Source organism: Euprymna scolopes, chromosome 10 (genome assembly GCF_053919585.1).
Source record: "Euprymna scolopes isolate OS-2025 chromosome 10, ASM5391958v1, whole genome shotgun sequence".
Lineage (NCBI taxonomy): Eukaryota > Metazoa > Mollusca > Cephalopoda > Sepiida > Sepiolidae > Euprymna > Euprymna scolopes.
This window is the reverse complement of record NC_136491.1, coordinates 22,606,694-22,750,872: the sequence shown is the minus strand read 5'-3', so window position 1 is coordinate 22,750,872 and position 144,179 is coordinate 22,606,694. Positions and strand designations below refer to the sequence as shown.

Sequence of the window (144,179 nt, the reverse complement as noted above, 5' to 3'; positions counted from 1 at the left end):
TTAATTGTATTTTTTGAAAATAAATATTTACTCACCATCATTGTGTCTTGCGAGTTTGGATTGTTATTATATGCGCCATTTATTACCGTTATTCATTACTGTTATTTACTTGTTTAAATTGTTATTGCTGTTTCTTCTTCCCCCGGCACTACTTTTTAATTACCGGACTCTTTTTTCTTTGGACTGTTTTCGTTCTCTCCTCTTGTTATCCGCCGGCCATGGCATCTGCCAGCTGTGTGCCGACGGTTGAGGTGAAGGAAGACGAAGCACCAGTTGGATGGACGAAACCACCAAAAGTCAAGATTGACGTTGCAAAATTTGTTGAAGCGAAGAAATGCGTAGAATTTATGGCAGAAACCGGAATACGTCTGGAATAACCACGGATACCAGAGTTTGCCAAAAGAACTATTTATTTGTAATAGATTGCAAAACTAAGGAATTGATATGGTCAACTAAAGACAGTCACAAAACTGATTGAATCAGCAGGATTAAGAGCTGAACGAATAACGAAGTGTAAAGGTTACAACACATGGGCAGCCCTGTTCAAGACAGAAGATGAATGCATTGCTATGACCAAAAAAGAAATAATCACTTAGGAAGGCGTAGAACTACAGTCCATTTTTCCAGGCGCTGTCCTCGGAATAGCTAGCCGCTTTCTTACTCAAGTTTGGGGACATAACCGGAATAGAGGAGGACCATTACAATGGAGTAGGGTCCTTTGACATTCTGCTCAACGCAGAAGCCTTTCTACAAATACTGTACTACCTAGAGGCTGGTGTAGAGAAGCTGCCAATCGTGGTCGCAGGCAGAAGACCAGCACGTTGGATATGTGGGGAAGTCGGCCATCTCACCTACACATGCCCCAAAAGAAAGCCAGCTGCAAAGACTATCCCTACAAACAACAATGACCGGAAAATAGGTTATGCAGAACCAAAAGACAAATCACAGACACCAGCAGAGACAAAAAGTGAGATCACACCTGAAGACATTTATCTCTGAGAAACAACCCCCCCCCCAAAAAAAAAGAAGACAACTGGACACTCGTCCCCTCAAAAAAATCCCCACCCAAGACTTGTGCTAAGTCTCTCTCTAAAGAGGAGAAAAAAAGAAATAAAAACAAGCAAGGACCCAGGGGGCAATAAATTTAAAGCCCTTCTAAAACTCAAACAGACACTAGATGAGAAAAGAAAAAATCTGAGGAAAAAAAAGAATTCCCTGAAAAACCTACCTCGTCCTCAAAAGAAAAGCAAACCCCTCGCAAAGCTCCTCTTATTAAAACTTCTCTGCCCCACAGACACAAAAATGACATCCCTCGGTTCTCCCTCCAAAAAGACACCTTCCTCTTCCCCAATGAAAACAGACATGCCCCCTCCTCAGTAGAGACCGAATCCAGGAAAAAAAAAAAAAAGAAAAAAGCCCTTTAATGGGAAGGATGTATGCAATTTTTTTTTTTTTCTTCTCAACAACAACCACAACACAACCACAACCACCACACAACAACAACCACCAAACAACAACCAAACAAAAACATTACTAACCCTGAAAATTTTAAAGCAAACCGAGTACTAACAGTTGTCAAGAAACGCAAGAAGGCCAAACGACTATGGACTATGCTGAGGAAGCAAACTGCCTTCAATCTTTATCCTCCAGCAGCCTATTTTAACGACAATGACTTAGCCGAGATTAGAAAACGATGTGTTGGACGGGTCCCCATCAGTGCCGTGCTTAGGAACATTGCGCCCCCCCCCCGCAAAATGCGCTCTGTGGCCTCTACCGTCCCTACCGACACAATTCATCTTGCGCACCCCCCCCCTTCAACATACTGAACCCACAATGAATGGTACTTTAAACAGAATAACATGCGCTTGAAAGAACGCAGATATTCAGTAATCATAAAAAAAAAAAAAAAAAAAAAAAAAAAAAAAAAAGAAATCAAAGAATTGGTGTTTTGCAGCTAACCTTTTTAAAACCATTAGTTACTTTTTAGTAGTTCGCAGCTATTTTTATAGTCATTTAGGGGCGTTTGGGCTCTCAATCTCCTACCAGTTTTTTTAAGGGATTTTCAAAAAATGTCAACCCAAATTTTAAAACTATTTTGCTGCAGAAAGTTAGATATACTGTCCAAAATTAGAGTTTAGGAGTTTATTTCGAAAAGTGTTGGTATGGTGGAGGGGGGGGGGACGAATTAAATCAAAACAACATTAAAAGTAACCAAGTCATTTTGAAATGTCTCGATCTAGGAGAAAGTCATTAAACACTAAAAAGCCTCTACATCCCCAGTCCCCAGATAGATACAAACTTAATAACTTATTAAAACATGCATTAATTTTTTTGTTGTTAATTTATCTCATACTTTTAGCGTGTTATCTGGTTAAAGTATTTCACTTAAAAGATAATTAATAAATGCACTATTGCTGCATTAGGCGTGTCCCAAAAATAGCATTTTTATCCTCCCCTCAAGTTTAAACGTTTAGAAAAAAAATATTAAAATTGAAAAATACTACTTTATAACCAATTCAATTTAAAGAAAAGAGATTAAACTTTAAAACAAAGAAAAGCCCCTCCCCCAAATCACCATTAAGTATTTTAAAATTTAAATTACAAACGTAAATATTACAAATTCAAATTTGTCGCCATTTTGCATTTTTTTTCGTAAACAAGCAGAGAAAAGTTAATAATTTTGAATAACCGTCGATAAATGATATTTTTTTTAAATAGTTACATCAATCACTAATAAGAGAGACTGTAGTAATTATTTACTTACCAAGCCGTAATTATACGTAGTAAATATCAAGTTAAACATGAGGTGTCATGATGTTTACTTTCTTTCTCCGGGGGGACTAATGTGCATACTCACACATGCATATTTTTTTAACGAACAAGAGCTCCCGGCTACGTATGTGCCAAAGATGTTCATTGGTTCATTTACTCAAGTAAATTTCTTTCATTTTCTCATTGAGCATTTCTTTTTGTGCATACTAAAGCAACAGATTCAAATCGAAAGAAAACTTTGGCCAGTGTCGAAAAAATTAACAGTAAACTGTTTTAACCAAAATTGAAAATGGAATCGAAGAAAATTTATTTACCTACCATCTTTATGTTTAAAATTTCAACATGTTCAGACAAGACAGGGTCAAATTTTGCTATTAGCTCCACTTCTCCAAGAAAATTTCCATTTCTGGTGTCAAACTTTTCATTTGTGCCACGCAAAGCTAAATTTCTCAGCCAAAAATTGAATTATATTGAGTAAACGAAATAAAACTGCTCTCCAATATGTCTGCTCTTCCTGAATCAGTTTACTAGATTGTAAGTCAATAGAGTTGCCTGACCGTTTATCATGCCACACCATCATGCATTCCTTATGATGAGTTGATTGTTCATGTGTCTTCAGAGTTTTTGACAGACGGCTCCACAGGTTACCAAATCCTTGGGCCGAAGACAGGCCCCCACGACTTTTGCTTTCACTACTGAACAAACGGCAGGCAAAACAGAAAACTCGATCTGTAGACTTCGAGTAAACAAGCCAAGAACGTCTAACAGTTTCATTATTTTTTAGTGTCAAATAATAGTTCTTTTCAGAAAACTTCCGTGATGGGTTTTCCTGGTTTAATGGGAAATCATAATCTGTCAGCTGGACGGGACCCTTCGAAACCAAATTAATACGCTGTGTTTCATTTAATTCTTTCCAATCAGCAGGATCAGAGACACAAGGCACATAACTTGGATCAGTATGCTCGAACGTTGAATGGGTGGGCCATGGCACTCCACTTTTAGACTCAAAATCAGAAACGGATTGTGCGTCAACGCCAGTGTTATGTATATGTAACTGTGAGATGTTTGAAGAGAAAAATTCAGATATCTTGTGAGTCTTTTCAATAGCATTTGCAACTCTGTATTTTCAACTTTCTTTTCTGGGATCCGCTGAATTCGTGAGCACGTTTCATTTTAGATTAGACTCAATATTCAATAATAATTAGAATACTATCAAGCAAAACAAATAATCCACTACCGGAAATGGAAACAAGTATGTGATCTTTGATTAACGCTGTTTTGTTAAATAAATGTTACTGATATAACAGGTAACGAAGTGTCTGTACTGTCACTAATGTTACAGGCCAAGTGAATTGAATCCAAGCTCGAGGTAAAAAAAAAAAAAAAAAAAAAAAAAAAAAAAAAAAAAAAAAAAAAAAAAAAAAAAAAAAAAAAAAACATTAGTAATAATGTGTATAAAAAACTGTATGTAGGAATTGGCGTTAATTTGCAAATAGTGTTTCAAACAGCAATGTATATGTATCTAAAGATTTTCATTGAAAATTCAAATAAACAGTTCAATAAAAAATATATTCGTATTGGCAAAAAGGACATCTATTGCCAGTATTTAGTCTTTCATTTTAAATTTCTTTAAAATAAAATAAGAAAATTGAAATCCACTTACGGTTATTTTAAAGCCAAAATTTCTTTCAGTTTTTTTTTTTGTGTGTCTTTTTAGTTTGAAAAGTAAACTTGATCAGAAAAATGTAAAATATAGTAGCGTATTATGATCACGGGTTACGGACAAAACGAAGACTGCTAATGAAAAATTAAAGTAAATAAAATCACGCATGCGTAGAAGAATCCAATGAGCCAAAATATTTAAAACCATAAAAGAAATAAGCATTAAGAAAAAAAAAAAATCTAAATTAAAAAAAAAAACACTTAACAAAAAATTCGATTTCTGCAAGGACGTCAAAATGATTCCAGTGAAAAAAAAAAAAAAAAAAAATAACCAACCCTTCACCCATTTCACTTTGAAAGATTCCATAAACTAATACAACGGCGCCGCTAAATCTGAAACCTTTACATTTCTTTTTATGTTGAAACAGATATATATAATCTATTTCTTTTAGAAATTCATTTCTAAAAAAAAAAAATGGACGGGGCCTCGAAAGGCCTCTTCAAATATATATATATATATATATATATATATATATATTTGATATATAGAGAAAGACGAGTTGATAAATTTCAACGTACAAATATGATAATTATTTTCAAGTTTGTCCTTTTTTTTTTCATTGCAATAGTTCTGCGATGTTAAAAAGAGCCTTACAGCATCCAGGAGCCTTGCGGCCCACAAGGACCTTGCGGCCCCCCTGCAATTGCGGGGTCTGCGGGGGCACTAAGCACGGCCCTGGTCCCCATCAAACTCCATCCTTCACTTTATAGAGCAGTTAAACTAACCTTCCCCCTAGACATCGGTGGTCTGTCCCCTGACGGGTCTATCACTACTGAGATGGCCACCGGATCATTGGGGACGGCTGTCGGTGTCTTGACACCGTCTATGTTTGATAAGGATTCCCAACCCTAAGTAACTCAAGATGGTTTCTTTAAGATTAGCTAGTTTAAATGTCCGAGGGTTGAGGGACGCCTCTCGTAAACTTCGAGTTGCACGCGACCTTCAACGCCTCGGTGTGGATATTTGTTGTATACAGGAAACTCACTTTTTCAGTTTGATCTTGTCGATAAATTTTGAAACGAAAAACCCGGTGATTTAGCATGGACTTGGACAGGTAGATACGGCTCCGATCCGGTGCAACTTTGAGTTACATCGATCGGTTCTTAGTTAGGAGAGTAGACCTAGGGCTTTTAGACTGTCCAAGTTTTCATAGTATAGTTTATTCGGACCATAGGCTTGTCTGGGTTCGAGTAAACTTAGTGTTAAACCTAGGATGGCTAGTTACTGGAAGTTCAACACATTGTTCGATGTGAAGGACTTCCAGGAACAGCTAACAATACAGAGGGAATTTACGGGGGCTATCATCAGAAATAAGTGGTGGGGTAACCTTAAAAAAGTCATTAAGTCCTTCGCTGCTGATTTTAGTCGCTGGCTCAACCGTAGTTCTAGAGCAGAAAGGGCAGTGGAGGAGGGGGATAGTGCTAGCTATACTATAGTTAAGGCTGAACTGGAATCCTTGGATAACAAGGAGGACCAGGGATTACTAGTTAGGGCTAGGTTAAAAAGAGCGCCAAACGAGGCAACAAATATGTCCACATCATTGCTTGCGGAGGAGTTTAGACGTTCTGCAGATCGACACATCACCAGTGTCACATTGCCGGACGGGCGAACCGTAACTTCAAACAATGGAATCTTGGGTTTTCGAACTCATATTCAGGAACATTTTACCAAGGAGCCCAGTCTGACTATTGAACAGTTTGACACCTATTTAGCCGACTTGTCTTGCCTTGAGGCGACCGAAACAGCTAGGTGTGAAGGTAGTATAAAAGAGGAAGAAGTCATGGATGCCTTGAAATAGGTCGGGCTAGAACAGAACCCCTGGGATTGATGGTCTGCCCTACGAGGTGTATTTGAGGCTGTCGCCCATTTTTATTCCTTTGCTGACCGTACTTTTTAACTCCTGGTTTAGGAACAGGTGCATACCTCAGTACTTTACCAGGGGGATCATTAAATTGTTATGCAAAGATAAAAATGGAGGGGATGGGATAGGTAATTTCCGGCCCTTAATGTTAAACACAGAGTTAAAGATTTTGGCCAAGATCTTAGCAAATCGTCTGCAGATTGTCTTACACCGTCTAATAAGTCCTGAACAGACTTGTTCTGTTAAGGGCCGGACGATTTAAGAATTTGCACACGATACGCTTGATCGTAGAAAAAGTCAACAGAAGCCGTGCTGATCAATTTAGATCAGTCCAAGGCATTCGACAGAGTAGACCATCGTTACCTAGAGGCTGTTTTTCGTTCTGCTGGGTTTGGTCCAGTTTTGCTCTTGGATTCGTCTCTTGTATGCCAACCCTGGTGCTATGGTAGAAGTGAATGGGCTGAGGTCGAAGCCCTTCATGTTAAGGATCCGTCAAGATTGTTCGTTATCCTAATGCTATATGTGCTGGCGCTTGAGCCATATTTGTGCCAGCTTCGGGTGAATCCGGTCCTTCACGGGATTACTTTACCAGGTGACTACCCCGGTAAAGTATACCGCCTATTCTGACGACGTGACCGTGCTTGTAACAAGCAGTGCCGAGATTAGAGTCGTCGACATAGAAACAAGTCAGTATGCTAAGGTTACAGGGGCCATAATTAACGACGTTAAGTCTATTGGCTTACATATCGGTGCCTGGAGGGGTATGCCCCTTCAGGGATCCTTTCGTTGTACCGATGGGCCATGCAAGCTACTCGGCATCTGGTTTGGCCCCAGCCTCCAGCTGAAGAAAAATTGGTCGAAGGTATTGGAAGTAGTCAAGGTCGCATCTCGTTTGTGGGCCTTGAGAAACCTGTCTTTGAAGGGTCGGGCGGAGGTATACAATTCTCATATCTACCCCCGATCCTTTACCGTCTATCAGTACTTCCATTCCCGGAGGCTACACTAGTTGATCTGGTGTATGCTCTTTTTGCGTTTTTATGGCGTGGAAAGCAAGCCATTGTTACCCGGGAGGTCTGTTACCTGCATCCGTCTGAAGGCGATCTGGGTATGCCTAGTGTGGAAATATGTAGACACACTCTTAGGCTGATATACCTGGATCGAATGTGTACACCTAGTGAGAGAACCGGTGTGTTCTGGATAGAAGACACTAAGAAAGCATTTCAGGCTTTGGAGAGTGTGCATTCGGCTGAGGGGGAGGCACACAAGTTGCCCTGAAACGAGTGCCCTTTCTATCGTGAGTGTCGGCAAGCCTTGAGATTCCTTCTACAGGTCAAAGAAAGACCCTAACACCCAGTTCTAAGAAAGCTTTGTTCATGGAATCTACGTTTTGATTTAGGCATAGATAAAGAGTGGGGAAAGTTTTTGACAGTGGATTCAGCTAGACGCGTATTTTTTGTAAAAGATTGGCGTGGAGGGACCAGAGATTGGAGTTCAGACGAGCACCTACCATGGAAATAACGATAAAACAATGATAGGCTCACAACGTCTCTTCTGTGGGAGAGAAGTTGCAGGGAAGAGAAAAGGGCATCCTCCATTAAGCCACAAAGTCTATTTTGTACTCTGTCAAGGCAGGATAGGCTGTTTTTAGCAGCTCCTGCCCAGATATGGCAGCAGTATTCCATCCTTGGACGTACTTGGCTTTTATATAGATAGAGAATTGCATCAGTAGTGAAATATCTTCTAGAAGGATCCCACCATCTTTCCAGTGACCTTGGCAACAGACTTGATGTACGTGTTCCATTTCAGATCAGGAGTGAAGGTCAAGCCCAGAAGCTTGTCAAAACATTGGGCTTCTCCCAGACGAGAGCCATCCATTTCAATTGATGGCAGATGGGGATCAGATCGTTGATGATGTAAAGATAGGAGTTTGGTTTGAGATGCATTAAAAGTAACCAGCCACGTCTTCCCTCACTGAACCACTAATTAGAGATCAGAGGAGAGAGAATCAGAGAGAGCTTTGACATTTACAGCCTTTGATGTGTTGCTGTAGATGGTCGTGTCATCAGCATAGATTTCAACGAACGATTTAAGTATGTGTTTAGGGAGATCAATGATGTAGATCAGGAAGAGAGTTGGCTCCAAGATGGACCCTTGAGGGACTCCAGCAGGCCTCTGATTTTTGTCCATCAACTTATGAGCTTATCAGAGAGAAGTGATTTAATGATAGAGAATATTTCCAGTTATACTGTAGCTGGAGATCTTGTGAAATAGGCCTTTATGCCATACCTTGTCGAAGGCTTCTGATACGTCAAGAGCAATTGCCCTCGAAAGGAAGCCTTTGTCAAGAGATTCACTAATCCTATGAGATAACCGTTAGCACATCTGCGGTAGATCTTGCAAAACAGAAACCATATTGTGTGTCACTAAGAAAGTTATTTCTGCTGAGGTGGTTGACTATTTCTCTATTTAATATGGATTCCAGCAACTTACTCATGACACACAGGAGACTTATTGGTCTGTACCGAGAGGGAGATGACTTATCACCTGAGTTCTTAAATACATGAGGTTTTCCAGAGTGTTGGAAAGCACTTAAGGCAATGTTTAAACAGTTTCGTAAGTATGGGAGCAAGTTCTGGTTGAAGCTTTAACACTATAATTGGGATGCCGTCAGGGCCAGTAGCTTTACTGGAACCAAGGTTCTTGATTAGTTTGGCGATCTCATGCACAGATATTTGTATGTTACCTAGCGTGTTCTGTGTTATAGAAGGAAATATGGGAAGTTGATGGCCTTCGTCGCATAGGGTAGAATTAGCTGCAAAGTTCTTGGCAAATAGTTTGGCCTTGTCTGAAGCTGACGAGATGACCTCTGGTCTGTTGATAATGGTTGGGATAGAACGCACACTTCATCATCCGTCTTATTTGAGTGGGTCAGCCATTCCACGTTATGGACGTTGAAGTCACCACAGATGTGAATGTTAGCCAAGGCGTGTGCAGACAGGATGTGGTCTATTTTCTCATATATGCTCTTAAAGATAGTAACTCCACTGTTGTGGGGCCCGATAGAGGGCAAATATAAATGCGGTGGTGTAAGCAAGTGCAACCTGGAAGCACATAGGGTAAATTAGGATCTTCTCTAGAGATATCCCTGCCACATAGGAAGCCATCTTTAATGTAGGCACATATTCCATGCTGATCTTGGGGGGTCAGATTTAGATGTTAAGTTAGAGTATCCGTTAATTATGAACCCATCTAGGGAAGTGGTCGGCCCTATTCTAGTTTCGCTAAGAAAAGAATATGTCCGGTATCGTCTCCTGTAATTGGGTTTCAACCTCTGGAAGTTTGGAATGTAGACCCCTGATGTTGGAGAAGGAGACGTGGTAGTATGGGGTCTACGTTGGAAGATGGGGTTCTAGGTTTGAGTTTCTGGAGATATTTCATGTTGAGGTTTTGGGATTTGTGGAACAGGTCGGCATACTTGGTGAGAGCAGTACAGAGATAAGAAAACAGTTAGCGGTAATTAATACAAATTAGGTTCAAAAGTTGGAAAAAGTTTTTAACCTTAGCTGAAGAGTCTGGAAACAGCGACCTACCCTTTATTAGGGTCATATCGGAAGTGGGAACCTAGCAGACTCATTCTAGCTACATAAGGATATGGTGGGTGGTGTGTGTGTATTGGAGGCGCGGGGGCGGGGGTAATGCTTTTATTTTATTTCTTTGTCTATTTTTATTTATTTTTTGCTTTATCTATCGGCTTGAAATCTTCAAGCTTCACCTTATTAAAATCCAATAATTAACTTTTATCAATTTGTGAAGTCGGCTTAATATTAATTTACATTTGAGTTTAGATAATTCAACGAAAAGTGAAATTTAATGCATTAAACCTATTCATATAGTCAAAGTTCAGATAAAATGTTTATTTTTGGAATTAGTATTAAAAATGAGAGCTCTAGTATTGTATTCTAACGGAGTTATAAACTTGTGGAAAATTAAAAATTGTGCTGCACTTCTATAAACTCAGTTACTTGAAATAAAGTTCGCTTTTTAGTTGGGGAAAAAGTGTTTAAGTCGTCATGCCATTGAAAACTAAAGCTAGTTCTATGGTTGGTTGGTTTTGTTTTACGGCATATCAACCTTTTTCAGGTTATTTAATGCCGAATCTAGTTATTTTGAGGAACAATTTTTAATGGAGTATATTTGTTTTTTTTTTTTTTAAAGTCTGATTCTATTCAACCCATAGTTGGGACCCTAACAGGTACTACCACTCTGGGTCAGAGTGGACCTGGGAGCAATGGCAATTAAAGGGTGGCTCCACACTCTTCAAGGTGGGGGGGGGGCCTCACCATCGGATATAGCTTTAGGTCATATCCAGGACCTCTAGTTATGAGATCAGGCTGTCTAAAAAATACTAAATTTCAGACTTAATATGCACCAAATATTCCTTTACAAAAAAAAAAAAAAAAAAAAACAAATATTTGAATATAAAGAACTTGAGGCCTAAAATGTTTTTCTACGTTAAAATGTTTTTGCAAATAAAATTGCTGTTATATAATAAATCACTCACAAGTGGCATTACGTCCATTTCAACATGTCAGAAGAAAAAAAAAAGAAATGGAACACTTATTTTGGATCATCCTATATACCAGCAAAAATTCTTCTATGGCCTTTTCGATGAGTGTACCCCTTCATTTTATTTACTTTTGAATGAATCTGCAAGCTTGTCCGACTTACCATTGCTTCTCATTACGATTGTGATATTGAAGCGAGGTGCTCGCTGGGCAAAAACAACGAACAACTCACTCACGTTTAATTTTTCAAAACATTAATACGAAAGTAAACATCTGGAAAAATCAATTAAAAACAAATCAGACTTAGTTCTTTATAATAGAATTATTTGTCTGGTGTATCTCACTCGTGTTATTTTTAGTCCGAAGATAAAGAAAAGAAATCCTTCTTGACTGGTCTAATGTTTTTGACGTTACGTTGGGAATTAATTTTTTTTAGAAAATTCGTTGAGTAAGGAGCGGAAGGAATAGATAAGAATGTTTTTCTTTCTTTTTGTGTGTTGTTTCACCAATGGGATCGGCACAGGATGTGTCGCGCACAAGCGACGGAGCGTGGCAATAACGCGTCTTACCTTTTTGGGTGCGCGAGCAAAAAAGAGAGCGAGAGAGTCCTTGAATTTGGCGCCACGACTTTTTTTTCGGAGCTCTCCGGAAACGGTGAATGTTCAATGTCCTGCCAAAATAAATTCCCGGGTAGACGCTACAATATGCTCCACTACAAAAAGTTTGATAGAACCCTTTAAATTCACCAGACGTGAATTTAATTCCATTGTCTGACGCCTGTGAAACTCTTCCATTTACCTGCTTTCCAGATGACTACAATCTGGTTGTCTTGAAACAAGTTCTTGACCCGTCCCCCTAAGAAACCCAGTTTACAAAATTCCTATTAATGTTTACTACGCTATAATCACATTCACTAATGTATACCCATTAACCCTTATCCTCGAGTGGCCTCCGGGCATTGACAAGTGGCGATTCCTGTGTAAAAAAAAATAAATAAAAAAGTCACTTAAATTATCTCCCCCTCCCATCATTCAAGGACGAAAACGTTAGTCGAATTAAGTGAGCATTACAAAGATAACTATACGAATGAGACATATTCATGCACAGAACAATGCTAATTGTTTTATTGCTTTGTTTTAATACATGTATTGATAAAACGATGCAAACGTCAGCAAGAGTGACGTCACTGCTTTTGCTTTCTTTCGGTAAAAGTAAACTTGTATTTAAAATTATCATCCTCATGTACACAAGGGAGACTAATGAATTAGAGTTACTTCCCTTTAATTTTTGATTATACTATTTCTATCCAAACGATGCCTCAAAGTCATTCGGTCGCAACCAAAAGAACCATAATTAGAAAATGCCTTTTAAAACCGTATTCATGTAAAGACTATTCAAATACTGAATGCAAGTCTAAGATGAAGGGAGGGCGTTTCAGAATTGATATTTTCCAATTTCTAGAAAGTAAAAGGCAATTTTAATAACAAAATTGAAATTTACCTGGAGAAGTTTTGCATATTAACGTTTTAAAAGCGTTTTTTTGTTCAGAAGTAACAGCGGGTCCAACGTTCTGGACGAAAACAATCACAAGCCATGAACGAAAATTCCTTTAAGAACTATAAAAAATAATTCTCGCATCATTGGTGACGTTTATTAGGTGTTTTAAATCTTATTTTATTAGATTTGAACATGTACAGGAGTACAGGACTTAATGTTACTAACTGAAGATACAGTCACTTGGAATATAAGAAATAAAAACTTTCCAAATGTTAAAACTTAGGTGAGTAACTTATCTTGCCTTTGGTAACATTTTTATATTTTTCACATCCTTCTGTTGGCTCTTACTAAAATATCCAAAAGATTTATCAAAATTTTTCTGACTTAACAGAACAGCAGTTTATTGGCAGAATTACAAGTTTTTCACTTTAACAGTAAATTACAATAAAGTTTGGATGTACCAACAACTCCAATATTGGCAAGAACGCCTTAAATCTATCTTCCCATGATCTATCTCCCTCTGAATTATTAATACTTGATCATGGTTTAGCATTTTGTATTCCATTACCTGGTATTAAACGGGAAGAGGTATTTTCTGAATTTGAAATCCTCAATGCCCAAGCAGAGAAACTTTCAATCTGAAATTAAAGAGGGATTTAAAAGCAAGACTTAACGATCTTGCCCATAGCTATGCAAGTACACCAATTTCTCATGCAGAGTTTAAATGGCGCAAAGAACATTATGCAGTCATTAAAACTCTAAGAAAAATCTTTAGTCATTACTAAACCGGATAAAGGTTGGGGGGGGGGAGGGTTGTAACACTAAATTATCATGATTATGTCGACAAAATGTCCACCATACTGAACGACATGGAGAAATTTATAAAAATGTTGCAACTCCTGATCGTACAACCTCTTTAGAAATCAAATTCTAAAAGAAATTTGGTCAAGTGGGTTAAGAGTGGTATACTTCCATCGGGCATAGCTAATGAGATGGACCCTCAGGATTGATCCGTCCTACATTATATGGTTTACCAAAAAATCACAAGGTAAGTATCCCTTTAAAGGCCCATTTTATCTATGGTAGGGTTATCACAGCATGAAGTTGCAAAATGCATCTCAAATATTTTACCTGTATTAAAATATTGCAGTAAATATTGTTTGAAAGTCCTTTCATCATGCAGATTTTATCTAAAGATTTAAGGTTAATAAATTCGTGTTCTTATGACTTTTGCATCCCGATTTCAGAGACTATAGATATCGGTACAGATTTGTTATATCGTAGTCAGATATCCCCTCCTCCCCTTTCTGAAAGTATATTTGTTAAATATGAAATTTGCCACATCTGTTGAAGTCAGTTTCAACGATGTAATGTATTAGCAAATAGGTGTCGATGGGCAGTTTTGGGGCCGATAATGGCGAATATTTCCATAAAGAAAAATTGCTATCTGGACCCATGAAACCCTTGGTCTATTTTCGCTGTGTGGACGACACATTTTCCCTCTTCAATAATCAAATTGAGGCAAATAAGTTTTCCTCCTTAATAGGATGCATTACTTATGAAGGAGAGTTAACCAATCCATAGCTTTCCTCGATGTATTTGTAACAAAAACACCATCGGGTTACCTTACACCAATATACCGTAAGCTTACATTCACGGGACTGTATACATGCTGGCATTTATTTTGCCCCGAAAACATAAAATTTAATTTGGACCCTTACACATCATGCCTTAATGATCTGCTCAAAATCAAAATCGGATTAGGAATTTAAAATAATTACTGATACCCTCTCAAAAAATAGGTACCTTCTGGATGTGATTAGGTTAATTATGCAGAGGAAAATAGAGTCCTCTAACTAAAATTCAAACAGTTTATAAATGCCCAGTATATCCGTTTACCTTGGCTGGGGATAGTGAGAAATTCGCAAAGCAAATCAGCTCAACAGTGCAAAATGTGCGTGTTGTGTTCTCTACAAGAACATTAATGCCATCCTCTTGATGTTCTACCCCCCTCCCATCATAATGTAATTTATGATTTTGAATGTAGTTGCAGTGCCAACTATGTGTCGAACAATATTAAGATTGAAGAGTCCAACAACACGTACCTACCAAAATCAGAAATGAGACATACCAAACAGACATACTTGCCAACACATGGGTCTTCAATTTCTGACCATCTTATAAAAATAAAAAATTAAAAAAAATTTAAAAACCGTTATGTGCAGCGAACTTTAGCACAAACTCATTTTCAATCCAGAGTCGTGGTCACTCACTATTTCATTTAAAGATCTTGGACTGTTCACGTTCAGTTGAGAAGGCCTTCACTGTAAGCAGGAGGAATGCCTCTTGAGTTTGAGTGTGATTAGTCTATGATCTTAGAGTAATATAACTCGTCTGTATTTTAATTGCTTTCCCATTTTCTTTCTTCCCATACATAACGTAATGCGATTTTATTTGTACATATTTTGGATTCCCACTCTTTTCTACAATAAATCCTTTCATACAGCTGTGAGAAAGCAAGGGCGAAACCAGTCAGCTGACTCACATTTTTTTTTTCTCCCCGTTAACTATTTTAAACGTTTTTAATCATGAATTTAAGTCATTCCTTCATGATTACAATAGATATATATCAGACAGGGTAGGGTAGGATTTGGTAGTCTCCCTCCTTCTGCAGCCTTGGATTGCTATTAGCCAGCATTTGGTTAACAATCCATATTGTGCCGATAAATATAAGAGTAGTTGGAAGTGTTACAGAGCAGATTCCAGAAACCATTTAAAGATTTTGGTTGGTTGGTTGTTTTTGTTTTACGGCATATCAACCCTTTTTGGGTTATTTAATGCCGAATCCAAAGATTCGGAAGAAAAATTTTTTTAATAGAATATATTTGTTGTTTTCACGTCGGTTTCTATTTAACCCATAGTTGGGACTAACAGGTACTACCACTCCGGGTCAGAGTGGACCTGGGAGCAATAGTAATTAAAGGGTGGCTCCACACCCCAAAGCCCACAAGCTGGGGCTAAAGATTGGAGTGTATTGCGGTTCGAAAATCTTTATGCCGGCAAAAGGAGACAAAAAGCATTCTCTTTGGGGAACTTTGACCACTTTTCTCCCTCGTGTTCTGTTTTAGTCGCTTTTAAGTGCCGTATTTACAGATTAAATTTATTTTAAGTTTTTTTTTTTCTTAGTTTTGGCACATCCAAATTCCCCCATAGCGTTTTTTAATTTCGTCAATATTGTTTTGTACGCTTTTGATTTTTTTCCTGAAGAGATGATAGCCGAAAGAACGAGAAATTTCTGCACATTTAATTCTATAAATTTTGTACCTCCACACGCACACACATGTGTGCGCGTTATGTTTTTGAGGAACGGTCTACAGACTTGAAACAAACTCCTTTAAATTTGTGAGTTTTCCGTATTGATATTCACTTTAAAACCTTTTATTTCTCTATATTTAGGTATACATATTTGTTTAAAAAATTTTGCTCAAACTTGTGAGTTTTTGGTTGACAGACATGAAACTTAATATATAGGGTATTCAAACCCATGAGAAGCTTTATATTTGAGGTTTAGCCGGGGAAAATTGGTGCAAAAATGAAAATTAAAAAATGAAATTTGCCAAGTGAAGGTCGAACAACAGCATTACGAATTTGCATGTGTAGCGTAATAGCTATTGGTTTGGGTTTTAATTTTAAGACATGCACCAAACAAGTCTTCATAGCTCAGGCATTAACGCCAAAAGGAAAAGTAAATCATAAGCTAAACGTTTTGGTTTCGATTCTTGGTAGTGGCGCTCTAGAGATTTAACAACTTTAAATTTTTTAATTAAAATTTTTTTTTTTTCTTTTTTTACATGGAGTTCACCACTTATCAAGGCCCAATGGCCACTCGGGGATAAGGGTTATTGTGTGTACAGTACTCAATGAGATAGTGTAGCAATAGTATTGGAGAATTGATAAGGTGTCATTACTTAGGGGGGGCGGTTCATCAGAATGGAAACTGTCAGTTAAAAAAAAAAAAAAAAAAAAAAAATGGAGCAGCAGTTATTTTTAAAGAAAATGTACTCAAACATAAGGGTACATAATTTTAAATGAAAAAAGCAACTTCCGTTTGTACTCTCCAGAAGTGAGTAACCTCCAGAGCTTTTCCTTTTAAATAAACTGCAGACTTGCAGTAACTCGTCCCTCACTTGGTCCTCAGTAAAATAAAAGCTTTAAAAAGATCCCTATTTCTTAGATTTTTTTTTATTACAATTTATTTTACTGAGAATGGAGAAATACTTAAAACTTGAACGACTGGATTTGTATCCTGCAAAAATGGACACTGCCGGCATGTGGCAACATGGGAAGCAGTCATTCACTATATTCCTTGAAGCAGTTAGCACCTACAAGACGAGTTAAAACTAAATTTAATTCACCTGTGTCTCCGGCAATATTTAAACACATTTCCGATATCAATGACTACTAGACAGCGATGAACGCCCTAGAGGTTTTTGTTCAACCAAAAAACATCTGCCGCCATTTATTAGGTACTCATTGCAAACTAAAAAATGAAAGCCTGGACCAATATCTACAGTCCTTGTAAGAACTCACCAAGAACCGATTTCCAGGCTGTAACGGCTATACAAGCGAGATGCATTCATAAACAAGATTTCATCATCCCGCATCAGACCAACTTCTCAAAAACAAGGGACTTTACCTACACACTATAGGACCAAACTCACGGAGTCTGCCCCAAAACAATTAACATACGCTCAGTCGGACTTGACCGAGTATATCTGCAGCTAAAACTGAAGAGACAGAACGACCAGTCTGGGTACAAGAAGCAACCCACAGCAATGGCACTCCCAGGACAAATGCTTCTGTGGAAACCCAAGACATGACCGGGCAAGGTGCCCCACCAGAAACTTAATATGTAAAAACTGCAAGAAGGGGCATTTCACACATGTCTGCACATCTCTAGCAGCAGCTGCTATGAATTATGGGAGAAGGTTTTGCTTCATCGGTTCTTTTGATTTCTTGAAAAGTATCTCGTTCGTCCTTACGAGTCGGGGGGGGGGATCAGATGAACCTATGAGGATACTCGTAGATACCAGGAGCTCCGAAAATTTCATTCACCCTGATAAAGTTAAGCTTGAGTTAGTCTCACCAAGTTCTGAGAAAATTTTAATGGTCAGCAGTTCTTATACGTCCACTACTCTTGAAAATTGTGTTGTATCAGTCTGAAAGAAAAGGAGTACGATAATATCAAGCTGTTGAGACCTATGCAGTGACATTCTCTGGCATAAATTTCTAAACCGACATTAGTCCATAGAAATTTATTTCAGAGAACCCCTTCTCCCGCCCACCTCACTGTTTGCACTAAAAATGTCTCTTACTCCTCTTTACAAACCTAACTGCAGACTGTCGCCCAATAGCAGTTAAATCCCAGAAACATACCCTACCTGATGCTGAATTTATTAAATCAGAAATAACCCGCATGCTAAAGGTATTATAGAGCCTTCAATCTCCATGGCAAGCCCAAATGCTTGTAGTGTCCGAGAATCACAAGAGACTTGTGGATTATTCTCAAACAATAAATCGTTTCATTCTCCTAGATGCTTATCTTTTTCCTCAAATGGAGGACATGGCAAATGAGATTGCGATTTACCAAGTGTTTAGCACTTTATTTAACCAGTGCCTATCATCAAGTTGCCAGCAAACTGAAAGAACAAAAATACAGCTTTCGAAGCTTCTGGATCCCTCTACCAGTTTCCTTAAATTCCGTTTGGAGTAACCAATGGAGTTGCAAACGTCCAACAAGTTATTGAGGGTCTCAAACGAGAAGGCCTCCAAGGAACCTTCGTCTACATCGACGATGTTACAGTTTGAAGAAAATCAGGCTGAGTATGATTCTAATTTAAGTTTTATGAAGGCAGTGGCAAAGTATGGACTAACACTGAATGAAAGCAAGTGTCACTACTCTTGATTCTGTAGACTTGCTTGGGTACACTAAGCAATGGTTCGGTAAAATCAGGTTCAAAGGATTGATGAACTTGCCTCTCCCTCAAGACCTCCCTTCTCTTCGTTGAGCTATGGGAAGGCCTTCTCGCTATTCAAAATGGATATTTAACTGAGATGACACCTAACCAAAATTATCAAGTTTCCCCTCATTAAGGAACAAACCGACACCTTTCGAGAAAGGATTGGTTGGTTGTTTTATGTCATATCAACCCTTTTCAGGGTATTTAATGCTGAATCAAGTGATTCGGAAGAATTTTTTTAATATTTGTCTTTTTTTCAAGTCTGTTTCTATTTAACCCATAGTTGGGACCTTAACAAGTACTACCACTCTGGGTCAGAGTGGACCTGGGAGCAATGGCAATTAAGGGGGTGGCTCCACACTCCCCAAAGGATATAGTTTAAGGTCATATCTAGGACCTTCGAGGAAGAAATTGCTAAATCGTTCCTAGTAGTCATAGACTCTTCTCTCCCCCTTAAGGTCGAAACTGATGCTTTGGAGCATGCTATCGCTGTCTCTCTTACCTAGAACTCTCGGCCAGTGGGCTTTTCAAGAACTAACCTCCACCGATCAGAAGCATTCTGCCGTTGAAAAGGAGACCTATGCAATTGTACAGGAGATCCGAAAATGGCAACATTTACTGCTCAGGAAGCATTAAGTTTATCGCTGACCAAAAATCTGTCATGTTCAACCCTAAAAAGAAAACTCGAGGGAAGTTACTTTCGTAGAGTGCAAACGGAAGTGAAGGAGTTTTTCTTTCAGCACAATATGTACACAAAAGACTATACTAATTAATGACTAGAAGATAAAATTACTGAAGACAGCCGTCAAGGTCACAATATTCACACATGGCATAAAATACTCAGCCACTGTAACTACGATGACCTGGCAGTTTTGCTAGATGTAGTCAGTGAAATAAAAATAAGACGAGCAAATAAATTGTGACATGTGCCTTCAAGGAAAATTTTCTCAATGTAGGTATAAACACTTAACTGGTGACTGCTGTATTACATTTGAGCCACTGACCTTGCTGGCCACAGACCCAGCAGATTTAAATGGAAACAAATACAAGGTCTCATTCACGGATGATTTCTCTGGTGGTATGTATGTATAATTCAAAAATAAAAACTACACCCGTTACCTAAAAATTCAAATTTTTCTCCCGATGGCAAAATAATACAGAGATCTGATGATGGTTCGGAGTCCAAATCAAATGACCTCCAAAAATTACTGCTAAAACAAGACACGAGACCAGGGTACCATACTTGCCTCACCAAAATGGAACTACCGAGAGGAATTGGTGACCATGTGAAATGGCATGATCATGAACTGATGCCGTTATGCCATCTGCAGTTGTACAAAACAGGTGCTTCCAACAACCATTTAAAGCAGACTCCATTAAATGACCAAGAGAAAACCCGATCTTTCAAAAGAAAGAAAAAAATGCACATCTTTGGCTCGATATGTTATGCCTACTCTAACAAAAAGGGGAAATTAGACCAAAAGGGGATTTTTGGTTTGGAAAAAAAAAAAAAAAAAAAAAACCCACAGCCCAGCATATTTAGTCTATCACCTCACCCAGAAAATGGAAAATATAAAAATAGATAACTTAAATTCATCGACAACATCGATCAACACCTGCAAACCTATCCATCAAGTGACAAGGATCTTTCTCAACAAGACTTAATGAATTTAAAAACGCAAGCCGCTAAACGACCTAATGTTGATTAACCAACTAATGCTATGAAAGAGGATAGCTATACTAGGATATAGCTAAGGCGGGAACACAAACCACCCAGCTAGCTAGAGGACTAGGTGACAGTTCAGAATAAAAATGATCATGCATTAATCTGCAATCGACTACAAAGCCGCATATGATATATCATACCTACAAGGCCACTTCTCCAGCCGGACACGACTGGATCAGAGCAGGAGGAAATAGATTCTCTAAAAGATAATCAATGGTAGATAGGTGTACAAAGTGAAAACTCTGAAGGTTTCCCCAAATACAAGGCAAGATTCATTGCAACAGGCTAAAGTAGTAGATTATTCAGAAACTTTCTCTCCAACAGCCGACATCAGTTCATACACTAATGCAAATGACTACCCAGTATGATCTCATGGTGCATCAAATGGATGTGAAAACTCTTGTCCCCCCCACCCCCAATCAATTATGAAATTTACGTGGAGCAACTGGAGGGATTTGAAGTAAAATGGAAAACGGGTTAAAACCAGATCCCTATACAGCCTAAAACAATTGGGCAGAAACTGAACCGGACCCTGCATAACCGCCTCAAAAATCGCTTTGGCCAGAACCAAGTAGATCATTGCATCTATATACGTCACAATGATAAAGAAAGAATCATCTCATGGGTTGATTTAATTATCGCTGCTGATAACAGACTCCCTAAGCATCAAACACATGGTAATGTCAGTTCAAAATGAAAGACCCAGGAAAACATTTCCAAGGGATAGATTTCAATGTAGCCGAAGGTTATACACAAATGAGCCAAAATAAGCAACAAAAATACTAGAAAGGCTCAACATGTCTGACTGAACCCAGGAAAATACTAAAAAGTTGGATTCAATCGGCACTGATGACAATCGACTCTGGAAAATATTGTAGAGTTGTCAGTAGTTTACTTAAGTGACCTATACTTGGTCAGATCAGAGTTATGTCAGAAAACTATCATAACACCTATCCAAACCACACTGGACAGCAATCAAGCATGTACTGAGGTACATAAAGGACTATGCAGTACCAGCTATGCCATGCAAAAACGCATAACCAACTAGTTAATTGCATACAGTGATGCTGATTGGTATTGGACCAACATGAAAGAACATCTAGGTTCCATTTCAGTTTAATGAACAATGACCCAACTATTTCCTGGAAATCAGAAAGACAACCTATGGTGGTGTTATCTATATACGAAACTGAATACATGGCACTAGCCAGAACTACTCAAGGCATGTACCTCACAGAAACGGACCCATATCTAAAGTGGTCCAATTAAGATATTTGAGAACAAGCAAAGTGCTATAGTGCTTTCCAAAAACTGAAAACACACACACACACACACACACACACACACACACACACACACACACACACACACACACACACACACACACACACACACACACACACACACACACACACACACACACACACACACACACACACACACACACACACACACACACACACACACACACACACACACACACACACACACACACACACACACACACACACACACACACACACACACACACACACACACACACACACACACACACACACACACACACACACACACACACACACACACACTTTATTCGGTCATTAATTAGTTTACCAATATGATGCTTTTCCAAGAGCAAGTGGGGATGCAGATAGCCCGATAATGTTTATTTTTTTTTTTTTTACCCTTTGTAAATATCCTATAATCCTTTGCTTGGATTCAAGCAAGTTTCTATCTGTCCAAGCAGGTCGTAAATTTCCTCCTTTAAAATTCTTATTCCCTTCCACACTCACCTCAACACCTTGGATGCGTGTATGCACGTTTTAAGAGATGACAAAGGAACAGTATCCTTTGAAATGATAACGAATAGAACACGATAGTAACAGAGGCAGAGCGAACCAATCAGCCTGCATAAGACTTCAAATTTTATTGTTAACTCAGTAGAATCAACAAACGAGGCAAATTTTGGTACCAAGAGGAGTTTGCTATCGCACTTCATTTGGATTGTGTACTAGAATGGAAGCAGTTCAATATCTGCTGAGGCATTCCTCAAGAAATTGTAAGCTATTAAAATCTCACTGCAAAGATTTTCTTCTGTAAGTTACATGGGATTCCAATGGCAAATGATTTTATTTGAGAACTGACAGCTCAACTATTTCTGGATGTGAACATATCCAGAATTCACAATCGATATTTCCAATTTGAACATCCTTACGATATTTTTATTTGGATTCTTCAAACTACCATTCTCCGCTAGAGTTATTTTCACGGTTTGGTCGATGTAGCCTGCGACTTTCAGCTGCATCTCCAACTCTGGAATTAATTCAAATAATTGATTATCAAGTTCAGAAATGCAATATCTTTATAAGCTCCAATCGACGTTGTTGAGCCTGTCTTTTCCTACACATGGAAAAGACAAACCTGGATGGTCTCTCATTGGGAGAGTAAACCAAGTTATAAAATATAACAGCTGTGACCGCTAAGCACTTGCCGTTTTTGATCAAATTGATCACGTGGTAATAACCATTATTACTCTAATTCAGAACTCATCTGTGACATGCACTTCATCGAAGATCAGATCTTAATTCCTTACCATTTGAATGGTATGTTCGCTTTAATATCTATGGAAGTTACACGCATTTGTTTAAAAAAAACAAAAAAAAAAACTGTTTTTTACATAAAGTTCTTTTAAAATCGTTTTGAATAAATATAAATCTTGTGTAAGGATCAATAGGAAAAAGTGCTCATCAAAATATCGATTTTAACATGTTTTACATGCCAACATGTGTTTATATAAAAGATACTCGGTAATACTCGGTTTATATAAAAGATATTCAGATAAATATGAAAACGCCAGTTTATTTAGAATGATTAGAAAGGAAACGATTAACGTTTACTAGAATCCCAAAATTTTTTATGCGAGTAGAGATTGGCCAAATATCTGTAAAATAAGCTATTCTGAATAAGGATTCAGAAACCCATTTGAATTTTCTTTTGAATTGTCTAACATACCAGAATGTAGTCAAAAGTAAAGTGCTTGACCATAGAGAGCGACCCAAAGGCTCCTTTCACCAAGGTAGTACGAGAGGGCAGTATTCTGTTAGAAAAATGCACTTTGATTCTCACATTATGCAAAGTCTAACAGGGGAGGGGGCGACATCAGGCAACATTCTTGTTTTTGGTACGAATTTGAGGATTGAATCCTGGTCTCTTTCGGCCAATTCCGAAACACCATGCCAAATGGGTTGGTACAGAACTTAGTTCTGTCAATATAGACAAGCAAAAGCGTGAAGTAAAAATAAAACCTCACAAAGAATTGCGTGAACCTAAGAAACTAAAATTAACCCAAATATTTGTTATTTTACTTGGGCAACACGAGCGTTTCTTTTAACTAGATTACTTTTCTTTATTAGATTTTCTTCAAGATTTAAAAAAAAAGAGGCTCTGAGGTTTTGGATAGTATTTCTATACAATTGGAAGTAAAAACGAATTCCCATAATTCCTAGCAATGGCCACCAACAAGTAATCAAAAAGTTAAAAACTACACGAATAAAAACTGGTTAATATGCTACCGAGTGTAAAAATCGGTCCAGTATCGTTTCAAAATTTTACAATTTAAGTTTATTATTAAAATATCTACATGTGCGTCACTGGTTAAAGTTCGATAGTTCAACCGGTAGAAAAAAAAAAGTTAAAATTTTTCTAAAGACGAATGAAAATTGAAGCAATTAATATGTACATGAAAGTTAACGAGTTCTTGCGATGATTTTATGTGTAGAAAAGCTTTTAACATTTTAAATTCGAACTGCTTTTCTGAAAATTTTTTCAAAAATATAAAACTCGTTAGGAAAAGTTAAAAACTAAAATTTTTTTTCGAAAAATAGTTCCACGTTTTGCTTAATCTGAAATACTGAATTTAGCTGTGAGCTTTGCATGTTTAGGGGAGTGCTGGGACTGCATTTTCTTTGGACTATTTGCAAGGGAACTGGTTCCTATGGGACGACCTTCATGGAAAAGGCTCTCATAGGAAAAGTTTCCATTCATAAATTCATGTTCAGCAGAGAGGACCGGTTGATAGTTTAACGAATCGTCAGGTGGATACTGAGCATTAAAACTCATTGGGACGTTTGTAAAAGCATAATGAAGGTTTTGAATTCCTGGACACAAGTTTGACGGAGCATTATAAGTTTGTGTAATGGAGGAGACGTGCGGACCAGGATAATTAGATTGCCAGTAACCTGTTGAGTAGGCAGGCATTTGTTCGCGAGTAATTACTGGATCTGTTTGGCCAATGGGACCATCTTGCCAATTGTTAGTTTCTGACAAATGCGGATTTAGGAGTGACCAGCCTTCTCTAATGCCATCTACATACGTGTTGAGGGACATCTGGTTCAAGTGCGGTCGAGCAGCTGTCGTACGGTAAGTCAGTTGAACATTGCTTTTTGTTTGGGGATTATTCAATGAGGTTTCAGTTACTTTAGATGTTCTAGTAAGCGGAGGCTTCTTGGATTTTGGTTTTATAGACAAGCGTTGGAATTCCTCATGCTTTTTTTCAGTATTCTCTAAGGCTTGAGCATCTGGAGAGAAAAAAAAAAATTAAAATATTCATTAAATTTTCAGATTTAATGGTCAATTGATTTTAAATGGAAAAAAAAAAAAAAAAAAAAAAAAAAAAATGAATCCAGTAGTCCAAGATCCCATCAGGTGAAATTTTTGCTTTTGTAGAATTTAATTTTAAAAATTAAAATTTGATGACTATCCAGATGTTGCTCTGGTTAATCTCTTTGAACAGAGCCATTAGGTTATTTGAATTCTAGAACTGTTTTGTTTGACAATTCATTGCTATGTGAATAACAAGAGTCAAGTGAGAGTTTCTTGATCACCCATACATATTTACGAGTAATGTTTGTAAATCCTGTACTTTATTTCAAGATATTTCTTGAGCCAAGATGTCAATAGTTGATCAAAACTTGTAACTCGTTTCTTTCAAATTTCCAAGATTGTACACACTAAGACCTCCATTCTAGCGTAAAAAGACTAGATACCCCTATAAGAGTGGGGTATACATAATTGTGAGGCAAGGTTGCACAATCCCAACCACATCTGAATCAGCACCGAGTCCAATGGCAAGAAGTCTAAGATGACTGGAAACGATGCAGAGATAAGCAGAGTGCGCATACAGCATCTGGAATTATCAAATGGTCACCCATTTTAGTACCGACAAGGCTCAATATTGCTTAACTTCATGATCTAACGGAAACCGGCGTTAGAATGTGATGCCCCCCCCCCCGCCCTAAAAAAAAAAAAAAAAAAAAAAAAAAAAAAAAAAAAAAAACTGTAAAAGTGTTATTTTCCTGAAGGTTCAATCCTCAGTGTGGGCAATCGAAAACTACAATTACAAATTACTTAAGACCTCTATCCAGTCATGGCTGACAGAACAAGAGCACACTACCCCTGTGAAGTAAATAAAGGGGTTGGCTTGAGATTCCATACAAATTCCAAAGTTCAAGTTTGACAAGATACACCTGAAGATGGTTACATCGACCGAAACATTAAAAAAATCCACTCAATATGAACGGTCCGATGAAACCAAATGATTGTAGGTAGTGCAACTTTGTTCAGAGTCTTAAGTGCTGTTAAGATTGCATTGTAACAGGTCAGATATAAAATCGGTGTAAACCAGCATCTATACGATATTGTACCGATGGGAATATTTGCAATCTTTAGTTTAGTAGGCCATCCAGATATCAATGGCAAGACATACAGGGTGGAACAATAAAATTATCGCACTAGAACGACATGATTCCATTTCCGTTTGATGAAAACCGGTTTTCTTTTTGTTGCAGATTTTCTAGTTGACCAGTTGTATACAAATTCCATGAGCGATAGGAGCCTTCTATCATGTCTAAAAGTGATGATAAATAAGATCAGAGATGCACCGCTGTATAACTCATGCACTGATCTAAGTTATGAAAACAGGGCCATTGCCAACACCCTCTAAATGCATCGCTAGATTTCTACATAACAGTGACATGCCCAGGTTGAAGTCTCGTCACGGTTATGGTTTTTGGTGTGGTTTCAAGTGAGGGCCACATCATGCCACCTCACATCTAAGTCAGCTTGAAAGTCAACACCAAAGTGCACCTGGATGTGCTGAAGAGTGGAGATCGCCTGGTGCAATCAGATGACCGCTAGCAGACCCTGTGTGTGGCAGCAGGACAGCGCCGGCCCACTAGTTCAAAGAAATCCAGGCTTGGCTTCAGGAGTGCTGCGACTGTACCCTTCGCTGGCCTCCCTCCTTCCGACCTGACCCATTAAACTAATTCGGTTGGTCATGTTTAGAACATCAACATGGCCTCTTAACACCAAAAGCAGCCTGATCGCCACCGTCTGAATATTCATTACCACTGCTGCTTGTGGAAAAAGTATGCTCCCAGTTCCGGACCTATATCAAGGCAGTGATAGAGGCTGAAGGCGGCTACATTGAATAGATGTAACCTCTACTACATAATCAAGTTTCCTGAATTGATTTTTTCAGTAAGTTTTAAAATAAAGCTGTAGTGTTTTTAGGGCGACATTTAGCGTTCCATGTATTTCAAGCATAAAGTCATTCAAAGTTACCTTTAAGCATCAGAGTGTTTGAATAATTTTCTGAAGGCGGGTAAAGTGTTTCCTGAAAATGGTTGGACGTCTGGCTATCATCGTTATATACATCACCTACAAACAAACAAGTAGATTTGAATAGTTTGCAAAGCAACAAAATATTTTGTATTTTATTTAGGTCAAACGATTCAAATGATAAGAGGGAAATTTCATTAGAAAATCAAGTAGATGCTAACATGGACTGACGACCTGGGCGTGCCAAGTTCAAATCCTGTGCCTTAGCACCAATTTATGGATGTTGGCAACCTCCACGTAGTCCTTCCTGGAAACTCAATTCTAGAAAAAACCGGGAAACACATTCCAAAGCTAGTAATAAAAATCTTAAGGATTCATACAAATATATTTTGAACATTTAATATTGACCCTTCCCCCCCCCCCCCCCCCAAAAAAAAAAACCCCCTGAGAGACTGAATTACAAGTGGTTTGCCATACTTATAGGTAAATGTGCACTAAACAGATACCTTAATACTTAAATTCAAATTGATATATCTTTTTAAATGAAATTTAGTTGAAAGTACAGAATAGTTAAAACTCCCCACGTTAAGAATGGCTTTTTAAATAGAAAATGAAAGGTAACTTTTCATTAATTTTAAAACATTCATGACCCATTGGGTCAAATAATTTGTTAAGGTCAATAAAACTAAGACAATGCGGAAATGAACGATGTAAAAAAAAAAATTGGGACGCTGAAAACGTACACAGTAAAACAATATTTTATTGTCAAGTTGATTATTTACGCTGTTATGGTCTATGTTTGTGTACGCATCCACAACCGGAAGTCGTAAACTGGATGTTGGGTTACAACACCCGTTACAAGGTCATTTGAGTTTTATAATTATATAGATAAATTGATTAGATCATTGCAACCTATCTAAATAGGTAAATTGGATAGTGAATATTTTAGATTTTGAAACTATTTGGATCTGTCGAAGATATTGACAGATGCAAAGGTTTCAAGCCAACCCTGCATTGAAAACCATCTAAAAGACAAAGTGTTTTTTTCATTAAACAAAAGTCCATAAAAAAAATTCATTTAAAATTACCATTGCTGTCATTTGCAAGCAACAGGTGCTTATTCACTTTGCCCTTAACAACAACTACATTGGAAATAGAGAGCAACATTGAAAGCACGTCGGGAAGATTGTATAGAGCCGGTTTCACTTCAATACCATAATATTCATGGAATACACTGTCAAAGTTCGAGAATGGAATGCTGCCGCAAGACTTGAGCAAAGCGCTCACACATTGCGCAAATTCTTGGAGTGGCGATAAACTTACAGCGGCAGATTCACCATCGAACACCTGTAGAGTAAAAAATTCAACGTTTTCAAAATTTAAGAAAAAATATCTAAATATTAAATTTTGTTCGTACGTCCAGTGTTAAACAAAAAACTGCTAACATTAATGAGAAACGAATTACCTCATTTTACAGACGCTGTTATCAATTAAACATCATTAAAAAAAAAAAAAAAAAAAAAAAAAAAAAAAAAAAATCAAAAAACACTAAGGCAGAAATTAAAACCTTTTAATTGCCTTAAAGTGCCTATTTCGATCATAAATATATCTTAATCCATGTCCGTTTCAACTTTTCTCGGAAATTACTGGTCCGATGTGACCGAAATTGTATGGATCTTTATGATAAAATGCAGCACACTAAGTATTATAGTCGGGTCGATACACTAATGCAAAAATGAACAAATTTAACTATTCAACCTTCAGTCTGGCATAAAGCACCCATTCTAAATCAACGGGCTATAACTTTTGCGGGCAAAATGTTTGATATTACATGGTCTCCCTTATCTTCAGTTGTGTTTCTGTATTTTCGCGCTTTTTTTACATAAAGAAAAGGCGCACTTACAGTTTCAAATTGGCTATTTTATAATTAAAGAGTTAGGTTGTTGACTAGTTTTTTAAAAATTAAATGTGCAAATGAAATGGCATCTTTATAGTTAAAGAAAAAAAAAAAAAAATCAAGTGTTGAATTTTCATTAAAAAAAAAAGCTAGATTTTTTAAAGTCATTTTTCAGCTTTAAAAAGGAATAAAAGAATTTGCTAAAAAAATTGTTTTTAATTCATCCCTCTCGAATAAAGGAAGACCAAATCAAACAAAGCAGTGGTCTAACCAGGACATAGCAAAAGGGGTATTTAGGCGCTTTAGTCTCAAATACTAGAATTGTTCCATAGAACAAGACACCTGGTGATGTTTACTGTATCCAGGTTTAAAGTTGCTTTATACAAAGCAGATGTTTCTTTACAGCTTTTGTTGAGGTATAAAATATTGAATCAAATCAAGAGCAATGGTCTATAATGTCAGTTCTAGTGAATTACATTCATCTTTACCTGCACGTAGTCAAAAAGTAGTGGCAATTCTGAACAATCCAATTCACCGTGGTATTTTTCGGTGTATTTTGCAGAAAGTTCATCTTTTAACATCCATACAGATCCTGTTGAACAGTGGGTCATCAAAATGGACACGATCTGTTGAGCAAGAGTTGGGCAGTGACCACTCACAGACTTCATGACCACAAACTTGTGTCCACCATGTTCTTCAACCTAAAAAAAAAAAAAAATTCATTTTCAGGAAACAATCATAGATAAAAAGTTGAACCATGTGAAAATTTAACGGTTGCTATCTTCAATTTCCTTAGGATAAAGTTTCCCAAACATTAAACTTGGGTTCGACCTCAACATCTGTATTAGACTACAGAATTCTATTCATTTTAAAATGCATAAGAAAAAAAAAAAAAAAAAAAAAAAATCTAAGCCTAAAATTTAAGAATCCACTATTCAAATTTTCACATTTTATAATTAAGAGATAGCACAATTACAAAGATATCGACAACATACAAAATAGGGTAAAAAGCGTATTATACAGAAAACTATCACACTTGGCTAAAAAAAAAAAAAAGAAAAAAAGTACAATCTTTAATTTTAAGATATGGCCCCAATATTTGATAGTGTATTATTACATTTGAATGCTAACCTACGGTTAGCAGGTTAAAAATATTTAGATCCTTGCCAATTGCTATATCTCACATTTCAGTTTCGATTTAATGAGCGAGATTTTTACAATTTTAATGAATTGTTTCTATTCACCTCTCAATTCAGTGTAGGCTATACACACCATTATTTTATGAAAAATAAGTTTCAGCTTGAGATAATCTTTATTTTTTATTTGTCGATTTCAGGTTTCTGAAACGGAGAAATGAAAATGTTAATTTGTATTAATTAAATTACTGTTATTACCTTGTGGGAACGGAAATTCCCAGGCTTACTCGATTGTCGCTCTTTAACTGATAACCAAAGAGCGACACAGCCACGTGACTTGCTGTTTCTGATATTTCTGTTTCTTTTCCACTGAACCCTCAGGCAGTCGAGATGTAACAGATATCGCTCCGGTGGCTGATGCCACCAACAGCGCTCCTGACTAGCCCATCAGCCTCTAGCAGCTATCAATCGTAAGTAACGAACTCTTATTCTCAAACTTATTCTATGTTTAATATTTCTTATGTAAATAAATCTGCATTCTTTCGCTGATATATACCGGTGTGTTGTCATTATGCGACCTTTTGCTTTTTGATCCTGCCATTCAATTCAAATGTACACAGGGACGGGATCGTCTATCACACAAGCAGACCATCCTGCTCTCCCCTCTACAATCTTGTGTTATTCAAGATTTGACTTGATCTGACCTCAGTGGTTAGAACAAACTAGTAAGTAAAATTTAATTCTAAAAAGGTTAAAAGTTCGATCCTCAGTCCCATGTCCATAGTTTTGAGCCCTGGAGGGGCATAGGCCATGTACAACTTTGTAGATGCCTTTTTTGTAGCAGTTCTTTTCAGGGATGAGGATGCTGGCCCCACATCCAACCTTCCAGAAGGTACATACAGCACCTAGCCTTCTCATCTGGTACTGGCCAGGCTCAACATTGCTTAACTTTAGTGATCTGACAAGAACCGTTGCAATGTGATTGTGCCATACAGATCCTCAGTACCAATACAATTAAGAATTTAATAGAGTTCCATTTGAAATTGCAGATTCCCAATTTTTGTAAGATACACCTGGAAGTTGGAGGTTATATCGGCCAAAACGCAAGAGCACTCAGAACAGTCCAAATAAAAATTTGGATATTTCAAATTATCGTTTTTGCAGTTTGCACTCAATGGCATATGTATTGAAACCATTTTTTACGTCTAATCCCTTTAAACAATATAATTTCAACCAAGACAAGTGGTTACTGTGAATTAGGATACCCCTATAGAATGCTCAAAGAGGTATGGGAGTTGTACAGTGGTAGAATTGTTCATTTAAACGTCAGCATATTGGTACAGCCAGAGAAACTGGCAACCGAGAGAGCTCACAAGCTAAAAGTTTAGGAAACAGCAAGTCAGACATAAATATGCCTATACTTTCATGTGGGTAGGAATTAGTGTTGGATGATTAATCAGAAGAATCAGAAGATTTTTTTTTTTTGGGGGGGGGAGGGATATTGGAAAAATTGATGCCTATTTCCCAATGCCAAAACAATTCTTGTCTTTGATTGTTTAAACAAAACTTTTCCATTGCTGGCAATAAGTATTGATTTTAAATTACCAGTAAAGCTAAAATCGATAGATCATCCTCCACAAGTGTATTTTGACGTTTAGGAAAATATCTGCATATTTAACATGTGTTTTTACAAAAATTGGGGGAAATAATAATCTTATAGTTAAATAATTAGAGATTTATAAAGAATCGGAATCGATAATTGTATCGGAATTGGGAAAAATATTGGAATCGTCCCATCACTAATAGGAATTTAAAATCATGTATATTTTCCGGTATTGTGTTTTGTATAGGCAATCTTGTGGAAGGATATTGAAGTGGTTGTGCATTCCACATATTCACCCTCTGAAAACTGCATCACCACTAACAAGGCCAGGGAGGGGGGGGGGTCTTCCGTTCCTCATGTGTCACTCCTTTGGTCATTTCATTCAATCTTCCTTCTCTCTACACCTCTAGTGCACCCGACTCGAATACAGTATTCAGGCCACATCCTATTATGTTAAGGACGTCCAGTGTCTAACAGGTTCAACACCTGGCAATGAGAATGGTGGCTGGCCTCAAATTTATCATGAGCAACGTTTAAAGACTAAATCTTTTCCCTTGAGCGCAGGAGGCTTTGAGGTGACCTAATGTGTGTAGTCAACAACCCTATTCAAGGTTTAACCGGCTTCCTCCTAAGGAGGAAGTTTCATGGGAGTATGAAATTCACAAGCGGTCCCTTGTACCATGTATATCCCCGTTAGGGGAGAGATGACGTTAGGTTTTTGCAACTTTTTTGCAGGGAGGTGTCGACGTCCTACATACAACACCTGGTATTCCCAAATTGGTCACCCATTTTAGTAATGACCAGGCTCAACGTTGCTTAACTTCGGTGATCTGACAGGAACTGATGTGTCAATGTGATTATGCCGTATACGAGGTGACCTCATCCTCGCCTGTGACATCTTATGGATAGTGCAGCCTGGCCCAGGACCTAGTCTTCACCCCTGATGTCAGCAATTACAAGTAGGTTTTATTAAGTGTATTTTAAACTGATGCAAAGTTAGCTATATGGCTAAGCTAAGATTTCTATTAGAACTAGAACTAAAAAGTGAATTGTAGTGTTGCTAATGAAATTCTTTTGCTTTCATAATGAATTATATTTCTGCACTGTCACATTTACGCATAAAATTGTGATATTTTTATTGCTATGAAGTGTAGAGCAAGAATGGAAATTGACGAAATACATCTCTTGAATTTCCTAGTCAAACGCATCTATTGAAGCCAGTTAACATTTTGGATACCAACGAATCCATAATTTCAGCATTCATTCCAGGATTTTGCAATGTACTGGAAAGTGGACTCCGTTTTTTAGTGACAGGTCTATTTCAATCTGGAGAAAACCTTTCCCTGAAATTAATTTTCAGACACGTCCCAACGATTTTATTCCTGTCTGGTGCTAGGTCCTGTACTCCATGATCGATAGTCTAGAGATGTTGAATGATAGGAAGATTTTAGAAAACCATATTTATGGAGAATAGGTTTTTGTTTCACAGTATATTAATCATTTTTAGATCTAATGCTGAAGCTAGCAACTTTAGAAAAAGGTTACCATGTTTCAAGTTCTTGGAAGTCTCAAATATTTATTCAGGTCGGGCAGTTTGCTTTCTTGAAAGTTTTTACTTTGCAGAAAGTGAGTTTTTCAGAAGTGGGGGGGGGGGGGGGGGAAATGCATTTTCGCTCAAAAAAAAAAAAAAAAAAAAAAAAAAAAAAAAAATTTTCAGACTGGCCTGATCTGATCACACCAAATACCTGTACAGACATCACTCCGGACCAAATTGAGATGGGAGCAATGGTGTTTAAGGGGCAACTCAACAGCACCTAAATTCATCACTTGAGGACTCAAGGTCAACCCCACAACCTGAGGGACAAGAGCTATTACTTTCAGGATGGCATGTAAGGACATGGTATTTATGTATTTTTTGCTACCTTGTAATTCTTGGTTTGGAGTTATCAGGACAAGTACATTAAGAGTCTAAAAAATTTTGCATTAATATACAGATACTAAAATATATTTTAAAAGTTAGTTTTGGGTTAAATATTTAAAATGAATGAGACATGTGGAATTTTGAGGTTTTCGTCCTCAGTTATCTGAAAGGCACAAATGATGGAGGTACATTTGACAATGCCAACTGCATAAATAGAAAAATATAAAACCTGGAATTGGTACTGCAACATTGACAAAACTTCGTGGATGGAAAGATCAGATTCGAGAGAAGAATCATATAAGTCGTTGAAGGTTTCTTCCAATTTAGACAAGCGGATCATTTGGTCAGGAGACGCTTTCAAGAAATCGTAGATCTTCACCGAGAAGAGTCGCAGCCTTTCAGGTTTGGTCAGACGCAGCATCCGTTCCTCTCCTTCCTCAGAAATCTAAAAATAAAATTTTTAGTGTTAAAACAGGAAGTAGTTCCCCTTTTTTTTAAAAACTGAAACTCCTATGAGTCTACATTATCCAGAGTACTTGCATATATTTCTATTTGACAAACTGGCATTTACATTCACTAGACACTCAAACGAAATATTGTTTTTACTTTTAAATGCCAAAGAAACTACCAAAGGATATGTACATCGAGGGGGGGCACAAGTGAGACGAGTTCAGAACATATTCTATTAAAATTCTTGTAAAACCGACACAAAATACATTGTGGCGATGGAACATAGTTGGAGCTTAGTTGACAAAGTGTGACCAATTAGATTGAACGCTCGTGGACTATCCAAAAGGGAGAGACTGGTGGTAGATGCATCAACCCAGACACGGCAACAATACTGGCGATTTAAGCAGAAAATCTCATTCCAAAATCTGGAAAGCTAAATTTACTGAAACTTCAATAAGGGTCATTAAATTTGCTCTAATGCAATATAAATCGTTAGTTTTTCCACTTCATAGCGAGTATAGAACAATGTTAAAAACAAGGGGCTTTCTGATAATTTGTCAACGTTTGAAGAGTAGAAAGTTGACCTTTGGTTTACTTTCGGCAAATTCATTAGTCACTTTAGTCCTCACAATCAAAGGGGAAAAAAATTGTCAGTTTGAATCCGTTTTACTTTATGCTGGCAACAACCATACTGCCATTTTAGTATTATAGAGTGCTTCCTCCCTCAATCAGTCAAAGTAGTTGATAAAGGTGTCACCGTTTCTGCAATCCAACCATATTTGATTAGAGGAAAACTATGGTCTAGCTGAAAGCAATAATTCCTCACTCTTTATCTGTGCCTAAACCTAAATGTAGATTCCATGAACAAGCTTCTTTCTTAAAACTGCACGCCTGTGGAACCGTCTTCAGTTTTCCAGCTGACTACAATATGGTGATTTCAAGTCCAATGTAAACAAGCTCTTGATAAGCCGTTCTCCTTAAGTTAACAAATTTACTGAATTTCCATTCCTGACAATAACTATATTGTCCAATTGACTACTGTACACTAACCCTTATCCTCGAGTGGCCCCTGATAAGTGGTGATGCCTATGTAAAAAAAAAAAACAAAAACAAAAAAAATGCTATTTCTAAAGATAATGCCGTTTACAATTACGCATTATAGACCAACGAGCTTACTATTAAAACTAAGCATGACAAACCAACGATAATGCTATTTCTAAATAATGCTGCCAGCCAAAGAGATGTATTTAATTTTGATTCTTCTTTACAGGCTGAGGTTAGGAATTTGTTAAATATTGGAAAAGTGAAATATTGAATTGTGAAAATGCTTCAAAGTTTAAAAAAAAAAAAAAAGTTTACATTTATGAAAATCAAAAATCTAATTTTATGAAGAATTTTTGGTTGAGATTTTCTCCAGCATCAATAGAATTTTTAGTTGAAAGGCAAAATTTCAATTAGTTTCGATATAGGTTTGCACCTCTCCCATCCAGTGATCATACATAGATCGTCAACCTATGTAGAGAATTATTCATATAAAAATCATTTCGTGTCTGAAAGTCAGGAATATAGTAAGCAAACAAATCCAAGGGAAGGGGGAGAACCAAGTTTTGGTAAATATTTATATACTTTCAGAAGCTTTCTGCTTTATCGTTATTTTCATGGCAAGTGCTCGACTGAGCTCCAATCTATAGCTCCCCCTTGCCAAACTTTCACAAGGAACACCCGTCTAGCAGAAAACACTACCAATTCCCCCCCCCACTCTTTATCTGTGCCTAAACCTAAATGTAGATTCCATGAACAAAGCTTTTAGAACTGCACGCCTATGGAATTGTCTTCCGTTTTCCTGCTTTCCAGCTAACTACAATATGGTTGTCTTCAAATCTAACGTAAAGTTTTTGATAAGCCGTTTCATATAAGTTAACAAATTCACCGAATTTCCATTACTAACGATTACTTTGTCCAATTGTCTACTGTACACTCTTTAACCCTTATCAGGGCCAAAAGTCCACTCGAGGATAAATGCCTTGTAAAAAAAAAAAAAAAAAAAAAAAAAAAAGTCTAGTTTTCAGTTTAGATATATTTTTAGATCTCCACAAAAGGATCTGAAAAGTATTTGTATTATATGGCATAAAAAATTTTCTATAAACATCGAACAGGTTTAATCAGATTTTGATCTTCATTATCAAGTGTTTAACTCTCCAAACTTTCCACAAGACTGACCTACTTGAAATGACAAGTATTAACTACCGTTATGCAAATTAGTTGGTCTCCATTAGAATTGATACAAAAGTTTATGTTCCAGTTATTGAAGAGAACTTTTTGAAATAAAAAGATTTTCATTTCAAATTTCGAAATTTGCTGCCGATTTACCCAACTTCCAGATTCATTTTTTTTTTCACACCACCTTAGATCAGAAAACTCCAAGACAGATTTAATAATTAGCATTAGAAAAAAAAAAAAAAAAAGATACAGGGCAAAATGCTATTTCAAAGATAAGAGTGTATTTTATTCTGTATCAAACAATAGTATTTAAGGTGCTGGAAGTGTTCTGCTCTTCAAGGTGGGGAATCACCAGGCATTCGCTTCCACTTCAGAAGGTTGGTACCAGTCGGGTTGAAAACCGTCAAGTGGTAACATTAAGTCAACCTAGATCTTCCAGGCACCTTCTCGCCTAAAGAAGCCATGTTAAGTTCATAGGTGGCATGCTGTACAGTGTCTAACCACTCAAGACAAGCGCATGTCATCCAAAATCCCAATATAAAGAGTTAAACTCCAACTTTTGTCAATCCTTTAAGAGAGAACTAAAAAAAAAAAAAAAAAAAAAAAAAAAAAAAAAAAAAATTGGATTTTAAAACTGCAAGCTAAACATTTTCTATTGGAACTAAAAGATACAAAAGCATCTGAACATAAAGATAGGACTGCAAAAGGGATTCTAGTTTGCCGATCATGGCAAGGTCATAGTAAAGCTATTGTAATCTTAACATGTCTAACTCTGGAAGAACACTGGTATTAAAAAAAACAAAACAAAAAAAAACTTACCGTGACAACATGAGGGATGGCTTCAAAAAGTTCAATTAGTTTAACGAAACCATAATCAGCCACTCTGCATTGTCGACCAAAATGGTGGTGGTATGAAGGGATGAATTTGTTGAAGGCCATTTCGCAGAGTGGATTATGCTTTAGTAAATCGACCACTTCTCTTGAAAATTGTTTCGTTCTTGCAATTTCTGCTTGTGTTTGTTCTGAAAGAAACGAAACCGTTGGAAACTAAAGCTATATTGCGACAATACTACGGCGAATATCTTTCATTATTTAAACCTTGCAAATTACAAAGCGTTAAATAAAATTTTTTGCTGCATTGTCAAGGCAGAGAATATTGACAAAATTAAACCCTTACATCATAAATACAATCAGAATTTCTAAACGCTAAAGAAACAAGTATAAGAATTCGTGATGAACATTTTATTTGTAAATAATAGAAAGACGTTTTCTAGGTTATTTTCCAAATACAATTTAGGGCATCCTGATTGTCTGAAATGAAATCACCGTTAAACATACGTTAATGAGAAATGACACGTCTATTTTGTTCTGCCCATTTTCAATCCATTTTTCTGCTACTGAAGTTTTGTATCAGTTACCATGGCAACTGTTACATGCAAATAAACTGGACACATACTAGCAGACCGCCCGGCAATAAAATACCCTTAAATGATATTGATCATTGCAGATTTCTTATATTGGATCCAATGTATAGTAATGATTTAAATTAAGTGACTCGTGGCCTACCACCGAGAATCGAAACCAAAACGTTTAGCTTACGATTTATTTTTCCTTTGATGTTAAAGCCTGAGCTATAAAGACATGTTTGCGGCAAGGCTAAAAATTAAAACCTGAACCAATAGCGATTACGTTACGCATGCATATTCATAATGCCATCATTCAACCGCCACCTGGCAAATTCCATTTTTGTAAAGACTTGTGTACCGAGCACTGTTGAAGTACTAAAAATAACTTCATGTAGAAAGATTGAAGAATCTTTTATTTGCATGTAGTTCAGGTCTTAATTTTAGTTTGATGCATACCCCTCATGTTTACCAGCGAGGAGGGGGAGCAAGACTAATTTCTATAAATTAAAACGCCCCTATGTACAGCGAAGCTATTAAATTGATTAGGGAAAGCTTAGATATAAAGTAAAACTATCCGGATATAGAGTTGTTTCAAATTAGCTGAATGCAAGCAAAAGTTAGCTCGTTCTCTGCTGCTTGTGATGCGCTAGCCATGCTTGTAACATTTGTTAGAGATTCTCAGAAATATTCTAGTTCCAAGGTAGATAACTATGCAGATTTGAAATGCATTTACAAATGGAAGATTGTTCATAAAATACTCAAACGTGAAATTGTTTGAATAAATATTTAGGTTTCATACAAGAATTGAAGGTATCCGATTCTCTAAAAGCGCTCCTCACTCTTCATAAAACTAAACACGTGACTCAGCAATTGTATTCAAATTCATAGCGTTCAGTTACTTATCTTGGGAGTGAATTCTATACAAATATACACGTACCCAACCTTATATTAAGTAAATAGAATGCAGAAGATTCTAAACATTTATGAATATATACACATTCCAGGTTAATTTTACAGCGGTGAAACAATGAATTTTAAGCTTCATACAAGAGTGCTCAATACCGGAGTAGGGCAAGATACTTGTTTTACATAAGCATTTTTATGTCGCTACACATTTATGCTCATGAAAAAATAGGTCAAGAGGGGAATATTGCAATGTGACAGTTTGTCTTACGTTTTTTTTTATAGCAATAGATACACAGCGATCTCCTGGATAACAGTCGGAGCGCTTACAATACGAGTCAGAACCGTCATTGAGATCCGAGCAAGACTTAACCATTTACATTTGATGGATGGCCTTAAGCGGTATGCCAGTTCTGATACCAGGCTGCATCAGCGTCTACAGATGCAGTACCTTCTCCAATGACATCCGAATGAAGTTTGGCCCAGATAAATGTGCCAACTGTGCGCACAGAGCTGAGAAATTATCTATACAGAGAATAGGTGCAAGATTTTCTCTTACAAGGATTTTGCCCTTGGCAGAATGGAAGAAAACCAAACATTACAAAAAGCTCACCTTAAGACTTCAATGTAAATTTTATTAGAGTAAAAAAAAAAAAAATAAGTCTATGGTTGCAAAAGAGGTGTCATCTTCAGCTATCTGCCATTTTAGGTAACATTCTCGAAGGGAATAATAGTTCGTCTTCGATAAAAGTTGGGTAGAATTCCCACTGACGAAGTAGTGTGCAGGTTGGGTATGTTAATAGGACTTCCAAAATGGATGCTGCTAGCTGGGCATACATGAGTCCTTGTAGAATCAATCCGATGGCAGACAAGGCAGGTCAAACCATAGACCTTAAATTCGTCTCGACAAACATTAAATTGTAGCACAAGCAGATATAAATTCTGCCCCACTTCAGGACATTGGTAATTGCAATGATAATGTTCCGCTCCATGTTTGGGCATTAAAACATCTCAAAGCAGCAAAGTATTTTTGCTGCCTCGATTTGAGAGAGAAATCCGCGCTTTTCCAACGCTGCGCCCTTTTGGATTTTGATCTGAAAAGGAATTTTCCACAGAGAACATTCTCGCCAGTTATAACATGCAATTTGATTAAATTAAAATAAATCTATGGGTGGAGAAGCCGTCCAATAAAAAGCTTACTTATTTCTGCAGAATCTTACATATGCAACTAGATAAAGACACTGACATCAGAGATCTAGAAGACCACGAACCTTACAAAAAAAAAAAAAAAAAATGCCAACAAATATTACACATTAATGGTTCTGGCAATACTTTTCTACAATTGTAATATTCCCGTGTTTTCTAATTTCATTGTCATGTTTCAATTGTTTGGTAAATTTTGTATTTTTCATTTACATTTTATAACCGAGATCGCGATACCTTAGTTGCTTGATCACTAGGCCATTCTTGTATAACGTTTATACATTTATGACCAATTTAACTGGAATATGGTTGTAGTTGATGGTGGCCTGTGGTTGTTTCTTGCTAATGGAGAAATGGCTTTGTTGCAAATGTTAGATTCCCACAACCAGAGGCAATCAATTTCCTGCACTGATGATTCCGGAAGGACAAAACACTAGTCTATCCCTATATAGATATCCCTAATCAAGATTTCTGTACGACTTGCAACATGAATTAGGATTTTCAGATAACTAAAATTTTAGGATAGCTAAATGACGATTAAGAGTTGCATTCAAAACAAACGAACAAGACAATAGGGGTAAAGTGCTGGCTGCTCCATTTTTACGGAATGCATAAAAATCTAGATGATAAAGCAGTATAGCAGAAACAAATAGAACTCTTGTGTCAGTGCCTCCCCTGACTGCAATATGGCACATACTGACCAATCGGAGCCATAGCACAGGGACCTTTCTTACCCCCCTAAGTAACTAACTGCTTCCGTTCCAGACGAGAAAAACTCTTTCCAGCCAGACGCCAAAGAGAGCGGACCCGTTTCCTCACTCTGCCTACACCGGTATCGACGATTCCTACTTGGGAATAACTACTGGGCAAAGACAGACGAGTTTTATCATATCTTTTTGGCATCTGACTTGCTTCAATAAACCTTTTCCTTGTTAAGTTTTACGAAGTTGTTTGTTTATTCAGTAGCTTGTGTTGAATTTTATTAGAGTGCCCGAAAAGCACTAACTCAACTCCCTAAAGCAGTATAAGAATTAAGATATGGTACAAGATTTAAAACCAGTCTGCAGAAATGTTAAAGGTTGCAGAGGAAACTAGCATCAATATTACTACAAACTGGAAAAATAAAATCATACGTTTTCCTGAAAGGCTGGGAACTTCGTACAATTGTTACAGTTAAGGATAATATCTCGAGCAGTGAATTGCAGAGACTTAAAATTGATGGATCAGATCCTGAGAGCAAAGGAGAGAATAATTAAAGTCAAATTATTCTTGATGAAATGCAGTTGCGTTATATTAGGATGGTGCAAAACATTTTTTAAAATCAAGTTCAACTATATAAGTTGAACTTGAAAACGACATTTTTTGCACCAACTTAATATAACAAAGCAAAGTATAACTGATGCTATACTTATCCAAATGCGACAAATACAAAAGTACACCAAGAACATCTATTTTGCTTTTGAACCAGATAGAGTGCCAAAGAGTTGATGCAAGTTGTTCAAGCAATGTACAGAAATGCTTAAAATGGTTCAATTAACAGTAAATTTAGTGACAGATTTAATATTAAAGTAGAAGTACATTAGGGTTCTGTACAGAGTCCATAGCTCTTGTCTTAAAAGCATTATCCAGGAGTTTCGTATTTGTTACCTAGAAGATACGTGTTTAAGTCATACCTGTGAAAATATTACACTTATGTAAATTATAAATTTAAATCCATGAAATAGAAACTCGATTTAACACAAGACAAATCATGAGTATTTTAAGGTTTGAATAATTTTTATTCAAAAGACTAAGGTGAGTGTTCAAAAAGTTCATTTTACTTTCAAATACAAATGCATTGGAATGAACGGAGAAAAAGGAAAATGTTCATAAAGAGTACTTATTCCTCGTTTCGTTTTATTGGTCGAGTAGCGGGTACAAAGAAATGTTTGCTGGCTTTAACAGCGAAAGCAGGTGACTGTTTAGCTGCAACCGTCTCGTTTCCCCTTCTCATTTACAAAAAAATCCCGGGTTTTATCTCTTACCGGCTCACAGACACGTTGGTTAAATTTTATTTTTATTGCACCCCGCTCTCATTGGCTAATTAATTTAAATTTTTCTTTGACTGGTTTGGTGCATTGAGCCTATGCATTAGTGATGCGTTTACATACTGTGGCAGCCGACGTGTAAACATCCGGTTGGGAGTTACTTTCATGAATCCCCATAAAATATCGATTCTTTTAATGTCCTATTCTCAACACTAGTAAACCAAACATACGGTCTCCAACATTTTTTTGGTTCTATGTGTAACCAAACCGTTGAAAAGATCGAAAGGCGAACTATTTAAAATTTCAGATTTCTATCAAGTGCATATTTAATTTTTAATTTCCAAATTTAATGGTAATTTAGACAAGAAAAAAACAAAACAAAAAACAAAAACTAATTTCACTTAAACCTAATATTCACATGGAGTTTTAAAGGAAAGGCATTAGTGCTGACCAATTTTGACATTTGTTAAAACGTTCTCATTCAATACAAAGGAAAATTCGATTCTGCCCTAAATGATACGAGGTGACATCTTTAGAAGGATCTTCCATTAATAGGTTGCAATCTATTGCTTGTCAAATGAAGCACTTAGACAAGCGCACTCAACTTAACTTAAGCTACCTGAAATTGAAGAGAAATCTTGATTACACAAAAACTTGTACCACTGGATTGGTTGGTTGCTTTACAGCATATCAACTCTTAATGCCGAATCCAGTTATTTTGAAAAGTTTTAATATTTTTTTTTCAAGTCTATTTTTATTTAACCCATAGTGTGACCCTAACAGATACAACTCTGGGTCAGAGTGGACTTGGGAGCAATGGCAATTAAAGGGTGGCTCCACTCAAAGCCCGCAGACTGGGGCCCTCATTGGTGATAGTTTAGGTCATATCAAGGACCTGTACCACTGGAAGACAGACGTACGACAACTAATAGTGTCTGCCAAATTTGTAATCTACAACTTGAACAAACTGATGACCGTTTTATTTTATAAATGTGCCACTAGAAAGACTATGGCCCCACAATAAGTCCATAAAAGCAGCATCTACATTTATGTCTAAACCACACCTTTTCATAAACTTACGTTAGTTGAATTATTTTTTTTGGGTGGTGGTGCATAAAGTATTATTTTCAGGGCAGGGATCGAGACTTAGTTAATTTTCATGCCATTTGAGGGTGGAGTCTTACAACTATTTTTTTAAGGACAGGTGAAATGCTCTTTAGCTCCAGTAGGCAACCACGAGACGATTTCTATAAAAGGACTGGCCACCATCACCCACTGGGTTGGTGCCAGGAAGGGCATCCAGTCTAAAAAATTCGCCTCCATTGTGGGAATGACAAAAAAAACTGAGCGAAGATAAATTAGAAAATTTAAGCTGTCTAAAATGTAAAACAAAGTTTAACCAATCAATTGTCTAAGATTGGAATAGAGAAAAACATTCTTAGACAGGTAATTAAATCCATTTAGTGAAATTTTAACTATTTTTCCACACGGGAACAGACCTAGTTACCAACTAAACTTTATTACAGACAAGGAAAATCCCAACGCATTTTGGCATCGTATAACAAATCAAAGAATTTAAACCAGGGAGAAATTTGTAGGAAAGAAAAATCATATCTTAAGAGGCCTGAACTTCTACACAAGAAAAATTTCGGAATATGCTAAAAGCCAGTTTAACATCTGAGATGCATACGTTCTTAAGTATGGCAAGAATTTATCCGAAGAAATTTGCAGTTCTTTAGGTTTTGCTTATCAAGACTGACAATTCGGTTAAAAAAAAAAAAAAAAAAAAAACTTACCTCTCCTAGGTATGGCAAGTAATGGATCAGGATCCTCACTGACCTACAAAAGACAGACAAAATGTTACTAGGATGTCACCAGAGGTAAAAAAAAAAAAAAAAAATCTGACTATAAAAGTACTAAGAAAATACATACTTGGATTGTAGCAGACGAAACTTCTGACAGTATATCTTCGATTTCACAAACACCATATTCGGTAATATCACAGGGCTTCTCCATTACTTTTACTGAAAATTTATAAGAGAAAACTATGGAGCAGTAGGTAGAAGGCAGTTTAATGTAAAAGATTTCCTATGCTGTCAGTTTGAAGGCTCAAAGTGAACAGCTAATTTTTTTTTTTTTTGGGGAAGAAAAAAAAAAAAAAAAAAAAACCTAGGTAGAATCAGAAAAAGGATATCTTTGGGGGGGGGGTAACGAATACTACAAATTATAAATGGATGAATTTCAAACTCTTAAGTGCTAAGAAACATCCGTCAATTACTAAGTGTTAAAACAAAGCCAAAAAATTCAAAGGCTAAGTGTTTCAAGTTAGTATATAAAAATGGAAATGGTTTCGCACATTAAAGCCCGATTCATTGTTGAAGCAATTTTAATACTTAAAAATGACACTCATCACTGCAGTCATGGGTAAATTATGCTCAAACCTTGACTTTGAAGTTTGTCTAGACAAATGGTTTTAGGATCAGGAGTTTCACATGACAGATTATGCACCCATGCAATTATCTTATGTTTGCTAGTGAATTCATAATCTCGCCTTAAAAAAAAAAAAATGTAGCTCATCTACTCGTTGAAGGAGTTAAACGATTTCAGATCGCCAAATTCACCACATTGGAGAACACGTAAAAATCTGTACTGTTCCCTTTTCGACGTTATCGCAAACAAGCTTTTCAACTGACACCAGATTGCAAAGTACACCATACCGAGGTCGAGCCGACAAAAAGAATCGTTCCCAACTGAAGAAATGCTGACTGTATTGTCAAATCCGACCGCGTCTCAATTTGCATAAGACGTTTTTGCCTCTTGTCAGAAGGAGAGTTTAAGACTCTTAAACGAAAGACACCCACGCTAATCATGCACACTACAATTTTTCCTACGCCGACGATTGCTAGCATTGTAATATTTGTAAAAGTACAAGGTTATAGCAAAGTAATAGAAAAAAAAATTAGAAAATAGGTTAACCTTAAGGGTCTGACGTAGGTCATTTTAAAGTGACAAGCTTTAGAGCTTCGAAAAAGACGTGCATGTGACCAATAAGATCGGGAGAGAACAGACCATAGACGATGATGGCTCCCAGTAGAAAGGATCAGAAGACGTTAGTCTAGGACTAGTGGCAGACTTCCAATGGGGAAACATCGGTAATAAAAGTTGCTGAAAAGACACCAAGATTTGATTGATTGGGATGAATCTTTCCCGCTTCTCCCCTCCGAGGATCTGTCAAACAAGATCAGGGATGGACCAGTTTTTTTTTTTACACGGTGGTCACCACTTATCAAGGCCCGGAAGCCACTCAGGGATAAAGGTTATTGCAAGTACAGTACGTTAGTGTGGAGATTTGATGAAGTGTTTATTTAAGGGGGCAGTTCATTAGGAATTTGTTGATGTTGGACTTGAACACATCCAAGTTGTAGTCAGGTGGGAAGCAGGCAGACGGAACAGTTCCACAGGCGTGCAGTTCTAAGAAAGCTGTTCATGGAATCTACGTTTTGATTTAGGCACAGATAAAGAGTGGGGAAATTTTTGACAGTGGATTCAGCTAGACGGGTGTTTTTCGTGAACGATTGGCGAGGGGGGACCAGAGATTGGAGTTCAGACGAGCACCTGCCATGGAAATAACGATAAAATAAGGATAGGCTCGCAACGTCTCTTCTGTGGGAGAGAGGTTGCAGGGTAGAGAAAAGGGCATCCCCCACTAAGCCACAAAGTCTATTTTGTACTCTGTTAAGGCAGGATAGGCTGTTTTTACCAGCTCCTACCCACTGATTTCTGATTGGTCTGATGTTACAGTCCCAAAGAACTGTTATTTGTCCATTTCCATTGTAATTGTCACATGCCCGTTGGTATACTATGTGTTTTATATGCAACAATTAACACTTATGCCATATAGAAAACGGACACATACACTGCATGTACAACACTAGACGATGCACGAGTTTAGACATGTACAGTACATAATGTAGAAACAGCCATGATAGAACTCCCTACACTAGTTCGCAGTGTAATTTAAATTGTCCGCAGCTGAATACTTGATGCTTTGCTAGAACTATTAAGGGTATTTTTATCGTGGCTTCATTACTAGATGGGTTGCCTAGTATGGCTTAAGAGGCCCATCTACCCTCGAGAGAAGGATACTGCAGCAGTTTCCCAATCTGGTATTTTACCTCGTGGTACATACAATACCACTTTCCCAAATGATCACTACTGGCCAGGCTCAACGTTGCTTAACCGGCATTTCAACGTGATTGTACCGTAGATAATATCCAGATTATACAGAAGTATTACACATTCGTTCTGGTGCCGTAATATCCCGATATAACACATTCAATAGAAATAAGCTTCAAAACATGAACATTAGGTTTTTTAAAAAAAATGGGGAAGCCGCAGAGTACATGGTAAGATGGCCGCTGTAGTGTTATCATAGAACTGCTTTCATACGCGTAACAAGGAAATCATGGCGTATGAATATTGATGTAAACCGCCTAATACATATCGTATTCGACAACATGGCGTAGACCTCTACACACGTACCTTCAATCTCTCTTCCTATGTAAATATGTAATAAAGTTCTATATCAAATAAAACCACAACTTGGTTATCAATTACTTATAATAACAAACTTAAACAAACGACAGCCGCTACAATATGAATCCGAAAATATTGAATAAGGAGTCTATACAAATTACGAGATGATCACCATTAAAATCGATACATGATCTCTACTTTAAAATCATTCACTTGACGGGGCAGATAACGCAAGTGTTCATAGAAAATACAAGATATATTTTGGATTTAACCATATCCCAAATTGAAAAATCGACAAAGCTTAAAAAGGTTTCAAAGTCCTTACAGTATGCCGAAGGAAATTCAGACAAATAAATCTGTTTGTTGGTTCGCACTTTCAATACTTTAAGCAGGTCTGAAGTGAAACGACGAATTTGAGCTTTGCGACTCAAGGTCAGACTTTTCTTTTCTCCTGTTCCAAGAATCTAGAAAACAAATTCGGCAAATATTTTATTCAAAGTTTATAAAATACAATTTCCAACATAAGATTCTTAGAAATAGGAAGGTACTTTAACATGAATTTTAAAATGGTTTTTAGGGCTTTTTTAAATTTCGAAGATTTTAGTATATATTGTAGACTAAGTAAAATGTGATTAAAACTTAAATATATCATAGAACACAAAGATTCGTCAATAAGCTCGAATATTCCCAAGTAATATTCCAGTTATCATGCAAGGTGAGAGTGAGAATTTGAAGAGTAACTGGAGCAATTAAAACACCATGAACAAGAATTGGTTTTCATACGATTCTATGCATCTCATTCTATTATGTAAAGTGGAATTTCCAAAGATTTGATTTACCAGTTTGAAAAAAAACAAAACAAAAAAACCCAAAAACATTTAATATTAAATCTTCGAATAACGAGAATTATTTCTATTCTATTTTAAAATAAAAGGTTTAAATTTAAGTTTGGCTTGGTAATATTTTTTTTTACAAACGATTTAATCCATTTAAGCTATCCAATGCCCAATCATTTGACTTTTTAAACTATTCGTGAAGGATGAAGTTTCTAATCAGTTTCCTGTTATTCTCACAAAAACGGTTCTATCTAATAGACGGTATCTTGACAGGGATCCATACTCCAGGCTAGAATGGACCTGGAAACAGTGGTAATCATGAGTGCTTCCAAATTGGGTTCTATCATCAAATGCTGTTTTAGGTCATTCCCAGAACTGAGTTTATATTTTGATGCCAAAAAAAAAATGATCTTTCAAAGTCTTTCAAATTCACCATTCATGTTATAAGCATAAAGAAATGTATACCGTGAATAAGATATTCCATTAAACACGCTTTACACTCTGGATGTCGTTTTAGGAGAAATGCGTTAATTGCGTGGATTATAAACGGTATGTTACGCGTTTCTAGATTTTCTAAAGCTTGGCTTCTATTCCAAGTTGTGCTAAATGGAGAATAATTCGATTATCTTGGTTCTGAAGTTCTTGACATCTCGTGGATTAAAGCATTCAGAGACCGACAAAAAAGGTGATTGATGCAAACACAGAAAACAGCGATTCTCCAACTTTGTCAAAAATATCGCTCAAGGAATGTAAGCATTAAGAGTTAGAAAGTTAGCATGTCAAGCAAGTACCTTGTAGTGGCCGTTCAATAAGGTTAACATGCAAATTTGAGCAAAGCGGACCCAAATTATCAATTCTCTTGCAAAATCCTACATTTTTGTAGACAGTTGGCTACATGGTATATTAATAGATATACTTCATGACCTATAATAGGTAGCTTTTCTATTATGGGGGCGGGGGCGCGGATCATAACACGTTATTACATCTTTAAGAGTCAATGTATTTAAGATGGTTTTAAATAAAACCATTGTAGTTAACCCGTATACCCTTTTTAAATATTCCAGATGTTACAAAGAATGTTAATTAACAAGTGATAACCACTTATTGCTAAAAAACAAAGCGATAATATGCACTTGAGAGGAATACTAAACTGATATTAGAACTAGATAAGGAACCTATACATCATTTAGCAAATCAGATTACACAAACCTGTAGGACATGTGGTATAGCTTCAAATAGCTCTATTAGTTTGGTGTAGCCGTAGTCAGCCACTCTGCATTGTCGTCCGAAATGGTGGTGGTATGCCGGTATGAATTTACCAAAGATCATGCTGCATTGTGGAGTATGTTTCAGCAAATCGACAACTTCTCGGCTGATCTGACACAGCTGTTGAGTCAACGTGGGACCACTAGAGGTGGACGTCAAATTTAAATGGCTTGTATCAGCTCCATTCTTGTCAGGACATTCTAAAAGATGGAAACAAAGCTTGGTTTTATTGGGGCATGGAGGTTGCAAGTATGCGAAACTGGCTTTGAAAACCCGAATTTCGTCACGTGACGGATCGGGCAATCTCAGCAACATGGCTAACTTTTTGCAGTTTAGAGTCGATGGACGGTACATGGTGAATAAGAATCAAGAAATTTAACAAGCAAAATAATTAACTTTATAAAATTAAACTCATCCTTTGGCCTTGTGCTATGTTTAAAACGCAAGTCTAAAACATGTTTAGATCCGATAGCAAGTAGGTTAAATCTGGACAATATAAACAGATTTGCAGAACAGGAAATCTGGTATTGTCACATTGAAGGGAAGCGATAAAGGAATTTCATGCCAGCACATAAATGTTAAACCGGAAGTTTTAAGTATTCCAGTCATGTAGACCAACGAGGTGGTTTAAATACTCCTAAATAACCAGGATCCAACTTTTCACCAAGTAGACTTTTGCTTGTGAACATTGCTCCAGCTGAGATTAACCCATATGAGAATGACCAACACTCCTGAAGCTGGATTAGACATAAGTTGGATTTTATGTGACGACAGTCAGCATTGTATAAAGACTAGTCTTAGAACTAAATGTCAGAAAACCCTAATTCTTTTAAAGTAAAAATATATACATTACCAGAAAAAGGCGTCGGAGGTTTTTCTTCCCATTGGATTTTCTTCACTCCGTTGCGTCCTGTAGTAATTTTAACGTCTAAAACGCAGCTGATGAGGTGTTCTAGATTTACGCCCTTTTCCGTTACCTTTAGTGGTTCGAATTTTGCAGCATAACAAGCTGGAAAACTGAAAATTTTTAAAGACATTAAAATTTTTATTCTTTCAAATATGTTTACAGAAGGTTTATTGCAGCAGTAACTGTTTAAGAGAAACTAAGCACACATAATACATATAATACAATACATATATAATACATATATATAATATAATACATATATATAATATAATACATATATATAATATAATATAATACATATATATAATATAATATAATATAATACATATATATAATATAATATAATATAATACATATATATAATATAATATAATACATATAATATAATATAATATAATATAATACATATAATATAATATAATATAATATAATACATATATATAATATAATATAATATAATACATATATATAATATAATATAATATAATACATATATAATATAATATAATATAATACATATATATAATATAATATAATATAATACATATATATAAATATAATACATATATATAATATAATATAATACATATATATAATATAATATAATACATATATATAATATAATATAATATAATACATATATATAATATAATATAATACATATATATAATATAATATAATATAATACATATATATAATATAATATAATATAATACATATATATAATATAATACATATATATAATATAATATAATACATATATATAATATAATACATATATATAATATAATAAGTAATTTTTTTTTAACTTTGACCCCTTAACATTTGTTTTTGGGCTCAAATCAAGTTAATAAGTTAGATCAATGTCCAAGGAACCTATATTTAAAATTTCAAGTGCTTAGACCCAAAATTGTCGGAGGAGTTTGGTAGAGTTCTCAAAGGTCAAATCGTTTAACTTTGAACCCTTAACAGCCAAATTTCTAGCCGAAAACCTGATCAAAGATTTTCCCAAATCTCAGTACCCTGTATATCAAATTTCGAGTCTGTAGACTTAAAATTGACAGTTATTGCGTAGGGAAATGTACAGACACGTTCACTTAGGTATCTTATAATTTGGGTTTTTGTGTATCAATATGAATATTACAAGCTTTTTTTTTTTTTTTTTACAGTGATCACCACTTATCAAGGCCCGGAAGCCACTCAGGGATAAGGGTGATTTCAAGTACATTACGTTAGTGTGGAGATTTGATAAAGTATTTACTTAAGGGGGCGGTTCATTAGGAATTTATTAACGTTGGACTTGAACACATCCAAGTTGTAGTCCGGTGGGAAGCAGGCAGACGGAACAGTTCCACAGGCGTGCAGTTCTAAGCAAGCTTTGTTCATGGAACCCGCGTTTTGATTTAGGCACATATATAGAGTGGGGGAAATTTTTCAGTGGATTCAGCTAGACGGGTGTTTTTCATGAAAGATTGGCGAGGGGGGGGACCAGAGATTGGAGTTCAGACGAGCACCTGCCATGGAAATAACGATAAACCACTATTTTAGAAAACCATGTGCCATGGAATTGCATTCATCTGCAAAAAAAAAAAAAAAAAAAATACTTAATTTGCATATTCTTTTAAACATTCATTTTAATTCCCCATTAGCTTTTTCGGGTTTCTTGTGGAATGATCATCTTTAGTTAACTATTACGTGTAATTATATTCATGCAGATAGTCTACACGATTTATATTTGCGTAAAAAGATCAAACACGAACCCCTTCTATATTTATGTATGCGTGTATATATATAAGGTTTTAAAAAATTTGCGTATCAAATCGTCAGTTTTTGGTCTACATGAAACTTTATAGGGTATTCAAACCCATGCGAAACTTGGGTTTTAGCAGGGACAAATCGGTGCAAAACTGAAAATTTAAATAGTATTTACCAGGTGACGATCGAACCACGGCATACGAATATGCATGCGTAACAAATCTTCAGGTTTTAATTTTAGCCTTGAAAACATGTCTTCATTAACGTCAAAGTAATGAATTGTAAGCTAAACATTTTTGGTTTCGATTCTGGTAGCGCACGAGTCTTTTCAACGTTTTAAATCAATATATATTGGCTCCAATATATACAAAATCTGCATTAAAATATATTAAAGCGTATTTTACGCCCGGTCAATGCCGGGCGGCCTGCTGATTATTACCATAAAAATTCCATGTAATAAAACTATTAGATGGATAAAGTTCTTGCGTTTTTAAAAAAAAATTTTTTTTACTTCGTCGCCATAAAATTTCTTAAACCACCATTATGCTATGCGTTCAGTAGCGCCCTCTTAAGACACCATCAAAACCCCCAATACTAATGATTACTACAATACTATCTCATTGATTACTGTACACGCAATAACCCTTATCCCCGAGTGGTCTTCAGGACTTGATAAGTGGTGACCCCCCCCCCATGTAAAAAAAAATAAAAAAATAGCAATTCCTTGGCCAAACTGATATCGCGAACAGTTTCAGTTTTCAGCCTAGCTTGAATTGCAATAAGAAAATTGTGCAGGTTTGTTTTTCCATCTTATATTTAACGTTCTGAAAAGGTGTTTTAAAGCAATTGTAATTTTACGATTAGATTGCGCAAAAAGATAAACACCTTTAGAATATATTGAAGTCTAAAAAATTCTGCAAGAACTCTAGTAGCATGTTACCCAGTGTTACCGATTATCACTACATGTAATGGTTAGAGTATATTTAAGTTTCAATTGGAAAATAAACCGATCATACATTATGAGGGGAATAAAGAGTGAATCTAAAATTTTTAATCAACAATTTAATGAACAGCTACATTCGTGTTCAAGGATGTTTGTAGAGATACATTTTGCGTGTCCAAAAAAACAAACAAAGACCAAGTTCACCGAGTACATCTAAAGAGAAACACAAAAAGCGTTAAAGCAGAGTTACATATTTATTCGAGACGTTTATTTACTCAAGTTATAAATACAGAGTGGGTTGTGTGCGTGCATGAGTATTTATATTATACACACGAGTATTTATATTATACACGCGCAAACGAAGCTGAAAGTTCGTTGCGCGTATTGTTTGTGGATACGTATGTCTGGTGTTTGTATGTGATCGGAAGGGTTAATCAAGCATACGTTGAATGTCCATTGCGTATGAGAAAGTTCGTTAAGATACGTCTATTCATTCTTACCTTGAAAAGCTACGTACGTTTTATCTTAAGTATTTGTCTGCCGAGGCAAACGGAAAATATGCATCCTCTTACATAGACGGTTCGAATGAAAGAACGTAACAGGAAATAAAGAATGCCACCTTTTGGACAAACCAGGAATCACAAGGACAGATAACCAGTGCGTAATTGAGATGTTTGTGTGCGTATGATAGGATATCAGTTAGAGAAGAATCCGCCCATATGTTCTTACCATCGGCATAAAATGGAATTAACTGAATATAGTTTACATTTACTGTTACACCTATATTTTAAGATTTATAACCACTTAGTGTTTATCCGATACAAACGAGTTGGAAGTTTCAATATCATAGAACACAACTGCTGCAAAAGTGGGTTCTCTCTACCGTGCTAGAAAGCTACTTACGCCTGAAAGTATCCTATACCTCTATAAGGCCACCATTCACCCATGTATGGAGTATTGTTGTCATATTTGGGATGGTGCATCTGCTGCTTCTCTCACTTCTTGACAGGGTTCAAAAGTCGCCAACCTGGTAGGTCCTGAACTGTCATCTAGGCTTCAACCCCTGTCCCATCGACGAAATGTCGATCCCTCTGCCTGTTCTATGAGTATTTTAATAGTGACGAACTACCCCCCTCCCGATGTAAATACCCGTCAACCAGCTAATTCCCACGCTACACAGATCCTAGGTGTAAGAAAGCCTTCTACTCCAATAGTTTCTTTCCCAGAACTGAAAGACTTTGGAACTCCCTTCCGGGATTCTGCTTTCCCAACTGTACTGACATGCAGAAGTTCAAGTGTAATGTGAACAGACATCTTGCTACTCATCTCCCTTCATAATGTCCCTGCAACTTATGTCCCCGATAGTAGCCCCCTACTTCAAAGTGGCACTGTGCCTTGTTTGGGGTGAAAATTGGATATAAAAATGAAATAAACAAATATCAACGTTCAATTAAGAGCTTTCATACTTTCTATATCCCTTTAAATTTTCAGTTATTAAAATTGTGAATGTTATTTGGGCTAATATTTATGGTTTAAATTTCATGCAAAGATTCAAATTTGCAGCACCTGGGGACATTAATACTGACCAATTAAAATATACCAATTAAAACTGAATATTTGAAATGATAGATTTGTATTCAAGTTATTGTTCTCACGTTGATATAACTTTCCACCTTCAGATTTATCTTGAAACGGAGTTTGCAGGAAATTTTGAACTAAACCCTTTACTCCACTAAAGTAGCTCTCGTTCAAATCAGACATAATTAAGTAGACCGGCTAAGTAATTCGTAGTTAAGTTGCCCACACTCAGGGTTGAACTTTCAGAAGAGTTCATTTAAAACTGAATTGAAAAAAAAAATTCGGGTTTATTAAACTAGCGAGGGTACCAGGCGTTGCCCGAGTGTTATGAGGTGGGGGTAAATCAAAACAAGGGAAAATAAAAGAACCCTGTTTAAATAACTTTAAATCGGAAAAAACAAAACGAATGTGATGCAACAAAGCGAACGAAAAAGAAATGTAAAATAACCCTGTTTAAGTGTTGAAACTTAAATCGGAAAAAAAGCGAAAAGGAAGAAAAAAAAAACAAAACAAAAAAAACAAACAAAAACATCTAGGCTCGAACGTGAAATCTTAAGATAACGACGCTGCTACTATAACGACCGATCTATGATCGCATGAGCGAAGTAAGTTTAAATATAAAAACCTACCTAATTCAAGAAAGAACGTTTTTGTGCATGCGTGTTTGTCATAAAGGAACGATTTTTTGCTACCCCTCCCTGTAGAAAAGGGCCCAGTTGAGGGTAAAAGGAATTAATGTTCCTAACCAAATTTTCGATATTTGTTGTTCGAAGGGTCGAACTTCAGGACGATACTAATTTCGTGAAAATCAGTCGCTTCTGGAAAATTTTAGGCAGACATACAGTTAAACAGACTTGCCCTTTATATTAGATATTTTTATAAAAATAATTCCCATGTTAAATTCTATACGACAAGTGGCTGAAACCTCAGCTACTAATTATCACGAGTTTTACAAAGGCATCAACATTTGAAAACTGCATCAATCCTTTGAAGTAAGCATCGAAATCATAGTATCAAAATTATGTGAAAGCTTGTAAAATACGTTAGTTTAAGCAGATTTCTGCAAATTCCATAAGCTATTTTCTCAAGTCCAGGAACGCCATATGTAATCCATATTGAAGCAAGGTATATGTATACCAGCGACATCTACCCTAGGCAGATGTAAACGGCTTCTTCCAAAGGAGGAACTGTCAAGGGAATAAATTCAGAAGCAGTATCCAGTTGCATGTATATCCCAGTCAGGTGAGATAATGAGGTTAGTTTTTTTTTGTTTTGCAGGTGTTGATATCCTAGATACAGCAAATGGAAGGTCATTCATCTGCTACAGACCAGGATCAACTTCCGGTGATCCATCGAGAACGATATCAACGTGAATCAACTGTATATAAGCAGGGTTAGGGTTAGTTATCACCATCCATCTATATCTCAATCGGTTTGTGCGAATGCATGCATTTTTATGTCAAAAACTTTCGACAGACACGACGAATCCTAACGAAATTGATATTGTTTTCAAGCACGACGTCTCGGATGACAAATCCGAAAAATTGGCCCAAAACAATTTAACCCTCAACTGGGCAGTTTTCTAAAAGGAGGGGTCGGTTTGTACGTAGAGATCTTTACAAAAGTTATCGTCTCGGTTGGATTGACTACGCTTAATTTCAATGTTTAGGACTTCCGGTTGAGCAATGGAGCCCTCGTTTCGCCTTAGGGGTTCGAGCCTGCCTACCACCACTTTTTAACACCTCTCCAGCCAAACCGCCTACTGCTTGGATCCCCCTACTACCACCACTTTTTTTTTTTTTTTTTTTTTTTTTTTACACACCGAGGTTCCTTACTACACCACCCACACACCCGGGCAACGCCGGGCACCCCCGCTAGTCCTTTAGATATGGATAGTGATTAAATGAAGAGATCATGCAAAAACATCTGATGCTGCAATTGTGTCGAATGCAAAGACTAAAGTATAAATTTGTCCGAGCCAGGATCAACATGCAGTTCAATGAGATCTACATTTGTGTCAGACACCCATAAAAATATTTTCAGCATGGTAGCGATATACAACACATTAAAGGATACAATCTTGGAATTTCCAATGTTCTGCGAGACTATTTTGTTTATAAAATCGCAACTAATAACTCGAGGGAAATGGTGCAAGTATTGACTTATCTATTTAATAAGAGTTTTCCCTTCAGACTATAAACTTAATTTGTTCAAGAACAAACAAGTTAACAGAATTCAGTGAAGATAAACTGAAAACAATTGAATCCGCTAGACTCTGCAAATCCATATCATTTCTGTACTTATAGAGGCTTGACTAGGAGTTTGGCTTTATTCACGTCTGCCCCTCAAATTTTAATCCTTTAAGATGCAGATAGAGTACCATAGATGATCTATAAGATGCCAGCCAAGCACAATAGCATGACAATCTCCGAAGTTGGAAATTGGAGGTGGGGGGGGGGGAGGGAGAAAGTTATTTCCATGCTAAACGAATGCATAAAGAAATATTACTTACCTCATTAATGGTAGATTGCCATCATGCTCCTGCAACAGAGTGTGGACTTGAGGGGTGAAGGTTTTTAGACTCAAATATACATTTGGCAGAATCTGGCAGTCCAAAGCCTCATTCTCAATACCATTTTCTGGGCAGTGAAGCAGACAGAGTGAAGGATTGCTTGAATCTTTGACCTTCAATAAAACAATGAAAAACAGCGTCTGAAAACAATTCGGAAGCATAATTTACTAGAACTAAAGTCTGTATAAGAATAGAGTAAAGCTCGTTATTCAAGTCAATTTCATTGAGAATACTGTATATGGCGAATAGAAATGTGATGACATCATTAGAATGGTGATTCGAGGAGTCAGATTTGAATTTCTTCAAAATTGAAACCAAGAATCACTTAAAATATATTTGAAATATGAATTTGCTTACAATTGGAATTTTAAAGCCAAGAACGGCACTTGCTTTAAAATAATGATTTAAAACTGAAGCTATGAAGCTTGCGACTAGGTGATTGTAAAGAGAATTAAGAAAATTCACTTCAGAAATAAAAATGGCATGAATATTGAACATTCAAAGTTACTGTTCATAAGATTTATATCCAAGAAAAAAAAAAAACTAACATGTTCTTTGCTTTAATTGCGAATTTTAATGTTCAAAATCTTTCTTGCATTTTCACGTGGGTCGAGTGTTTGCTCTTCAAGAGGCTTACTGTCAATTTAAAATCAAAGTGATTTTATATTTCCAAGGAATAAAAATGATTTATAATTTGTGCGATAAAAACCCAATCGAAAGATTGCTTTATATTTTTCAAGAGAAATGTTTTAATATCGTTTTTGATTTTAAAAAAAAATTACTTTTCTTTAGATTTTACTAATTTAATCAGGACAAGTCCTGAATCTAGAGGATCTACACCATCAAATTGCTACAGGGACAGTGATATAAGGTTCAGTGCGTGCAGTTGACATTACCATTTGTCCTGGTAAATCAAATCATTCCAGTCTTAAGACAACAGAATTCAAATTACATGCAATAGACGTGGGTGGGTGCAGAGAAATCTGTTATACAAAACCTTAATACTCAAATTGATTTTGTAGGACGCAAGCTATCAATAACAGAATCTTAATTTCTGTTAAAGTTTCTTGTAATTTAAAAAAATTAAATTCATAATCAGGATTTATCTTTGAGTTATTTTATTGCTAATCGTCCTAGACGCTCTACCGGTGAATGCCGACGAGTCTGTTCATGCATTTTTGTAAGCCAGACGCTTATCCTAATGTGCTTGCGTTTTTAAGCCACAGTTGACCTCATGTCTACTTTCCTGGACAGGAGAGGAATAAAAATAAAGATTGTGCAAAGTATTAAAAATCATTTGTTCAGATACGAACACTTGTTGCATGCAATAATTTGCATAGTTATTTTAACAGACTTCTAGTATACATTAGCGTGAACGGTGAATTATGTACAGGGTGGTCCTAATGTATTAACCCTTTAGGACCTGATCTAATTCAACCGTAAATAAAGTGGAAATTGATTCAGACACGCCTTGTACGTATTAAGTATCCGAGTAGATGTCATATCTCCAAATTGCAACTGTCCATTGCTTAAATTCAGTATGCCGCCATCTCAGTGAATGATTTAGTTTCTCAAACACTTTCAAGCACTAAAAGTTTATGAAATGCAAACATTCCCAGTGATAGTTAAACTTTTGAACTTCATAATTTTTCTAGTTTGAAGAAGTCACTTTTTAAACTAAAATATTTTAATTCATATAATTCAGGTCATAAAGTGGTAAAAATGCAAAGGTACAAAACGAATTCTGTTTGTCATTAGTTACACCTGTCCATATGAACGCTAGTTTCATTGTAGCGAGTGAAAATCTATACTTTCGTGATTGATCCTGTAGACTTTTACATATTTAAGTGTGCGCCAAGAAACTATTTACAATTCTAATCCAGTGTTCTATACAATTTGGCTAAAAAGCAATAAATTGCAAACATTTTGCTTATATTCAAACGTTTGAAATAGCAATATCTTCCAAGTGGAGGATTTACATTCAGCAAGAATTCGACGGTATCAACCCCCCTTTCATTCAAGACAATTATTTAATAACCTCCGGTTCCGGTTTTGGAGCAGTTATCGAATATAAAGCTGTGAGATGGACCATGCGCCCTGCACCTCCTTGTTCTCGAATTTCTAGGACGTCCTTCATTTTGTAGAGTTCCGACACAGTGATTGACCGATGATACCTAGGAAAAGAGAAAACTTTAATTCGTATATTTTATTGCACCTGAAATAAGATTAGACATATCAAAGTTTGAATAATTAGTGCATTGATATTGGTAGACTTCAAATAACTTGATTTATCAACAGTCCAACCATAATAGACAAGCTGTTCAACATTCGATCAAATTTAAATACGGATATCGAGGGGAAGATCTCCAGTTTCAATCCACGAACGATTGAAGAATTTGCGATTTAGTGACCATATAGTCATTTATATAAATCAAGCAGTAGCTGTACGCATGTTTGTAAATACTGAACAGGTTAACTCTTAAACTAATGATCATAACACTAAAATTAATAGGAAATAAGTCGTACACCAAGGATGGTTTATAACGAGTAAAATACTTGTTTGAACGTAATGCGTACAGAAATGTCGGAAAGTTGAAATGCAAAATGTTTATTGCCAACATTTCTATTACTTTCGCGCATGCGCAAATTCAATCATAGCTAGAAGTTGGTTAATTTTAAATCTTATCCAACTGTCGATGGAATTTGAACGGTAGGGAACGCAACTGGAGCACTAAAGGTTTTAGTTCTCATTTTAGCTGATGGCACCAAAGTCTTTAATTTTCGAAATTGGTGCTTTATATAATTAGTTCTAATATAAAATCTGCATAATTTAAAATGCAATTTAAACGTATTTTACAATTTGGCAAAATTATAAAGGGTAATTGTCCCTGTAGAATTAGGAGTATGACTACATATGACGAGATCCCTGGCGACACCAGATGATCTTGCTTTTCAAATAGAGCAAGAGATGGGAGAGGAAAAATAGATGTTTATGAGATTCCTGTCCACAGAAAAGAGTAAATATTTCAATGAGAAAAGAAAATGTATGATTTGATAATGATTCGTGGAACAAGAGATTGTTTTTCTAGTTGGATTGGGTAAAAAAATAAATTTTAACTACTAATTGAGCGAGACAGGTACAATGACTTGGGTTCAAAAGGTCTGTTTTGGTGTCTGAGAGGTGTTGTCGTTTGGACCCACCTGTTGTGTTTAACTGCCAGATCACCAGCCAGTGATTGGTTGGTTGGACAGATAAATAAATTGAACCTAGGGAGAGATATGGTCATGAAAGACGAAGAGAGTAAATGAAAAAATAATGAGTTCACGAGAGAAAGAAAATAAGATAATGGAAAAAAGAAAGAATAACTCCAAAAAAGTGGAAGGAGGAATTAATGGTTTGATAAAAACCATTGACTTTTTGGAGTTAGGGTCCAGAGTCGTTTTTTACTGACTGGCATCGAGACGTACACATCGCTCTCATCCCGCCAGGGGCGGGGGGAACATCCAGAAAAGCTAAGTTGAAAAGCTCTTGTTCTTAGCTGGGAAATTGATTAATGGAACTTAAGTATGCAACCTACATCATGAGGCTTGAATCAAGAACTCGACTAAAGTGTAAAACGATTTATGAATTTTGTTTCGTTATATAAAAATGTCCCAGAGTTTTTCCTTGTTCTCGATTTGCCAACCTGAAATAAAGATGCAGTTTATTTCATGTATGCCCTGACACCAGATGATGAAAGAGACTGGATCCAGCACGAAGCCAGAGTGACGACCAAAATCGACGATGTTGCCACACGGACTTAGGGTCATGCACATTTCGCGTGCCCTGAGCCGCAGAGATATTTTCCAGTGACCAGTGAGAGTCTGGTCACCCTTGAGGGGTCCACCACTAGACAAGAATGTAGCCCTGCTGGGTTGCATCTATGGTCTTGTGAGCTGGGAGCGACGAACACGGTCAGAAGTACATCACAAGTATGCTCCAGTGAACTAGGATAGCGACGGATGCGGCCCGGCCCTCGGACGAGAGAGGGTTATATATTATATACATATTAGTCTCAAAGCCGATATTTTTCAGCGTTGTCTTTGACAAAATATGAGCATGTTTTTAGTAAAATGTGAAAATAGTGGAGGAGAGGTCACCAGGAAAAATAGTCTAGGAGAAGGGAGGCTCTACAGTTAATTTTTTTTTCCATCGACTTCTAGTATGAAAAAAGTTTCTAGGCATTTGAACTAGGATCAAAGTATATCTGAAGAGTAGAGTTAGAGAAGTGCTATATAAGAAACAAACGTTTTAACTGGTTCCCATGACTACCGATAGCCATGTTAGTCTCCCAGCATGAAAAGTCAATCTTTCACTTCATCCTTGCACAGTTTGCATGTAGGAAACTGATAACCGGATAATAAATGTTAAAGTTTTACAGCATCCTTCATATGCTGGGAGATTACCACTGAACATTTACGTTAGATTCATTTATCAAATTTATAACTAAAGCTTTCTACGAGAAAGCTTTAGTTTGAGAAAATCCACCGGAAATTTATTCTTATAAACTAAAACATTAAGATTTTCAACCAAACTCGATCAATGAAGGGAAGTAATGAACTACGAAAACGGTAAATTGGAAATTGTTCAGACTCAAGACAATTTAATAACTAGACTATAAATTCAATTAGTCAGATGAAAATCGTCAATAGCTTTTATTCTTTGATTTCATGAACCTAAACAATTTCAGTTCAATATTAGATCGTTAATTACGAATAAACGACTTGTTAAAATCAAAGAACCTGAAATGATTTATTCATGATAACCAGAACGGTTAAATATCTTCCTGGTACTAATGAAGACAGACGCCCTCCCTCTGCACACAGAACAGCCAAGTATCTTCCACTGCAAAATATCATGGCAATCCTTCATAGCTGAAGATTGCAGGTCAAAATTTTTGTGACGCACTACGGTGTTCTAGCATTCCACGCTCAGTACTGAAAGTCTCACAAGTAGTGCATAGGTAGTTACCAGGGTTTTGCCTTTGGTAATAGTTTTTCAGACTTCGCCTTTAAGTTTTGCGTTTTCTTTGAAAACTACTGCGCCAACAACTACGGTCTACTGCTAACTTTTCCTAATTTTGATGTTCATATTCATTGCCTTTAGGTAGCGCGTTATCACATTCTTGTAGCGGAATTTCTGCTCAATCTTTCAGTACCTATTTACCAATTCGCCATACAATAGGAATTTTGTGATGCGATGGTTTACCATTCAGGCCACATATCCAGTCCAGTTGTGGTGGCGAGTACGGCTTCTATGCCGTCCATGTTGATGGCAAGTACTTCAACGTTTGATATAAGACAAATATACGGCTGTAGAAAATACTTCCTTTAATACGACAGTTTTAACATTCGGCAACCTACACCGAACGGTGGTGGTTATTCAAGTATGTTAATCATAGGCCTCTCATTTGACGAGCTTTCTAGTACAGATAATCTTATACAAAGACAAAACCCCTATAGATTTTCTAGTTAATATATGGATTAATGAAATTAGAATGCTATGGTTCAAATAATGACTTCACTATTCATAAACGCAAGTATAACGATCGGATAAGCTGAAGTGCTGCTTATGAAAGTTAAATCGAAAGAAATTAAATTTTAAAAATTCTTACCTTCTGTCAAATTGTTCAATAAATTTGAACAGAGGAAGGACATAATCTTTTGCTTCTTTCAAGATAGATATCACTTCATGCCTGAAATCAAAACAAACTTCATGATTTGAGTGTTAGATGCAGTTTTGTGAAAAAGTTATATTTTGGAATGATTATCCAGAGCTTTAAAATAATGTAACTGAATATAATCGTGGAAAACGCTCTTCACTTGAACTGGTACCTATTTATAGACTTTTAGAATCAAACCATTATGCCAGTAATTGGAAGGTTATGTTCCTAGATATTAGCCAAACGGTAAAAGTATAGTCGAGTGTGTGTGTATGTGGGGGGGGGGGGTAAATAATTGGAGTACCTGATAATTTAAAAATTTTTCAAACTGTCGGGTTTAAGACAAATAACTTCCGTTTGCCTGCTTTCCAGCTGACTACAACCTGATTATCTTCAAGTCCAACGTAAACAAGTTCTTGACGAACCGCACTCCCCCCTAAGTAATCCAATTTACAAAATTTCCACTACTTATGTTTAGTACGCTATAATCACATTAATGTATACCCATTAATCCTTATACTTGACAAGTGATTCCTGTGTAACCCCCCCAAACCTGAATTTATGTTCGATATGGCTTTGATTTCGTTGTGGATAGTGTGAAGTTACAGTGTCTTATGTGAATCGGGGTTCAAGTTTACGAGCAATAAAGACAAAGATCAGAAACCGCTTGCAAGCCAATGATAAGAGTAGCCTCGTTAAAAACAGCTCCTCGCATAAACTGACTCAATGAATCAGCGTTTCCACTGAATGCTTCGGGCGTTTCATTTTTTGAACTACAAATAGACTTCACAATTTTCTATTTAGAAGAGAAAATCTTTTCTATATGAAAAGACTCCTATTAAAAAACCCTGAAACGTTCTTTTTAATCTTGTTTTTTTTTATGGGAGCAAGGGTAAAGGGAGAAATACAGGGTGTTCTCAAATGGCTGACCCCCATTCTAAATGCCCATATCTCGGAAACTACTTGCTGGATCTTAATGAAACTAAATACACTTTATGAAGGTCATAGGTTTTATTGGTTAAATTTACGAAGAAAAGTACAAATATTTGTTGGTTCTATGACAGATGTTCATAAATGTTCAATATAAGCGCCGCCTGTGACTTTGTACACGTCGAGTGTATTCGAACTCGTGCCAAACTCGCTGTAGCATTTAGGTATGCATAAGCATACCTTTTGAAATTTTTGGTGTCAAGTCCTAATTTGTTTCGTAGTTGGTGCCTTAGCAAGATTTGACAAGGCACGCTGCACTATCTTCGGTGACCCAGTTCGATCATACTCTAACACGCAAAATGCTCTTTTGAAGTGAACGGTATTTCTTAACCTGAAAAGATAGAAATGTCAAACGTTACACAACTTGAGACGTTTCTACATAAGCTGTGAAACTTTGAGGTAATTCTAACGAAAATTGGAAAGATTAGCCAACGAAATGGGGTCAAGCATTTTGGAACACCCTGTATAAGGGGGAGGGGGCAATGATGCAGGAAAGCTTAAGGGAAGACGTAAAGCAGTGAATATTTTAATGATCTACGTTCGACAAGCAAATAAAAATCGACTTCAAAGATATTTTAAAGTCTAAAACGTAAACTTCTAGAGCGTATAGACTGGATACACAATTTTCTGATGACGTATATGCCACTTGATTGGTTTTACGGCATATCAACCTATGTGGCCATTTAATGACCGAATAATTTGATATACATTAGTTATAAGTTTTATGCATATCTGGTATTCAGTGTATGTTTATATAGTTAGATAAGGTATTTTTTAAATATTGAGTAACCCTGTTATCTTCTAATATTTGAGAACGGTAGTTGGGTCACATGAGTGAATATGTCCTTTACAGTTTTCATTATATAGATTCAGTCGATTCGTTTTCAAGTTTTCGCATCTTGTTAATATGATGCACAGTGTATGGTTGCTGGCAGGGTATGCAGAGTGGGGCTTTTTGGAGTATGTACTGATGACGTATAAAAGAATTTATAACTGGGTTTTCATCTGCTTTGTAATTAAAGTCAAATACCGATAGAAATCGGCACAAGTGTTTGCAAATTGAAAAATTAGGGAATAACCATTGGCTTAGAGTGAGAATGGTTAAGCTTTTTAGGAAACTAAAGTTTGAGCTTAAAATATGAACGATCGTTTTTCCAAAGTATATTTAAGTGTTTAAGATTAAATTTTATTTAACATCGAAAAATAGAATAAACAACCGCCAGTTCATTCTGTCAAAGCTATTGGAAAATCAGTTAAATATAATTAATCCTCGACAAAAACCAAGAATCATCGACTTTTACGAAATTAACTGATACTTACTTCGCATTTGATAAAGTGTTTTGACATCCTTCAGTTTTTAAGGAAACCTGAATTCTTTTGTAACCAATTTTCTTGCGGTGGAATTGAGAAATTGCAAAACGGGCGTCTTCTATTGTGGGCACACGAACAAAACCCAAGTTGGAATTGTCCGCTTGCGTCTTTACGACTACGTTTATCACCTGCAGAAAAAAAAACGTCAATGATTTTGAAATCAGGAATTTTGTGTATAAAAAAGTCACTTAAGCAACGCATGTTTAAACGATATCAACAAATGCAGGTCTTTCATTTCAAATCTATAACTATATAGTGTTGCTAGGTACTATAGTTCATTTCTATTAAAAAAAAAGTTTTCTTCAAAACCTCGCCCCCGTTTTCTTCGCACATCCCATTTATATGGCCATGCACACATCTTTAGATTCTTCAGGCATCTAGTCGGCACGAGATTAAATCCTTACAAATAAGATAAAATCTGTTATTTCCGTTTAGTTAGTGGTTGGAAAACTGACCCCCTGACGAAATCTTAATCATTTTCTAAGAATGAAACTTTGCAGCTTTAGATATTTGTCCGGGTAACGCCAAAGCAAAAACAAATGTCTAAGTTGTTCGACAACTGCTTTTTATATTACAGAAACAGTTGCTATCCGTCTGAAGCCGAAATTATACGATCAGTTTTATTAATTGCATTATCTTAATGCTTTAAATGGGTATGTATAATACCTCAGGAAAATACCCACTGCCTTGCAGTTTCAGCTAACCATTGAGGGGTAGCACAAGTTAGCCTCCGATATTCTGGAGGGTTATACAAAAAGCATATAGATTTTCTCGATAGTGAATACATCACAGAAAGGGTATCTGAAAAATCAAACCGGCTAGAAGCCAACTGGCTTTGTAGGACAATCTAATGGCCTGTAACCTTCGACATCTGGAAGTTCTTTTGATAATCGATCCAGCGCCTTCATCCTGTGCAGCTACACTCGCTGTGGATTTATTAAAATTTGTGTTTCTGTAATAGACAGAGGACCTACCTCAGAAACGGGTGAGAATCTGTCTCGGTATCAGGCTGAAAGACCTGAAAAAGAAAAGCGGCCCAAGATGGCGACTGTTGTCTTTTAAAGTCTCCGGTCACGCGTAGATATCTAGCAGCCTCGTGTGGTATGTTCAAATTGGGTGTGCCCGAAACATAAAAGGAGAGTCGCTGGGAGGAGTGGGAGAATCGTTTAAGACATGCGAATAGAGAACGTCGACGTGTATCTCGTGTTGTGAACAACACACTACTCAACTTGTGACTAGCGAACCTTTGCTTGACATTTTAACAAAAAAGGTACTCACCATGACTGCAGAACGAAATGTGGAGTAGAGAATTTCCTTCCATTCCCTTGAGCTAATGTTATAATCAAGATTACTGACGACCAATTCAATGCAATCTTTAGGCACTTCATCAGTCCATACACCGGGAGAATCGGACACGTAGGGAGAAGTCGCTCTAGATTTTATCGGACGAAAAAGATTTTTCTTGTTTATGCAAGAATTATAAGACAACGAAGTGTATCCCAACTTTGGCCATCCCATTTCCTGCAAATCGATTTCTTGGTTATTTGAAAAAGTATTTGTCGTCAAGTCATTAAATGAGTGGGTCAGACCATTAAAAGACTGACAGCCCCTTAATTGTTTATGGAACAATTTCGGTTGAAAGTTGAGCTCATTTGGTGCAGAGAAATAAGGTTGGAGATGTTCGGGGTTGCTTTGATAGAAGCCGTTCGAAGCGGAGTCATCATGGTAGACGCTCGAAAGCGATGTCTTCATAAAGTTGGCAAACGAGTCCACATTCTCGGTTGGAACACTGGAATTCGATATGACTGGTTGCGTGTCTAAAAATAAAGAATTCGATATTAAGAATCAAAGGAACTAATATTCTATAGATAAAAGACGATTTTAGCGATGCAAACCATTTCAAACAGCTGTACAAGTTGGACACTTAGCAAAGATGATGAATCTAAGATCAAAAACGAATTTAGTTACATTTAGCTCATGACATTTTAAAACTGATCTTCAACAAGTATGAAGTCTAAATATTGAATATATTTGGCGGCCAAACATTGACAGTATTGAAGAATGAAGCGATTTTTAGAGTAATTACGGCTTAAGGAAGGTATGTTTATGGAAATCGCTCCAGACACGGTATCAATCCACTTTATAAAGTTATTAGCAAACGATAATTATACGGATCGATTCAGACAAAACTATTTCACCTTTGTCAAACATAGGTTATGAATAGGGTCGTGACAACATTCTTTCCATTGTTTTGACTCTTTAGTATATATCCGTTAATATCTTATAGACTGATGTGGTTCTCGAAGGATTAACCGTGTCTAATCGTTTCGGATATATACTAGAGTAGAAAAAAAAAGGCCGATAGCCATTAGTCGCGTGCTCTCGTAATGAATGAATGCGTGAATGTATGATTGACATGAAATTCTTAAAGATAAACTAAAATGACCGAAAAATGGGCTGAAATGACTTAAATAAATAAAAAGTAAATGACTTAGAATGCATTGAATGACCTTAAAGACTTTAATGCTTAAAAATAACTGGAATCCTTCAAAAAACAACTTGGATCTGGAGAATGACTTGAATGGCTTTGAGACTGACTGGTTATAAAGTGGGTGATCATTTTATATTAACAGTTACAAAACAAGTACAGCATGCAAGAACAGATACTACACTTTGAAAAGGGTATTTATTTGCTCCTCCACCGAGCAAGTTAGGCACAAGGCCGATTTTTTATGTGAGGAATGAAGGGGAAATGGGGACCAGCTCCTCGGGGAGTAGGGGAATTGGATAGTAACAATTGGTATGAAGGGTTGCCCCTACATTGACCAAGGTCTTATGTGGGATTGCCCCCACATATGGTCTTTGCTTGCAGTATCTGCCGGAACAGATACACTTTGATCTTGGCCGAAAGGCCAAGAAAAGCTTAAACTAAGACCAGCATCCATTAACAGACCTTTGATCTTAACCAAAAAGGCAAAGCACAAGTATTACAGACAGACCGACTGACGGAGTGGCTTATAGAGTCGCTTCACGCGACTAAATGTTGTCACAGACCTAGTTATTAAATGTGACTACAAAAACTAAAGGAATGATTAATACGGTTAAGATAATGATCATAACTGTTCGCCTGTTTTTGGATATAGATGGCGTAGGAAATTTGATGTTCCCGTCATGACCTATAAACTTAAATATTAAAAATTCTAACTTATTAAACCATCGAACTGTAAAGATGTGAGAGCGAAGAAAATTAAATGCGCCGAAAGATCTTTAAAGAAGAAAAAAAAAAAGATCATTTATGTAACCGAACAGAACAGTTTAAATTTCTATACTAAGCTCAACATATCGCAGCCTTAGCACTTCAATCACAAAAGGATATAATTATACAACAGTGAACAATACATCTTAAGTTGTTAAATAGAAAAAGAGGATCATCAGCTGATTACCACTGCTTAATAACTAAGGTGGACAGTTCAGTTACTATTTAAGATGCACATAAAGAGTACGGTTGTTACAAAACAGGCAAATTTATAAGAAAAGTTATAAAACTAAACCCAGTCTAAAAGTGATTTGTAGCAGAAACAAATAGAACTTTTCTTGTGCGTCAGTGCCTCCCCTGACTGTGCGATATGGCACATGCTGACCAATCATAGGCATAGCACAGGGATCTTCCTTAGCCCCTTAAGGAACTATAACTGCTTCCGTCCCGGACGAGAAAACTACCCTTTTCCAGCGAGAGGTCAAAGAGAGCGGACCTGTTTCCTCACACTATGCCTACAATTCCCACTTGGGATTAACTACCGGGCAAAGGCAGACGAGTTCTATCCTAGCTAGATCTAAATGGCATCATGCCCTTGCTTCAATAAAGCTTTTCCTTGCAAGTTTTACGAAGTCGTTTGTTCGTTTATTCAGTAGCTTGTGTTGAAATATTTATTTTATTAGGGAGTGCCCGAAAAGCATTAACTCAACTCTCTAAAGATTTTATAAACTCAAAATCACTAACACTACGATAGAACTAAAATTGCCTACTTTTTAAATTAGGAGTCACCACTTATCAAGGCCCGAAGGCAACTCGAGGATAAGGGTTAATGAATCCAAGGTGGTAGTGTAGTAATCGTTTGTGTAAATTGGGTAGAATTTATGGGAAGGCTCAGCAAAAACCTGTTTACATCGAATAGAATCTGCGTTTACATTTAGGCATAGAGTGGTGTGGGGGAAACGGTTTTAGTGGTTGTAGCTAAAGTGTTTGAATTTTTAACACAGAACGGATAGAAAGTGTTATGAATCTGGAACTTTCAGATTTATTTTATTCCAGAATATTTTGGTACACAAGACGCACATTTAGTGCCACGAGTTTTAAATCTTCGTTTGAAGATTTCTTGCAAAGATTTACATCGACAAAGAAAAAAATTCCTGCACTACTTAAAAGGAAAAATTCAATATTTTCCCAATGTCTGCGAAGATTTGTATATATCCGATTATATCTATAGATTTCTCAGGATATAAAGATTTAGGTTTTACAATATAGTAAGTTTTTGAAATCCGTTCAGCGTGCGTTTATTTCAGTGGTGTACATTCATATAATTACGTTTCATACGATTTCATAAACTAGTCTCCAATTCAACCACAGAACACGAATCTGGTATTTATCTTTCACGGAAAATCCGAAAATTAAAGTACTAACAAAAGAACTGGTTTGCCAAATTTTTCATAGTTTCCACATTCCGACATTATCTGCTTCGAGAATTTTATAGCACAAAAAATAATGTCGGTGATTTTTAAAAGCATTAAAGAGTAATTTAGTAATTTTTTTTAAGAGTTTACAAAATAGAAATTTTAGGAAAATATTTCGAGAGTTATACCAGAGATTAAAAAACGAAATTAAAATTTCCGTTCCATTTTCAGAGCAACCAAAAGTTTTACCAAAATATTTGAAGATTAAAGAGGTTAATTTATTCACGTTTAAGATGTTTTTCAAATCTTGCTAATTGATACACGATGTTTCTATCGTTGCATTTCCTCATGCTCTTGTTGATCTAGCTTCCTAGAAGCTTAAAACCCGACTCTTTATATCATCCACAGCAAAGTGAGGTCCGCGCAATATTCTGAAGGTTAGATACTACGCAATCGGGGAGCGCAACGGCCAAAATGCGAATTTTACAATAGCCTAGAACAGAACGATTTATTGGAAAGTTTCAGAAATAAAACTAAAAGCATATTCTTTCCTCTCCCGTGAAATATTTCCATAGTTATACGCTCCAATCTATTTTAAGATAAATAAAATAGAAATGGTATTACAACAGTCCGATTCATTTTATAACGATTGCCTGTAAACACGATCAAGATATAAACTTTTGTACATTTGGATAACGACCGACGATTTGTATCATTCTTACTATCTTATTCGCACGTTTCGGCAGATGTAACCTCCGATCTTAAAGTTAGGATCGGAAATTATACGGAATTTAGCAGTCATTGGTTTAATCCACGAGCGTTGTTTCGTTCTGTTAGCCATGGCAATTTAAAACCGTAATTTTATTAACATAAAAGGTAATTGAAACCCCAACCCCCGGAAGACGGGGGCTTATAACGGACTGCAACTTAACGCCTTTGTGTTGCGTTACACGTATTCATGGAAAAAAAAAAAATTGAAAGCCGAAATACAAAACTAATTTTGCTCACGCTCGCTTATTTTGCAAATGCAAAGTTTAGTTCAAAACACTTGTTTTAAGAGGGTTTTCACTTGTTTTAAGAGGGTTTTCACTTGTTTTAAGAGGGTTTTCACTTGTTTTAAGAGGTTTTCTTTAAAATGTTTTAAAACGAGATGAAAAACTTATCGCTACATTGGAAGTACACTGAAACCTAAGGTTCTTAGAAGGTAAGGATTTTAGTTCACGTTAAATGAAAAAGCCCCCCCAAAACCTCATGAGAACTAAATACTTGTCTGACGAAAGGATGCACGAATTAGTTTACCGATAAATTTAAAGCGATTTGTAGGTCCACTTTTTTCGAAGTACACTTGATATAGCAAGAACAATGTAAGTGACGCCATAACACCATGCATTTTAAAACCTCGCCCACCCAAACCATTTATCTAGTCATAAAAGGGTATCAGTACGAAACTAACGAGTGGTTCTATACAATTTTAACGTATACAATACGTTAAGATCCAGATTATCAATAATCTTTTTAGTGAAAACTGTTGAACAGGACGTTTCAAAAAGCTTTGTTGCATTGATTACAATTTCAGTTTTGTAATAATAATTGACCATAATTTTAGATAAAACTAGTAACTAGATATCCACGACTTCCAATGCACAGAATTGTCCGAGGCAGGCACAGGTCATTGCTGCACCCATATATGTAGAATAGCAATTGATAATTTTACTTTACACTACGTAGCGAGAAATTACCAAGTTATCTTTGTAATTGCCGAAAACGTTAATTTTGTAATTCTATAAAATTTGAATTGGACTATAACCCAATCTTAAGTGGAGATTTGTTCAAATTCTTTAGAAGCAATAAAATTGCAAATAAAAGTAACCGAGTAACTTTTGTAACTGAATATTGACGACCATTTATAACGCGTTAACCCTTATCCCTGAGTGGCTTCCGGGCCTTGATAAGTGGTGATCACTAAAAAAAAAAAAAAAAAAAAAAAAAAAATGGCCATAACGTTGAAACTCCTTATCAGGTGTTTCCCATAGCATATCACCCAATCCATTTCAAAGGTTTCACATTGAAGATACTCGAGTTAGACTTTCCCCACTTATCGGGTATCAGAAGTGCAAGGATTTCGTAAATTCAATATTCATGTCGAAGACTTAGGTTCCCCGAAAGGAACCTAGTTGTCGTTGAACATTCGATTTCTGCTCAAATAAAATAAATGAACCAGACTAGATTTGTCTAAATCTAAAGTTATTAAATGGTTAACATTTAATCAAGTAATTCTGACAGTTCTCATAACGTTTCGGCGTATGCAACTTCAGACTTTCTAGTAAGTATTGTCAAACTCAGAAATTAATACGCATTGTTCGATTAGACGTACTTGATGACCGGAGTCTAGATTGACAGAAACGTTATGAAAACAGACAATACTAGTCCGAAAAGCAAGATTAAAATTCGGAAATATAAAATTCGATATAGGTAAAGTAGTGGCTTTTCATGGTTATGTTCAAATTTCAAACAAGTTTACGAATAGAAATCTAGTACTGGTTTAGGTTAAATATTAGTTCCTTAAAACAATGGACCAAAGATCACTTGATATAAAGTGCGGAGTTTCACTTCGAAACTTACGTTTTGTAGTTTATATATTAATACGGTCCCTCTTGCGATTTCGATAAACCAAGATGAAATTATTGGGACACATTTAGAGTTACACCGCCTGTAAGAATGCAATCTGATTGGCTATTGAAATTGACGTAATTATTCCTATTTACTTGCCTCCTCACGAGGGCCAAGTTAGACAAAAGGTCGGTTTTTAATGTGGGGCAAATCCAGCTTCCAAAAGTGGCACTCTGAAGAGGAACAGAAATAAAAATTGCTATGTCATGAAGAATCTCTTCCCCACTACTGACCAAGGACAAATGGTCATGTGTAGCAAGCACAACATTACTCCGAGCAAAAAATCAAAATGCAGATATCTTATTTTTACAACCGGGCTACGCCGGGCGTCCCTGCTAATTTAAATAGCTAAGCAGTTTTAAGAGCTACAATAATCAGGAGTCCATTTACGCTGAACATCTAGGATGCCAACGTCAATATTTTACATTGAAAAGTCCACGGGTCCTAGTTATAATTAAAAAAAAAAAAAAAATTAAATCCCGAATTTCAAACAATGTTGTGCCAACAAATATTTTGAAGACTATCCTTTCACGAATTCAAGTTCGCATATTTCAGATTTGTACCAGTTTTTCGGGGGTGGGGGTGGTGGAAATCACCCAGCTTGTATTTCGGCGAAGTCGCTTTCTACTAGAAAGCCTTATATTTTATAAATATGCAAAGGGCGGACCTGCACGAGAATCACTTCCCCTCTATAATTTTAGCCGGTATTCTGCAGTTGGTGCCTTTTTTTATACGACCTAACCCAGCGTAGTATAAACATTAAGTATCCCCTGTAAAGAACGGCTTTCGGAATAAACACCCAACATCGAAATATTAAAACATGCTATAAAAAATTCTTGTTTAGGTCCGACATGCTATTTCATCGGATCTCTAAAGAATTTTGTTCACCAATAAATCTTATTTTTTAATGAGGAATTTAAATCTGTTGGAACACTAATTACGCGGGGGGAAACAGCTTAAATTTCGAGAACAATCAAATTTATAAGTCGCAAAGTTTAGTGTACTTACCAGCAACAGATTCGAACTCTGTACGAATTGGGTACATCATTTGAGGCGCTCTTGTCTGGTAATCCAAACTGATTTTCTTGCCAAACACATTTGTGACATTCATGGCCGATTTAAAATTTGAAACTTTACGAAAGCTTCCGCGTTTTTTGATAGTCCGGTTAAAAGCGAATGGTAGGCGTACGTCGAAACTTGTATTATTTTTATAGTTTAACTATTACGACAGTGTGAAAGGTATTATTCACGTGACATGCCTTTACCTCCTGCATAATTTGCATAAGTGACATTAACTAAACAAGTAAGAAAGATACAGTTTTGGAAATTAAGTTGTACCCGTGACCCGTTGGGTCATAGACACTACCAGCATTTTTCCATTTCGATTTCATTTCAAAATTCATAGACTCTGATATATCGAACGTCGGCCAATGAAAATGAATGTTATTTGGCTTATTTTTTCGTTTCATTTTTTAAACAAAAAATGAATTTTACTCCCTTCCCTCAATTAAAAGTTGTTTAAATTAACTAGAAGTTAAGATACTTCATTTTTTTTCACATCCGGATTTCTGATTTTTCGGGTAACATTTCCTATCAAAAACTGCTTTATATCTTATTTCTACATTCAGTCTTATCCATTTATAATGGTTGTCATTTAGTTTCGACCATGGACATATCAAGATATATCTCGTTCTTGAAATAAAGGAATAATAAAATAATTAAAACAATTTAAAATCAATAAGTTTTCATTTTAAATAAAATAATTTGCATTAACATTCATTTATTAATTAATCTTAGACAGGATTCAAAAAAGAGTTGCCACCATAATAAGCCCCGCACTGTCAGCTAGGCTTCAACCTCTGTCCCATCGACGAAATGTTGCATCCATCGGCATGTTTTACAAGTATTTTAATGGTAGATGCTCCAACGAACTACAAGTCCTTGTACCCTCTTGATGTAAATACCCCCGACAAACTCGACAAGCGGCAAAGTCCCACCCCTACACTGTAGAGGTTCTTTGGTGTAAGAAAGCTTTATACTTGAATAGTTTCTTCCCTAGAACTGCTAGATTTTGGAATTCCCTTCTGGGTTCCCGCTTCCCTGACTACACTGACAAATTATGCTCCAGATAGTAGCCCCCTACATAAAGTGTCACTGCGCCATGTTTGGGATGAAAATGCAATTAAAAAATCAAACTTGAAAATATCATTAAGATCGAATAAGACGGTTTCGAATTTTTGAGATGAGGATGAATTATTCTGGATTCTTTGGATTCTTTGGACTATTGATCTCATCTAGAGTGTCATTTTTACAACATTCGGTCGATGTAACCTCCGGCCTTCTTCAGGTGTATCTTGTTGAACTCGGGAATCTTTGTCTTTGTGTTGTACTCGGAAATCTGCATGGAATTTCGAACGAAACCCTTTATTTACCCAACGGAGGTAGCATGCTCTCGTTCCGTCAGCCATGACTTGGTGGAAATTCTAAGTAATTCGCAATTGTATTTTGAGTGTCGCAGTGAGGATTGAACATTTAACATCCAGAAAAGTGTAGCTTACAACTGGATGTTAACAGATACTCTATCCATTGCGCCATGGGCCGACAAGATTTCCTAGTTTCGCAAGATATACCTGAAGGTTGGTGATTACATCGACCAAAACGGTGTGCAAATATCACTCAATATAAGAACAATGGCGAGAAGAATCCAAATAATACAACGATGAATGTACTTATTTATTTGCAGACTATTATTCCCATCTTTTAAAGTTGTTGTTCAGCGACGTTTCGGCCAACTATTCCTCTGGCCTTCGTCAGGTAGTCAAGCGAATAGTTAGCCAAAACGTGGTAAGATATCAACAACTATGGAAGGCAGTAATTACTGAGGATACAGTTAAGACATTCAGCATTCCTATCCCGCCACGGTTAACCACCCGACGAAGGCCCGAGGAATAGTTGGCCGAAACGTCATTAAACAACAACTTTATATCTCCCCTTTTTTGGAAATAGAGTTCGATTATGAATATCTCCAACATCAAATAATCCTTATACACTGTGAAATTTACTTTATGTATAAACGCCAAAGAGAAATACTTGGATTCAAATCCTCCTTCCTGTTGCTTTTTTTTAAGTTTGATCCCTATTATGATCACTTAACATTTATTGTTTTGGACTCAAATAAAGTTATTAAGTTAGATCCATGTCCAAAGAACCTATATCTAAAATTTCAAGTGTTTAGACCCAAAATTGTCGGAGGAGTTTGATAAAGTTCTCAAAGGTCAAATCGTTGAACTTTGGCCCCTTAACAGCGAAATTTCTGGCCAAAAACCAATCACATAGATTTTCCCAAATATCAGTACCCTGTATATCGAATTTCAAGTCTTTATACTAAAAAATTGACAGAGTTATTGCGTGGGGAAATGTACACAGACACAGACAGATAGACAGACAGACAAACACACACACACACAGACATACAGACACGTTCACTTTTATAGATATACTAGCATGGGTGCCCAGCGTTTCCCGGGTATTTGGAGATGTATGTTGAGCAAAAGAAAAAAAAAAGGAAAAGAAAAGAACCCTGCATATTAAATTTCGAGTCTGTGGACTTAAAATTGACTGTTATTGCGTAGGGAAATGTACACACACACACACATAGATACACAAATACACACACAGGCAGATATACACTTTCACTTTTACAGATATATATATACTAGCAGTTCCGCCCGGCTTTGCTCGGGCCCTATGTACTGTTCATAAGGTTATGTGCAGATGTATATATTAAGAAGTGTGAATATGTAAAGTAATGCCTTTCTGTATAATAGTCTTCCTTAATTACCATAGAGAAAAGACAGACAGACATTTTCACTTTTATAGATATAGATAGATAGATTGGATGCAATATATAGTAATGATTTAAAAAGTATAAAAATGACGCATGCGCCACCACCGAGAACCGAAACCAAAACGTTCAGCTCACGATTTATTTTGCCTCTGCCGTAAATGACTGGGCTATGAAAACATGGTTACTGCAAAGCTAAAAATTAAAACATGAACCAATAGCTATTACGTTATGCATTCGTAATGCCGGCCTTCGACCTTCGCCGGGCAAATTTCATTTTTTTTTAATTTTCACACTTTTGCACCGATTTTTCCGGGCTAAAACCCAAATATAAAGTTTTACATAGATTCAAATACCTTATATATGAAGTTTCATATCTGTAGACCAAAAACTCTAGGAGGAGTTTGGTAGGCAAAATTTGTGCAAGAAAAATATATACGTATACATAAATATATATGGAAACAATTTTGTGTTTACTATAAACTTTTTACGCAAATATTATACAAGTATAAATCATGTAGAATATCTGCATGAATATAATTACACGTAATAGTTAACTAAAGGTGATCATCCCATAAGAAAACCGAAAAAACTAATAGGGAATTAATTAAAATGAATGTTTAAAAAATATGCAAATTAGCTAGATCTTTTGCAGATGGATGCAATTGGACAACCCATATATAAGAAAATTGTATTTTCTTTTAAATAAGTAGAAAAGTTTTTTTTTAATATGAATATCAATACACCCAAAATGAAAAACGAATTTATAGGAGTATAGAATAGATAGAAGAAGATAGATAGATAGACTAGCATTTCAGACAGGCGTTGCTCGGGTGTTTGGATGCGTATGTTGAGCCAAAAGAAAAGTGGTAGTAGGAAGGCAGGCTGGAACCCGTATCGCAAAGGAGGAAAAGAACGGGGAAACAAACCTGACGTCTTTACGATTACGACCACCGCCAAACCTGAAATGACTTATATTTACATTAAGGCTACACAATTGAAAGGAGAGGATATCTTTCAAAATATCGAAAAAAAAAAAAAACAACCCCACCCCTGTTGAAAAGTGCCTAGTTGAAGGTGAAGATGTTAATGTTTTTAGCCAAATTTTCGATAATTGTCGTATTAAAAGTCGAACTTCAAAACAATACTGATCCTGGTAAAATCCGTTGGCTCTGTCGAACGTTTTTGGCAGACATGCAAACATACATACATACATACATACATTTATATGTTGGTAACTAAAAATTTTCGACCCAAACCGATGAAAAAGCTTGCCTTTTCTCTGAATACTCTTTATGTGAAATTTCAAATGTTTAGACCAGAAATTGTCTGAGTAATTAGGTAGAGACAGCAGAGGTCAAAATTTTAAAAACTTTTATCCCTATTATGATCTCTGAACATTTATTGTTTTGGACTCAAATCAAGTTATTAACTTAGATCCATGTCCAAGGAACCTATATCTAAAATTTCAAGTGTGTAGACCCAAAATTGTCGGAGGAGTTTGGTAGAATTCTCAAAGATCGAATCGTTGAACTTTGACCCTTTAACAGCGAAATTTCTGGCCAAAAACAGATCACATCGGTTTTCCCAAAATTCAGTACCATGTATATCAAATGTCGAGTCTGTTGACTGAAAATTAACAGAGTTATTGCGAAGGAAAATGTACACAGACAGACACACACACAGACACTTTCACTTATATATATATATATATATATATATATATATATATATATATATATATATATTAATAGATAGATTTAAAAAGAAAATACAATTTTCTTATATATGGGTTGTGGAAATGCATTCACTAGCAAAAGATCTGTGTGTGCGTGTGTGCCTATGTGTGTACATTTTCCAACGCAATAACTCTGTCAATTTTCATTCTACAGACACGAAATTTGATATACAGGGTACTGAGATTTGGGAAAATCTTTGTAATCAGTTTTCGGCCAGAAATTTGGCTGTTAACGATTCGATTTTTGAGAATTCTATCAAACTCCTCCAACAATTTTTGGTCTAAACACTTGAAATTTTAGATATAGATTCCTTGGACATGGATCTAACTTAATAACTTAATTTGAGCCAAAAACAATAAATGTTCAAGGGTCATAATAGGGGTCAAAGTTTAAAAAAATTAACCGTTTTTTCTTTGTTTTGTTTTTTTGCCCAGCATACACCTCACAACATCCATGCTAGTCTTTCTATATATATATATCTATAAAAGTGAATGTGTCTGTGTGTCTGTCTTTCTGTGTACATTTCCCTACGCAATAACTCTGTCAATTTTAAGTCTTCAGACTCGAAATTTGATATACAGGGTACTGAGATTTGGGAAAATCTATGTGATCGGTTTTCGGCCAGAAATTACGCTGTTAAGGGGTCATAGTTTAACGATTTGACCTTTGAGAACTCTACCAAACTCCTCCGACAATTTTGGGTCTAAACACTTGAAATTTTAAATATAGGTTCTTATGATATGGATCTAACTTAATAACTTGATTTGAGTCCAAAACAATAAATGTTCAGGTGTCATAATAGGGATCAAAGTTAAAAAAAAAAATTGATATCTGCTGTCTCTACCAAATTACTCAGACAATTTTTGGTCTAAACATTTGAAATTTTACATAAATTGTATTCAGAGAAAAGGCAAGCTTTTTAATCGGTTTGGGTCGAAAATTTGAACTACCAATATATAAATGTATGTATGTATGTTTGCATCTCCGCCTAAAACTTTCCACAGAGGCGACGAATTTTTACAAGATCAGTATCGTTTTGAAGCTCGACTCTTCAGACGACATATACCGAAAAATTGGCTAAAAACATTTCTTCACCCTCAACTGGGCACTTTTCTACAGGGAGGGGTCGCTTTTTTCGCTGATATTTTCGATAGTCACCCCCTCTTTTTGATTGTGTAGACTCTATTTAAACCTGTGTCACTTCCTGTTTGGCGGTGGCCGTAACAGTAAAGATGTCAGTTTTTTCTCCGCTTTTTTCCTCCTTCGCAGTAGCTTCATACTACCACTTTTTCCTTTGCTCAATATACACTTCCAACAACCCGGGCAACGCCGGGCTGAAATGCTAGTATACACACACAAAAAACAAACAAACAAAAAAAAACAAACAAAAAGTTCATGCGAGTATAGATATCTAGATAGATAGACAAAGAAACTGATAGATAGATACTACGAGTGCATTTGTGTGTGTTTGTATACGTGCAATAATTCCTTTACATCGAGAAGTTCATTTAATAATGGTATATTGAGACGTTTTTGTAAATGTGTTTGAGGAGATGTTATTCATCGCTTCGGCTTTCAAACTGACGCCACTAAATTCCTTTAAGGGAGATCACTACGGCTATTTGTTCATGCTGAATGCAATGTCACGACCGGGACAGACACCGGCGGAAATCGATCCATCAAGTATTGACTATCGACTTTAAGTTGATCTGTTTGTCCCAAACCCAAACATTCATAATTCTTTTTTCGCTTTTTATTCTCCTCAGCATTTTATTATCCTCAGCAGTGGCACCAAATAATGCGACACTAAATGCTTTGCTAAAGCTTTGACGTTGTAAACAATTCTACAATTGTTACAGTGCATAAATTGTGGATGTGGAAAACTCTGTTCAAGTTCGGACGGAGGATTGTTATGCCTAAATTTTCATATGCGCGGAGAGATAGATCACGCGACACTAGGACCAGTCCTAATTGATATATTCAATCCTTCGTTTGTTGGATAAAGATACGTGACGATGTACATTTGAAAGTAGAGGTGTTCACATATACATATTCCAGATGGAGTTGATCTACATTTTTGATGTCCCATAAAAATGACAGGAATTGTATTTATTATGAAAACATCAGTTTACATTCAAAGGTCAGAAGTTATGAATTGCGCAATGCGAAATAGAGAAGAAGAACGTAATATCTTGATGTTTACAATTACAGGAATGTCGATTGATGACTATATAAAAGAAAAATAAACAACAGAGAAAGGAAGAGAGCAAACACAGCGGCCAGCGTAATTGACCTTTTGTGCACCTTTTCGTCGACCAACCAACCAACCAACCAACCAACCAACCAACCCCTTACAACTAACGTCTCTTCCCCCTCTCTCTCTTTGTCAACAAACAAGAAGCTTAATCATAAATAAACCTTATACTTTGAAATTCGTCTCTATGTGGGTTTTTAAAATTGTCAATGTGTATATATTATATTAATTATATACACATTCGTCAACACAATACATTGATCTAGCTACGTGGTTACCAAATATACAAAATCCGCCATAAGAGGTCATTTTTATCACTCATCTGATAACATCGCAGTCATCGAGTGATCGTGGCCAAGTGGTTAACGACAAAAACTTTAAAAGTGGTTGTCCCAAGTTCAAATCTTGTTTTTTCCACAGAAATATTTTCATAAAATTCATTGAAATTCGTGTCTAACCTCCTAGACAGGAACTAAATAAAAGAACATGTCATGTCATAACGCATGTGATCCTAAACATAAGATAACTGGGTCTTATACTTTATATGCCAATTGCTTTTCTGTGCGTTTGATCATTATACACTTACACAACTACTCGGTAAAATTGCACAACATTTTGCACGAAGACACCTTGTTATTCCAGATGTAACATTGTGAAACGTATGTCGCACAGTCGATTTTTCTTTTTCTCTGGGCTATCTATGTGACCTGCTTTTTTGCATCTGCGTTCATCTTTGACTATACACGTCAAATAGTTGACCTTTCACCACTGACGATATCAATCTTGAAAACCTGACCCCATGGTCCAGTGCGTTTGCTACCAGCTGTTATGCGTGCGTTTGTGTGTGTGGATTTTCCACACTCGACAACTGTAGCGGAGACGCTGACGCTGATAGCAGCAGCTGCAGCTGCCTAAATATATGCAAATGACCAAGCCGGCTGCATGGAGAGACGTGACAACAGAGTCAAAAAGACGTGCGACCGGAGAAGCAGTGGCGTTCGGAAAGAGTGGTGTTAAAAACGTGACGTGAGAAGCACGTGTTCAAGGCGACGACGGTGTTTGAAAAAGCACGTGCTCGAGATACGCGGGTGACGTCACAGCAAGGAAGGAAAAGCCATATGTTGCTGGAGAAGGAGAAATGAACTTTTTAAATATTTAGAAAAAAATGCGTTGTTGGAAATACCAGACATAAAGGCCTTTGTTAACAAAAGAAAAGGTGCGTCAAGTTTTTTTTCCTTTCGTCTGTTTCCTTGCGACGGAGTCTATAACGTGTTGGGTCCGTTAAAATATAACGACACCGTTAAAAAGGCGTACAAAGCTACAACATAAGGACATTAAAATGGTACTACTACTACTACTACTACTACTACTACTACTACTACTACTACTACTACTAATAATGATCTACCCATCCATCTATCCATCAATAGCTTTGAGCCCCTGGAGGGGCATAGGCCATCCACAATTTTGTAGATGCTCCTATAGCGAGGAGTACTTTTTTCTACTACTACTACTACTACTACTACTACTACTACTACTACTACTACTACTACTACTGTGGTAGAGGAGGAGAAAACGGAGAAGGAAGATGAAAGTACCGAGGAGGGAAAACACTAAACATACCTCCACTAGCCGAATGAAAAGAGTGCTGGGATCTTGCGCAGGCTTCTTGCTACACAAATTCCAGTGAATATCAATGGTCTTTGCCAGCGGGAATTCAATGGTAAGCGGCCGTTGCAATAACCTTTATCATAAGCAGTGGAGAGTACTGAAAATCTGGGGAGAACAAGCAGACAAATTAACATCACTGTTAATCTTCGCTTGTCTGTTAAGGCTTGATTTACAGAAAGTCTTTTAAATAAGACCTGATTACATTTCTCTGCTATCTGTCAAGTCAGTCTTTTTTATTTTACGTGTATAAGTAGTGACCTATGCATTATTTTGGCGAATTATTGTTGTAACAAATTCTTCATAATGTAACGTTACATGGCCGTTACACTTTACTTCAGTAATTCAAGTACTTTAACGGCGAATGCTCCGAAGAACTGCAAGCACTTGTACCTCCTCAACGTAAATACCCCCGACAAACTCGAGAAGCAGCAAAATCCCACCCCTTTACCGTAGAGATCCCTAGATGTAAGAGAGCCTTCTACTCCAGTAGTTTCTTCCCCAGAACCGCTAGACTTTGGAATTCCCTTCCGGGTTCCTGTTTCCCCAACTGTACTGACATGCAGAAGTTCAAATGTAACGTGAACCGACATCTTGCTGCTCAACTCCCCAAATAGTACCCCTGTAGATTATGTCCTTGATAGTAGCCCCCTATATCAAAGTGGCAATTTGCCTTGTTTGGGGTGAAATTGTAATAAAAAAAATTCATAAAAATAAGACTGGAAATAAAGAAATAAAAATCCGTGCGGGCATTTTTTTCTCTTTTTTTAACAAACGGATTTATTACTGTTGCTCTCCCGTCTCGACATCACCTTAAAGTCTCTCGGTGCCACGTGTCTATATAACTTGGAGGCGTCTCTCTTTCTTCCGACCTCAAGCTAGCCACAGCCGGCCCATTCTCGCCTTCAGCGTTGACTAATTCTTCCCGACCACGTGGTTTCCTTTTTTTCTTTTTCTTCAGATGCAAGTCTAAGCACACTTGCTAATTTGCATACGTGCTCAAACGCTGCTCCTGCTGCTAATGCAATTGCTTGCCATCCATCTTTCGGCTGCTACTGATATTTTCATATGCGCTCGTATTGCGCTTTGTTACATTATTTGATATAGATAAATCCTGTTATGTTCGTAAGTGAGTTTTTTTTCTTTTTTGTTAATCACTATGCGTTAAACAAAAAAATAACCTCTACTCTTATCAATACCCTTGAGACAGGTAAGATTACATTTATCACATCTCAGTTGTGCATGGAATAGCTTTTGTAGATTTCGAAAAGTCATCCAGTAGAAGAAGTAAAACTCCGAAATAACATATGCGGTTATTTAAAATCGCAAAACATCGTGCATTAATACATATGTTACTTACCTGGTGGACAGAGTTGATCTTGTTCTCAACTATAGATAATAACTAGTAGACTACCCGGTATTACCCGGTCGTAAAATACGCTTAAATATAATATTTTGATTAATGCAGATTTCATATTTATCATTATATTATATTGGACCCAATATATAGTAATAATATATAGTAATAATATATAGTAATTATTTAAAAAGTTAAAAAATAAAAAACAGAAATAACTCGTGCGCCATCATCGAGAATCGAAACCAAAACGTTTAGCTTGCGATTTACTTTTATCCTTTGACGTTAATGACTGAACTATGAAGACATGTTTGCTGCAAGGCTATAGATTAAAACATGAACCAATAGCTGTTACGTTATGCATGTATATTTGTAATGATGTCGTTCGACCATCACTTGGCAAATTCCATTTTTTTTAAATTTTCACACGATTTTCCCCGGCTAAAACCCAAATATAAAGTTTCGCAAGGGTTCAAATACCCTATATATTAAGTTTCATGACTGCAGACCAAAAACTGAAAGAGGAGTTTGGTAGGTAAAAACTTTTAAACAAATATATGCACGCACACATAAATATATATATAGAAAGAGGTTTGTGTTTAACCTTTACGTAAATATTACGCAAATATAAATCATGTAGAATATCTGCATAAATATAATTACACGTAACTAAAGATGATCATCCCCTAAGAAAACCGAAAAAAAACCCAAAACTATTAGGGAATTAATTAAAATGAATGTTTAAAAGAATATGAAAATTAGCTAAATCTTTTGCAGATGAATGCAATTTCACGACCCGTACATAACAAAGTTGTAATTTGTTTTAAATAAATCAATACACAAAAAAACCCAAATTTATAAAAGTACAGAAGAAGATATAAATGTAATTCATGTGTGAAGCTCGTCTAATAATTTTAGACTCTAAACTTCATGATCGATGAATTAGAATTACTGTCTAATAATCAGGTAAATTTGAAAAAAAAAAGAAAAGAAAAAAAGAAACAGATATAGACAAAATCAAAACACTGTTATTAGCAGTAAAGAACGGCTGGGGAGGAGGATAAGAAGAAGAAGAAGAAGAAGAAGAAGAAGAAGAAGAAGAAGCGAGGTAACAGTGGCTCAGTGGTTAACGACATGGACTGACAACCTAGGTGTGCCATGTTCAAATCCAGTTCGTCCCACGGAAACACTTTCATATAGGGACGTTGACAATGTTCGCATGTTTCCTCTTGTAAGAATTCTTAACAGAAAGATATCAAGAAAACGGATGCCAACAAACTCATCATGAATGATGCTTAACATCAATAAAAAGTACAAGAATAAGGAGAAGAATAAAACGAAACATGTTTCAAGTTAACCTACAAAAGACATTCTGTAACACTCTCCAACATTTTGGGTCAGGAACAAAGCGAAGCATCTGTTCTCAAAGACTTTCATCCGCCAGAGACACTTCTGGTAGTTTTCCCTACATAGATGCTCTTGGGCACTCTTTTCTGTCCCTTTCGTGTATTCTATTTTATTTTAAGCCTTTTTCATTTTTATTTTCTCATTTCAAACTCGTCCAAATCTTAGTTTCAGATTAAACAACTGATAGTCTTCGGCAAGATTTACGAACCAACTTAAACGACTATGCCGATCTCCTCAGTTCCAAAATAAATAAGAAATATGAAAAATGGTATGATAAAGTAAAAAAAAAAACAAAACAAAAAAAAAACCGGTGGAATTAAACGGAGAAAATACTTAGGTGCTTGTGCAGATGAGTGATGTTTTAAAATGACAAGCAAAGACATTATTACGTACTTACCTGCCATGTCGAAATTAGTATAAATTTCAAGAATTACGAAAAATGATCACAAAATCTATCAAGTTTATCGATTTACAGAGTTTTATCGTATCTTTTAATGTTGGAAAGTTCTCAAGATTTAGGGGAGGTAACTGCAATCGATAATTTTGACAAAATAATTCTAATTTTGCCATTTTTAAAGACAAAATATCACAACATAATTGAGGATGATTTTTTTGTTAAAAATGCATCTAACACATATACTCCGCCATATTTTCGTGATTTGTAGAATTTTTACTAATTTCGACAACTTTGCATAATAATGTTTTCAACTGAATTAGCATGGTTTAAAGCATCACTGATCTGCACAAGCATCGGCACTTATTCTAAATATAGATATGATATTTCCTTCAACAAAGGATAGTCTATTTATTTATTTATTTATTTGCGGACTGTTATTCTCATCTTCATAATTGTTGTTATTTCACCACGTTTCGGCCAACTCATCCTCTGGCCTTCTTCACGTGGTTAACGACAACAGGATAGGAATGCTGAGTCTTTTAACTGTATCCCACGTAATTACTGCCTTCCATAGTTGTCGTTGCCTCACCTCGTTTTGATCAACTAATCCTCTGGCCTGTTTTAGGTAGCATTGAAATCGCCATCTTAAGACAATGTTAATCCGTAACTGTAGAGATTCAATGCCTCTATTCACTGGATAGTCTCTTATACGCGCGAGTCCACCTCCCCCGCAGGGGAGGACCTTTATGGCCTTCGGACCAAGATCAAAGTGTAGTATCTGTTTCGGCAGATACTGCAGGCAAAGACCATATGTGGGGGCAACCTCACATATAAGACCTTGTTCAATGTAGGGGCAACCCTTCATACCAATTGTCACTATCCAGCTCCCCCACTCCCCGGGGAGTTGGTCCCCATTTCCTCTTCACTCATCACATTAAAAATTGGCCTTGTGCCTAATTTGCTCGGTGGGGAAGCAAATAAACACCCTGTTCCAGCAGATGTTGCAATCAAAGACCATTGTCCTTGTGGCAATCTTTTGGTCCATGTAGGGGCAAATGGACTTCACTATCAAGATCAAAGTGTAGTATCTGTTCTGGCAGATGCTGAAATCAAAGACCATTGTCCTTATGTCTATCTTTTGGTCCATGTAGGGGCAACTCTATATACCAAATGGACTTCACTATCCAGCTCCCATTTCCCACCTCTCGAGAGCTGGTCCCCTTTTCCCTTCTCCTCCCCCCTCTCTCCACATTAAAAAAACGGCCTTGTGCCTAATTTGTGGGGAAGCAAATAAATCCAGTCTCTTATACGCGCGGGACTTTTAACAAAAGAGCAATCTTTATCTGGCTTTTTGGAAGATTAAAAACTATGAATAAATCTGGACTCACTTAAAATGTTTAATATTTTCTATTTTGAAATCATTATATACGCACACATGTTACAAATTGCAACGACATTTCGCTACTAAAATTTGCAACCATATCTCAGATACTAAAACGTTTATAGAAAGAATTCGTATATCCAGCTTTCATTTCGTCTCCTATCTACCAATAAAGTAATAACTTTGATAAGAAACTTTGTACACATTCCGAAGTGTTTTATCCGGTGTAAATTTTTTACCGGCCTTTTTTTTTTTTCTCGCTAAAATTTTATGACGATTTTTATATCTTATATAAATAGAGTGAAACTCTTGTTGCTGAACATCTCCTTTATGGGCAAATCTGTTTACAAACATTATTTTCACATAAAAATGCCCCGGTTTACGAACAAAATTTCGGTTAACGAAGGAAACGATAATTGAGCGTTAATAACCTTGTAAGATTTGCTACTGCATTCCACGCACCGTCGAGCTCAGATCGCACGATATCAGTTAAAAAAAAAACCCTATTTCAAATTTATCAGAATTATGATCTATGCTATAATAAAGGGCAATATGCATTTTGTACGCATACAGCATATATATATATATATATATATATATATATATATATATATATATATATATATATATATGTATATATATATATGTATATATATATATGTGATTACTTAATTTAATTACATAAATTAATATACGAAAGTATAAATTTATGCGTAAACTTTAAGTATTTACTTCAACAGTGCTCAATTCGTAGGTTGAGCTAGGTAGTAAGTTATAAAATATATATGGCAATTAAGCTACACAGAATATTCCGCTTTTCATCCACGCTAGGATTCATCAGCCTGATGAATCCTAGCGTGGATAAAACGCAGAATATTCTGTGTAGCTTAATTGCCATATATATTTTATAACTTACTATATATATATATATATATATATATATTTATATATATATATATACATGTAGTAAGTTATTAAATATATATGGCAATTAAGCTACACTGAATATTCCGCGGTTCATCCAGTCTAGGACTCCTCATAAGCCTGAGGAGTCATAGAGTGGATGAAACGCGGAATATTCAGTGTAGCTTAATCGCCATATATATTTTATAAATTACTAACTAGCTCTACCTACGTATTGAGCACTTTTGAAGTAAATACTCAAAGTTTACGCATAAATCTATACTTTCGTATATTAATTTTATGTGAGTAAATTAAGTAGTTATATATATATATATATATATATATATATATATATATATATATATATATATATATTTATTTTTTTGAATTTTTTTTATTCATCCAGCCTTGACAGACGTGTTTTAAATTTTATCTCCAGTGCTTTTCCTTTAATGATTTGGAATTCATTCCATTTGCGCTTAGTTCCAAGGAACTCTGCCTTTTGGATTATTTTGGACCATTTGGAATTTACCCATTGGATTGAAATTTTAAATACGACCGTTTTGGATTTACCGTTTTTGGATTTTTACCCTTTACCGGACTATCCATTCATGTGAAATCTTTTTATCATTTTTCTTTTGCCTCCTGTTCCCCTTACCTCACCCTTTTTTTAACCAAGTAAGATCTGTGACTTACTTGTAGTTTCATTAAATACTTTTATATGCAAAATCCGATCCTGCATTTTCCTAATTCCTGCCCTCTGATGAGAAGGAGAGTATTTCTTCGAAACTCCGCGGATTAAGGACTATCCACTTATCGTGTGCTTCCTTTTTTAAAATTAAATATGTTTTTAACTCTTTTTCAAGATGTCTTTTAACATGTTTTATTAATCATTTATATATATATATATATATATATATATATATATATATATATATATATATAAAATATTTTTAGTCATCGACATACAGACCTGTTTCGTTGTTTCACAACTTATCAGTGCCGCTAGACTAACACCTATCCCAAGCCGAGGATCGAATCTAGAACTGTCATGATGACAGTCTGTAGCTCTACCCCTTGACTACGGAATCTGTGGCCGAAATTAATCTGTCCGAATGTCTATTTAAATAAACATCCGTCCGCCACTCGTAGAGGGCTCTAAACATCCGTCCGCCACTCGTAGAGGGCTCAAACGTTTGTTTGTAAACAAACCGCGAGCTTCGCATTTTTTCAGCTAAATTAAGTAGCGAGTAAGATAATTTACGATAGTGCTCTACCCAAGAGGGGGGCTTTATAAAATATTTATTCCATCTTTTTTAATCACGTTCACCCTAACAAAGCATATCGCCACTTGGACGTAAGGTGCTACTATTTGGGACCATGCCTAAGAAAGATTAACAAGATGTTGATTTACATTACATTTAAACTTCTGCATATCAGTAGAGTTAGGGAAGTAGATAGCGGGAAGGGAATTCCGAAGTCTAGCTGTTCGAAGGAAGAAACTGTTAGATTAGAAAACTTTCTAATATTTAGGGACCTCAACAGTGAAAGAGTGAGATTTTGATGCTAAGCGGGGTTTTCAGGAATATGTACATCAAGGAAGCGCAAGTGCAACGAGTTCATCAGAGCACATTCCATTAAAATACTTGTAAAAAAAACACAGCGATGCAACATTGCTGCGATGGGACAGGGATTGGAGCTTAGTGGACAAAGTGGGACCTATTAGATTAAAAACTCTTTTTTGGCATCTATCCAAAAGGTATAAAATAATCCTTATACACTGTGAAATGTGCTTTATGTATGAAAGCCAAAGAGGGGCGATATAATATATGAGAAATATTTGGAATCATGTCTCCCTTTGCTGCTATTCAGATTATTTGAAACCATAGCAGCAAGTTTTTGTCTCTCTTTTATTAAGGCTAGAGGTTTTTGGTAAATATCAGATATTTTGTAATTCATATGCAAAACTAGGAAAACAAATGACTATGATTGAAACATTTTATGGCTGTAAAAAAAAAGTGCCAAAAAGTGTCTCTGGATGATGGATTTCTTTCGTTTTTCTTTCCTTTTTTTCAAAATTACTCGCTTCCGTTTTTTTTTGTTCTTTTTTATTAACTTCATCGATACAAACATTATTTGGCATAAATATGAAGATCCCAACGAATACTGGGTAAGTATACTTATCCTGCCTTAACAGAGTTTAAAACAGACTTCGTAGCTTAGTGAGGGATGCCCTTCTCTTCCCTGCAAGCTCTTTCTCACAGAAGAGATGTTGCAAGCCTGTCTCTGATCCATCGTTATTTTCATGGCAAGTGCTCGTCTGAGCTTCAATGTATGGTCCGCTCTCACCATACTTTCACGAAAAACACTCGTCTAGCCAAAACCACTATCAATAATTTCCCCTACTCTTTATCTGTGCCTAAACTTAAACGTAGATTCCATGAACAAATCTTCTTTCTTAGAACTGCTCGTCTGTGGAACTCTGTTCTGTTTGCCTGCTTTCCAGCTGACTGTGAGTGTTCACGACAGAGAAATAATAAACAGAAGAAATGAAGTTCCGTATAATTCATGTATATAAATGGGGGTTGTTAAGTGCACTTTAATTTGATAAACAAAAGATATGGTTAAAATCACGAAAATGTAATCGCCGTTTCCAGTTGTGATTGTTCAGCAGTTTAAATGCTGTGTCATGGTAAAAAAAAAAAACGAATAAAAACACAAAAATAAATTAATGTTACTGTTGGACAGTTAAAAAAAAAAATTGTTAATTGCAGCTTCAATTTGTTTAAAAGATTTGAGAGAGAAAATTTACTTATAATGTTAATAAAAGAAGAAAAAAATGACGCGTGACGAGCGCGAACTCGCAACAAATAAAACAATAAGCAAGCATGTCATACAATAGACCAAGATGCTATTGATGTTATCACGTTGAAAATTTATCTATTTAAATTGAAAGTGTTGTAGTGGCACCCACTCATTTACATATGTGGATAATATTACATATAAATAACAAGACTCGGTTAGTCTGAGGGTGTGTTTACCAGAAGCCACCGAAGGTCGAGCCGAGAGCAGATATGTTCTCCAACCAAGACTCTCTTACTTGACAACCATTATGTAAATATACTGTAAATATACTTTTTCTAATACACTTCTTATTGATCTACCTTTGTTTGTTGAGTCTTCATTTGTATTGCCTTATACGTTATTTGGTTCACCCTGCAAACATAACAGTTGGCGACGAAGATGAACGTCAAACATAACAGAAAGCTAGAAACCCCTGTTTGCTCATGCGTGTTTAAGAAAAAGGGTCCTAGTGAAGATTCTTACCTAACCTCCTTCAAATATAAAGACATTTCTACAGAAAATAATTGACAATTTTTCTAATTTTTCGATATAGTTTTTTCCGAGAGATCGCTGTTTCTAATGTCCATATCGCAACGATGCGGATGACGAATGTTTTAGCGGACACACACACACACACACAGATGACATTCCTTTATATAATCGACTGGTTGCTCGGTCGTAAAAAAATGTGACAGCGGATGGGGATGTTGCCCGATCGTAGAATCCACTTTCATATTATGAATTGTGACAACGGGGGCGTGATTGGGGCGACGTTGCCCGCTCGTTGAAAAAAAAAAAACAAAAACAAAAAAAACGGGATTTGGGTGCCATCAGCCGGAAGCAAAACCGACAGAATTTTGTAAGCAGAAAAAAAAATGCCGCGTTCTAGGCGCGAACTCGCTTAATCTATTATAATTTTCGTTATCGATTGAACCACGAGGACACAGATGTTATAATGTCGCAAATTTAACCTTTTAAAACTAAAAGAACATTGAAAGCAAGGTTTTTATCTGATCCTCATCAAACAAAACCACATTTCTACACGAAATAATTGACGATTTTTTTCAATTTTTCGATGTGTTTTATCCAAGAAATCGCTCTTTCTTGCGATACCGCATTCATGTCTGTACCATGTGGATAATAAAAGTTTTTAGCGTGCAGGTAATTAGATAATGATTTATTAAAATATACTTTTATTTCTAATAAATGTACTTTGCTAATTATGAAAAATAAAATATATTATGAGCAATGAAAACATATACAGGATGGAACGATAAAAATATCACTCTAGAAAAGACGACACGATTCCGTTTCCGTTTGATGAAAGCCGGGTTTCTTTTTTGTTTCAGACCATCTACTAGTTGGCCTGTTGTGTACAAATCCCAAGAGCAATAGGAGCCTTCTATCATGTCTGAAAGTGACACAATGTTCAACGAGCGAGATCGGAGATGCGCCGCTGTAGAGCTTATGCTCTCTACCGATCCAAGTTATAACAACAGGGCCATTGCCAACACTCTCAAAATGCATCGCTGGATTGCTATGAATAACAGAGACGTGCCCAGGATGATGAAAACGAAGTTTGTGGCCACGGTTATGGCCTTTAGTATGGTTTCAAGTGAGGGTCACATCATGGTACCTCACATCTTCGAAGTCGGCTTCAGAAGGAGTACTACGACTTTGTACCCTTCTCTCACTTGCCTCTCTCCTCCTTCCGACCTGAACCTGTTGGACTACTTGGTTTAGTTATACGTCGAGAACATCACCAAAATGACCTCCACAACATCAAAGTCAGCCTGATCGCCGCCATCTGCCGAGTATTCGCCGAGCTCCCACCGGCGCTTGTGGAAAAGGCATGCTCCCAGTTACAGACCCGTATATAGGCGGTGAATGAGGCTGAACGCGGCTACATTTGATAGATATCAGCTCTACTACATAATCAAGTGAGCTGAATTGATTTCTACAATAAATTTAAAAATAAAGCTGTGATGCTGTTTTCTTTATCGTTTCAACCTTTTTATTATTTTTTATTTTTATTTTATTAATTTTTATTTTTTGGGGACTTTTGAGATGAGGCTTCATAATTTTTGTGTTCATTTTTTGCGGACTGTTATCCTCATCTTCATAATTGTAGATGTTTCACCAGGTTTTAGCCAACTGCTGAAACAACAACTATGAAAATGAGGATAACAGTCTGCAAAAAACAAAAAAACAACAACAAAAACAAATAAATACAAAAATAATGAAGCCTAACTTCTATATATATAAAAGCAAAAATGTGTGTATGTATGCGTGTTTGTTTGTTTTTATGTATGTATGTATGTATGTATGTATGCATGTATGTATGTCTCGCAAAAACTTTCCACACGGGTCACAGATTTTCGCCAGATCGGTATTATTTTAAACTTCCAACCTTCATCCGACAAATATCGAAAAATTGGCCAAAAATGTTAATTCCTTCACCCTGAAATCAGTAGTTTTCTACAGGGGGAGGGGTCAGCAAACACCGTCCTCTCATGACGAGTTCGCTTCTACGCATGCGTAATACAACGTCGTAACCTGATTTACTTTAAATATTTGAAAAAAGCTACACAATTTTGGCGACGTCGTCTTAGCTCAGTTGCTTAGAGCGCGGCCTCATTATTTACACGTTTTGGGTTCGAATCGTGGTGTGAGATGTCTTTTTTTTTTTGATTTTTTTAATTTTCATATTGAAGCAGGCTTATTTAAGCCATTTTTCACGTGTTTTTCAGATTTTTTTAACGTTCGTTTTTCTGTTTTTTTACTTCGCTCATTCTTAGGTTTTCATTAACACCCCCACCTCCGGCCAACCACACACACTCAAAAACACCCGGCCAACGCCGGGTACCCCCCCCCCAGGATTATTTAAGCCATTTTTTACGTGTTTTTTGTTTCTTGGTTTTTATTTTTCAGATTTTTAAAAGGAGTTTTAACGTTCGTTTTTATGTTTTCTTTTTCGCGTTTTCTTTTTTTTTGTTTTTCCCATTTTTACATTTAACATCATTCGTTTGCCTTAGTTTTTTTTACTTCGCTTATTCTTATGTTTTGATTAACACCCCTCCCGAGCACAAACACCTCAAAACACCCGGGCAACGCCGGGTACCCCCGCTAATGAAGCCTAACTTATAATATAAATCTCATCTGTCTGTTTAAATGTATGCATGTATGTATGTATGTTTGTATGTCTCTCAAAAAATTTCGACAGAGTCGACAGATTTTCACTAGATTGATATCGTTTTGAAGTTCGACCCTTCAGAAGACAAATATCGAACAACTGGTCAAAAACATTCATTCCTTCACCGTAAACTGGGCACTTTTCTACATGGAGGGGTCGCTTTTTTCGCCGATATTTTCAAAATTCATCGCCTCTTTTCGATTGTCTAGCACTAATTTAAACATACGTCACCTCCGGTGTGGCGATGTGCGTCACGTTTTTTTCACGTTCTTTTCCTCCTTTTCGTTACGGGTCGAACCTGCCTGTATACTACCACTTATTTATTTATTTATTTATCCTCTTTTTTTCTTTGCTCAACCAACATCCTTACACACACCTCCACTTTTTTTTCCGCCTTTGCGTCACGGGTTCGAGCCTGCCTGCCTACTACAACTTATTTTATTTTTTATTTTTTGCCCTACACACACCTCCAAACATCCAGGAAACACCGGGCATCCAGGCTAGTCTATAATACAAATATCACCTGTCTGTTTATATATATATATATATATATATATATATATATATATATATATATATATATATATATATATATATATATATATGTATGTATGTATGTATGTATGTCTCGCAAAACCTTTCAACAGAGGCGACAGATCCTGAGAAGATCGATATCAATTTGAAGCACGACTTCTCGGACGACAAATATCGAAAAATTGGCCCAAAAAATTAATTCCTTCGTCCTAAACTTGGCCATTTTGTACAAGGAGGGGTCGACTTTTTTCGTTCACATTTTAGCAAGTCATCGTCACCATTGGATTGACTTCGGTTAATTTCAACACTTACGACTTCTGGTCGCATCATGGAGACATCGGCTAAGACGTTAGATTTTCTCTCACTTTCTTTTCCACATTCGCGGAACGGGTTCGAGCCTGCTTGCCTACTACCAATATTTTTCGCTAAACATACACCTTTAAATACTGCTTAGAATTTCTTATATACCGTGTCGATCATAATATGTACGAATTGCAAACGCGCGTCGAGGTTAGATTTATTTACGTCAACTTTTACACAATTCTTGCTATTTCGGCCACTCTCGTGTTGATTCAGGGTTTTCGTATAAAAGCGAAACTGATGTGAAAGCAATGGACGTTTAGTCAATGTCGGTTTTCACCGTCATATCAGACAATTGCTTTCATTTGAACACTCCCCTAATAAAGGGGAACTGGTTTTCCCCAACACGTTGGGGAAACAAAACCAGACAAAGTTGGATAAAAAACAAAACCAAAAGAACAACCCGCAGTTAAAATTAAGTGCGGAATTTAATTTCCTTTGACCTAATTAAATTCACCGCGCACCTACCATTTATAAACGTTAAGTTGAAATTGGTTTCACTTACCTTCCTTTCGTGGGCGAGTGGTAACTTCTCAAGTTTTTCGCCTCAACGTTCCGGGTTCGATCCTACCAAAACGTTTTTTTAATTTTACTTTTTCTTCTTTTTACATCATGTTCGCTGTTTTTTCCCTGATTTTTCAAAACCAAGTTTAACATAGGGTTTGGATCTCCCCCCACCCCGAACACACATCCACAAAAACTTTTTTCTCGCTGTTTTTTTCTTGTTTGTTTTTGAATATTTATTTTCGAGCCTACCTTCCTACAAAAACTTTTGTTTTCTTCTTTGATCTACCCATCCCAACACACACACACACACACACACACACACACACACACACACACACACACACACACACACACACACACACACACACACACAAGCACCCGGGCAACGCCGGGTACTCCCGCTAGTGTACTTGTAAAAGAAACAATTGCTGTAATCATTCATCAATGATATGTACAAGTATTTTCCTTCATTTATATCAATTAAAATAATCTATAATATAAATCTCACCTGTCTGTTTAAATGTATGTATGTATGTATGTATGTATGTATGTATGTATGTATGCCTAAAACTTTCGACAGAGGCGACGGACTTTCACGAGATCGGTATCGTTTTGAAGCGCGACCCTTCGGATGACGAATATCGAAAAATTAGCTAAAAAAAGTTAATTCCTTTACCCTCAACTGGACACTTTTCTACAAGGAAGGGTAACATTTTTCGCCGATATTTTCGAAAGTCATCCCCTCTTTTCGATCCACTAGACGTAATTTAAACCTTCGTCTCTTCCGGTTTGGTGATGGGCGCAACAGCAAAAACGTCACGATTTTTTTCACATTCTTTTCCTCCTTCGTGCTACGGGTTCGAGCCTGCCTGTCTACTACCACTTTTTTTTTTTTTTTGGGGGGGGGGGGGTTCAACACACACCCCATAACACTTGGGCAACGCTTGGTACCCAGGCTAGTCTATAATATAAATCTCACCTATTTGTTTAAATCTATGTATGTATGTATGTTTGTATGTCTGCACTAAACTTCTGGCAGGGGCGACGGATTTTTTACGAGATCGGTATTGTTTTGAAGCGCGACCCTCCGGACGACAAATATCGAAAAACATGGCTAAAAACATTAATTTCTTCATCGTCAACTGGGTACTTTTCTACAGGGATGTTCTTTTCCTCCTTCGCGGTACGGGTTCGAGCCTGCCACTTTTTTGTTTGATTAACACACACCTCCAAACACCCGGGCAACGCCGGGCACCCAGGCTAGTATTTAATAGAGGATTGATTCTATAATAATACATACGCAATCTGCATGAATTAAAATATCATGTTTAAGAGTATTGTATGACCGCGCAATGCCAGACGACAAGCTAGTTTATTATAAACTACTGTTAAAATAATTGCATTTGGATCTTTATTGGATCTTTATTGGATCTATATAGAGCGAGTATTTCAAAATATATTGTATAATGCATTTAAATACAATTCACCGTTTTGATGAAAATATACATCTGATAAAATAGAAAGAATTTTCACATTTATTCACTTACCATTTGAAATAGGCCCTGTCGGTGGGGCATTAGAATACGCCGACTGCCCCCCCCCTGCAGAGGGTAAAAGTCCCTCAATGGGGGTCCTGGATATGACCTTAAACTATATCCAGTGGTGAGGCCCCAGCTTGTGGGCTTTGGGGAGTGTGGAGGCACCCTTTGATTACCATTGCTCCCAGGTCCACTCTGATCCGGAGTGGTAGTACCTGTTAGGGTCCTAACTATGGGTTAAATAGAAACCGACATCAAAACAACAAATATATTCTATTAAAAAAACATTTTCTTCAAAATCTTTGGATTCGGCATTAAATAACCCGAAAAGGGTTGATGTGCCGTAAAACAAAAACAACCAACCAACCATTTGAAATAAACAAAATTATCCTGTCAACATATTGCAACATTTTCGACCCCACCCCAGCAAGCTATTCTGTGGTTCATCTAAACATTAATAGGATAACGTGTGTGTTATTTATTTTGTCTGTCACGTTTACATCCGAGTGACTGTCGTTTAATAATTATGGACTTCCATTTCTTGTAATAAAGAATTTTACCAAGAATTCTTCATAAGTTTTGGTTTCGGTTTCGATTATAACTGAAGGAACTCAAATCGCAACTTTATAATACATAAACATCGATAGAACATTAACTCTATTTTAATATATACGAAATCTGCAAACTGAAAATATTATATTTAAGTGTACTTTACGGCCGGGCTACGCCGGGCGTCCTTGCTAGCTTAGATCAACACTTTTGCAGTTTTAACAAAAGAGCTACAATAATATCAGAGCGTCTCCATTTACACTGAACATCTACAAAATGCTAATATCAATATATTACATATGAACGAGTCCCCTGTGGAATTTCCACAGGTCGCGTTAGTAAATTTTCATGTAATACATACATTGAAAAATAGTTGAAGATTACGATTACCATTAGGAACTAAATAAATTCAACAGAAGTTTCACTGTAGAGATCTATATAATAAAATGGAATAACCACGTTGACACATCGGTTCTCATCAGATCACCGAAGTTAAGCAACATCGAGTCTGGTTAGTATCAGATGGGTGACCATTTGGGAATTCTAAGCGCAGTATTTGCTCTCCGCTTATCTCGGAATTGTTTCCCGTCGTCCTGAACCTCTACTTGTCACTGGTATTAAGAATAGCAACCCAGGAGAGGTGTGGTTAGAGATTGCGCAACTCTTGCCACAAAAAATTCCACGCGCAGGCACCCTTACAATGGGTATCCATAGTTTGTCAAGACTGAAGTAAGCCACCATATAATAACACGCTAAGACAATTCAATGTCCATACCTACGTTATCACCACGCTCCCATTTTTAAAAGATAGCTCTCCTGATCGTTGAAGATACAATAAAAAAAGTAATTAACATTTTTTTTCCCGATGTCGCTATTGTGTTGAACGTAAAAATCAAATTAAAATACACTTTGCTGGTTTAAGGCTTTTGATTAAAGTGTAGTATCTGTTCTATTCAAAGATGATGTGCTCTTCGTTCGCGCCGGATGTCCATAAAATGGAAATATTATTTTAGCACGTCGGTCATATACAGCAGATCAAGGATACAACTGTATAATTTCCACGGGTCCTGGTAGTGTATTTTCCCCTGCGTAGACTAGAGCATCAACTCGTGTCGATAATTACTGACACGGATACTGATACAGATTTCGCGGACGACAAGAAGCATATGATATTTGTCAAGGTCGTCAAGAGTCCATGCAACTAATGGGCTAAATTGTTATGACGGATATGTTTTTCTAGGAAGCTGCTAAGGAATTTGATCCGCAGAGAAAGTGAATATTGAGAATTAGTGAAATTATCGATTATCGAATCTTCAATGACAAGTTGTCGATACTTAGTCGTCGGCTTCAACGAGTTGGGGATCAACAACAACAACTAATAGAGTTCGAACAGTGGGGTGAACATTTGGAATCGTGACAAGCATTAACCTGCGATGATGTAGTCAGTCTACAGGTTATAATATTTTATGGTGACGGTGGTTAAGTGGTTAACGATACGGACTGACAATCTGGGCTACTGCTGCTAATGCCTTCACTCGCCAGCTATTCTTCGGCTGCTGTTGATATTTTCACACGCGCTTATACCCGTTCTGTTAGACGCATGTCGTCCCAATAATCATCACGTCGCTAGTTTTATCCAATTTATAACTACAACTATATATACACACACGTACATACATATGCAGATACACGGGAACATATACACGTACACACATAATGCATACACACACACGTATACACGAATAACAAAAGCAAAAAAAAAAAAAAAAAAAAAAATAGGCGAGTTTTGTTGACGATTTTTATTATCACGATTAATATTTATTTCCATTACTGCAAAGGTGGATGCGTGTGTAACTGTAAAGCAAAAGTTTCGCAATCTTACACCGCACATCTCATGCGTTGGTACCGCTTGATTCCAGTAAAAAGAAGAAATCCAGAACAACTGAAAACAATGCCGAGACAAATGGCGAACATATGCAGCACCTGATATTCTTAAATGCTCAGCGATATATCGTTAACCCCCATATATATACATATATATATATATATATATATATATATATATATATATATATATATATATATATATACACACACACAAATGCATACATAATACATACACATGTTTACATCCATAACTAACACCAGAAATCGTCGAGTTTTGTGGACAATTGTTATTATCACGATTAATATTTGCTTCCATTATTGCAAGGGTGGCTGCATGTATAACTGTGAAGCAAGTGTTGCGCGATCACCAACCATATTTTTCCTGCGTCGGCACCGTTTGATTTCAGTGGAAAGTCATACAAAGCGACTGCAAACAAGGCCAAGATAAGTGGCGAACACATACAGCACCTGGTATTCCCAAATTATATATTGTTAAAACACACAGACACACCTATATATATATTTGTTTTTCTATTACTTTTATTCACCATTCAAATAACATTTTCAATATATGTGCTGAAAAGCAAAATACTTGTTTATTCATAGCTGAACATTTTGCTAATTGCATTTCATTTCCTCTGATGATAAAGCCATTATTGAAAATCCATGGATTAAGAAAATAAACAATTTTTCTCTGTATATTCCTTGTTTCAAACAATAAATTCTTAACTTAAATATATATGTATATATTTTGATTTACAGAATTTAACTTTAATCGTTAAGCTTGAATATTGCTCTATTTTTAAAATATTGAGCTTTACCTTTTTGGCTAGGATCATCCTGAAAGTATTATCTCAATGTAATATCCGACAGGATAATTCACTTGATCTCTAATCTGTGAATTTATTTATATATATATATATATATATATATATATATATATATATATATATATATATAGGCAAGTGCATACATCATACATACGTCCATAACTAACACAAGAAATAATCGAGTTTTGTGGACGATTTTTATTATCACGATGAATATTTACTTCCATTTAATGAACAGTTTGTATTTGAGCAACTACATGCTTGAATCATCAATATTTAGTGGTTTTGTAGTTTTGTTTCTAATTTCACAAGGTTTGTAAGCGTGTCAGTTAGCTTCTTCCATACACATATCGATGGTGTGAAATTTCTGGGCTTGGAAATGAGGTCGAATGCTTCCGTTGGGCGCCGCTCGCGTGAGCACCACACGATTACGCCCCATGTAATGAAGGGCGCTCTGTCGTCTGAAGAGCACCGTGTCATAAGTCGACATGCTGATCTTTCGTCTCGTCAACTTTTTCAGGCAGACGCAGCAGGGACATGCTCGAGCACAAAGGTTTAGCAAGTCAACCTAGAGAGGGGAAAAAAGAAGAATACAACCGATTACCGTATTGAAACGTTATTGGTACTTGAATAAAGAAAAAAAGCAATCAAATAATAATGGACTTGGTTAGGGAATAAAAACACTGAAAAGGTAAGAATTTTGTCTGGAAAAGAGAGGCAAGCAAATTATTTAAATCTGTCGCGATTTATTTAAGTATTATAGACAAATTAATAAAACAGAAATATACATCATAATAAAACAAAATATTAAGTCAGTCATTTTGGGTTAGAATTTGTGTAAATGTGTGTTTATTTTCCGGTATCATTTCAAGAAGGGGACATTTATCTCATGTACGACTCTTTTCCGGTACTAATTAACGAGATGAACATTCAACTTAAACACCGTCCTTTTTGAAACGCCCAAAAATGTCGGCAGTAACGGAAAACTAAGGCAACAAAAGATAGGCACGCAGAAATTATTTTAGTAATTCGAATTCAACTGGAATTTGTTAAAAATGATTACAGAAATTTATATCTATTTTCAGTTTACTTAGTGACAATCTTGCGTTAAATTTTGCGACGATCATGTGCGTTCAATTTTTACAATTCAATTTGGCAACAAAGAAAACATTCATGCTTCAAATGCCATGCAGGAAATTGGTGGTAGTAATTTACACAGAAGAGGATACGCGCATTTATTATCTCTCTTGCTATATAATGAAATGGCAAAAACTATGGGACAAACAATTAAACAACAAACTTAGAGAAATACAACTGAATGTTGGACAATATAGGGCCATAATACGAAAATGAAACACTATATTTACCAGAATTTGAATTGGTCATTCAAGACTAACACATAAATACCTTCTGAAAGCAGAAGGTATCCCTCAATGTAGAACCTGTCAACATCCACTGACAATTAAACACGTATTAATGGAATGCAAAAAAAATATGAAAATATTCGTGTGAAATATTTCAAAGAACAAAACCTTAAAGCAATATTTGAAAAACCTTATAAAATATTATATTTTCTAAGAAAATAAATACTTATAAAATATTAGATTTTCTAAGAAAAATTAAACTTTTGGAACGCATTTGAAAAAAAAAAAAAGGAAAAAAAAAACTCTAGGAAAAAGACTGACTTAGAAATACCAGATTTTAATTAAAAACAATCTATTACCTAAAGCCTTTATGAAGAATATTCTCTTCACATTTCATGGCATGAAATGACTTATAGGGTTGATGTGCCGTTAAACAAAACTTACCTTACTTTGCTAGTCGATACCAATGTCAAGGAATTTCTGATTGCGGAAACAACTTTCCTCTTAATTTATTTATTGCGGACTATTACCCTCATCTTTCTTAGTTGTTGTTTCACGAAATTTCGGTCAACTATTCCTATGGCCTTCGTCAGGTGGTAACCGCGACGTGATAGGAACTTCGAATCTTCTAACTACATTCTCAACAATCACTGCCATCCATAGTTGTCGTCTCACCACGTTTTGGCCAAATAAGCCTCTGGCCGGCTTTAGGTAGGATTGAAACCGCTATCTTCAGACAATTCTCACCTTGAACCATAAAGATTCAACGTCTCTATCCACTGCGCCACGAGCCCCGAAGGTTGGATATTTTGGTCTTATAAATCCACGTTTATTTATTATCTGATCTTCTATGGTCGGGTCCGTATCGAATGGTATATATATTATTTTAATTGGAATTCATTATTGAGATGAGTATTATTAAATAATTTTATTTATTGCGGACTATTATCCTCATCTTTCTTAGTTGTTTCACAACGTTTCGGCCAACTATTCCTCTGGCCTTCGTCAGGTGGCTTACTTGGCCAAAAATTCAATGTTTAGACGCTAAGAAGCAGCAGACGGTATCATCCAATGATAATACTCGACTCAAAAATAGGAGTAGTGTAGTCATCCACAGATAAACTGTTTCGCTGTATCACAGTTCTTTAGTTTGACTAGACTAGTACTGCTCCCAAGCCAGGGATCGAACCTTCAACCATCTAGTTCATAGTCGACAACTATCACCATTACGAATAGACGCGCGATTCTGTCGTGGGAATAACGAGAGTTGATCGTTTCGTGTATAAACTTGAAAAGATAATAATACTTGTGCAAATATATCAAAGTAAAATCCCATTCCGACTGATTCCTGACATTGTAATGTACGGAGAGCAAATAAAAAAAGCTAATTTTATAAATCCATTCATTTCTAATGGGAAATAAAAGCAGAGCTCAAAATAACTCGGACGAAATTGTTGAGATGATTTTTCTCATTAAAGAACGACATTAAAAAAAAAGGGAATAAGAAAGGAACTTTTCAGATTTATCGCATCTCTGTAAAGTCCATGGCAATAAGCGATATTTTTAGCCAAATTCCTAACCGTGTCGGTGTTGTTTTACCGCACCTCCTATGCGAAATAAATAGAAACGTTTGTGATTCATGCATCGTTTTGCAGTGTGATGTCTTTGACAAGCTATTAACTTAGTCAGCAGAAAAAAAAAAGCGAATGCTTTGATGCGTCCGTTTGGAATAGCATTTTCTGCGGTCGTCTGTCTGTCACATTTAGGTTTGAATCAGACATATTTTTATCGCTAAACGCGTTTGATTTCTAGCTGTATACATGTATCACTATTTTCTTTTTTACATGGGGGTCACCACTTATCAAGGCCCGGAGTCCACTCAGGGATAAGCGTTATTGCGTGTACAGTAATCAATGAGATAGTATTGTAGTAATCATTAGTATTGGAGATTTGATAGAGTGTCTTACTTAAGGGGGCGGTTTGTCAGGAATTTGTTTATGTTGGATTTGAAGACATCCAAGTTGTAGTTAGGTGGGAAACAGGCGAACGGAAGAGAGTTCCACAACCGTGCACTTCTGAGAAGGAAGCTCTGCTCATGGAATCTACGTTTGGATTTAGGCACAGATAAAGAGTGGGGAAAATTATTGACAGTAGTTTCAGCCAGACAGGTGTTTCTCACGAAAGATTGGCGAGGGGGGGCGAGAGATTGGAGCTCAGACGAGCACTTGCCATGGAAATAACGATAAAACAAAGACAGGCTCGCAACGTCTCTTCTATGGGAGAGAGGCTGCAGGGAAGAGAAAAGTCCCCCCCCCACCAAACCACGAAGTTACTATTCGTAGATTTTGTCACACTTCGGATTGAAATAGTATTTTATGCGTCCCTCTAGCACTCTGTCACGTTCATTTCTGGACAACATTTTTTGAACTATCCGTTTTTTCACCCCATTTTGGAATTACATTGGTTATCAGTCTGTCACGAACAGTTTTGAAATAGCATTTTTCGTACTTCACAGGTTTGTTGCCCCCCCCCCGACAAAAAGAGAGTGGACCTGTAAATTCACCCTCGTCCGTTCGTCCGTTCGTCTGCCCGCACTTTTCTCAATAACTGCTCCTTGGAATTTTTTGAAATTTTGCCAAAACATTAAACATGATATGAGTAAAAAAGTAACAGAACGGATTTTCCAAGAAAACCCTGATTGCTCTCCTATGGGTTCCTTTCGGATTTGGCTAAAATTGACACTTTTGTGCTTATTTAAAAACAATGATGCTTTGGGTTTTTATAAAACTTTCTGAAAAGTTGTAACTAAATGATTTTTTATATAATTTTGTTTGTCTATACTTCGCGGTAACTCTTGGGTGTGCCCCAGGGGCTCTTTTAGGGCTAATAAAAACATTCCATTTTTGGGACTATTTTACCATATTTGTCCAAAATTTTCTGTGTATGTCTATTTAGAAGTTTTGCACGGTGCTGAACTCAAATTTAAATATGTTAAGGCCTTGGGGACTTTTGGGGATAAATTGGGAGGTGGTGCAAATGATGGACTTGGTCATTCTTTTTTCTTTTATATGCCTCGTTTACTGTGCACTCACGTTATGTCAAATCTTTTTTTTTGCATGGCGCAGAACTCAAATTTACATAAGTTAAGGCCTAAAACTGCATCGTTTGTTCATTTTCACCAGGATTTGACGTCTCCTGGGGATTTTGGGGCTTAATGGAGGGGGAAACAAATGCTGAACTTAGTCATTTTTTTATGTTTCGTTCACTGTGCACTCACGAGGGACCATGCATGCTTCACTTGTTTTTTAGTTACGTCCACACATAAAGCGAGACTATCCGTCTGTTCACCACATGCCAGTTTTATCTGTCTGTCACAGTTTTTGAATAATATTTTTGATGTGTTTCAGTTTTAGGTGGTAGATGGACAAAAATCGGAGGCCTGCAATATAAATGCTGGAGTCCCTCAGGGGTCAATCCTGGGCCCAACTCTCTTCCTGATCTACATCAATGACCTCCCTAAACACATACTTAAATCATTCGTTGACATCTATGCTGATGATACGACCATCTACGGCAACACATAAAAGGCTGTAAATGACAAAGTTCTCTCTGATTCTCCCTCCTCTGATCTCGAGCGCGTGGTTCAGTGGGGGAAGATGTGGCTGGTTACCTTTAATGCATCCAAAACCAAACTCCTATCCTTACATCATCAACGCTCTGATCCCCATCTGGCATCAATTGTGATGGATGGCTCTCGTCTGGGTGAGGCCCCGTGTTTTGACAAGCTTCTAGGTTTGACCTTTACTTCTGATCTGAAATGGAACACGTACATACAGGTATGTTGCCAAGGTCGCTGGAAAGATGGTGGGATCCTTCTAACGCTCAAGAAGATATCTCACTACTGATGCAATTCTCTATCTATATAAAAGCCAAGTACGTCCAAGGATGGAATATTGTTGCCATATCTGGGCAGGAGCTGCTAAAAACAGCCTATCCTGCCTTGACAGAGTACAAAATAGACTTCGTGGCTTAGTGGGGGATGCCCTTTTCTCTACCCTGCAACCTCTCTCCCACAGAAGAGACGTTGCGAGCCTATCCTTGTTTTATCGTTATTTCCATGGCAGGTGCTCGTCTGAACTCCAATCTCTGGTCCCCCCTCGCCAATCTTTCACGAAAAACACCCGTCTAGCTGAATCCACTGTGAAAAATTTTCCCCACTCTATATCTGTGCCTAAATCCAAACGCGGATTCCATGAACAAAGCTTCTTTCTTAGAACTGCACGCCTGTGGAACTCTGTTCCGTCTGCCTGCTTCCCACCGGACTACAACTTGGATGTGTTCAAGTCCAATGTTAACAAATTCCTAATGAACCGCCCCCTTAAGTAAACACTTCATCAAATCTCCACACTAACGTAATGTACTTGCAATAACCCTTATCCCTGAGTAGCTTCCGGGCCTTGATAAGTGGTGATCACTGTGTAAAAAAAAAAAAAATCTACGTAACACTATAAGACATTCCGTCCGCCATTTTGTAGTGCGTAATTTTCAGTAGAATTTTGTGCGTCTGTTTGTTAAGTTTTGTTTTGGAGTAGAATGTTTAACGGTTTAATTCATTGCTAATCGCCTAAGGCGCCTTTATCAGGTAATGTCGTCAGGTCTGTCAGGTCGGAGTGCTCTTTCTCTAGGAAGCTAACTCTTTAATACCACATTCCAACACTTCTGTTACATCTCGTCGTGGGAAGGAAAGTTAAATATCGATTTTTTTTTGCCTTTTGGCTGGAAAAAATGAGTATTACCACTCACTGTTTTGATACTAAACTTAATCTTTTCTGTACTCGGTCAGTGAAGAAATAATTGTCGAATAAAGAAACTTAAAGATTGTACAAACACACAAATTTCAGGTAAGTAGAGAACAAAGAAAATATCATGTCGAACTTTTACACTTATATTGACCTCTGATGAAACAAAGAAAATACTATGTCGGACTTTGACATATATATATTGACCTCTGATAGAACACGTCGTTACGTTGTTAGTTTGTCAACCCCACCCCCACCTTTTACCCTTGCTTGATATGTCCGACGACGGCTGCAGGCAAAAGAATAATTGAATAAAAACAGCTTCGTTATGAAACCGTCTCTGTGTTTGATTGCCACACGGTTCGAACAAGCAAGAGTGTATATATTTACGCATCTTTGTTGAAGCGCAAAAAACATGATTATACATACGTGAGCGAAACAGATAAATCGTTTCAGAGAGAACAGACAATACGATAAAATCCTACTGGACTTGAGCAATTTTTATTTTTGTTTCCATCCAGGCCATACTTTTCTTATCATACGGAGATAAATAAATAGGAACTTTAAAATGTAACATATGAAGTAGATATAGTGTTCCAATGAAATTGTTCATCAGTCTGTGTGTCGGTCTGTCACGTTGTAGTTTGAAATAGCATTTTGTGTTCCCGTTGATCTGTCACACATAAAAATGAATAAATGCATCCTAAAAATCACGGTTCTTTTTCTATTCTCATACAAAGATTCGTCGTTTATTTGAACCTAGTTGCTTGTCGTCTTGATTCGGGGTGCATCTCCTCCAGTGAGTTAAACGCGGCTCCAGATACCAACTTGGAAATTTCTACGACCCGATACAGTACATACAGCGTCTAGCCTTCCCAAATAGTCACCCATCTAGTACTGGCCAGGCTCATCGTTGCTTAACTTCGGTGATCTGGTGAAAACCGGTAGTGTGTCAACATCATTGTACCGCATATACGAAAAATGAATAAATACATCTTAAAAAAAAATCGCCGTTCTTTTTCTTCTCTCATATAAAGATACGTTGTTTATTTGAATCCCTTCCCTCCCCAGGAATGATGGATAGGTTGGAATTGACAATATAATAATCACTGTCGCCTATAAACTTGGCAAAACGACTGCAAGTGTCATAGTGCCTAACATTGTCACGTATACTAAAACCATTCGGAAATATATTGATCCGTTGTTTCAATGATTCCCGGATAATGCACGAGTAAAATTATGACAAAAATATGGTAGAATTTAACGGCTTACTATCATAAGTTTAGTTTCAAAGGTAGTCATAACCGAGGGTAGTAGTGGGTATAAGCTCTCTCTCTCTCCCCTCTCTCTCTCCCTCTCTCTCTGTCTCTCTCTCTCTCTCTCTAAATAAATAAATAAATAAATAGATAAATAACGCCCCCGTGATGGGCATCTCAAATAGCCTCTAACAACCAAGCCAAGCTCCTTGCCTTCTTGTGTGGTTTAGCTACTAAGCTCGGCGAAACCGTTTATACTAACTGGGCGAAAAGGGCGTAGGCGGTCCACTGGTGCCTTAAAGCCAGTCAAAGGCTAAGTAAGTAAATACTAACAGAAAATTTGGAGATGGGGTTCTTAAAGCGGCATTAGTTTATATTGTCATCACCGGCAACTCCTGCGGCACAGTTAGAGCCAAGATATATCGACTCTGTCTTTCCCTTGAAAAGCTTTGTGGAGAGGGAAGTCTGTTGCACGAGCTATTCTACCATATCATCCTGTCCAGGCTGTGTAACCGCACTGCTACACCATGGTCTCCCGAAACGGATGGCTGCCAACAATCATCATTAGTTTACGGTTAAATTCAATCTACACAGTCCACATAAATTTTGTAACAATAAACCTGACTTATCGAACAACATATCTGTTTCTACGTAGATCTTGTAAAATTAGAGTCTGTCGTAGTAGCAATAAAAAAAGCCCGGAAAAGTATAGATTCCAGCAATTTAATCAAGACGGATTGATAGATCCTAATTGGAATGCTGATTAGAGATTAGCTGACCAGAACATCAGTGAATGCTTGACAGGCAACACAATACGCAATAAACGCTTACATATACGCACATATAAAGATGGTGGCTATGCACTTTCCCGTTCAACGAGGGAAACTCGGTGTCGTGTTATCTTTTGTGGATTAGTTTCATTGATTACTGCTGCTCACCTAGTTTAAGCCTGTATTGCGTTGTAACACTGGTTCTCTTCGAATTACCACTGTTAAGTAACAATTGCCCTGAGCATAATTTAGGGAAGTGACCGTTTGAGAAATATTAGGTGCCGTATATTTAAAAGTAGAAATAATACAGAGATACAAGACTCGCAAGCCTTGGTATGCTGTTTGAAAGAATATCGTCTAGCTACTCCACTGTCAACAATTTGTGTCAAAAACTAAAAGAAAATTCATTAAAGTTTCTTTTCTAGCACTACCAGTCTGTGGACCATAATACCGTGGGGCGGTTTTCTTATATAACATAGTGGTTTTCAAGTCCAATGTAAACAAGTTCTTTAAATAATCGAATTCTACCCAATTTCCACTATTACCGATCATCACGTTGTCTTATTGGCCCTTAACGCTCATTAAACCTTATCCTCGAGTGGTATTTGGGCCTTCGTAAGTAGTGACCCTTAGTAAGTCTTTCTCATTTTATCTTAGCGTTTTCCCAATCCTATTGGATCGATCATTGTTAGGAGATTTAAGTAGTATCAGATTAGGAAAAATGCAATTTAAGATTGTGAAACCCTTTTTTCATTACAAAATACCGATTGCAGAAGGCATCCATTGTCTTTAAATTTAGAAAGAAGAAACTTGGGAGTTAAATTTACTCCACTCAGGATGCATGATAATTATTAAATAATGAGTAATTTTGTCAAATATCGTAGACGACAATATATTAGTTGAGGGTCGGTGTGCGTGTGTGCGTTATTAGCTTAATGTACTATGGAATTGGGTATACCGAATTCTTATCCTATAGGAAATGTTTGGATTATTTAGAATGTTCGTATCTTGGATCCTTTTCTCACAACGGTTCAGCCGATGTAACCTCCAAAATTTTTCAGCTCAAGGACCCGCGACGTAAAGGATATAAGTAATAATAAGTTCTCAGTGACAGTCCTCTGGGGTTGAAGGTTTAATCCTCAATGGTGGCGATACTAAGCATAGAATTACGAATTGCTTAAAACGTCTACCCAGTGATTGCTTGCGGCACGAGAGCAAACTACCACCGTGGATTAAATAAGAGTTTTCATTCGAAATTTCATACAGATTCTCGAATTCGAGATAAAGATTCCCGAGTCAACAAATCATCTGAAGAAGGGCGGAGTTTATATCAACTGAAAAGATTCGAGAATAATTTCCAAGATGAGAACAGTAGTCCGAATAATCCAAATAATACAATCTTTTAAAATTCAGAAACATACTGTTGGATCTATTTGGTCTAAGCTATGGATACAATTACAACTTTTGTTCAATTAACCGTATCTAATGAATTCTTTGTTTTGGCATGACAGGGGAAAAAGATCCGACAAGATGCACCTGAAGAAGATCGGAGGTTACATCGACTGAAATGTTATGAAAATAACATTCAAGATGAGAACAGTAGTCCAAAGGAGAATACAAATAATTAATCCCCATAAAAAAATTCAGAAACGAAATGAAAACAGTTGAATTGTAAAAGAGACGAAAGAAACTATGCGTATTTAACCTATTACGTCGAGTTTAAATCTTATCACAACTAACCACAGTGGATGCGAGTTCAAATCTTATGAGATCCACTGCACTATTGTTTTAAGAGGATGCATTTGTCCCTCACAATATATGAAAAAACATGCAATGTAAGTATGAGATGGGCTATGGTTGTTTACAGATAAAATAAACATAACATCACAATACACCACGTGGTGTTACTTATCCTGACAAAACCATGCAATAAAACTATGAACCTATTTGACATGTTCTGAAATATTTTTGGTCCCCCGACAAAAGGAGGGTGGACCTGTAAATTCACCCTTCTCCGCTCGTCCGTTCGTCTGTCCGCACTTTTCTCAATAACTACGCCTTGAAACTTTTCAAAAAAAATTGCACAAACATTAAACATGGTATGAGTAAAAAAGTAACAGAACGAATTTTCCGGGAAAACTTCGGTCGCCTCTCCTTCTGGGATGCCTTTCGGGTTAAAATGGCTAAAATTGACACTATTTTCCCATGTTTGTCCAAAATTTTTGTGTATATGTCTATTTAGCAGTTTTGCATGATGTTCAACTCAAATTTAAATATGTTAAGGCCTTGGGGACTTTTAAGGCTAAATGGGGGGAATGATGGACTTAATCATTTCTTTTTTACATGGTGCAGAACTCAAATTTACACATGTTAAGGCATAAAACTGCACTATTTGCTAATTTTCACCAAGATTTCACATCTCCTGGGGACTTTTGGGGGCTAAGGGGTGGCAAATACAGAAATTAGTATTTTTTTATGCCTGTGCATTCACGGGGGACCATGCATGCTTCACTTGTTTTTTTTTATTATTCATGCCAAGTAATAATGTTGGATTAGATTTATTCACTACATTTACATGAGAGATTCGAAAAATTAGGATGAATTACTAGAACTATACAAACACGTAGCCAAATAATATAGACAATAGCGTATTGGAAAATGAAAAGCACAGACAAGCTGATCTAAGCAAGAAGACCGGATATGATAATAACGAAGAAGAAAGAAAACTATCAAATTGTAGGTTTCGTTGTCCCAGGCGTTCAAAAGGTGAAGGTCAAGAAGGCCAAAAATGTGCAGAAAGAATATGCAACTTGCCAGAAAATTAAAAGGAATATGCAACGTGAAGGAAATCAATATAATACCAATAATTAAAGGAGAACTAGGAAAAGTCCTGTAAAGTATAAATAGAAATAGGGCGAAAACATTGAAAAAACACCACACAAGCCCAAGAGAACTGAAACTGCAAGAAATCCCACAAATTAACCGCAGCATAAAAAAATACATGGTGGAATTAGCCTCCGCTGATACCACAGAAAGGTTCCTGGAGTATGGAACGATCTAGGAAGGAGAACACAAACCAGACCTCAAACTTGCAACAGCTATTATGCTGAGGATCGGAGTAACTTGTGCAGATTTCAGGAAACACAACTGGTTATTGTCAATGAGCATTCATTAATAATGAATGGTGTAAAACGCCAAGTGATTAAATAATAATAATAATAATAATAATAATAATAATAATAATAATAATAATAATAATAATAATAATAATAACTAGCGGGGCCTGTGGTAATTCCACAGTGGACTCTTTCATATGTAATATATTGAAGTTGGCATTTTTGTGGATGTTCAGCATAGATGGAGACACTAGATGATATTATTGTAGTTCTTTTGCTAAAACTGCAAAAGTATATATCTAAGCTAGTAGGGACGTCCGGCATAGCCTGGTCGTAAAATATGCTTAAATATAATATTTTAATTTACGCAGATTTCGTGTATATTACTATAAGAGTCAATTTTCGACCCATTCTTATATATTATAAACCTGTGATTTCAAAAATAAAAATATATCCATATGGCTTGGGTGCATCAGCTTCAATCGAAACCGAAACCAAAACTTATGAAGAAAAAAAAGAATGTATGTATATATAACTTGAGTTCTTACAGCTATAATCGAAACCAAAACCAAAACTTATGAAGAATTCTTGGTAAAATTATTTATTACAAGAAATGGAAAGGCATAACAATTAAACAACAGGCACTCGGAAGAAAAAAAAATGTGATACAGAAAATAACACACACGCTATCGTATTAATATATAGATTGAAATATTTTATGTACCAAAAGCAGTTTTTCATTAAACTATTTTAGTTAAAACAATGTTCTAATAAAATAATTTATTTAGAAAAAGGAACTGTCATTTAATATATATATATATATATATATATATATATATATATATATATATATATATATAAACTTAAATTTAATGTTTTTATAAAAATATTAGGTACTCATGCACTTATTGATCCGTGCTGAAATAATAACGTTATTATTTAAAAAGCCATTCTTAACATGGGGAGGGGAGGTGTTCTGGGCTAGGGTTAGGGTTGTTTTGGTATTTATTTTGGTGCTTTTGCAGAGAAAGAACCGTGCCGAAATAATGATTTTTGAAACCCATTCTTAACATGGGGAGCAGAGAGTGTCTTCTGTACTTTCACCTAACAAGTATTAAATAAAATAGTACCAATGCACTTATTGATTCGCGCTGAAATAATGACGTTATTATTTAGAAAGCCTTCGTACTCATGCAGAGAGTGATCCGCGCTAAAATAATAACGTTATTATTTAAAAAGCCGTTCTTAACATAGGGAGGGGAAGGTGTTTTGTACCTATTCTGTACTTTAACCTTACAATTGAATAAAAACATATCATAAAACTTTAATTAAACGTGGAAATGCGATGTAAAAAATAGCGCGGATCACTCTGCATTAGCACCAGTTTCGTTTCGCTAATAACGTGTGGCTAAGTTCGAGGTTTCATAACATGCATCTGGGCTTTGTTTACATGTTACAGCAATTAGTAGTAGTAGCGATAATATTTTAAATTAACGAAGACCTCAGCGCCTCTCTCTCTCACTTTCTCTCTCTCTCTCGCTCTCGCTTTCTCTCTCTCTCAATAAACAAATGTAAAGAAAAATAAACAATGAAAAAAATAAAAAATAAAATAAATGCTTAATTTTTGTCCCTACCGCCCGAGTTGTTTTATCGTTTTTATTACGGAATAACTTAAAATCAATTATTTCTTAACAACTTTTGAAAGATAAAACCCCACATTTTATAGTATTAAAAACAGATATAGCAGTGAGAACACGCTAATCGATTAGAACCTAGAGCGTTCGTAAATGTATTCCGAAATTAAATGTCTATTCCAGAATAAATTTCAAACAATTAAATTTGCCGGAAAGTGTGACACACAAAAGAACACACACGCTATTGTATTTGTTATGTTTTGAGACATTGTGTTGAACAAAGATGGCGGCATAGTTCAGATCAGTAACGAAGATGGCGGCGTAGTTCAGATCATAATATCTCAGAACTTAAGAGGTTAACTACGCCACGGACCGCATTTGATTCTTGGTCGCCATCTTGGTTACTGATCTGAAGTACGCCGCCATCTTTGTTCAACACAATGTCTCAAAACTTAACAGTATAAATATATAGATGACCAATCTGTAGATTAACACACTCATCTAAATCCCTATTTCAAAATGAAATATTACTTTTATAGGTGATCACGTGTGAAAACCTTAAAAAACTTGACGGAAGAAAAGCAAACACTTTAGTATTTAGAATGAAAAAATCAGGTTCTAATATAAACTTAACGTAAAATAATCTTTAATTCTTTTTTGGGCGCCATTATTATTATTATTATTTTTTTGTCGGACATCATTTTTGTTCTAAAGTAACACTCGACACTACTTGTTTTTTTTTTAAACTGAATAAACGCTTTGAAAAAAATTAAATCACTGAACACTTACAAAACGTTGTAGAAAACGAACACTTAGAAAAATCGATTTTATTTTATTAAAACAACAGTAAACAAGCAAAAAATATCTTTAAAATATCATGGAGGTGTAGTCTCTTTAAAAAAAACAATTCAAAAGCAGTTATAAAATGTGTTTTCGATCGATATTTATTCAATATTGGACAAGTTTTCATACCTAGCAAAAATGGATGAGTTTTCCGTGGACGAGTTTCCCGTGGTCGATTTTTCCAGGCACCTTTTAATGCATGCATAATTTCTTTTTACAATTTGACAAATTTCTAAACGTTCATATTTTACGTATTTTGTCCCAAGTTTGGATGAACTTATGAGATTTTGGGTTTGTTTTACTGTACACATAGTTTCGAAAAAGTTGTCAAAAATCAAACATATAACAAATAAATGTTATCAAAGGCAAGATAAGTTACTTTTCTACCAAACTGGATATATATTTTGTTTTTATTTAATGTAACATGTTTATTCAGCTCGAAAAACATCCAGTGTTTACCGATGTATTGGAAAATTCAAAATGGCGCCCGACTCTCTCTTTAACACGGTGTTTGGGAAAAGGTGTTATAAAAAATAATAAACTAGACAAAATACTATAAAAAAACACACCGAATATATGTCAACTTATGTCATGGTAACATATATTGAGCGAATTTATAACAGTATTTTGTCTAGTTTATTATTTATAACACATTTTCCCAAACTTACTGTGTTAAAGAGAGAGTCGGGCGCCATTTTGAATTTTCTAATACATCAGTAAACACTATGCTTTTCGAGCTTAATAAACATGTTACATAGAATAAAATCACGAAAAATATATCCAGTTTGATAGAAAAGTAACTTATCTTGTCTTTGATAACATTTAGTTGTTATATATTTGTTTTTTGACACCTTTTTCGAATCTATGTGTACAGTAAAACAAACCCGAGATTTTTATATGTGATTTTCATGGAAAAAAGATAAATGCAATAAAACAGGATTATTTCAAAGATGAGCATTCCAGACAACACAGGATCAGGTCGGCGCCAGAAACCCTTTTAATTTAATTGTGAACTCTGAGGGGTAACGTGTTTACTTTTATAACCTGGGCGCTAAAATGAGTGCGAGTATTTCAAAGGGTTTCATAATGCAATAAAAGTAAGTGAACTCTTGATTATTTACTTTGCAATAATTTACCAATAAAATAATTAAATTGGACCCAGAAATCCTGGTTCCGAGTCCCTTACTTTCATGTTATAAATAAATATTCTCCTTGTAAATAAATAAAAACATCTCACGTTAAAAAGAAATTGTTCGTATAAATAAATACATCTGCGTTTGTTTCTTTATAATTTCCAGGGAGGGGGGAAAAATAAAAGAATCGGTTTGGAATCGAAAATGAGGCTCAAATTTTCCCGATTCCGATACCCCGAAAAGTTCCGATTTTTCCGATTCCAATTAATCGTCCCAACACTATTATCGCTAAAACCAAAACAAAACAAAATCTAAGTAAATCGCGATATGTCCAGACAGTCGGCGAGATGGTCCAGGGGTAAGGGTTTAGACTCATTACCGTTGAGTCCCGATTTCGAATATCGCTAGATACAGCCACTCTGATGAGTCGTAGACGACGAAACACGTGTCAGTGGATAATTACATTTTAAAAATAATATATATATATATATATATATATATATATATATATATATATATATATATATATATGTTTGAGGAATATCTCCAAGCAAGCAAAACTTTTATATCATTATGATACGTTAATATATAATATATAATATATGATATATATAATATGAAGATTGAAATCAAGATATAATGATACTAAACCTTATGTCTAGCACCTTTATTCTAATTTTCCTCAACATCAGTTACATGATTTTGATTTTAAAATATATGTAAAATTTAAGACTTAAGCTTAAGGCATTTTAAGCAGGAATATAAATTCAAAGAAGCATTCTCAATTGTCGAATGACATGATCAGATTTAATGCAAATCTGAAATATGGGAATGTTCAAGTTATAGGTTGTGCGCATATTATGCCCAGTAAACATCAGTACTCACAATCAATCGCACTAATCGCTAATAACCACCAGTGCTGACGATGACAGCCACTGGCTTTTGCTAGCTATCACTGCCAGACAATGTCCGACAGTAGAACCCAGATGATCTAACTTTAGCCACTGCAGCTGATGTCCAATATTTCACAAGGCAGCCATGGTCTCCATTAGCAACCAAAGTTTTATTTGCTTTCAGATAGGGTCCTTTATCGAATCTGTTCTGGCTTTGTGTTATATTTCCACATGGCAACGCCGGTACCCGTGTCCTGCTAGTTTCCATTATAGGAATGTTGATTGAATTTGAATAAAATAAAATACGCATCAAGTGCGCTCGAAAGCCAAATCACAACGTAATATTAGAAAAAGAAATAAATATTTTACTTGTTTGAAATTAATAATCTATATAATTATAAAACTCAAATGACCTTGTAACGAGTGTTATAACCAAACATCCGGTTTACGACTTCCAGTTGCGCATGTGTACATAAACATAAACCCATAACAGCGTAAACAAATAAACACAAATCGCTACTTTTGCAGAATTTGACCTGCGCACTGAAATATTAACGCTATTATTTAGAAATTAGTATTTAACATGGGAAGAGTGAGGATGTTTTGCAACTATTCTGTATTACAAGTATACTGTCGCAATTTTCTTACAAATAAATCAACTTTGTCCCATTGCCAACATATTGTTTTACTGTGTACGTTTTCAGCATCCCAATTGATTTTTTTCGCGTTTAAATTATCTAAATAATTGTTAATACTTCCTGTATTTTTTTACATCGTTCATTTCCGTATTACGTTAAAGTTATTTTAACGCAATTTTCTTACAAATAAATCTACTTTAACCTTTGACAACTATAAGAGCATTTTACAACGTATTGTTTTACTGTGTACATTTTCAGCGTCCCAATTGTTTTTTTTCCGCGTTTAAATTAAACGATATATCCAAAATTTGAATAGTGCAGATTTACTATAAGTATGGCAAACTACTTATAATTCAATGGCTGTAAGTTTTTTTTTAATAAACAATTATAAACAGAACGACTCATAGGAATCTATCTATATTCTATTTTTTCATTTTTAATATACTTTCATAGAAATGTCTCTTTTATGCCACAAAAACTATTTTCTTTGCGTCACAAGTGTCACGCTCATACATTGATTCAATAGCTAATATAACATACTGACCCAACGGGTCACGGATAGTCTAGTTTATATATAAATGCTTAAATTTGATATTTTAATTTACGCGGATTTCGTATTTATTATTATAGAGTTAATTCTCTATCAGTTATGTCACATTATATTGTACCCAATATATAGTCATGATTTCGAAAGTAAAGAAAAAAATATTTGAGTGCCATCAGCTAAAATCGAAACCGAAACCAAAATTGATCATGGGATCGTTATAAAATGTCAATAATTAAAAAAGAAAGAAAAGAAGAGAGAGAGAGAGAGAGAGAGAGAGAGAGAGAGAGAGAGAGAGAGAGAGAGAGAAAGGACAGAAAAAAAAGGTAAAAATAGGAAGGTGTGTAAAGGAAAGAACAGATAAGAAACACGGAGATACATATAAAAAAAATATAAAAAGTTTATATATATATATATGTATATATACATGTATATATACATATACACACACAAACATATATATATGTATATATACATATATATATACATAGATAAATGTATATATGTATATGTATATATATACATATATACATATATATGTATATATATACATATATATGTATATATATATATATATGTATATATATGTATATATACATATATATGTATATATACATATATATGTATATATATACATATATATACATATATATGCATATATATACATATATATGTATATATATATGTGTATATATACATATATATATATATGTATATATATGTATATATACATATATATATACACGTGTATATATATATATATATATATATATATATATATATATATATATAATGACGAGATCTTCCATCAGTTCAGGTCGTACATCTATCAAACTTGATACTAATGATCCTTTGTCAATTACGGTAAATCTGGATCGTTTTTAAATCTCCGTCTCCGATTACCGATATTTATCTGACGTCAATTCCGTAGACGGATCGCCTAGATCCATTCTAATTCCATTTAACCGAAAGCAGTTATAACCTTCTCACCTTCACCCCCGGGCAGAATCCGTACACTCGGTTGAGATTTATGATGCGAAATTCCTCACCGATTTTCTTCGATTAATTATACAGTTAGGATTCAGTGGGCGGATTCTTGTAGCCGTTCAAAGGTTTGGGGTGGCAAGTTACGTGGTGTGCGTAAGGCAGTTGAAGTTGTGGTAGATTAGCAAACAGCAATGCGAGACGGGCAAACGTGAAGCATAAACTAAGCTACTTTCTTTCCTTCCCTGTTAGTTTGGCGTACTCTTTCTCCTCTTTCTTTTTCACTTTTTCTGCATTGAATGAAAGTGAGACGCATCTAATCCAATTGTTCTGTCCTCTGAATTGTAGTGTGAGGTCCAGAAAAAAAAAGCATGACACAAAACAAAACAAAAAAACATGGAAAACACGGGTTCATGTGTAGGTGTGACCTCTAAAATTTTGACCAATGAGAATGCTTTTATCAAGAAAATAACTAAGAATACCACAGTAATTAATTAAATCTTTTACCTGGTTCGTGGCTGTCGCAACTAAAACAATATATTAGTATAATCATTTTCGAGTTCGACATCGTGCTCACCCAACGCAAAGGCACCCGTCTCCCCTTTCTCTAATCTGCCTTAATAACCTGCTCACCCCCTTTTATGTCCTACTTAAAAAAAAACAAAAAAAAAAAAACTGCTTTTCCCATCATGCATTGCTTTTCCCATCATGCACTTCAAGTGCATAAATTAGTCGGCCATTTTGTCTCTCTTCTTTCACATGTAGCAACACAGGTAAAAAAAAAAACCCAAAAACCTTCATTTTGTTTGCAGATACACCAAAGATATGATGCATTTGAAGAGAGCCGGAGGTTGCGTCTGCCCAGAATGTGTAAGAATAAAATTCAAAATAAGAGTTCCATCAGCCTTATAGCTCTCGCTTCCATTATTTTGTCTTTCAGTCTTCATATTTCAATTGTTCTGACAAAGGGGTAAGAATTTCTGTTTTCTTGGTAGGAATATACTCACATAACACTTGTTATTGGCTAGTTTATAACATTGATATGATTTCTGTTTTTTTTTTTACATTAAGTAGCTTCATGCTTTGTCTGGGACGATTCCATTAAATTAATCAAAATAATACAACATGTATCCTCATCTGAATACATTACGAAAGGTACTTCTGCAGTATGCAGACGGCGATAACTCCAATTTCTTCTTGGTCAATTAACATGTCAAATAAGTAACAAACAAGAATGTTTTTCCGAACAGAAAAATATTTATTGTATAAAAATGTATCAATATATAATTGTAAAAAACATTTATTGGGTAAAAATGTATCAATATATAATTGTAAAAAACATTTATTGGGTAAAATATATATTTTTAAGAAAATTTTGTAATGAAAGCAACATTTAGTTTTTATAAAAGTAATTTTTTTTTTCGAACAAATAAATAATTTAAATGAAACATTTTTCAGAATTAAAGCAATATTGGATTTTTTTTTCGAAACATTTTTTGAATTGAAGTAAAATTGTCCACTATTCTTTGACCGAGAAGCGCCACTTGGCGACAGTTTAATGAAACGCACCAAAAAGAGATGACCGCCGTCCGCATACTGCAGATATGCTGCAAAGACTAATATTTCTTTCGAGTCTATGCACGTTATTATTCCTATTTAATTTAATTTTCTTTCGTTTTTCGGACGAACGTAGAAACATAATCTTAACCTAATGTTTGTATAGTGGTATTAAAACATCTATAATATAAATATCCACTGTCCGTTTAAATGTATGTATGTCTGCCTAAAACTTCCGACAGAGGCGACGGATTTTCACGAGATTGGTATCATTTTGAAGCTCGATCCGGACGACAAATATCGAAAACTTGGTCAAAAACATTAATTACTTCATCCTCAACTAGGCACTTTTTTTACAGGAAGAGGTCGCTTTTTTCGCCGATATTTTCAAAAGTCATCGCCTCTTTTCAATTGTCTAGCCTTAATTTAAACCTTCACCACTTCTTGTTTGGCGATGGGCGCAACAGCAAACACGTTAGGTTTTTTTCATGTTCTTTTCCTCCTTCGCGGTACGGGTTCGAATCTGCCTCCCTACTACCATTTTTTTTTTTGAGCTCGCAGTTTTCCTTTTTTTTTTCTTTCTCAACCAACACCCTTGCACACACGTCCACTTTCAAGGGAGTTCCAAAGTTTAGCAGTTCTGAGGAAGAAACTATTGGAGTAGAAGGCTTTCTTACACCTAGGGATCTCTATTGTGAAGGGGTGGGACAGCTGCTTGTTTGGGTTTGTCGGAGGTATTTACGTCGAGGGGGTACAAGTGCTTGTAGTTCGTCAAAACATTCACCATTAAAGTACTTGTAGAACAGGCAGAAGGATGCAACAGTTCGTAGGTGGGACAGAGGCTGAAGCCTAGGTGACAGCTCAGGACCTATCAGGTTGGCCACTCTCTTTTGAACCCTGTCTAGGAATGACAGACAAGCAGCAGATGCACCAGCCCAAATATGACAACAGTACTCCATACATGGGCGAATGGTAGCCTTATAGAGGTACAGGATACTTTCAGGCGTTAGCAGTTTTCTAGCACGATAGAGAGAGAGAGAGAGCCCACCTTTTTTGTAGCAGCCTTGGCAATGCTCTCAATGTATCTATTCCAGTTCATGTTCCCTGTAAACGTTAGACCGACGAGTTTAAAGGAAGCACTCTTGGGTAATGTGTTCTTGGCCATTGCTATTGGTGATAGTGAAGGTTTCTTGTAGTTATTGAAGGAAACAAGTTTAGTCTTGGCAGCATTGAATGCGACGATCCATGTTTGTCCTCATCCCACTACAGATTGGATGTCATCCTCTAGTGTTTCTGCCATTTCCTTAGATATGTGTTCATTTGTTTTTCCCTCGTGCTTGTTATAGAGAGTGGTGTCATCACCAAATATACCCATCTCAGAAACAATTTTATCATGGAGGTCATTTATGAATATCAGGAATAATAAAGATCCAAGGATAGACCCCTGAGGTACTCCCGCATTTATATCATTGTTTAGATTTACGACCGTCGAGGACAACCTTGATTTTTCTCTTACTTAATAAGGATTTAATTACATTATGTATTCTTCCAGTGATACCTTATGAGATATTATAACATCAGTGAGGTGCAGTGCAGAGAACATTTTTAGGGCAGGTGCTCAAGTGAAAAGAAAAACGGCAAAAATATAGTAATGAACGTGTCTCGGTAGGGCACAGACCAATAATACATTCCTCTGAAAAGGGCACTTTTAAAATAGGAGTAAAAGGAGCAGGTGCGTATCATCATCAGCATCATCATATTTTAGTGCAAAAAATGGAAATTTGGAATTTTTTTGTCTTGACACAAACAAGATCCGCAATCGTTCAGAATCAAGATTTGATAATAAACATCGCCATAACAGAAGAATATACCATGTTGCAACTATAAATACACTTTTTTTACAAAGGGTTCACCATATATCAAGGTCCGGAGGCCACTTGAGGATAAGGATTAAAGTGTGTGCGGTAGTCGTTGGGACAATATCGTAGTAATCATTAATAGTGGAAATTTGGTATGATTAGATTATTTAAGAGGACGGTTCCATAAGAACTTGTTTACGTTGGACTTGAAGACGACAATATTGTAATCAGCTGGAAAGCAGACCAGCGGAACCAAGCTCCACAGGCGGGCAGTTCTAGAAACGAGACTTTGTTGATGGAGTCCACGTTTAAGTTTAGGCAGCGCTAGAAAGTGGGGAAAAGTTTTGACAGTGATTTTGGCTTGACGAGTGTTTTTTTTGTGAAAGATTGGCAAGGGAGAGGGACAATAGATCGGAGCTTCGACGAACAATTGCCATGACAATAACGACAGAGCAGAGAGAAGCAACGTCTCTTCTGTGGGAAAGAGGTCGCAGAAATGAGAGAAAGGCATCACCTACTAAATTACGAAGTCGGATTTGAAACCTGTCAAGGCAGGATAGGGTGCCTCTACCAGCTCCTACCCAATTAAAGTACTCCATCCTAGGACGTACTTGGCTCTCATACAGGTAGAGAATTTCATCGTCAGTGAGATATCTACTGGCGCAATAGAATGATCCAACCATTTTTCCAGCGACGACTGATGTTGACTGCGATGGCCGTTTTCAGTTCCGGAATCGCCCTGTGACGGTTTTCTTTTGCATACCCTTTCCTTCAAGATAATTACACATCTAGAAATCACGTGATTAAAATCACGTGGTTAAAATCACGTGACAAAGAAGATGTGCTAAAGTAGAAATACTGAAATAAGACGATCACCAACATAACCCCTCATAACATTTAACGGCAGTAGAACTAAGACTGTTCGATATTTATGATTGGAATTTGGTGGACAGGACAAGCATCCCACAGAAAGCATTTTCAGGTTTGTTGAGATCACCTTATATGTTTGTATATGGTGTCCAAAAAGTCACTAAAGGATTTTGAACTTAAATAGATTTGTAAGTTTTCATGATACATTTCTGTAATTTTAACACAATCTGACTAAGACAGGAAACACACACCAAATTAAAAACCCTTTATAAAACATGATGTCTTTTTTAATGTTGCCAATTTTCAGCTTCGCATATTTGTGCTCTTTCCAAAACATTATTCATAACAGATTGCAGAATCTCTTGATTGCGATTTAACTCCCTTATTTCGTTCCTGATGTTTTCCTTTAATTCTTGCAGAGTTATGGGTTTGTTAACATAGACTCTTTCTTTAAGATATCTCCACACAAGAAAAAGTCGGGACTAATCAAGTCTGTGGAAGGTCGTGGCCATTTGGCATTGCCACAGCGAGAGATAATGTTGTCGCCAAAGCATTGCCTGATTTTAGTAAAACAATTTCACAACTTGCGCACGTTGTTTAATGCTATGCTTATCCATAATTAATTTCGAAAATATTATCTGTAAAATATTTGATACTAGCGGGGGTACCCGGCGTTGCCCGAGTGTTTGTTTCCGGGACGGGGGGGGGAGTTTTAAAAAATGTTATGGTAGGTAAGTAGGAAAGATCAAACCCGGAGTCATGAGTAAAAGTAGGAAAATAAAGTGTGAAAAAAAACAAAAAAAACAAAAAACATCTGCAACGGCCACCAAGAAAAGTCCATTCCAGTTGTTTAGGAAAACAAAACAAAAAAAAAAAACGACTACGGTAGGTCGGCGCGAACGTGAAAATATAATGTGAATTGCCCAGCACGCTAACCACTACGCCACAGAGCACTGCAGCTTAGTTTAATGATTTTAAATAACTTCACATGAAAGAACTACGAAGCCAAACCGGTGTTCTCTTCTCAACTGTTCCTTGTGAACGATCCCCAAACGGTGTTAAGTGGTGGCAGGGGGAGGAGGAATTTATTAGAGAGAAAATATTTTACCACTTCCATTGATCTTAACCGATTTTGGCCGTGACTTCTCAGCAGAAAAAGTATAGAAATCTAAGATTATCGAGGAATTTGAGAAATAATAAGCCTATAACACACTTCAGATATTGTTCTGCCGTTTGTGCATATTATATTTGCATGAAATATCTTGATTTTTAATCCTATTAATGTCAAAATCAGACGGGAAAAAATGAGTTCATTTTATTTATATAGAAGAAGAAGAGAAAGAAGAAGAATAGATAGAAGATAGAAAGAAAGAAAGAATAGAAGATAGAAGATAGAAGATAGATAGAAAAGAATAGAAGATAGAATAGATAGAAGAATAGAAGAAGAAGAAGAAGAAGAAGAAGAAAAGATAGATAGAAGAAGAGAAGAGAAGATAAAGAAAAAAATCATTAATGGCAAAATGACAAAGATTTTCAACTCTTCAGTTACTTTTTGGAAACCCTATACTAAAATTGATCTATATAATATCAGAAAAAAATGATGCAAGATAGTTAGGCTTTACTTACCTGCGACCCGTAAGAAGAGCGGGAACAAGGAAAGAAATATCTGCGTGAGCGTTGATTTTGTTTATGCTTGTAATAGTCGTTACGTTCGACTCTTTGATTGGTTAACTTATCTATAAAATGTCATATGAACGGACTGCAGACAAGCTATTTAATCTTTCTCGGGGTGAGGACGAAGGAGATAAGTCATTCCTCATATTACGCGACCAACGAGATTATAACTTTTTTTTTTATTAAGGTCATAGGTCGCAACAAACCAATATTGCAAGGTATTAGAATCTCTGCTCTTCAGTGGAAATTATCCACTATAAACAAAATACTGAGGATGGAGTTTAACTCCGAAATATATTTAACTTATAAATTTCAAACAAGTAAAATATGTGTTTGTTTTCGTAATATTACGTTGTGGTTTGGCTTTCAAGCGCACTTGATGCGTATTTTATTTCATTCAAATATTAAACTGACAATAATATTAATGACGTCATGATAAAACATACATAACAAAGAATGTTGTAATAAGTGCGTTGCTACTTACCCGGAAACTGTCATTTGTAAACCCGTATATTATCGGGTTGGCAAAGCTGTTTGACATGGCAAGCCAGTGGACACCGAGGTAAATGCTTGTCACTTTTGGGCCGAGGATCGTTTGCGATGTTGGGTGGAAGTCAAGTATCAAGAAGAAGACGTGAAGTGGCAGCCAACACAAGACGAAAATCGTCACAACAAGCACCAAGGTCTTTATGACCTGAAATCACAAAAAGACAAACGATAAGAAACATTTTCAATTAAAAGAAACAATAAACATAGATAAACGAACGTTGTGAAACAAGAATTAACTCCATATGTATTTCATATGCAAACATTATGAAAGGCTTCGTGGATTAGTGGGGGATGTCCTTTTCTCTTCCCTGCAACCTCTCTCCCATTACTTCCATGGCAAGTGCTTTTCTGAGCTCCAATCCCTGGCCCCAACTCGCCAATCTTTCACGAAAAACACCCGACTAGCTGAAACCACTGTCAAAAATTTCCCCCCACTCTTTATCTGTGCCAAACGATAGATTCCATGAACAAACCTTCTTTCTTAGAAGTGCATGCCCGTGGAACTTTGTTACGTTTTCCTGTTTCCCACCTGACTACAACCTGGATGTCTTCAAGTCCAACATAAACAAATTCCTGATGAACCGCCCCCTTAAGTAAGACACTATCAAATCTCAACACTAACGTACTGTACACGCAATAACCCTTATCCCCGAGTGGCTTCCTGGCCTTGATAAGTGGTGACCACCTTGTAAAAAAAAACAAAACAAAAAACCCAAAGAAACAAAGGTAACTTAATTGTTTTGTTTTGTAAACAGTGCAAAATGTCATATCTATAAGTATAAGAATATCGTATCGATAACTATTTAGTGGGCTTAGTATGCGTCTTTATCTATATACTAGCGGAGGTGACGCCCGGCTTTGCCCGGGCGTAAAAATATGCTTAAATATATTATTTTAAATTGTCCGGATTTCGTATATATTATTATAGAGTCGTGATTTCAGAAGTAAAACAAAATAGAAGAGTATTTGGGTGCCATCAGTTAGACTCGAAACCAAAACTGTAGCGTTCAAAGCTGGCGACGTTACGAATGTACCAACGTGACACGCATATGATCTGATTAAAAATTAAAAATTAAAAATAAACTAAGATAAATGTACAAAATGTGTAACGACTTCTTCAATACTTTGACCCTTTAAATACTATTTTAACTAAAAACCCATGAAAAAGGGTCTGTAAAAAATCCAATCATTTGAGACCCTAGCGCCGCTCTGCGACTTTTAGTTTCGGAGGAAATAGAGTTTGAAAATATGGAGACAGTCATATAAGCTTTTATATATTAAATTAATACGATAGCGCGCGTGTTATTTTGTGTGTTATGCTTACTTCTTTTTGCTTTCGAGTAACTGCCGTTTAATTATGTACTTCCATTTGTTATCATAAATAATTTTACCAAGGATTTTTATAAGTTTTGGTTTCGGTTTCGACTATAGCTGATGGCACTCAAGTCATCTATATTTTTTATAAATAATTTTACCAAGAATCCTTCATAAGTTTTCGTTTCGGTTTCGATTATAGCGGAAAGAACTCAAGTTATATATATATATATATATATATATATATATATATATATATATATATATATATATATAATAAATTCCACAGACAAACAACGTCGCAGCCCACACAAGAGCCATGACAGTCAAAGAACCGGAAGTCCAAGACTCGAGTTTCGCCCTCATTTGGGCTCATCAGTTAGACACATCCGAACTCAGGATTCGAAACCCGAGCCTCTTGCATGCAAGGCAAACACTCTACCAACTGAGCAAACGCCCTGCACACAAGAATTTCAATTAACCAACACAGATCAAGCAAACCGCGCCGAAATCCGACTGTGAAATGAACCTACTTCGTCTCAACAAGGGACGCGGTCATACAACCAGCTAATAACCCCAAGCTGATGTCTCACAAGTAGGAGTTTTAACTCGAAAGGACGATGCCATCCAGCAATACTAACCAAGCGAGCAACTTATGATAGGATTTTCAGAATGTGAGAGATTGTATATAATAAATTCCACAGCCAAACAACGTAGCTTAATCGCCACATATATATATATATATATATATATATATATATATATATATATATATGGCGATTAAGCTACACTGAATATTCGGCGTTTCATCCACTCTAGGATTCGTTAGGCTTATATATATATATATATATATATATATATATATATATATATATATATATATATATATATATATATCTCGAATCTATGGACCAGTGTTAATCGTGACACCCTGCACTGATGGTTCCCGAAAGGATGAAACATTAGTGTCTCTAGGTATTTAATAATTATTATAGTAAATAATTATGTCAGCCTCTTAAGAGACTCGTTTCTTATCGTTGACCACTTTCAGTTAAAATAAAAAGTCGGTCAATTTAGCTCATATGCGCAGATCATCATATAATGATTAGATCACTCTGACAGACGTTAAAAAACATATGTTTAAATTTTAGCAGTTAACAGTGGCCGAATGGATTAGGTCCTTGCTAATGAAACCAGAGATGGCTTCTGTTGCTGGGTTCGAATCTGTCGACTGGTGTTAATCGTGATACCCTGCACTGATGCACCCAAGTCATATATATATATATATATATATATATATATATATATATATATATATATATATATATATATATATATATATATATATTTATTTATGAAATCATAACTTTATAATATATAAGAATCGATAGAAAATTGACTCTTTGATAATATATACGAAATTTGCAAGAATTGAAATATTATATTTAGACGTATTTTACGACCGGGCTTTGCCGGCCGTCTCTACTAACTAAGAGAAATACTTTTGCAGTTTTAACAAAAGAGCTACAATAATATCAGGGCGTCTCCATTTACACTGAACATTTATAGAATGCCAACATCAATATATTATATATGAATGAGTCCGCTGTGGAATTTCCACGGGTCCTGCTAGTAGTTTATTAGTTTGTATAGATGTGTATTGCTACTGAAATTTGTCTACACACGTGTTTCTTCTTTTGTACATAATCTACTTGCGCGTTTCCACTACAATACTTCTGTGTTTATATTCGATTGAGAAGAAAGTTCTTGCGAAATTTTAAACTTTGATTTCAAATGATGTATTTTCAAATATGTTTTCGTTATAATACCTTTACTTTATATATTATTTTAAATTGCGTTTTTCGCTCTATCGAATTGTTCAAATTACAATCGTTTTAAAACAATTGTCTTTTTTTTCTCAGAAAGTTGAATACAAGGCGGGAAAAAAGCATATTCGTAAAATTTTCTTATTTCTATTCAATCTAGGTTGAAAAGCTGCTGAAATAGTTCGCGATATCAACGAAACATTTGACCCAGTAGCCACTACTGAACGCACAGCACAATGGTGGTTTCGTGGCGGCAACGAAAGACTTAAAAGATGGTGAGTGTAGTGGTCGGCCATCAAATGTTTAAAACAATCAATTAAAGCCTTAGTCGAAGCCAATCCACGCACAACTGTTCGAAAACTTGGTTTTGAATTAGACGTAACGCATACGACGATTTCCAACCACTTGAGAGAGATTGGAAAGACAAAGAAACTTAATAAATGGGTGCCTCACAAATTGAACAACCAAAGGAAACGCTTTCATGAAATTTCAGTTTCCCTTCTTTTACGCAACAAGAACGACCCGTTTATCGACCGGGTTGTAACTTGCGATGAAAAAATAGTTCTTTACGACAACTGGCCACACACAGCTCTTACGTTTTGATGGCGATGAAGTCGTTGAAATCATTTTAGATATGTTTTAGTTTTTTTTTAAACATTTCTCACGCAGAAAATTATCGAGATGCTTGAAAAGTGGTAGTCGGTAGGTGAGAGGTCTGGAGAGTAGGGCGGATGAGGCAGAGTTTCGTAGCCCCATTCGTTCAACTTCTGCAGGGTCGGTTAAGCAACATGTGATTGAGCATAGTAATGGAGGAGAATTGGGGCTTTTCTGTTGACTAATATTGGGTGTTATGGTCGAAGTTTCTGATGCATTACATCCATTTGTTAATAGTACTTCTCCATCGTAATAGTTTCGCTTGTATTAAAAAAAAAAAACTGTACTGGATGAGACCAGTCGCATACCACCAATGACCTTTTTTTGTGCAATTTTTGACTTAGGGAAGTGTCATGAAGCTTCGTTGGCGTCTAACCACTGAGCTGAGGGTCGCCGATTGTCGTAAAGAATCCACTTTTCATCGCAAGTCACAACCTGGTCGAGAAATGGATCGTTCTTTTTGCGTAAAATAAGGGGAAATGACACTTCATAACAGTATTTCTTTTGACTCTTGTTCAATTCGCGAGACACCCATTTATCAAGAGCTTTTGTCTTTCCAATCTCTCTCACATAATTCGAAATCGTCGTATACGTTATGTCTAATTCATAATCAAGTTTTCTAGCAGTTGCGCGTCGATTGGCTTCGACTAAGGTTCTTCATTAATCGTTGTCAACATCCGATGATCGACCACTACACTTATCTTCAAGACTCTCGTCGCCGCCACGAAATTTCTTAAACCACCATTGTGCTGTGCGTTCAGTAGTAGCTCCTAGGCCAAATTCTTCGTTAATATCGCGAATTGTTTCAGTAGCTTTTCAACCTAGCTTGAATTGAAATAAGAAAATTGTGCGAATTTACATTTCTCCATCTTGTATTCAACGTTCTGAAAGGACACAATCGTTTTAAAACGATTGTAATTTAAATAATTCGATAGAGCGAAAAGCGTTCTTTAAAATAATATATAAAGTAAAGGTATTATAACGATAACTTTTTTTTAAAATACATCATTTGAAATCAAAGTTAAAAATTTCGCAAGAAGTTTCTCATCAACCTAATAGATAGTTGAAATTACAATGATCAACATTGTCAAACGTCGTAAGCTCTATTTCTTTATTATTACCCCCCCCCCAAAAAAAGAACATTGCAGTATGCGCTTGTGAGAGATTGTTATTTTGTTATTTGACTCATAAATATGCTCAACCCAAGAATGGGAGCATTATAGTGATACACATGCAAACAATTTCGCTGTATCACAGCTCGTCACTACAGCCTAGACTTTATGTTAAATTTAATTTTTTCTTGAATCATTAAATGTTCAAAGACATGGAGTACATTAGAAGTTACTCTTTTATATATATATATATATATATATATATATATATATATATATATATATATATATATATATATATATATATATATATATAATTATTTACTATAATAATTATTAAATACCTACAGACACGTGTTTCATCCTTTCGGAAATCATCTGTGCAAGGTGTCACGATTAACACCACTTGATAGGTTCGAACCCAGCGACAGAAGCCATCCCTGGCTTCATTAGCAAGAACCTGATCCATTTGGCTATCGTTAATCGCAAGAAATGCTGTTGAATTTAAACATTTATTTTTTAAATGCTTTTTAACATCTGTCAGAGTGATCTAATCATTATATGATGATCTGCGCATAAGAGCTAAATTGACCGACTTTAATTCCACTGAAAGTGCTTAACGATAAGAAACGAGTCTCTTAAAGGGGCTGACATAATATGTGTGTGTGTGTGTGTGTGTGTGTGTGTGTGTGTGTGTGTGTGAAATGACACCTGCAGTCATTTTGTCCCATAAAATATGAATTATAAATGCAAGAAACAGTACGCAGTTTAATATAATTTATCTCAAACAAAATAGCGACCGATGCTCGTGACAAGTAAGTGGTATTTATAATGGTCATAAAACAATAAAAACGCAGGCTTGTTTTTAACTGCTGCATGGTAATTAAGCTTTGTGATTTGAAAAGTCTTTTGGTCCAACCGAATTACATAAATAATGTTAACACAAAAAAAAAAAAAAAAAAAAAAAAATGTGAAGACATTTCAATTTATTGGCAGAAAAAAAAAAGTTTGGCGTATTTTTTTCGAGTAGGTTTAGCTTAAATAATAAATTACAAATATTGCTTCAGTTGCTTTGTCGTTTGTTTTTGTCGTTTTTTTTTCGGCATATAATTCCTTTTGATTATTTCGTGTCAATCACAATTTTGATCACACTGAGTCACGCCACATTCAAACAATAATTAAACCTGACAAAAAAAAATAATATTTATAAAATATAGTTGAAGAATTTGAAGTCAAGGAATCGAAATTCAAGGAAATTTTGATCAGCAAAAAATTATTAAAAAAAAAAAAAAATAAAAAAAAAAATAAAAATAAAAATAGTTTCTGAATATTTTTAGATGAGGATTGGTTATACTTATTATTATTCATCGGACTACTTTCTCATCTTGAGTGTGAGTTTCAAAGTGATATTCTCCTGAACGTTGAAGGTTCAATCCTCAGTGTGGGCGACTGAAAAAATACATTCGTGAATTACTTAGGACCTCTATCCAATCATGACCGACAGAACAAGAGCACGCTACCCCGTGAAGTAAATAAAGGGCCCTGTTTGAAATTACGTCCCAATTCCCGAGTCCGACAAGATACATCTGAAGAAGGTCGGAGGTTACATCGACCGAAACGTTGTAAAAATAACACTCATGATAAGAACAGTATTCTGATGAATAATACGTATAAAAATATACGGGACTGAATAAAAAAAATAAGGATTGATTACTCGTATTATTTGTATTGTTTTCATCTTGAATGTTATTTTCACAACGTTTCGGTCGATTTAACCTGCGACTTTCTCCAGATGTATCTAGTTAAACTCAGGAATCTTTCTATCGAGCCCAGGAATCTTTCTGTCTAACTTGCCCATCTATACGGAAGCTTTTATTTACTACGCAGGAGAGGGGTAGTATGCTCTCGTTCCGTCAGTCATGAAAGATAAAAAAGTCCTAAGTAATTCGCATTTGTATTTTGAAGTATCGTCTACACTTTTCTTTTAAACATTTTTTTAACCTCCAGAAGAGTGTAAGTTTTACAACCGAATATTACCAAGTACTCTATCCATGACGCTAGGAAAAGAGAAATAGGTCATAAAGGATTTTGGTTTCCTGAACCCACTCCTAACACCACTATAGATGAATAGTGCATTTTGTCCGCTTACGCACAAAAATAGCCAAGTATATCAAATGTTATGGGCTAAACATTCAGAAAGCGTAGATTGGAAATTGATTAGAAATTGAACAGCCCTGATCAGATTCCCCAACAGTGTCTCTAATAATATTAGTAGGAAATATAAATAGCAAATTATCCCTAGTCAAGAATTGGGGCGCCAAGTGTCTGGTATAATGTGACTGAAAGTTAGGATTGCAGATAATATTCTTATTTAGGAAAATGTAATTTGAGATATAAAAAATATTCGTCTGGTGTAAATAACTAGCAGGACTTGTGTTCTGGCGTTGCCCTGGGAAAATATGGCATAAAATAAGAGTGGAAAATAAGGATCATTCAGTAGAGGGGGAGGTGAGGTAGATTCCCTTGGCTTTAGTTTTAAATAAAGGTTAACATCCTTCCAACTATTTTAAAACCGATATTTTTCAATAATTATTTACTCTATTGTTTAGAAACAATTAAAATAAATTCTTCTAATTCTTTTTAATAGGGGTGGGTTTCGATGTTTTCTCCTCTAGTTTAAATAGAGGTTAAGCTTTCTCCTATATTTTAAACTAGCAGTACCCGCTAACCGGCGTTGCCCGGTGGAAGTGTGCCCCCGCTTCGAAAAAGTAAAAATTGTTGTTGTTGTTATTGTTGTTATTATTGTTGTTGCTACTGCTGCCCAAGCCCCAATCTCCTCATATTACAAACGGCTTTCGGAATAGACACTCCAACTTCTCATAGTAAGAGAGGCTATCGGAATGAATACCCCCAACATCCCCTTGTCAATAACTGATGGAGAGAGGTGGTGTAGTAAGGATATTGAGCACCCCCCCCCCGCCGTAAAAAATAAAATAAAAAGTAGCAGCGAGGAGAAAAAGAAAATAATAGACGCAGTAGGCAGCCCGGATGGAGAAGGGTAAAAAAACAAAAAACAAAACAAAACAAACAAAAAAATCCCTTTAGCCGTTGAAGCTGTGGTAATGTTGACTGGTTACTTACGGACCTCCGCGACTAAAAATAGTTTGTCTCAAATTTTTATTAAGAAGCAGAAATTTATTTACGAAAGTTTTAATTATATATATATATAAACGTTATATATATATATATATATATATATATATATATATATATATATATATATATATATATATATATATATATATATATAGTCTTATTGAATGTATTCTGAATTTTACTGGGTTTCAGTAATCGTTCGTATACAAATAAGTTTTAAGCCAAAAAGAGATGACTTAAACTACAAAATTATCATATTTCATAATTGAGCGTTCATATATTGTTTTAACAAAAACCAAGACATCAAAGAATGGATTGATAGCAACAAATAGTGTATTTCAACGTTAGTTACAATTGTTTCAAGACTATTTGGACAAAGTCAAACATTATGTCGTTTGAACATTTTCACAAAGAAAATCTTTAAAAAAATACTTTGCAAGGATGAGATATAGGTAAAATATTTTTGCTTGCTTTCTTTTCCTTATAAGGGAAGTGGTTTCTATAATGTTTCATTGTTAAAGTGTCTTTTATTCAACAAGTCTGACGAAAGGCTGTTCTTACGAAAATTTTCAAACGATATAATGTTTGAATTTGTCCGAATAGTCTTGAAACAATTGTAACTAACGTTGAAATACACTATTTGTTGCTATCAACCCATTCTTTAATGTCTTGGTTTTTGTTAAAACAATATATATATATATATATATATATATATATATATATATATATATATATATATATATATATATATATATATATATATACATATATGAAGGGACTAAGTATTTATTCACTTAGCAAAGTTAACAAGAGAGAAACTATAAACAAAATGCAAAAACAAATGACTTATACCAAACGCAGCAGAATTCAATTATCTATCGACCTGTATACATTTAGCGTGCTGGAATTGTGTTTGATTTTTTAAAATTATTACACACAATAGGAACCAAACAGCTGCTTTCCGCTTAATTAGAAAGGGGCTTAATTACTGAAAAGTTGTACAAGAAAGGTTTTATCCTACCATTAACCTTAAGTTCAAATCGCAAGACCCCCGAACTTAGGTTAGTGGTAATTATTTTTTTGTTTACAATTGTAATTGGAATTAAAAAAAAAAAAATACCAATGATATAATAACAAATTATAATTGATATGTTTTTTTTTTACAATTAATGATTTTTTTTTTATATTGAATGTTTTTTTTTTGCTTGAAAATACATTTTAAACTTTGATTAGCGGGGAATGCCAATGCGTCCGTGATTTGCTATTTATATATCAGTCAGATTTTCCCTATCGGGGGACCTGGCTTTCTCTATATTTTGGTCTTGTGCTACATCTTTTCTCAGTGGGGCGGAAGCACAAAAATTCTATCTGCAGAAATCATCAAATTAAATACGTGAATCATTTTGATTGCATTAGTGACCTCAGAGACCTCAATTCCGTTTCGAATATTTGACCACCCAAAATCGAAGACAATTCAGAAACCATTTAACAATATCAGGCGAAAATGAACTGTTTGTCGCTGCGAAAAACATTAACCTGATTCAACCATTAACCCGATGAAGACATTACAAAGCGATTTCATATAGTTTCATTTCAATCAAATTAAATAATTTGAAATGCCAGTAACGTATCGAATTCTTTCTCCTTGCCAATATATTATCATCATTATTGCAAATAAAATTGCCTTCGAATAAACTAAAGTTTTTTTTTTTTATTAAAAATACACGCAAAGAACGCGGCCAAAGGTCATATAAAGGTAAAATCTTTTTCTTCAAAGAAAGTCATAACGTATTTGTTAAAATTGCATCCACAATAAAATAGAATGAACATTTTATTATCCGGATTCTACTGTTCTTATATATATATAATTATTTGTATTTAAAAAGTCGGCTTCAACAGAAACGTCTTAAAATCTCTCTATTTCTTTATTCTACGCGCAATTTATCTTTCTTTTAATAATAATATTTTGAACTTACTCTTTTTTCCTTGTACCCATTTGTGAATTATTTCACGGAATTCTGCCTTTTTGGATGACATCGAAATATCTTCCAGTATCGCGATTCCTTTGGATTTTTACTTGTGGATACCGAACTTGAACCAACTTTTCTTGGATTTTACGATTATTGGATATTCTACTCTTCACCCGACCATCCATTCACGTGAAATCATTTTTCTTTTTTTCCCATTCCCACTGCTTCGCTATCTTTTTTAAAACTTTTACCGAGTAAGCTCTATGGCTTACTTGCAGTTTCATTAAATAATTTGTAAGCAAAATCCGATTCCGCATTTTGCTAATTCCTACCCTCTGATGAGAAGGAAAGTAGCTTTTTCGAAACCCTGCGGATTAAGGATAATCCACTTAATTTGTGTTTCCTTTTTGAAAATTAAATATGTTTTTTTAACTCATCTTAAAGTGTTTTAAAAATATTTTATTAATTCTTAGTTCTTATAATATATATATATATATATATATATATATATATATATATATATATATATATATATATAACTACTTCATTTACTCACATAAAATTAATATACGAAAGTATAGATTTATGCGTAAACTTTAAGTATTTACTTCAAAAGTGCTCAATACGTAGGTAGAGCTAGTTAGTAATTTATAAAATATATATGGCGATTAAGCTACACTGAATATTCGGCGTTTCATCCACTATAGGTTTCGTCAGGCTTATGCGTGAATTCTGTGGGCATGCATTTTATCGAACAAAGGATCTAGGTGTAAATTATGCCTCCATGAAAAACTTGCTATCTTGTACTTTAAAGAACCCCAAAATCTATTAAACTGTAGACGAGAAATAGCAAACAATTGTGTTCACAAAATAAAACTTACTTTAAGATAGCGATACAAAATAGCTTTTAAAACCAACAAAAACAATAGAAAACAAACAAATAAATAAATTAAATAAACATGAATATACATAAACGACCACACACACACACACACACACACACACACACACACACACACACACACACACACACACACACACACACACACATATATATATATATATATATATATATATATATATATATATATATATGTATGTGTGTGCATGTATGTGTGTACACATATGTATATTTATATATATATATTAAAAAAAAAGAGCAGAAATGAGGAAAATCGTCTGCCTTAAACCACTAACCTAGATCCTTTGTTCGATAAAATGCATGCCCATTGGCTGAGAGGAAGGGGCGCGGTGGATACTAGAAAGCTGATTGGCTAACTAAAATCCTCAACATATATAAAAACAAGAAACAACCACAGAATTCGCGCATAAGCCTGACGAATCCTATAGTGGGTGAAACGCCGAATATTCAGTGTAGCTTAATCGCCATATATATTTTATAAATTACTATGTATATATATATATATATATATATATATATATATATATATATATATATGCGTATTTTTAGCGCAAAGATTTTGAGAGAAAAATGGTTTTGGACAATCTTTCAAGCTATATAAACAGTTTGAAAAATGGTAGATGTATTTTAAATGAAATCAATCATCGCAGAATGACAGCAAATTTATTTTTGTTTGCTCAAAACGTAAACAAATAAAGCGTATAAAGTGAACAAAGAGGAAAAATGGATTTTCTTCTGTTGTAAGATATCAAAAGCATTATCTTTTATGACAGATCTTTGCTACTATAGATGACATCGAGATATAGTCGACGCAAAATTACACTCGTCTCTGCTATAAATATAAATCTTATTGTTTCATCTGAAGCAATCTCTAATAACTAACAAGACCCATAGATTTTAGAAGTATACAAGTTACGGCATGTATTGAACGGCATTATTATTGCCAGTAAATCAGCATATGAACATTCCAAACATATATATTAGGCATTTAAAAGAATTAAAAACGTCGGATTTAAATTAAAAGAAGCAAAGTGTGATTTCCTCATGAACAAGATAAAGTACCTAGGTCACATGATTGATAAAAATGGAAGACGCCCCGATAGGACAAAAGCATAAAGAATATGCTTGCTACCGATAATGTACAAGCGCTCCAATGTTTTCTGGGACTGACGACTGACACACTTCTACCAGGTCTTCATAAAAAAAAAACATGCATGACTTCCACGCTCCGCTGACTGAACTACTAACCAAGTAATAATCCTGAAAATGGACGCCTGAATGTCAAGCGACGTTTGAGAAAATCAAGGATACGCTAACATCGCAACTGCTTCTACGCGCTATGACCCAATATCGAAAATAATAGTAGAAAGTGACGCAAAATCATATGGTATTGGAGCTTGTATACTACATATGATACCCGACGGTACCAAAAACCCGATCGCTCATGCATCAAGAACGCTACTGCCAGCCGAGAGACAGTACTTACAAATCGAAAAAGTAGCTCTAAGTATCATATTTGCGGTAACAAAATTTCATAAGTACTTACGTGTCAGAACTTTCATGTTACAAATAAACATACAAATACATAAACATTACAAATACATAAGCCGTTACTGACGATGTTCGGATCCAACAAAGTCTTACTGACGTATACTGCCAATAGACTACTGAGGTGGGGTACTATCCTACTAAATTATGACTTTAAATTGGAATCATCGGAATAAATTAGCCATAAAGATGGCTTATCAAGATTAATGCAAAAGTAAAGGAGACCTTTTTAAGAATTCTATTATTTCTGCACTTCGTACCGATTCCGAAAAAAAAAAAAAACAATGATAGGAAACACAATTAGAGAGCTTCGGGTATCCCTACCTGAAATTAAAAGAGAAGCAGAAAAAGACGACTTACTTTGCAATACCAAGAACAAGATCGCTATGAAGGACAACAACGTTCCAAAAGTATTCTCGTTTTGCGGCGAAGTCTTACTATATAGCGAAAGAGTGGTAATTCCGAAAAGTATCCAGAAAAGAATTCTATGGGATTTTCCGCAGAAAAACCCGAAAAAAAAAAACAAAAAAAAAAAAAACGGGCGAAAAGCTTAAAACGAGGATCCACGTCTACTGGCCTAACATGGTTAAAGAAGTAATGAAGATGGTTGACTCTTGTAGAGGTTGCGCCCTAACTGCAAAAGCATCACCTATCACATCGCAATTAAACCTTGGCCGAAAACTGACCAGCCATGGTCAATAATCCATATCGACTTTGCAGGTCCTCTCGGTGATCACTATTACTTAATCGTAATCGATGGCCGAAAATATTAAGCTGCAAAAGACCCATAACAGGGACAACAATAATTTTTTACATTAACTGTTTGCACGTCTCGGTGTAGCAGACTGCACTGTGAGCGATAATGGAACTCAGTTCACATCCGCAGAATTCAAAAGATTTTGCGATACGTTTCAAATAGATTGGGCAGGCGGAACGATTCGTTGATACACTCAAAAGAGCACTGAAGAAGGCTCAAGGTAATCCGACGGATGAATCCTTCCACAGAATTACACCTAATCCTAGTACTCCAACAGCGGCCTCATCGGTGGAAACCATGTTCACACGTAAGGTGAGATCCGTTTTTTGACAAATTCTCACCAAAGTAGACAAACCACAAGTGACTATTTGTGTAAGCAGGAAACGTTTCATTCCAAGAGAGAGAGAGAGAGAGAGAGAGAGAGAGAGAGAGAGAGAGAGAGAGAGAGAGAGAGAGAGAGAGAGAGAGCGTTTTCTTCAAGAGCTACAAGAATAACACTTCATTCTGGAGTGTGGGTACGATCAGTAAGAGAGTCGGGGACATGATATATATCGTGCAAGGATCGAGGCATCCCCATAAGCGCCACCAGAACCAATTAAGATGTCGCTCGGAACGACACCAGAGAAACATCACAGTTGGAGGAAGAACCGATCAAGTCCATATTCGAGACATTCAATCTCGACCCTTTCTAATCAACACCAGAACCACGACGGTTGGTTTGGAAAAGTAAAGTCACCGATCCACTAATGATCAATCCTAAACGTAAGAGAGATTAACAGCTTTACGAAGAAAAAGATTCGGAGGGGCGTTGGGGGGGTGGCGTCATTACAGATTCTGACGATGTACTATTCCTCACGTCACTTCCAGTGGCCAGTTTTGCTATCGAGTAGTCTGGACCTGAGACTCAGTGAGAGTGAATCGTAACCTTACTTTTTCCTTCCAGTTGAGCGGAGTCCCACTCAACCAATATACGTTTCTGTCTTTTCTGTTAATATATATTTTATTTCATTGTTTCCAAGCCTTCTTGTTCTTCTTTCGACATTTAAACCACAGCAATAACAATAATGAAAACGGTTTAAATCTTAAGGAAAACTCTTGAACACAGAAACTAATTCAAGTGAGCTACAAACGCTAACCGGCTATCTAGAAACTGCAACAGACATAAAACAAAACGATAGAACTCCACAAGAAAACTGCGTATAATTGTAAGTTAACCCCGAAAGAAAATTGTAGGCCTGCTAGTTATTATTAGAGCTATGACAACAGCATATTATTTTCATTGTTTTGACTCTCGAGTGTGTATCCATTGATATCTTATATGCTTTTATATAGAGTGATGTGGTTTTCGGTTGATTAACTGTGTCTAACTTTGTCGGATATATATTCGAGAGTCAAAACAATGAAAAGAATATTCTGTTGTCATAGACATAGTTATTACATAGAATGAGAGGTGACAGTGATCCAGTGGTTAACAACACGGACTGACAACCTGGATGTCTCAAGTTCGAATCCAGTTCAGTCCGCCCAAATCACTTTCACTGAGGAGGCTGGCAACCTTCACTCGGCCTTCGGGCTAAAATCAAAGTGAAGTATCTGTTCCGGCAGATACTGCAAGCAAAGACCATATGTGGGGGTAACTCCACATATAAGACCTTAGTCAATGTAGGGACAACCCTTCATACCAATTGTCACTATCCAGCTCCCCTACTCCCCGGGGAGCTGATCCCTATTTCCCCTTCACTCCTCACATTAAAAAAAAAAAAAAATCGACCTTGTGCCTAATTTGCTCGGCGGGGGAGCAAATAAATACCCTGTTCTTCGGATACTGAACTTGAATTTCTTGTTCCCTCTCAGTGGAGAAATCCTTCACGACTGAGACAATTGTTATTTTCGTTCCTTTTCTCTACGTTAAAAGAACGACCCTGGTGTATAACTGTGGGGGAGGCATTGTAAATAGGAACCTTCACGCGGCCCCTCCCTTAATCCCCGATGTTTTTCTAGAAATAACTCTGACTAGAAAAATATCGGGGAAACCAATGCCAACAGTAGAATTTTCTGATTCATACAATGGTGATATTTAAATAGAATGGGTTATTAGCTACGTAGAACTTTTTACATTACTGTATTTTTTTTTTTTTTCGGCTTGAAACAAAGGTGTAAGAAGCACATTTTGTCGACGTAAACAACCTTAATTACAATGTTTTTTGTTTGTTTTTTTCTGTAGAGTTGATTCGCGCGTTTAATCCGAGGAATCAACTGCGTAACGTTAGAACGGGAACGATTGACAACGAAGAAACACTCAGCAAATATTCTTTATTTTTCTTCACTTTTTTAAAATTTTTAGTTTTTTTTTTTTTTTTTTTGTCGTTCACGTAAATTCTCAAGTAACAAACAATTTGTTTACTTACACGACGAATGTAATCAGAAACTAATTTAATTTGCAGGCCTGGAAGTGGGAGAGGGTGCATCATGTTGAATGTCGAATTGCTGATCTGTAAATACTTTTCATCGACAGATTCCGCGCGCGATGAGCACGGGAGTAAGTGTTGTGTTACAGCGGAAACATCCCCGCTGGATTGTCAGCCGTCGACGTCACTGCTGACTAATAATCCACCAAAATGTTTGGCAGAACGGACATGTTTGCGAGTAAGAGACACCAAATCGATACAAGACAAATTCTTGTAAGCTTCAGCAGTCAACAACAACAACAACAACAACAGTTGCAAGCGTAGCAAAAAAATTAAATTACGATCGTCTCCATTGACGAGTATATATTTCTCTTCCACTTTGAGAAATATGACAGAAGTGTCGAGAAGAGGGATCGAAAAGTCAGCGCCTACAAAGGAGGAGTATACTGACTCATACAAAAATGCCTGAAAAGCCCCGTCGACATTTCTTTGGTGGAGGTATCTCAGTCGATTAGCAATAAACTAGCACATTCTCAGAGAGAAGGCAAAGCTTGGCAGGGTGGACCTCCTAGAATTGCACCAGATCATTTCATTTCCTTCCTGATGTTTTGCTTCGATTCTTGCAAGTTTGGGGTTTGGCGTTTCAAGGTTTTCCAGCTTGCGGAACAAAATAAGAGAGTTAAATTGCAATCCAGAGATTCTGCAATCTGCCATGAATAATGTTTTGGAAAGAGCACAAATATTTGAATCTGAAAATGGGAAACATTTAAAAGACATTTTTTTTCAAAAATAAAGATTGTTTGAATTTTGTCTTTTTTTACAAAAATTCCCCAATGTCTTAGTCAGATCGTATTAAAATTACAGAAAGATAAAAAAAAAAAATCTATTTAAGTTAAAATGCTTCAGTGACTTTTTGGACATCCTGTATTAGCGTCTATTGTATAGTCTCAGTATTCACTTCAATTCCGATTTCGCCTAGATTTTTTTTTTCAAATTCTTTAAGACTGTTTCTAGTACTCTTACAATTATTGATTTTATGTTGATTTTCAAGTTATGCAAATTTTTTTTTTTCGTCTCTTTGATCCTCTCTCTGTGGCTGCTGGGACGGCAAAATCTACAATTTAACAATTCCTTTCTTTTTGGACACGTTTGCTTTTATCTCAATGGTCTAAGGATTTGATGTTTTTTGTTTTCCTGTATTGTTCTCTAGTTTTTTTCTAGTTTTTTAAAAAGTTTTTTTCTTTTTTTTTTAAATTACATTTTCACCCCAAACAAGGCACATCGCCATTTTGATGTAGGGGCTACTATCAGGGACATAAGCTACAGTGGTACTATGTAGGGAGTTGAGCAGCAAGATGCCGGTTCACGTTACACGTGAACTTCTGCATGTCAGTACAGTTCGGGAAAGCAGTGACCCGGAAGTTTGTGTTTGAACCATTTGTTCACATGTTTGACGTGTAGTTATCTGCAGAACTCCCAGTGTACTGCCTTCACCATGCAGTAGTGACTGTGCTTATATATCATTTTTATATCTATTTTGGGCTAATTTGCAGCATTTACTTATTATGTGGTTTATTGTTTCCTCTATTTATTCACAGAGTCGACATTTACTATTTTCCTGTGTTTTTATAATAATAATAATAATAATAATAATAATAATAATAATAATAAAATAATAATTATTATTATAATTATTATTATTATAACTATTGTTATTATTATAATGATCATTATTAATATTATAATTATTATTATTATCATAATTATAATAATAATTATTATTATTATAAGAATTATAATAATAATAATAATAATTATTATTTTTATAATTATTATAATTATCATTATTATAATAATTATTATTATAATTATAATAATTATTATTATTATTTTTATTATTATTACTATAATTATTATTATTATAATTATTATTATCATTATTTTCATTATTATTATTACTATTATTTTCATTATTATTATTATTTTTATTATTTTTGTTATCATTATTATTTTATTATTATTATCATTTATTATTATTATTACTATTATTTTTTCTTCTTATTATTATTTTTATTATTATTATTATTATTATTATTATTATTATTATTATTATTACTATTAGCTTTTTATTATTATTATTATTATTATTTTATTATTATCATAATTATTATTATTATTTTTATTATTATTATTATTTTTTTTAAATTATTATTATTATTTTTATAATAATAATAACTATTATTATTATATTTGTTATTATTATCATTATTTTTATTCTTCTTCTTCTTAATTTTATTTTTAGTATTATTTTTATTATTATTACTATTATTTTTATTATTACTATTATTTTTATTATTATTATTATATTTGTTATTATTATGATTATTTTTATTTTTATTATTATTATTATTATTTTTATTATTATTATTTTTACTAATGTTATTATTATTACTATTATTATTATGATTATTATTATTATTATTATTATTATTATTTCTACGATTATTATTATTATTTTTCTTATTATTATTATTAACATTATTATTATTATTATTTTTATTATTATTATTATTATTATTATTATTAATAATATTATTATTATTATTAACAGGAGTTTTCATTTACTCATTATCAATGATTGCTCACTGGAAATTACAAGTTGTATTTTGTGGAATTTGAATGACAAGAATTCTCCAATACTTTCAGCTCTTTCCATATTTTTCGATAACCATTACAGATAATTTTGTGTTATTATTAATTACAACTTTTACGAAAAACACTCGTCTATCTAAAACCACTATCAGTAATTTCCTTCACTCTTTATCTGTGCCTAAACCTAAACGTAGATTCGATGAACAAAGCTTCTTTCTTAGAACTGCACGCTTGTGGAACTCTGTTCCATTTTCCTGCTTTCTAACTGACTACAATTTGATCGTCTTCAGAGTCCAACATAAACAAATCCTTGATGAGCCATCCCTTTAAGTAATCCAATTTATCAAATTTCCATTACTAACGATTACTACGATATTTTCCTATTGACCACTGTACACTCATTGACCCTTATCCTCGAGTGGCTTTCGGGCCTTGATAAGTGTTGATTCCTTTGTAAAAAAACAAAAAACAAACCCCCCCCCAAAAAAAAACAAAAAAACAAAAAAACAAACCCAACAACCAATTATCATTAATTTCTCTCTGGAAACGAAATTTGAGTGACAACAAGCCACCACAAAGTTGCAGTTCATTGGACACCTTTCCAATAGAGATCCAGATTATGACCTCCTTCCTCGGGTTTTTCATTCTTCTTGACACTTCATGACAACTGTATGTGGTACAATTATATTGAGTGTAAAGAGTGGATGTCAGATTATAGATATTCCTATCAATTTCTGACAGTTTCAGTTTCCTTGGTTTCAAATAATGTTATTTATATATTTGTTTTAATTCTATTTTTTATTTTAAATTAACTGCGTTTGGCTAGCGTTACCTTGTTATATTTGTTGGTTTCCGCACTCGAGCATTTTTATGTGCCGTGCGGTGTATTATCCCAATCATGCCTTTATTCCAATTTCTTATAACCTTTTTTCATGTTTTTGAACTGCTGTCAGTTTTCCTACAATTATTGGTATCATATTAACTCCTCGCCACTCAGGTCCTGGATATGACCTAAAACTATATCCGATGGTGAGGCCCCACCTTGCAGGCCTTGGGGAGTGTGGAGCCACCCTTTAATTGCCATTGCTCCCAGGTCCACTCTGACCCGGAGTGGTAGTACCTGTTAGGGTCCCAACTCTGGGTTAAATAGAATCTGACTTAAAAAATATATATATACTCCATTAAAATCGTTCCTAAAAATAACTAGACTTGAAAAAGGTTGATATGCCGTAAAACAAAACCAACCAACCAACCTCGCCACTCAAATACCAGTGAAAACCAATGGTCGTTGCCAGCGAGAAATCGATTATAAATGATTGTTGCGATAACGCAAATTCATTTGCAATAGTTATCCAAAGAGATGGAGAGTACTGGAAATATGAAGAGACTCGTTATCACTCAGATTCCAGGGAACACAAAAAGTTGTTCTCAAAAAATCTTAAATTTGAGTGACAACAAGTCTACCCAGATTTCCAGTACTCTCCACCTCTTTTGATACCATTTACAAATAAATTTGCATTATCGCAACAGTTGTTTACCATTAATTTTTCGTTGTAGCGACCTCTGGTCTTCACTGAAATTTGAATCTCCTTAAGGCCTCAGTGCTCTCCGCACTCAGTAGAGGTCTGGTTAGTGCTGTCTCATTTTTTGGAGGAAAGAGTTAACTTACAATTATACAGTTTCTTTTTTTTGGATTCCATGTAGTGTTTCTTTGTATTTTACTTCTGTAGCAGTTTCTATTTGTTTGGCTAGCACTTGTAGGCCGTGTGTATTAGTCTCTGCATTCAAGGGGTTTCTTTAATATTTCAACCGTTTGCATTATTTTTATTCATTGTATCTTATCAGCCATCCACCTGATTCCAATTTCTCCCATTCTTTTTTCAATTTTTTTTCGGATTTGTTCCTATTGCTTCCACTGTTGATTGTAACGGGAATTTTATCGTCACGTTCAACGAATTTTATCCCGTTGCACGAGACTAAGTGTTCTAAAGAAATTTAATCACATAAAAATAAATAAAGAAAAAAAGGCTAAGGTAAACCGGTATAAATTTTATCAGAAAGAAAAATAGGAAAGGAAGGAAATGTATAGTTCGGCTGGGCTGCCAAATTAGTCCCTCTGGCGGTTCATAAAGAACACTTATAACAAATATACTTTTTACTTGCTTTTTTTTTCTTTTGGCATGTCAAAGTTCGCAAAACCGCTCTGGTGATTTTAGTTCGAAGGTCGCAACACCGCTCTGGTGTAAAGCAGAGGCCGCAAAACTACTGTCGTAATTCCAAAGTTGCAACACCGCTCTGGCGTTTTCAAAAGCCTAACACCGTTCTGGCGTTTTCAAAAGCCTAACACCGTTCTGGCGTTTTCAAAAGCCTAACACCGTTCTGGTGCCTTCCTTTTCTTCTGCCAGTCTGTTGTGTTTTTTTCTTCTTCTCTTTATCGAATATCGCGAGACACAGCCAGAAGTAATAGCACCAGATTCATCGAGAGAGGGGGGAAAAAGAAGAGAAGAAAGAGAGAAGAAAATATACCAATTAGAGGGAGGAAAGGAAGGGGAGGTAAATAAATAAAAATAAAAATAAAATTTCTACAATTGTGTTATCTTGACTTTCTTCATCTTGCATATCCCTTTGAACTCTTGGACCAATCCTGTGTATTTGCTCTGCTCTTTCGTTTCCATGATATTCACTCAGTGGTCTACTGGAATGGTGAAATCTACAATCTGGCACGATTTTTCCTTCTTGCTAACTATCATGACATTCATTGCTTGGATGGGTTTATCAGTTTGTACATCCATTTTTCATGCATTCTGTTTTAAGTATTGCTGCTGGTTTGTCTGGGTGTT

General features: G+C 35.8%; 3 protein-coding genes across 3 annotated transcripts in view; all 3 read right to left on the bottom strand.

Annotated features, from left to right (window-relative positions):
* The window catches only part of LOC145285862 (uncharacterized), a 182,143-nt gene extending 179,356 nt beyond the window's left edge, over positions 1–2,787 (bottom strand). The window contains exon 1 of the mRNA XM_080134307.1: positions 2,765–2,787. The gene's annotated coding sequence lies outside the window, so the exon portion shown is untranslated. The remainder of the gene's footprint in view (positions 1–2,764) is intronic.
* Positions 2,788–23,759: 20,972 nt separating this feature from the next.
* Positions 23,760–72,533, bottom strand: LOC145285861 (meiosis regulator and mRNA stability factor 1-like). The gene is made up of 17 exons (XM_080134302.1): positions 72,354–72,533; positions 65,283–65,821; positions 63,954–64,132; positions 61,596–61,676; positions 57,980–58,115; positions 55,882–56,054; positions 49,040–49,203; positions 48,130–48,386; positions 46,410–46,548; positions 43,481–43,572; positions 43,345–43,387; positions 36,829–37,031; positions 33,569–33,784; positions 29,168–29,380; positions 27,871–28,129; positions 26,786–26,881; positions 23,760–24,741 (listed from the first exon to the last, which is right to left on the bottom strand). The coding sequence occupies exons 1-17, from the start codon at positions 72,454–72,456 to the stop codon at positions 24,062–24,064; spliced, it is 3,573 nt and encodes a 1,190-aa protein (XP_079990428.1). The 5' UTR covers positions 72,457–72,533; the 3' UTR covers positions 23,760–24,061.
* Positions 72,534–98,715: 26,182 nt separating this feature from the next.
* Positions 98,716–144,179, bottom strand: part of LOC145285860 (substance-K receptor-like) — a 370,056-nt gene continuing 324,592 nt past the window's right edge. The window contains exons 2-3 of the mRNA XM_080134301.1: positions 122,956–123,165; positions 98,716–99,105 (exon numbers count right to left, since the gene is read on the bottom strand). Of these exons, the coding sequence (XP_079990427.1) occupies positions 98,863–99,105; positions 122,956–123,165 (453 nt within the window). The 3' untranslated portion in view covers positions 98,716–98,862. The remainder of the gene's footprint in view (positions 99,106–122,955; positions 123,166–144,179) is intronic.

Coding starts and splice junctions, on each gene's coding strand:
- LOC145285861 (XM_080134302.1), bottom strand. CDS start 72,456: ATGAATGTCACAAATGTGTTTGGCAAGAAAATCAGTTTGGATTACCAG. Junction 65,822..72,353: donor AGAGTTCGAATCTGTTGCTG/GTAAGTACACTA, acceptor CTTTATTTTTAG/ACACGCAACCAGTCATATCG. Junction 43,388..43,480: donor TTTCGTCTGCTACAATCCAA/GTATGTATTTTC, acceptor TGTCTTTTGTAG/GTCAGTGAGGATCCTGATCC.